General features: G+C 43.9%; 2 protein-coding genes across 6 annotated transcripts in view; both read left to right on the plus strand.

The window, feature by feature from the left end:
- Positions 1-12,934, plus strand: part of LOC126426611 (uncharacterized) — a 245,328-nt gene extending 232,394 nt beyond the window's left edge. The window contains exon 22 of the mRNA XM_050088503.1: positions 12,755-12,934. Within this exon, the coding sequence (XP_049944460.1) occupies positions 12,755-12,934 (180 nt within the window). The remainder of the gene's footprint in view (positions 1-12,754) is intronic.
- Positions 12,935-21,022: 8,088 nt separating this feature from the next.
- LOC126426409 (pneumococcal serine-rich repeat protein-like) lies at positions 21,023-121,442 on the plus strand. 5 transcript variants are annotated; one of them, XM_050088327.1, is made up of 16 exons: positions 21,023-26,447; positions 40,418-40,809; positions 47,503-47,721; positions 53,425-53,650; positions 55,652-55,878; positions 61,212-61,469; positions 68,250-68,486; positions 69,512-69,740; positions 86,691-86,940; positions 88,484-88,630; positions 92,083-92,349; positions 98,027-98,160; positions 106,145-106,228; positions 112,680-113,032; positions 116,132-116,383; positions 118,740-121,442. In XM_050088327.1, the coding sequence occupies exons 1-16, from the start codon at positions 21,152-21,154 to the stop codon at positions 119,538-119,540; spliced, it is 9,372 nt and encodes a 3,123-aa protein (XP_049944284.1). In that variant the 5' UTR covers positions 21,023-21,151; the 3' UTR covers positions 119,541-121,442. The 5 variants fall into 5 exon arrangements, with proteins under 5 accessions (XP_049944284.1, XP_049944286.1, XP_049944287.1 ...); XM_050088329.1 differs by having other exon boundaries at positions 92,104-92,349; XM_050088330.1 differs by having other exon boundaries at positions 21,025-26,447; positions 69,560-69,740.
- Positions 121,443-121,896: the final 454 nt, after the last annotated feature.

A 121,896-nucleotide genomic window follows, 5' to 3' on the forward strand; every position in this document is an offset into this window, starting at 1 on the left:
GGAAGGGAGGAAATTTCGTAATGTAACTACTAATGATGTTTATTTTGATCAGTGGTTTTTGAGCGGTATAGTTCAATTCTGAGTCCAACTAAATATTAGATCAAAAGAGCAGTTTTTGTTATACTGCGAGAAAATGATAGTGGGACTAAGGTTTATGTGTACAAAACAAGCCACATAATTATTGGGTTGTACTAGTAATGTAGAAATGTCAGGTCAGAGCAGTAATCTAGTGAAAAAAGAGATGATTTCGTTGTTATTGAGGTGGCATTGCTCTCACCTGACATATGTATACTATTCATACAACCTAAATGAATTTTGTAAATTGTTTGTACCTGTTAACCTCGACCCCCACCCCTCTTTTTTTCCCTTAAGTGCTGAATTTGGACATATTGACTTTAGTAGCTGCTTATTAAATTTTTCTTTACCTAATACAGGTATTGATTTAGACAGTGAAAGGAAAAGTTTTGACTGAATATCGGTACAGACACGCAAGATATCAACCTCAGATTTTTTCCCAATTGCTCCAGATATTGAAACCAATTTTCAGTGCTCACATTGTCAGAAGGAATGAATGTTAGCCTGAACTGTCATTTCCTGCAACTTTATCTTAGACATAATGGTACTAATGCTTTTTTAAAAAATTGGGACCCTGTACTTACGTTATGGTATTTCATAGCTATTAAAAAGAAAAATACATGTTACAGTTTGCAGGGGATGATTATAAATGAAACAAACAATGTTGTGTATGTTCTGCATCGGTACTGTACCCTCTTTGATGATTGTATTTTAAGCTGAATGACATTTCTCACTGCTATTATCCATTGTTTATTTGAGAGAACACTCTCTCATCTCTCTCTCTCTCATGATGTTGCACACAGTCTGACCTGGATGTGTGTACAGATTCAGTTGAGAAGTGCGCCATAAAGCTGTCGTATTGTGGATACTGGCACTGGGACGGAGTTCTGGTTCCACAGGTTCCGTAGAGGACAGACCTGGTGATCTTACTGGTCACGGGGAGTGCCTCGACATCACACGCGCAGTTCGTAGAGATGTACGTGGACGAGCACAGTCCTGTCTAAAATGGGCACTGTGATCCTGTCAGATGAGAGGTAAGAAATGAGAATGCGGCAGGCGTGTCGCGTACAGTCGCACTTGACGGTTCCCTGTGCCTCGAATCTGGGAGTAACTCCACTGGCTCTCTCTGAAACAATGGAAGAATTGGACTTCTCACCAGTTCACCGCAATACTTGCTGACGGTAGTCACCTGGGATAATGCAGAACAGTCGTTCGTCGCCGAACGCGGTGCGGTGGCATTCGTCAGCAGTCCGTGCTTCCCGATCTCGGCAGCGCTCTGAAAGAGGCCCTCCGTATCGTGTCGTTAATGGGACGGAGGCCTTAATGGCCGAAAGCTTTAATTGTGAGAGTCTTTTTGTTCTGCCTATCTGCAACTCGGCATCTGTGCTATTTCACTACGTGTACTACCAAACGACTGTGCCAGAATATGGGACACATTACCCAGTCCGATTTGTAGGTTGCCTATCTATTGGCTTCCGAGGGCAACATAAATTTCATTTTCAGTACTTTGTGTAATTATTGGCTGAATGTAGAAATTTAAAATGTTCTCATAATCTGCTCGTTAAAAGGTATAATGTATCTTGAAAATGTAGTACACTAAGACAAATATTACAGCTAAAACTGTATATTTGTCTTAAGGCAACTCTACTTCTACATCTACACTCTGCAAACCACCACGAAGTACCAGTTATTACTGTTTTTTCCCATTACATTCACGTGTGGAGACGACACGAACGATCGTTTAAATACCACCGTATGCGCTGTAATCGTTTAATCTTGTTGTCGCATTCCCTATCTGAGCGGTATGTAGGAGGTTGTAGTATATTCCTAGAGTCGTGTATTTAAAGCCGGTTCTTGAAACTATGTTGGTAGCCACTCTCAGGATGGTTTGTCTTCAGTAGTCTGCCAATTGAATTTCTTCAATTTCTCTGTGACACTCTCCCACAGATCAAACAAACGTGTTACGCCCTTCTCTGTACACGTTCACTATCCCCTATTAGTTCTGTTTGGTGCGGGTCCCACACACTTCAGCTGTATTCTCGAATGCGTCGCGTAAGTGATTTGTAAGAAATCTCGTTTGTAGAGTAATTGCACTTCTCCAGTATTCTACCAGTAAACCAAAGCCTGTCACGTGCTGTACCCATGACTGAGCCTATGTGAGCATTCCATTTCATATCCTTACGAAGTCTTACACCCAGATATTTTTATGAATTGGTCAATTCCAACTGTGACTCACTGATATTGTAGTTACTGGATACCACATTTTTTTCATTCCGTGAAGTGCAGTCGCAGTTAGTCGGTACGCGCAAATTGCCACGGCCTAAAGAATACACAAATAGCTTAGGGACGCAGCAGTGACGTTGTACTGTGCCCAGTTTTCGTTTGACAGAGCACGTACGTTTTCTCGTGGTGAGGTGCAACAAACACGAATACGACCACTTCGTTTGCCTCGGACAAAATTTGTACGTATTTCGTCTGAAGCGTGGAACTTACTCCAGAGACAACTCTGCCTCTGATGGAACAATTTGAAATTCTATACATTGTATCACTTACTTTTCATCTTACATCCTCAACAGTCTCACAAAACACAACTTTGTTAAAAACTATCTGATTTCGAAAAGCATTTGACTCTTTACTGCAGTTATCCTTATTGTCAAAAGTATCATCATACAGAAAGTGGAATTTGTGACTGTATTGAGAACTTTTTGGCAGGGAAGACACAGCACGTTATCTCAAATGGAGAGTCGTCATCAGGTGTAGAAGTAACTTCAGATGTGCCCCAGGGAAGGGTGTTGGGACCCTTACTGTTCATGTTTTATATTAAAGATCTTACAGACAATATTGATAGTAAAATCAGGCTTTTAGCAGATGATGCAGTAATCTATAATGTAGTACTATCTGAGAGAAGCTGCATAAATATTCAGTCATATCTTGATAAGATTTCAACATTTGTGCAGATATTGGCAACTTTCTCTAAACATTCAGAAATGTAAAATTGTGCATTTCACAAAATGACAAAAAGTTATATCGTATGACTATAATATCAGCGAGTCACTGTTGGAATTGGCCAACTCGTACAAATACCTGCGTGTAACACTTTGTAGGGATATGAAATGGAGTGCACATATAGGTTCATTAGTAGGTAAAGCAAGTGGTAGACTTTGGTTTATTGGTAGAATACTGGGGAAGTGCAATCAGTCTACAAAAGAGATTGCTTACAATTTAATCGTGTGACTGGTTCTAGAATATTGTCGAAGTGTGTGGGACCCGTACCATATAACTGGAGATATCGAATCTGCCGGTGTAAGCTGTCGGCAGCACACCCGTCGGCAGAGATGTATTGCAAAGATCGACAGGCGACGGATCGAGCGCGCCTGCCAGGGGAGAGACCAAAGATGCACCGACAAGCGACGCGCCGCCAGCGCCCTCTCGACAGCTAGTGTTTAGATCGCTGCCGCTGTCCGGAGGTCTTCGGTCACTAGCTCAGTCGCTCAGTCTCGCTCGCAGAGTGGGCTCGGGCTACGACAGTACATAGTGACCAGAGTAGTGTTTATAGTGGGACTTGTACTTCACCAGCAGAGAGGCTAATGTAGCCTATTAATGAGGAGCTCGTACCACAACATGTCATCATCATAATCATCATCATCATCATCATCATCATCATCAGTGTTCTGCCTAAAGGCAGGTTTTCACTTCTCCAGGCTGTCCGGTCTTCTGCCATTCTCTTCAAGTCTGCATAATTTCCTCTTCCCTTTATGTCGTCTATCGTCTTGTATCTCCTTCTTCCCCTAGGTCTCCTGCAAGCACTACCTTCTCAATGAATGTCCCAACCAGTTCTTTTTCCTTTCTCTTACAACCTTCAGTAGACATCTTCTCTCACCAACCCTTGCCAATACTCTTTCACTACTCACTCTTTCCATCCAGCTTATTCTCTCCATTCTCCTCCACATTCACATCTCAAATGCTTCTAACCTTTTTTCATCCTCATCTCAGCATCCTTGTTTCTGCCCCGTATAGTGCCACACTCCAGAGAAAACATTTGCCAATCCTTTTCCTTAGGCCTTCATCTGATTTGCTACATAAGAGTCTCTCTGTCAAATGCCTCCTTCGTAATGGCAGTTGGAATTTTCACCTTCCAGTGACATCTTAGGTCTGCAGTTGTTGTGCTTCCAAGTTATTTAAATGCACTTACTTGGCTAATGGTAGACTGTCCTATTTTAATATTGGATAGTCTGCGTCTTGCACTGATAACCGTACTCTTTGTTTTTACTGTGTTTATTTGCATCCTGTATTCCACACAAGCTTCATTCAGATCTTTCAGCACGTTATTTACTGTCCACTCACTTTCTGCCACCGATACCGTGTCATCGGCAAATCTTACACGTTCTATTCTCTTTCCACCAGTACATATTCCTCTTTTCCCATCTAAGCCTTTCGCAATAATCTCTTCCAGTTAAACGACAGTGGGGAAAGGCAACAACCTTGTCTAACACCTCGTCCAATGCTGCTTCCTTCTGACATTTCATTTGCATTCCTTATCGTTACTTTCTGATGTATATATAGATTCTGTATCAGTCATCTCTCTTTCCAATCTACTCTTTTCCTCTTCAAAATATCCATCAGCTTGTCAAAAGCCTTTTCTAAATCTATAAAAACAGCAAAGATTTCTCTACCTTTTTCCACATGTCTTTCCCCTATAGATCTTAACAGGCCATTAGCATCTCTTGTTTATTTCCTCTTCTAAATTGGAACTGCTTCTCTGCAATCTCTCTGTCCAGCTTGTCATATAGCCTTCTATTCAACACTCTCAGCAACACTTAAGCTGCATGAGACATTAGACTATTGGTCCTATACTCTTCACATTTTTTAGTGTTTCTCTTTTTCTCTATTGGTATCATAACTGTTGCAAGGAATTCCTCAGGCCATTCCCCTTTGTCATATATCTCATTACAGAGGTAGACTATTTCTTTTCTTGGTTTGTTTCCCAGACTCTTCAACAGTTCTGCTGGCAAATCGTCAATTCCACACGCCTTGCTATTCTCCATCTCCTTCAGCACCTTTTCTACTTCTGCTTCCAAGATGGTGAATCCCTTTCCATCTTCCGGGACATGTTGCTCCTCTTCAACCTTAATTTCACTTTATATTTCACCCCCCTTATACAGACATTCCATATATTCTTGCCATCTGTTCAAAACCTCCTGTGGTTCTTCTGCTAGAGTACCATCCGCTCTTTCTATTTCCATGTTATTCCTCTTTCTTTTACGTTCAACAATCTCACTAGCCACTCTATACATCATTTCATACTTTCCCTCTTTCTCCATTTTCTCTATTTCGTCGCATTTCTGTTTCATCCATTTTCCCTTGCTTCTTCAGCTTCTCTTCTTAAGTCATTATTCAGTTTCCTGTACCTCTTTTTGGCTGCTTCAGTTTCTACATTTTTCCCCATTCCTAGGTTGTGGTCTGAATTAATATCCGCTCCTGGATAACCTTTGGCATTCTTCAAACAGATCCTAAACCTTTTTTGTATTGGGATGTAGTCCAACTGATATCTTTCCCTGTTCAAATTTGATATCCATATGTAACGTCTCCCTTTGTGGTGTTCAAATAATGCGTTACCCATTGCTAATGAATTTTCTTTACAGAAACTAATTAGTCAGTCATCTCTCTCATTTCTTATTCCTAATCCAAATTTTCCTACTGTATCTTGATCTCTTCCTTCACCCACCACTGCCTTCCAGTCGCCCATCATGATAATGCAGGCATTTCTATTTTCTTTCTCGATGAGTTCTTGTATTTTCTCATAATATTCTTCCACTTTCCCAACTCTATGCTGGCTGGTTGGCATATATACCTGTATTAGAACCAAATCTTTTGAACTACTCTTCAGTCGTATCATCATCAGTCTTCCATCAATATATTGTGCATTGATTACCTTATTTTTCAATTTTATTTCCTATAAGTATTCCTACTCTGTTTTCACCACTCTTGATTTCACCCGAGTAAAAGAGCTTATAATCTTCACTTTCTATCTTCCCATTCTCTCCCCATCTCATTTCACACAAACCAAGGGCATCTAATCTGTTCCTTTTCATCTCCTGTTTTGCATTCTCTGGCTTTCCTGCTTGCAGTAGTGTCCTCACATTCCATGTTACAATCCTTATCTTTCCTTCCTTCACTGTCCCTTTCTTCCTCTCAAAGTCGTCTACTCTCAATGTGTTCCCCTCCCGGAGATCCGAATGAGGGGAAGTTCTAACTCCGGAATCTTTCACATGGAAAGACGTACCATGTACTGCATGGGAATGTAATGCGGTAGTTTCCCCGTTTCTTTCCACATAGGCAGTGGGTTGCCCAGCCTAAAACTCAGCCACTCTCTAGGAGTCAGACGCAATCTGTAGCTGCCCCTCTGGGGTACAGTCGCTACTTGTACTCTTTTTGTACCAAAGGAGAAAAGGTGCCTCTTCCGCCAGCTTCACCGTTCCGAAAGACTCTTTCTCCACTGTCACTGCAGTTGAGGTCTTGTACATATGACGGGAAAAGGACATGGTGAGGACAGGTTTGGGATGGGAAAGGAGGAGCGATAGGCCATTGTGGGACACACTGTCTGACTCCTCCCCTTCTGGCAGCTAAGCTACCGCCGGCATAGCCCCCCGGAACCAGAGCACTCAAACCTCCTCGCCCACACGTACGGTGCTACGTTAAGGCGGTGTCCCCTGAGGAGGCCACAACATGTGGAATCTGTTGAAGTTTAGTTGCAGCTGTCTGTTCGAGTAAATAAAGAACCGAGTAAATACACGTGTGCATTTGTGTTCTAGGGAGAGGATACCGTACACCCGAAACATCCTCTCCTGCGTTTCCTACGATACGAGACTCTACAGTGGCAACGAAGACACTATATTGAACGTGTACAGAGAAGGGCAGCACAAATAGTCACAGGTTTGTTTAATGTGTGGGAGAGTGAAGGAACTGAACTGGAAGACCTTCTGAGGTAGACGTAAACTACTGCAAGAAAGTCTGTTAACAAAGTTTCGAGAACCGGCTTTAAGTAACGGCTCTACAAATATACTAAAACCCCTTACGTATCGCTCACGTAGAGATTGTGAGGACGATATTAGAATAATTACTGCACGCGCAGAGGAATTCGAACAATTGTTCACCCCACCACTCTCGGTTCTTGAATGGAACAGGAAGAAACCCTAATAATTGGCACAGTGGTACCCTCTGTCGTGCACCTTGCGGTGGTTTGCAGAATATAGACGTAGGTATAGATCCCGACAGCAGGTCCTTTTGCCTCGAGTACCACTTTACGGTGCCGAGATTGTGCACTCGACTTTTGTACCGATCGCAACTGACCGTACACTCGTGCACACTTCTGTAGGGCTACTGCACGTAGGAAGGAGGGTGCTACAGCACTGACTTAATGGCGACACCTCAATCTGTAAAGTACGTTATCCACCCTTCATGACATTAGACTCAAACTTGCTCCATTTCTTACCTCTACCAGACACCTATTAGTGTGTCCGTCTCTGCCGTAATGGTAGCTCGCACTCTACTGACGACACTTTTGGTGAGACGTCTGGGGAGGAGCAGCAGCATCTCTTCCCTGTGAGCCGAAAACGGAGAATTAGGAGGGGTCCGGAACGATAGTTGACGTTCCGACTCGTCCCGAAGGTGACCTCCTGCGTTTGGGTCGAGACTGGGAAGGCCGGCCTGTTTTGGGAACATTACCGCTGAGAAATGATCACTTCAGAGATGTCCCTGTACGACAGGGTGCACTGTCGTGCCGATACTGACAGTCATTGTCTCTGAACTGTTCGTCCACTATACGCAGTATATGATCCTGTAAGATGTGTGCGTATCCTTACGCATTTAGTGTTTTCTTAAGTGCGGTAAGGTGACTGCAGCCTAACCACGAAAAACACTCCTGTACCTTAACACCGCCTCCTCCTTATTTCACTGTTGGCACTACAAATGATGCCAGGTAGTGTTCTCTAGGTATTTGCCAAACCTTAACCCTTTTATCAGATTGCCACAGGGAGTAGCACGATTCTCCACTCTGAATCGCTCATTTCCAGTCGTCCAGCGTCTGGCGGTGTCGACCTGAATGTAACCTCGAGTGCCATTCGCCGCCGACTACAGAGACTACAGAAATGTGTGGCTTACGAGGAGCTGTTCGACTGTCATACCGCATTCTTTTTGTTTTTACTCCCTAGGCACAGTCGGTGTGCTAGCTGGACTGCCGGTAACACTTTGGAACTCCCGAGTGATTCCTTCAGATGATTCGTGTAATTTTTAACAGTCACCCTACGTGGTTGTCAGTCCCTGTCTATCAGTTCGTGATGTGTACCCGGTCTCAGTTTAGCCACATCTATCCCCTCGCTTTCCCACTTTGCTTCAGGAACGGTAGACTCGGACAGCTGTAGAAGCGTTGAAATGTCCCCTGTCCCCAGTGGGTTTTTTACTCGGACGATGTGCAGCGCGCGCTCGACATTGGAAGTTGCAGTCCGCCCCCGGTAACTGAGTGGTCAGCGCGACAGTATGTCGATCCTAAGGGCCCAGGTTCGATTCCCAGCTGGGTCGGAGGTTTTCTTCGCTCGGGGACTGGGTGATTTGTGGTCCTAATAATCATCATTTCCCCCCCCCATGAACCATGGACCTTGCCGTTGGTGGGGAGGCTTGCGTGTCTCAGCGATACAGATAGCCGTACCGTAGGTGCAACCACAACGGAGGGGTATCTGTTGAGAGACCAGACAAAAGTGTGGTTCCTGAAGAGGGGCAGCAGCCTTTTCAGTAGTTTCTAGGGCAACAGTCTGGATGATTGACTGATCTGGCCTTGTAACAATAACCAAAACGGCCTTGCTGTGCTGGTACTGCGAACGGCTGAAAGCAAGGGGAAACTACAGCTGTAATTTTTCCCGAGGGCATGCAGCTTTACTGTATGATTACATGATGATGGCGTCCTCTTGGGTAAAATATTCCGGAGGTAAAATAGTCCCCCATTCGGATCTCCGGGCGGGGACTACTCAAGAGGATGTCGTTATCAGGAGAAAGAAAACTGGCGTTCTACGGATCGGAGCGTGGAATGTCAGATCCCTTAATCGGGCAGGTAGGTTAGAAAATTTAAAAAGGGAAATGGATAGGTTGAAGTTAGATATAGTGGGAATTAGTGAAGTTCGGTGGCAGGAGGAACAAGACTTCTGGTCAGGTGACTACAGGGTTATAAACACAAAATCAAATAGGGGTAATGCAGGAGTAGGTTTAATAATGAATAGGAAAATAGGAATGCGGGTAAGCTACTACAAACAGCATAGTGAACACATTATTGTGGCCAAGATAGATATGAAGCCCACACCTACTACAGTAGTACAAGTTTATATGCCAACTAGCTCTGCAGATGACGAAGAAATTGAAGAAATGTATGATGAAATAAAAGAAATTATTCAGATTGTGAAGGGAGACGAAAATTTAATAGTCATGGGTGACTGGAATTCGAGTGTAGGAAAAGGGAGAGAAGGAAACATAGTAGGTGAATATGGATTGGGGGACAGAAATGAAAGAGGAAGCCGCCTGGTCGAATTTTGCACAGAGCACAACATAATCATAACTAACACTTGGTTTAAGAATCATGAAAGAAGGTTGTATACATGGAAGAACCCTGGAGATACTAAAAGGTATCAGATAGATTATATAATGGTAAGACAGAGATTTAGGAAACAGGTTTTAAATTGTAAGACATTTCCAGGGGCAGATGTGGATTCTGACCACAATCTATTGGTTATGACCTGTAGATTAAAACTGAAGAAACTGCAAAAAGGTGGGAATTTAAGGAGATGGGACCTGGATAAACTAAAAGAACCGGAGGTTGTACAGAGATTCAGGGAGAGCATAAGGGAGCAATTGACAGGAATGGGGGAAAGAAATACAGTAGAAGAAGAATGGGTAGCTTTGAGGGATGAAGTAGTGAAGGCAGCAGAGGATCAAGTAGGTAAAAAGACGAGGGCTAGTAGAAATCCTTGGGTAACAGAAGAAATATTGAATTTAATTGATGAAAGGAGAAAATATAAAAAATGCAGCAAGTGAAACAGGCAAAAAGGAATACAAACGTCTCAAAAATGATATCGACAGGAAGTGAAAAATGGCTAAGCAGGGATGGCTAGAGGACAAATGTAAGGATGTAGAGGCCTATCTCACTAGGGGTAAGATAGATACCGCCTACAGGAAATTTAAAGAGACCTTTGGAGATAAGAGAACGACTTGTATGAATATCAAGAGCTCAGATGGAAACCCAGTTCTAAGCAAAGAAGGGAAAGCAGAAAGGTGGAAGGAGTATATAGAGGGTCTATACAAGGGCAATGTACTTGAGGACAATATTATGGAAATGGAAGAAGATGTAGATGAAGATGAAATGGGAGATATGATACTGCGTGAAGAGTTTGACAGAGCACTGAAAGACCTGAGTCGAAACAAGGCCCCCGGAGTAGACAATATTCCATTGGAACTACTGACGGCCGTGGGAGAGCCAGTCCTGACAAAACTCTACCATCTGGTGAGCAAGATGTATGAAACAGGCGAAATACCCTCAGACTTCAAGAAGAATATAATAATTCCAATCCCAAAGAAAGCAGGTGTTGACAGATGTGAAAATTACCGAACTATCAGCTTAATAAGTCACAGCTGCAAAATACTAACACGAATTCTTTACAGACGAATGGAAAAACTAGTAGAAGCCAACCTCGGGGAAGATCAGTTTGGATTCCGTAGAAACACTGGAACACGTGAGGCAATACTGACCTTACGACTTATCTTAGAAGAAAGATTAAGGAAAGGCAAACCTACGTTTCTAGCATTTGTAGACTTAGAGAAAGCTTTTGACAATGTTGACTGGAATACTCTCTTTCAAATTCTAAAGGTGGCAGGGGTAAAATACAGGGAGCGAAAGGCTATTTACAATTTATACAGAAACCAGATGGCAGTTATAAGAGTCGAGGGACATGAAAGGGAAGCAGTGGTTGGGAAGGGAGTAAGACAGGGTTGTAGCCTCTCCCCGATGTTGTTCAATCTGTATATTGAGCAAGCAGTAAAGGAAACAAAAGAAAAATTCGGAGTAGGTATTAAAATTCATGGAGAAGAAATAAAAACTTTGAGGTTTGCCGATGACATTGTAATTCTGTCAGAGACAGCAAAGGACTTGGAAGAGCAGTTGAATGGAATGGACAGTGTCTTGAAAGGAGGATATAAGATGAACATCAACAAAAGCAAAACAAGGATAATGGAATGTAGTCTAATTAAGTCGGGTGATGCTGAGGGAATTAGATTAGGAAATGAGGCACTTAAAGTAGTAAAGGAGTTTTGCTATTTGGGGAGCAAAATAACTGATGATGGTCGAAGTAGAGAGGATATAAAATGTAGGTTGGCAATGGCAAGGAAAGCGTTTCTGAAGAAGAGAAATTTGTTAACATCCAGTATTGATTTAAGTGTCAGGAAGTCATTTCTGAAAGTATTCGTATGGAGTGTAGCCATGTATGGAAGTGAAACATGGACGATAAATAGTTTGGACAAGAAGAGAATAGAAGCTTTCGAAATGTGGTGCTACAGAAGAATGCTGAAGATTAGATGGGTAGATCACATAACTAATGAGGAAGTATTGAATAGGATTGGGGAGAAGAGAAGTTTGTGGCACAACTTGACCAGAAGAAGGGATCGGTAGGTAGGACATGTCCTGAGGCAGCAAGGGATCACCAATTTAGTATTGGAGGGCAGCGTGGAGGGTAAAAATCGTAGAGGGAGAGCAAGAGATGAATACACTAAGCAGATTCAGAAGGATGTAGGTTGCAGTAGGTACTGGGAGATGAAAAAGCTTGCACAGGATAGAGTAGCATGGAGAGCTGCATCAAACCAGTCTCAGGACTGAAGACCACAACAACAACAATCATCATTTCGTCCCCATCGAAGCGCAAGTTGCCGAAGTGGTATCAAATCGAAAGACTTGCACCCGGCAGACGGTCTACCCGACGGGAGGCCCTAGTCACACGACATTTACATTTATTTATTGGAAGTCACTGACCTCCCGTTCTGCTGTCGCTGCTTCTCTACTGACAACCTGGTACTCCTCGTCTCCTTTTATACTGGTGGGTGTGGCTCTCGTGACATTTAGTGGTCAGTTCCACATTACGTAGGGACGTCCGGATATTTTTGATCAGATAGTATATATAGAGAAAAAGGGTAGCATCGTCATCAGTCTTATGATCAAATGGAGGAGTCTTCTAGTCAGATGGCTGGCTTGATGTTTGTGTCTTGTGCAAACCTCTTCATATCTGCAAAACTAGTGCATTCGATCGTTTGAACATGCTTTCTGTAGTCATTAACAAACTATGAGTACCTCCTCCCCTCCTTGCCCTGCTCAGTCCCTCCAGTATGCAGGGAGTCACTTCTGTTCTGAGAGAGAGAGAGGGAGAGAATTGTACAGGCATTTGGCATCCCATAGAAAGATGAGTGTAAGGAAATAAGGCTTTTTATTGTCTACTTAGAAGCCTTTGGCAGAGAGAAGTGAAATTATCTAAATTAAATTCCTGCAACAAACAGTCGTCATCCCCTCTGTAGTATTAAGATATAGTGCATGCGAATAGCTAATTGCACCTTTTCCTTTTTGTCGAAGGTGGTGTTCTAATGACATTCGTTACAGGTCATCGAATCGCCAGAACAGACAGCAGTGGCCTCACCTAAAAGGAAAAACAAAAAACAGGAGCGTCAGCATTGGGCTGCGGCGAGTATCTCTCTGCAGACAAATTCCAATGCACCGGCCGTCACTGCAGGTAAAAAAAAATACAACGGAGACTTTTGGAAACTCTTCCTAATGTTTTAACAGAAGCACATTTTGTTGGCTCGTGATATTACAAACATCAAAAAATGTTTTGCATTATCCCGGTTCCCAGGGTTCCTGAAGATAGACATTGATTGTGGATATTGTATCACAGACACAGTCCCTTTGACTGTTCAGTGATGTCACTAAACCCACCCAAAGGTGTAAACGACCATGCATGAGTAGCGCCTATTAGACGAAGGGGGTCTGCAAACTGATCGGTTCCAGTCATTCCACCAGGAAGGGGGTACACGGCCCCTGTTTGTAATTTGACTGTGTCTAGATCACCAAGGAAGGGCTCTCAACAATCGAAGTGTCCAGGCGTCTCGGAGTGATCCAGAGTGATGTTGTTCGGACGTGGAGGAGATACAGAGATACAGAGAGACAGGAACTGTCGATGACATGCCTCGCTCAGGCTGCCCGAGGGCTACTACTGCAGTGGATGACCGCTACCTACGGATTATGTCTGGGAGGAACCCTGACAGCAACGCCACCATGTCGAATAATGCTTTTCGTGCAGCCACAGGACGTTGTGTTACAACTCAAACTGTGCGCAGTAGGCTGCACGATGTGCAACTTCACTCCTGATGTCCACGGCGAGTTCATCTTTGCAACAAAGACACCGTGTGGCGCTGTACAGATGGGCCCAACAACATGCTGAATTGTCCGATCAGGATTGGCATCACATTCTCTTCACTGACGAGTGTCACATATGCCTTCAACCAGACGATTATCGGACACGTGTTTGGAGGCAACCCGGTCAGGTTGAACGCATTAGACACTCTGTCCAGCAAATGCAGTAACGTGGAGGTTCCCTGCTGTTTTGGGGTGGCGTTATGTGGGGCTGACATACGCCACTAGTGGTCATGGAAGGCGCCATTACAGCTGTACGATACGTCAGTGCCATCCTCTGATGGATAGTGCAACCGTATCGGTAGCATATTGGAAAGGCATTACTCTTCGTGGACGACAATTCGCACTCCCATCGTGCACATCTTCTGAATGACTTCCTTCAGGACATCGCTCGACTAGAGCGGACAGCATGTGCTCCAGACATGAACCCTATCGAACATGCCTGGGATAGATTGAAAAGGGCTATTTATGGACAATGTGACCCACCAACCAGTCTTAGGGACCTATGCTGAATCACCGTTGAGGAGTGAGACAATCTAGACCGACAGTGCCTTGATGAACTTGTGGATGTCGAATACAGGCATGCATCAATGCAAGAGTACGTGTTACGGGGTATTAGAGGTACAGGTGTGTACAGCAATCTGGACTACCACCTCTGAAGGTCTCGCTGTATGTCGGTACAACATGCAATGTGTCATTTTCATTAGCAATAAAAAGGATAGAAATTATGTTTATGTAGATCTCTATTTCAATTTTCTGTGGAGGTTCCAGAACTCTCGGAACCGAGGTGTTGCAAAACTTTTTGATGTTTGTATTACTTCTGTCACAGCGACAGGTAAGTAGTGAACATACATTAACCTCTTTACTCGATAAAGTTGGCTCGATTTGCAGTTGGCGTTGTATGAGCAGTAGGAATCCTGATGCATTGCAGTTGGCAGTGTTCCCCTGTTATCTACTGGCTACAAGCAGACGGCAGCGGGTGCATTTGTGGTGTGGCACTTTTGCCATAAGGTGACTCAAGAACTGTATGCTAGTGGAGTGCAGCTACCCTTCTTTTTAAAAGGTTATTCGACAGTGTATTTTGATATCTTATCTATATCTCTATGTAACCACCGTTGAAATTGCAACGCTTTCTGTGTACTCATTTGCCACCAATTTCTTCAACCTGTCAGTAACATGTTCTTTCAACCTGTTGTCATTTCAATAATGGAAAAAAATTGCAATTTGGGGGAAAAAATTTTAATCACTCAGGGACATGTCCAGGCTATGAGGCAGACGTTCAAAAGGTTCTCACTTACTCCTTCATCAACAGAGGAGAATGCAGGGGCGGGACATCGGGAAGAAGTCCGGTACTGTCGCATGACAGTCTCCTGTGTTTGTTTTGAACATATACGATCCCTCCTTCTGACATAAAGTCAATGATTAGAATTCTCTACTGATTTTGAAACAGTGTGGCTGTAACGTCTTTGTTTTTGTGAATGATACCGTTCTGTTGACTGGCGCCGGCCGGAGTGGCCGTGCGGTTCTAGGCGCTGCAGTCTGGAGCCGTGAGACTGCTATGGTCACAGGTTAGAATCCTCCCTCGGACATGGATGTGTGTGATGTCCTTAGGTTAGTTACGTTTAAGTAGTTCTCGGTTCTAGGGGACTGATGACCTCAGCTTCAAGTCCTATAGTGCTCAGAACCATTTGAACCATTTTTTTTTTTTTTTACTGGCAGTTCGGTTCTGTACTTTGGTGCGAAAACAGAGTCTTGTCACAAGTAACAACAGGTTTCAGAAATCCCTCGCCATTCTTGTTGTACCGAATGAGCAAATGTCAGTCCAGCTCCCATTCATTGTTGCATGTGTTCATCTGTCAAAAGTCGAGGGACTCTCCTGGAACACCATTTTCTATAGCTCAAATTACTACTAGCAATTTTGTTAAGAGCTGATTGTAAAATGTCAGTAAAGCACGGCACCACAGTCGAGAGGTTGTTTGACATCCATACTGTTGAAATTTTCTTTCTGTCCTCAATTGGAGTTCATCAGCCACAACTGAAAGTGGCCCTATGATTCTTCGTCACAAATATTCGATCAGTCACCATTAAACATGATGCACTACTTTTGAACTGTTCGTTAATTATATTTCCTTATACTTTGGTTATCTATCTGTAAATTTTGATAGGGTGGACATTTTTTGCATTCAGAAACTGTATTACACTACTAACTCTAACATGGTAAATTTTGCTACATAGCATAGATACGTAGTAAATGGCCATGCCTGCTTGCTTTTAGTGCCATACTGGCACCAACGATATTATTATATTGTTATTATTATTATTATTATTATTATTATTATTATTATTATTATGTATTTCACCCCCAGGTAACACAAATGGTATGACCAGTTTTGACTAACTACTAAGTCATCATTGCTTGGTCTATTCAAAAAGAAAAGAAAAAAAAAAAAATTATATGACCCGAGGCTGAAATACATAATATAATAATATCGTGTGCCTGTTTTTTCGCAATGCGGTATGTGGAAGTGATTTCTGTTGCAGGTAAAATGACAGATTATGGAATTTATAATCATTGAGCTATTATTTGGTTACTGCTTTATTATTGAGAATGACTTTCCTGTTATTTTTATTGTTATTTTAAGAACTGAAGAAGAAAATAAAATAAATTCTGTCAAATCTCTTTTCAATACATTGTTGTTCACTTCCTACTGGTGGTGGAATTTTTAGTAACTTCCGAACTTGTTCACTGCTCTTCATTAACTTGTGTTTCTGTCAGCTCTAGTCTGATTATTTCTCCTTCATCACTACCATTTCTCTTACAACCGACAAATGTATTACATCGAATAATGATCCTGTTTGCGGTAATTGAAGTTAAATGCCTTGTAAGTTTTTTAGATTATGAAAATTGTGTTTCGTAATGGATTCTTGCCCTTGTCTTTACTCAACATTGTATAACTATTTCTGTATACTATTTTTCTGTTTTTAGATCCTCAACCATTAAAAAAGTCGAGCAAGAAAAGTGTGAATGGCAGGGAGGCAGAACATGCCAGACAGGCTAGTCAGGGCTTGGAGGGGTCGGGTTCGGGCACCTCCGAGGGGGAAGAAGATGTGCCTCTGTCCTCACTGCTCAGGACTGTAAAGGAGTCTCGGAAGGTCGGCTACGAAGAGCCAACTGAGGTGCGTCAAGAAAATGTGGAAGGCCAGCTGAATGTCAGTATGGTGGTCAGCTGTACTCCCGATGTCACTCGAGGGAGGTCGCCGCGATCAGGGGGGGAGTGTGCTGCAGCTGCCGAGGAGGCGTGTCACACTTCCAGCCTGACCGAAGTGGAAAAGCCTACGTTTGAAAAGTGTGCCACAGAATCTGGGGGAATAACAGTGGACTCGGCAGAGGACAACGAGGAGGTTGCGACTGTCTGTAGTGTCGAGAAAAGCTCGAAAGAAGTTGTGGACGTAGTATCCACTGACATCATTCCGGACTTTCAAATACCCTCAGAGGCTAATGAAGTGTATCGCACATCCTCAGAATCCTCATCGAGCAAAAGGAAGAGGGCTTCTGAAGAGGACAAGGATGATTGTTTGATTACTGATACTGTTGCTGCTGCTGTTTATACTGTAGTGGGAGGCGAAGCCAACTCAGTTGCAGATGTTCAACCCTTTAAGGTGGCAAGAAAAGATGTTCCGATCGATAGTACCTGTCCGGAGGACGAGAATGCGGAATCGTCAATATTAGTGAATGAGAATACTCAACTCGGATTGGCAGGAAATGTGGAGCGACCTGCATCTTACGACGGTTCGAGCGAGTTCGAAGAGGGGACCTGTATCGAGGTGTCTGCTGCAGTTCGTCTGTCGGACGAAGTGACATCACAACGTGTGGACACACCTGAAGTCGGTGCAGAGTATGCGAATGTGCCGGAAGTAACCACCGAACTAGCCCGTACTAGTCTCGCACGGGTAACTGCAGAGCAAAACTCTGGCGAAGTTGCAGTTTTGTCACACGGCAGCTTCGAATGTGCAGAGCCGGCAGACACCCTTCAAATTTCGGACGATCAGAGTGTTGTCGATCTTACTCCTGAGGAAATTCAGAATTTACTGCCTCCCTTGCACACCAGTCCTAAAATGGACTCTGTCAAGTTTGGCAACACGCCTCTAGATAGTGAAGATTTGACTGCCTGCTTTAACGCCCCGTCAGAAACTCTGCCTGACCCGGAATTTCTTTTTGCGGACTTACCGGTGCCCGTACATTCGTCGAACACGTGTGACGGTAGTGTGCAGCCAGAGGTAAATGTTGACGGAGTCCCAACTGTAGACAGACCCGAAGCGGCGGCGCAGCTGCCAATTACAGACAGACTGCAGCCAGATTTCTCAATCAGTATTCCCGAGTGCGGAGACACGTCAGTGGGCAGTGGAGAGGAAAATGCAGAGGACATTTTAATAGGTGGCTTACCGCCACACGGTGAGGAGGAAGCATCGGAGGTTAACGTAAATATAGCTGGAGGTCTGTCTGTGAAGGAAGTTGAGCCACTGGCAAAAGGTGAAGGGCAGTATGGTGACGAAGAGGAGAGGACATCAGAGAAAAATGACGAGCAGTTTGTATACCACTCGGAGTGTGCAGCCGTCGAAGGTACTTCCCACGAGAGCTGTCCCGACGTTTTGGACAGAGGAGGAGATGAGATTTATGAGGATGAGAAAAGAGGAGAGGAGGAAGGAGTAGCAGTCAATAAGGTGATGAGCGGTAGAGGAGAGCAAATATTTCAGTTACAAGAACAGTTGCCAGCAGCAGAACAGCTAAAGGACAATTGTATAGATGTTACTCTCAATGATTCAGTGGCACTGGTTAATGTTACAAAACGAGAAAAGATTGTCACGACGTGCTCTGCAGAGCTGGACATTTCTGACCCGAGGGACTACCGAGAGCAAGTTTTCCGGACCAGTTCTGACAGTGATAAAAGTCCCGATAAATTGCAGCAGGAAGAGAAAGCTGTAAAGCTGTCTCAACGTCGGAAGCAACGCAAGCGAAGGAACAGTGCCAGGGAGAAACTGTTCGCTACAACTGACAGCAACGAGGCTCCGAGTGATGGTGGCAGTACGGACGGAAATATGTTTTCAAAAGTAGGAGTCGCATCTGGACCCGCCAGTTCTCCTGTGGTACAGTCCAGAGTGATGGGACAGTCTGACGGTGACTCCTGTGGACATCCATTCACTGAAAAATTGGGAGAAACTACCGATGAAGTGGGAGTCCTCTGTCCTATACTGTCTGATGCGACAAGAGGTGCACTGGAGAAAGACACAAAAACATTCTGTGTGGAGAACTTTCCTATAGGAAATCCAGATTGGGGCTACGAGAACATACTAATGAAGGAACCTCCGTTTAGTGACCCGGCAGATGCCTTTGTAGGAAAGCCTGAGGTTGCGAATCCTCGGGTCGACGTTGTGAATCGGGATGTGGCGCCACTTGCTGATGGCCCCATTACTAAGGAGTTTGATACCTGCAAACTATTGGTGGGTGTGGAGATGTTACCTGACAGTGTTAGAGATTATAGTACAGGGAGTCATACAGACGAGAAAAATAGAGAAAATAAAGATGACACACAGCTGTCACCGCAACCAGTTGTTGAGGCATTTGACAAACTACTCGGGGCAGAGGAGAGTGATTTGCCAGAGATTCAGAAGTTAGTCACCGAAAGAGATGACAAAACGATAACTGCAGTAAGTCCATTAGCTCCTTTTGACAGTAAGGCTGTTAACTTACGTCCTGAACACACAACTGTTGCTCGAGAGGGAACAGATGTTAGTTCTGACAACAGAGTGGGAGACATTGCCGAGATTTGGACGCGAGATGCTGCCGTGCCGGGAAAAGTGGCGGCCTTGGGGAAAGGTGGATGTTCGTTCGAAGTCGAGTGCAGCACTAAAATTTGGGAGAATGGAGATCTGCGGCCAATTTGTAAGCAGGTGTCAGGGGAAGTCGAAATCGATGTCGGTCGTGGGACCCCGGCACCTCCTAGCAGTCCATACGGTGTAGCGAGTCTGGAGCTCGGAGAGGAGAATGTTCGGCATCTGCAGAATACCGAAGCTCCTAATATGTTCGAGCAGAGAGGGGATGACAATGACAATATATTCGGAAAGATTGCCGAAGAAGCATTGCAGACAGATAGTCACGGAGCTGCATTGACCGAATGTGAGACCGTCTTTTGTGAGCAGAGTGAAAGGCAAAACGAGGACGCAAATTTCAAATTGAGTGACGAGGCACGGGAGCTACAGGACCGAGAGCAGTCAATTCTCACAACTGACGACACACTCGGAGCCTTTTCCAAGCTTTACGAGGTACCAGGCGAGAGTAGCGACTTCGCAGCAGACACTCGGTTCGCGAAGGTGACGAACGAAGTATCCGATACGAGTGAGCTCTCGCCGTCGATAGTACGCTCTGCGACTGGAGAGATACTTCCAACTGAGGAGTTCGTGAGAAAGGAATCGGATCCTGTCACTGATGAGAGGTCACTAAAGGGGAAGCGCAAGAAGAGAAACAGAGAGAGGAGCAGAGTGTTGGTGGCTGCGGAGAGCGCAGACAGCACAGTTGCAATAAAGGGAGACGATTCTTCCCGTATCTTAGAAAGGGACGATTATTCGGTGGCCCCAGAAATCGATCTGCCTGTAATGGGAGGAAAGTTTGCCACAGAAACAAGTCTGGCCAAATGTGAAGGAGGTCAAGAAAATATAGCTGGTATGAGCAACCATCCTGCAGAGTGTGTAGTTGGAAATACATGCCTGCCAGAGACAGTGTCAAAATCTGAGGGGATCCCAGAGATACTGGATGTTATACCTAATATTTCAGTGCATGGGAATGTCAGAAGAGTACAGAGTCCTAGCTCAGAGCTGGAGATTCAGAATTTCTCAAAGCAGACAAAAGATGGGAAAGGAAGCAAAACCAAACGTGAGTGCAGCAATGAGGAATTCATTTTGCAGCCGACAGTGGAGATAGAGGGTACAGAAACAGATGAACTGTCCACGGAACGTATAGGAAGAAGTGAGGATGACCAAGTAATACCTGCTCATTCTCAGAATTCGAATGTAGAAGTTATCGATGAAGGGGTACCGTCCACTATCAGTGAAGAGGATGCGGCAGGGCGAGTGACTGCTATATTGCAGATGGAAGACGATGAAAGTAATGATACTGTGAATGAGAAAGAGAATAAAGAGCCCGAGGGGAGCCAGCATCTAGAGGAGGAGGAAAAGGCGTGCGAGGTCGGAATACTACCACCACCGGTAGAATCTGGTCACAGTGGCACAGAATCTGGTCGCAGTGGCCTGTGCCACGTCAAGGATGCCGTAGAGGAGATGCGAGTTCCAGAAGTGAAGACAGACACAGAGTTTGCTGTAACGAATCTCAGTTCTACAGTGTCAGAAATTTTGGACGATGGTGAAATCACTCGTTCCAAACTGCAGGAATCTCAGCAGCCTACCGTCAAAGTGTCTCTGTATTTCAGTGGCTCAGGGGCAGACAGCAGAAAATTAGCGGTCGGCAGTGTGGAAGAGAACGTCGCAGTCGAGCCGACGAATGACCCTACGGTTGAGCTCTCCAAGCTAGACGAAATGCTCAACAGAATAGTACTACCCACAGTACCGACAAAGGAAGTGCCCACTGAAATGGATCAGGCCAGATGCAGTTTGGACAGTTTGCTCAGAATCGTTACAGACGGAGATTCGCATACTGACGAAAAGGCTGGAAAACGGGAGCAGGGCGATATGCTGGCAGATGCGTGTCCGGCAACGGGAGAGAGCACCGTGCTGCGAGGGGACATCGGAGAAGGACTCACGTCGACACATGTACTCGGCCACGTGGTCGGATCTGAGGAGGAGGATGACAGAGTTGCGGAGCTCGAAGTGCGTCCTGCCGAACCTGTCGAAGTTGAACAGAATCGTACTCGTTTAGGAGACAATGACGAAGACGAAAAAACTGCTCTCAGTGGGCTGCTCCTTTCGTTGGCATCACCTGAGAAATTCTCAGAATTTCGTGTCGATGCTGTGGAGAGGAGGCACCGTCACCGCCACCACCACCGGGAGAAAAAAAGTGGCAAGGAGTCAAAAGATGACAGGGTAGAAAATGTGTCGGAAGTAGAGGACTCCGACAGGTTACAAGCAGAGATATTACAGAGGTTGACCAGTGCTAGAAACCATCACAGGAGTGGCAAAAAGAACCACCACAAGCACGACAAATACAGAACACAACACGAGGCTCGAGAGTGGTCAGTTCCCGCAAAGCCGGATCACTCGGAAAGTCAGTGTACTCCCGAGTCTGATAAAAGAAACGACTTCCACATTCCCAAAATCAAATCCTATAGGAGTAATCACGGACCGAGCACACCACCTGGGGAACCTTCCTGTGAAGCGTTTAGTCCGGTACAGTCAGAGTTTGATGCTCCTAGGGCTGAAGGACCACGGGAGGCACTCGGTGACACTAAGGATGCCGAGACTGAAAACAGTCCTACTGCATTTGCACCGTCCACCCCCGAATTGCCGAATAGGGGAAACAAGAAGACTATTCCCATTCCGAGGAAGAAGGAAAACCGTAAACACCACTCGGAGTCACCCACAGACGAAGTACTCTCAGATTCTTGTAGTAAATACGATATAGTTAATCCTAGATTGAAAGAACACAGGGCAGACGAGGGGGACACCTTTCTGGAAGAGTACGTGTACAAATCGTCTACCAGGATGCACAGCCTCAGTTCCTTCGGCAGAGGAGATCTGTTCAACCAGTCGAGGAAAGAATACCGGAGGGAACACGGGAAGGCCCCGAGAGACGAAGGTACGCCTTTGGCAGAAGATGTGGGAGCTTCGGTCACTTGCAGCACCAGACAGGAAAATGGAAAAGGCCAGAGAAGAAGTCCCGTACAAAATTATCGACACGAAACTGTCCACCCGTTGCAACTTCTTTTGGATGCTGCTAGTAGGGCTGACGAAAATGGCTTTCTCAGTTCTTGTGACAGAATCTCCGGCACAGACCCAAATTCTCCGAGTTACCTGGACACTAATTTGGACAAGAGGAAGTGCCAGGATGGCGATTTTACTAGTTCGGAGATCGATTCGATCGGCACGAGCGGTAACCTCGGGACTGTGAGAAACCCCGACAGCCCTGTACGTGTTGATGTATACTCCACAGAGCAGCAGAAAAAATCTTACAGTGACGCTCTGGGCTTCCCGTCGAGAGTCAACGGACGGAGAGATACTCACAAGCATTCAAAGAAATCGCACAGAAAAGACAGGCTGAAGGACCACACGTCGAAAGTTGTAGACGGTATCAGAAATAAATTTGACAAAAAAGAGAGTCGCCGTGAGGAAAACAGTGTACGCATCTCTGCAAAGTACGGCCCTTCGACTGATATCGTAAGCGCAATTTCGAGATCCACAGTTAATCGTCTCGACGATCGAGTGGCAGGTGACGTCGAAGGTTTAAATCACAAATTTTCTCCGCGGTACGAGTTCCGAGACGACGATTCTGTCAGGCAAACTAAAAAAGAATTTGACACCACCTTTCCGTGTAGTATTCCAGCAGATACATCCAGAACCCAAGTTGGAAAGAATTACCAGAATCTCGATATGCAGTCAAAGGGTGCAGCTCGAGAATATCCGAACGGAGATAACGACGTATCGTCGGTTCCCGACGAGGTACGGAGTCCACCACGGAAACGCCACCGTGACGAAACTCAGACGGCAGTCAGCAAGAAGCACTCCGTATGCGATGATAAATCCGAATACGTGTCTCGTGAGCGTGTGGAAGTGCCAGAGGCTCACGGGGCATCTAAAAGATCCCACCGGGTCGAGAAGAGTTTCAGAGAGCACCACCGGCATCACAAAAAACACAAGTGTGCTGCAGAACGAGGAACCCACAATCAGAGCCCGACTTCACTGAAAGGTCACAGGAGGGAACACCACAAACACCACCGGCACCGCCACCGCCACCACCACCGCCACCACAGGAAAGAGGGAGAGACGGTCGAGCCGAACAGTGTGGTAGCTAACAGTGCCGAATCTGAAGACCCGTCAAATAAATACGACAAACGGCAGGAAGTAGATACCACTGTCGAAGAAATAGGTACGGTACAATCCGAAGAGCGAGTGGAACAGATCGATGTAGGTGGAGCACCTACGGAAAAGTGTGACCGGCAAGTGACGGTAGACACTATTTTGTCAGACAGTGGAGTCGTGTCCATCCCCGTCGAGATACTAGTCTCGGGTGACGACGCCGACAGTAGCCCGAGGCGCCACGAAGAAAAACGTGTCCGCGAAGAACTAGAGGACATGTTGCAGGTTCTGGAAGGTAGTGCCCGTAAAGGAGACCGCCGAGAAACTGCCGAAGCTGTAACTTCGGAGCAGGTTGCGGGGTTCGGTGGAGAGTTCGGAATATTTCCCCTCGGAGACTCGGCGGGTCAGCAGGATGTTACGGGATCGGGAGAACCCGTCGGGATCGGTGCCGGTCTGGCGTTAGCCTCGCCTCCGCCACCGTTGCTACAGCGACAGCTACAGCAGACTTCCAGTGCCGGCGAGCTGACGGAGGACGAGATCATCGAAATCCTCTCTGAAGTGGAAGGGAACAATACGGTAAGGGAACCGTCACCACTGGTCACTCCGAAGAAAGACTTCCCCAGGAAGCAGCTGTCGGAGATCGAGCAGGTACGGCCGTCAGTCGAGCCGCGAGTGCCGCCAGAGGTCCTGTCGGATGCCGAAGACGATCTCCCACTGTCACTGTCGGTGTGCCTCGGCAGCTTACCGCAGACGACTCCTGCTGTGGACGGAGACGTCCCCGTCGCCCGTTTCGGACCGGCCACTCCGACAGGCCCCCCCGTGCTACAGCCGTGCACTGTAGACGGACTGAACGGTGAACAGGTGTTGCCTCTGCTGCCTGCAGAACCGGCACCGACACCGCCTCGGCCTGACGTTAGAGGAGAAGACTGCAATTTAGACGAGAAACTGGGTCCACCGACACTGGATTTGATAGCTGCACCTCGTTCCGAGGAGGTGGTGCCTGTTAAAGAGGAGGAACCTTTCAGTGAAATACCCGTGTTGTCTCCGGCACCGGCTGTGACAGAGAAGGAAATACTGGATATCGACAGGAAGAATAAACACGAGAAGAGATCGAGGCGACACTCGGAGTGTGGCGAAAAGCAGAAGCACGTCGTGCCACCCATCTCGATAAAGATTACGTTACCGATCGCCGATATTGCCGATCCCCCCGCCGGTGCAGTTAAATCGCAGAAGAAAAAGGAACGTAAAAAGCACAAGAAGAAGGAAAACGTGCTTCAAAATTTTGCTTTGGATAATGCTACCTGTGTTTGCGAAATGCCTGAGGTGGTTGAAGAGTCTGGTGAATTAATTCAGAAGGTCGAGGTGACAGAAGACACTGTAGAGGAGATGCCACCCGTACGCCTACCGGAGGTGCTAGACGTGGCGTGCACCGACTCTCGAGTCCTCGGTAGTGACGAACGTTTCGATCGGAGCGGAGAGACCGTGTGTGATTTGACTGCAGCAGCAGGGGAAGGAGAAACTGTCGCAGAGACGGCACGTGTCGAACCCCGATCGGAACCGGATGCAGAGACAGATCGCCAGGAGACTACAAAGTCTCCTAAGAAGAAGCAGTCCAAGAGCCCCCAGAAGCGCAGGAAAGACGCGCGTGCCGCACAGAACACGGAAGATGCGGACGAGGCTCTGGCACGCACCATATCTGCCCCTAGGCCTCGCCGACTGGCGAAAGAGGTCGCTTTGAAGGAAGTGCGCAACCACTTCCTGATAGACGGACAATTGGAAGCTCTAATAGGAGCCAATGTTGAGGACGAGTTGTCGTTGCTTGCCGTCGACAGTGCACTTTTTGGAGTTACCGACCGACCTGAACCGTCTGGGGACAAGAACAAGCAGGATAAGACCGGTTCCGGGCAAGGGGATGCAGAAGCCGGCGCACCTGCGAAAGCCGTACGTCCCGCCGTCGCTCCGACTGAGAGTGTCGCAGCCGACAGGCGCAATCCCACAGCTACCCGCACTGTGTCGTCGTCGGTCACCGATCAGCGCGGGAGGAGGAAAGCCAGGGCTGACATCTCGAAGACGAATCGTGTTACCGAAGGTGAGGACACAAAAAGCAGTAACAGAGAAATGGTCGGCCGAGATGTCAAATCGGAGAAGGCGACAGGCGAGTTGACGGGGGATGAGATAAGTGAGCTGCAAAAGGTGATGGACAGAGCCGAAGAGCAGTTGCCTTCTACACCTTTGAAGCGAGCCTGCAGTTCTCCCGGAAAGAGCCCCGAACCGAAGAAGAAGGTGAGGAGAGTCAAGGCAAAATCTGGAGTCGTGCCGATCACTAAGTCGGAGATTCTGCCGAGTGCACGAGATGTAGTGCCTGCTGTGAAAACTGTCAAAGCAGAAACGCAGGCAGCAGTTCCGAAAGCAGACAAACCGAAGATATCTCTCGGAGACAAAAAGGTTGAGGATAATTGTGAGACAGAGTGCAAGGTGACACCGGAGGTGACGAACAAAGTGTACGTATCCCCCAAAGGATCTCCCACGTCCCCGACCCTCCCAAAAGTGCCGCATACGGACGACAGGAGTTTCCGCTCGTTAACTGTGAGGGAGAAGCGATCGACTCGCTGCAACCTGTCGTACGAGGAGATGTACACGTCTTCCGACGTGACGAGCGAGACGGACAATAGTCAGGAGCTCCCTGCGGAGGCGGGAGCCGGCCGTGTGGCGGGTGGCGGCCAGGCGGCGCTGCCGTTCCCGCCGAGGGCGAGCAGTGATGACAGTGACGAGTCGGACGACAGCGACGGTGACGACAAGCAGAGGAAGCGGAAGGGATCCAAGAAGAAGGTGACCGCACCGGAGGCTGGCACTTCTGTTTCAGGTGGGCCGATGTTTTAGTTAAGTAGACAGTTAGCAGCTTTAAATTTAAAGCCAGTTTAAAGGGCGCCACATAATATCTACCGAGAAACACAGCCACTGTTTGATATTTATAACAGATTAACGGTTCGTTTTATAATTGTAATCTGATGAGAAACAAAATGTTCCAAATCTCCATTGGCAAGAAACAGTAAATTGTTCCAAAAATGCCCTCAGTTTAGCAGTGGACCGTAGTTGTAAAGTGTATCTTAGTCAGTGAGCCTCGGTACCTTTAGAATGCCGTCAGTACTGATAAAAGAAACAAGTGTTTCAAATTTTATTGAAAATAGATTTTGTCATTATAAATTTAATATAATTAACAGCCATTGAATATGAGAAACATATAAACTGTAGTATTTCAGTTTTGCGATTGGATTTTTACTTTCATACTTCTACAGAATCAGTTCGTTCCCTGGATCAATATCTGCCACTAAAACATTCGGAGCACTACAAGCAGTGTCTCAAACACCTGATGTATTCTCTTTAGGAGAAACAAAGAATCGAGCAGTGTCATATTACCAAATACGTCAGCACCAAAGACGGGTGTAGATTTGATGAATTGTGGCAAACAGCAAGGCTGTTTAAACTTCAAACCTCCACTATAATTCCAGAATTCAACCTGATTTCATTATAAGTACAGAATAAACAACATGTACAACATATCTAGTTTCAAGAGGAGAAAATTATGGAAATAATTGTCAGCCAATTGAGTCACCTGACTGACTCTACACTGCCCAGTAGAGATTGACAAATGTTTGTCTCCAAGATTTCAGTAACAAGTCTGACAAGACATATACTAGATAATGGTATGGCATCAGACTGCATACACAACAGCCACAAAATCTGGATACTCACAAAGGAAACCCTTATGTAAAAATGGAGCGTTACTGTACTGCCCCAAAGGAAGTGCGATAGAATCGCTGTTGTTCTTGATATACATAAATGATTTTACGGATAGAGTGCGCAGCAGTCTGCACTTTCCGGTTGACGAGTCTGCGGTGTACAGTAAGATGTTGAAGTTGAGTGACTGTAGGAGGATACGAGATAACTTAGACAAAATTCTGTACTGCTGCTGCTGTTGTTGTTGTTGTTGTTGTTGTTGTTGTTGTGGTCTTCAGTCCTGAGACTGGTTTGATGCAGCTCTCCGTGCTACTCTATCCTGTGCAAGCTTCTTTATCTCCCAGTATCTACTGCAGCCTACATCCTTCTGAATCTGCTTAGTGTATTCATCTCTTGGTCTCTCTCCATGATTTTTACCCTCCACGCTGCCCTCCAATACTAAATTGGTGAGCCCTTGATGCCTCAGTCCAACCGATCCCTTCTTCTAGTCAAGTTGTGCCACAAACTTCTCTTCTCCCCAATCCTGTTCAATACCTCCTCATTCGTTACATGATCTACCCACCTTATCTTCAGCATTCTTCTGTAGCACCACATTTCGAAAGCTTCTATTCTCTTCTTGTCCAAACTAGTTATCGTCCACGTTTCACTTCCATACATGGCTACACTCCATACAAATACTTTCAGAAACGACTTCCTGACACTTAAATCTATACTCGATGTTAACAGATTTTTCTACTTCAGAAACGCTTTCCTTGCCATTGCCAGTCTACATTTTATATCCTCTCTACTTCGATCACCATCAGTTGTTTTACTCCCTAAGTAGCAAAACTCCTTTACTACTTTAAGCGTCTCATTTTCTAATCTAATTCCCTCAGCATCACCCGATTTAATTTGACTACATTCCATTATCCTCATGTTGCTTTTGTTGATGTTCATCTTATACCCTCCTATCAAGACACTGTCCATTCCGTTCAACTGCTCTTCCAAGTCCTTTGCTGTCTCTGACAGATTTACAATGTCATCGGCTAACCTCAAAGTTTTTACTACTTCTCCATGAATTTTAATACCTACTGCGAATTTTTCTTTTGTTTCCTTTACTGCTTGCTCAATATACAGATTGAATAACATTGGGGAGAGGCTACAACCCTGTCTCACTCCTTTCCCAACCACTGCTTCCCTTTCATCCCCTCGACTCTTGTAACTGCCATCTGGTTTCTGTACGAATTGTAAATAGCCTTTCGCTCCCTGTATTTTACCCCTGCCACCTTCAGAATTTGGAAGAGAGTATTCCAGTTAACGTTGTCAAAAGCTTTCTCAAAGTCTACAAATGCTAGAAAAGTAGGTTTGCCTTTTCTTAATCTTTCTTCTAAGATAAGTCGTAAGGTCAGTATTGCCTCACGTGTTCCAACATTTCTACGGAATCCAAACTGATCTTCCCCGAGGTCCGCTCCTACCAGTTTTTCCATTCGTCTGTAAAGAATTCGCGTTAGTATTTTGCAGCTGTGACTTATTAAACCGATAGTCGTTAATTTTCACATCTGTCAACACCTGCTTTCTTTGGGATTGGAATTACTATATTCTTCTTGAAGTCTGAGGATATTTCGCCTGTCTCATACATCTTGCTCACCAGATGGTAGAGTTTTGTCATGACTGGCTCTCCCAAGGCCGTCAGTAGTTCTAATGGAATGTTGTCTACTTCTGGGGCCTTGTTTCGACTCAGGTCTTTCAGTGTTCTGTCAAACTCTTCACGCAGTATCATATCTCCCATTTCATCTTCATCTACCTCGTCTTCCATGTCCATAATATTGTCCTCAAGAACATCGCCCCTGTATAGAACCTCTATATACTCCTTCCACCTTTCTGCTTTCCCTTCTTTGCTTAGAACTGGGTTTCCATCTGAGCTCTTGATATTCATACAAGTGGCTCTCTTTTCTCCAAAGGTCTCTTTAATTTTCCTGTAGGCAGTATCTATCTTACCCCTAGTGAGATAAGCCTCTACATCCTTACATTTGTCCTCTAGCCATCCCTGCTTAGCCATTTTGCACTTCCTGTCGATCTCATTTTTGAGACGTTTGTATTCCTTTTTGCCTGCTTCATTTACTGCATTTTTATATTTTCTCCTTTCATCAATTCTGTGCTAGTGTGATGAATGTCAGCTAGTGCTAAATGTAGAAAAATATAAGTTATTTTGTATGAGTAGGAGAAACAAACCCGTAATATTCTTATGCAGCTGTAGTAGCAGTCTGCTCGACACAGTCACGTAGTTTAAATATCTCGGTGTAACGTTGGAAAACGATACGAAATGGAACGGACGTGCGAGTACTGTGGTAGAGGAGGCGAATGGTTAACTTTGGCAGAATTTTAGGAAAGTAGGGTTCATTTGTAAAGGAGACCACGTATAGGACATTGGTGTGACCTATTCTCGAATACTACTAGAGTGTTTGGGATCTGTACCAAATCGGGTTAAAGGAAGACATCAAAGCAGTTCAGACGTGGGCTACTAGATTTGTTACTGACGGGTTTGAACGACTTCGGAGTATTGTGGAGGTGCCTCGGGAATTCGAATGGGAATCCCTGGAGAGAAGGTGATGTTCTTTTTCAGGAACACTATTGAGAAAATTTAGGGAACCAGCATTGGAAGCTGACTGCAGAACGATTCTACTGTTGCCAACATACATTGCGCATAAAGACGGGGAAGGTAAGATACGAGAAATTAGGGCCCGTACAGAGCCACAGACACAATCGTTTTCCTCCTCATCTGTTTGCAAGTAGAACAGAAAAGGAAATGACTAGTAGTGGTTCAGAGTACCGTAATTGCTGTACAGTGGCTTGCGGAGTATCTGTGTAAATGTATATGTATTGACTCGTGAGGTGGGCATAGCAGTCCCTTCTTATGGGATGGTTTGTTTGTTAATGAAATCGGATACCGAGTGTTCATTAAAAGTAATTCAGGCAAAGTGTGTGCCATTGTGTCAACTCGTGTGAAGAATTACATTCTGTGATTACGGAAGTGCCGTATTCTTAATGCACATCAAAGGAAAGTGACAAGTAAGAGCCGTGCAATAAATATATGTGCCCTGATTTGTAATAAATTTTATGCTCCAGATTTTGAGAAAATTCCTCGAGATGTGGGGGTCTGTTGTGCCATTACCACCAATTTGGTGCCATGGATACTGACACTTTGAATGTTTTCGTGATAGGTATCAGCCCGTAGAATGTGATGGTTCCCTTCAAGTATAAAAGTAAAAAATCCAATCAGAAATAGAAGTATTACAATTTGTTACTCATTTCAACTCCTGTTAAATATACAACATTGTATACAATTTGTAATGATAAAATATATTTTTAATAAGATTTGAAATGCATATCTCTTTTGTCAGTATTGATGCGACATATTGTAGTGAAGAAAAAGAAAGCCACCTATTCAGCCATCTTCAGGTGGGACTTTAGCACTGAAGATCGTTAGTTCACCTCACTAACTTTATACCAGAAATTTCCACAGACACATACGTGCAAAGGCAGCTGCTACACGAGCCACCTCTGTAAAGTTTTGTGTTCTCTTCAAATATTGCTCCGACTGTGATGGGTAGGCGCACATGTAACTGTGATACGACGTGTGCACACTCTGTCGGAATGCATGCTTGTGGATCTAAAATTCTGATGTCAAAATTAATCAAGTCAGCTGTTGCTAGATGTGTCATTAGTCATAAAAAGTTCTCTTCTGTAAAAATTAAAGAAATTGCCGGGTACCTCGCCTTATCCAGTTGAAAGCCACCATTGTAAGTAATAAGAGCTTCCACCAAACGTATTTCCACCAATTCCTTAATAACTGAATCCGAGAAGGATCCCGTCAACACCATTTCTGTGGCAGAACAGTCCGTGGAATGTCCTGTGAAGATACAACATTCGACTGTGGTTGACTTGCCGGTCTGTGAAAGGCAAGTACGGATGTTGTGTTTGACACGTCTTTCACGCACTGTGCGAGTTGTCTTACCGTTGTAAGCTTTGCCACACTGGGAGATATTGTGTAGATTCCATAACTCCACAATCCCAGATCTACCTTTGCCATGCCGAGAAGAGTTAAAGTAGTTGTAGGTGCACAGAAGGTTGCTTTTGACATAATGTTTCCTCCAGATCCTACTCAATTTTGACGATATATTGTCGAGATAGGGGGGAATGCGACAGAGGTCGCTCGTGTAGCGGCTGCCTTTGTACGTCTCTCTCTGTGCCAATTTTCAGTATGAAGTTAGAGATGTCAACTAACAATCTCCAACGCAAAATGATCACCTGAGGATAGCTGAATGGCTGTCGGCGGAAATATTGTTACGAGAAGTTGACGTTACCTGGCTGGGATCCCGAAACTTCACAGAATACACTTTATGCCAGGAAAATTTTGAAAATGGTGATGCGTGTTGTGTTTTCCTCCTATCTGTTGATATAACTGTTCAGATTTAATTGTGATTAATTATCTGTGACAAATTTAATAAGAAAATGTTAGTGGAAGTGCAGTTAGAATGCCTATCTCCTACGCATTCGACACTTGACTAATTTCTGTTGATTTAACATTCTGCAACAATGATACAATCTGCTCAAGAAAAAGCTTTATATCGGATCATGCATCTTACCTTATTTTTTGCTCTGAGTGATTGACAGAGATGTGCTTTTTGTGTTTTTCTGTTCTCTGGCCTGTGTTCCAGTGAAATGAGTTGAGAATTGTTCCTGGGTTTGTCTCTGTTCAAGTTATTAATGTGCAGTCAGACGTAATTCTTGCATCTGCTGCCTCTTCTACTCATTCAATTTACATTACGAAATGAATTGTTAATGCTTCCTAGAAATTTCCAACCTCTCTCACATATGGTCTGTGTATGATAAATAAGTAAAAGACCAAAATAATTGTCCAGTGTCTGCAGAGAGTTTTCTGTTTCTGTTATACTGCAATCTTGGAACATCTACAAAAGTATTACAACCCAAATAAAGTTACGGTACTTTCTTCAAGATCTGTAAAGTGCCATTGAGGGAAAGGTGGCGTGTATGACATTATTACGTGTCGATGATACAAATTTCCGGGATGGTGGAGAGAGGTAAATGTATAAATTTAAGATAAGGGTCCCTGGTGCGGAAACAACAGAGTCGAAAGTTATAAGTGAAAATTGTTAAGAAATCTCTCACAGTAGACCTCTTCTATTGCAAGCTCTTTGCTTTCCATACTGTGAGAGGAAGTAGCATGGACCAACAAAATGGGGGAGGGGGGGGGGGGGAGGGGGAATCACTTAACACAGGCTCGAAATTGTGTGCCGTAAGAGCTATGAGGACTTCTTCAGTAGGAGAGATGAGTTTCACAGTAGCAAAGATGAAAAAGTTTTTGTACCTCCACGTTAACTGGACATTTTTTTTGTGGTTTTGGTACGGGGTGTGGGAGAGCGTACTTCTGCCACCTCTGCAGTTCTTGCTTACGCCCCACCCACACTCCCCTTTCTCTGTTCTGTTCATAAATGGTGCACACAGGACGAGCCTCAGTATGAGCTGTAATTTCTCGGATTATTCAAGAGAGATCTTTTGTGGGATGAGACGAATGTGAGATTAAGTAATAGATCTCTTGAGATCGAGATTGGAAAATACACTTCTGGAATTTTGATAGCAAACCTCTCTCTGATGCACAGAGCCCCTCTTTTAGTGCAAATTACTGTAGTTTGACAAACTTCTCTACTATGCCCTTATGCTCATTGACATGCTATTAGTCTTTGTATCTTCTGTATCTAACAAGAGTCCCAGATTGACGAACAATATGTGAGAATCGAACAAATAAGTGTTTTTTGAGCTGTTTCCATTGTGGGTGAATTCCATTACCTATTGCTTCGTGCAGTGAATCTCTGTACTGCTTCTGATTTTCATACAACCAGTTTGATGTGGTTGGTCGTACCATATGAGGTTTGCTCTGGGTGGGTACTCCCACATAGTTCAGTTGTTACTATATTCGGTGAGTGAGTGCCGATGTGGATAGATTACTACTCGCCTAATAGAGTGGCACTGGGCAGTGGACTGACCTGTAGAAAGTATGGGAAACTGCTTGGCTTCTGAATAAAGATTTTACATTGGACCTGGAAATACCAACACAGTTTATCAATCAAAGCTAAGGAATTATCTCCCTTACTTATCTGCCATTTCACTGCTCTACATTCCTTTATTTGGTGGTTAGTGGGTTACATTCCCATACATATGAAAATCCATCTTGTGTTTTGCAACAATTTGTTAAAATATTATGTAGTTCCTATTTTAGACTATCTTATCTAGACCAGAATAACAAAATGATGGACACTAGGGAGCAGTTTCGCATTGAAAAAAGTAATTGTGCCAGTTTATGGCGGGATACCTGTGTGCACAGTATTGCATGTTTTGTGACGATATCACTATTATAGTAGGCCGTGTTGTGAAACAGACACGAAGGTGGTCATTGCTAACTGAAATTGGTAGTGAAAGCACTAAAAAGTTTTGTGATCATGGATTGAAATACAGGAAGTTCATTCTACAATCTTTCACATTAGATACATTCCATGTTAGGGTGCAGTAGTGATTACATTTTGGAGGATTATAATGGCCATTTCCCTTTTCTGTGCACTCTCGCCGCAAGCTTCAGGTGACGACAAATTTTATTGCTGTCGACTGGCATAAAATGTTTCTGTGGCTGAAGCAGTCCACAGTATTCAATCACGATCCTATAACAATTATGCTGTACTACTGCTATCAGTCTCGCACTGCTGGCGAGTTGCAGAACATTTTGACTCGATCTTAGGTTCAAATTCTTCACAGTATTACTTTAAAATTTTCTGTATTTTTGTGAAATATACATTTAGATTATTAGTGTGATGTCTTTGGATGCATACTTGTTATAGAGGGTCCTCATTTTTTGTAGTGCTATTTTAAATGACTGATCTGCTGAAACCACCTGAGCCACTAAATGTTCTGTTTCAGTGTCTGACTACAGTGAAATTTGTTGTTAAAAGAAATGTAGTCAGTGCTGCTCTGTAGTGAGCTACAGCCAATCTGTTATGTAAAACTAGCACATCCACAGAAAGATAAAGAAAAATTGGAACACTTGAATTATCAGCTGCAATTGTTGCCCACAGCTGTCTGTGGGAATCGCCTCCTGAGCTGCTGGCCTGAAATGACAGTGAGCAGACGCTAACAGAACTGGAGGAGGGACCGAGTGATTATTGTTGCTACAGTAGCTCTCGTGCAAACAACAATCTGTCAACCGCTCTGTTATTTTGATCTCAGCTTCAATAGATAAGCCCCCAGGGGCTCAGCATTCCTTTGCTGGGTACGGGCTTGGCGACCCCGGGGTTCCTCAGCTGGGGACTGGTAAGCGCCGCCCGTCCCCTGTCACCGTAACCTCTCAGCATGCTTCAGCGACCACCGTGCGGCGCGGCGGTGGAACGTTGTGTGTCTCAGGGAATGGGGATCTTGGCTTGATCGCCCGGATCGTGAGGATGGAATAAACCTCTATAAAAAACCCCTCAATCTCAAGGTGTGCTGCGCGCTGATGAGATGCATGGCTGTTGAGGTGGAACAGTCGATAGCGGGCAACCTCTGGGGAACCTGCCGCACCTCAGTTGTATAAGGCTTACCCAGGCATGCGGGGCTCTGTCTGGGCTGACGTTTCGTTCCCTAGCTGCTCGTGGGACGCACATGGCAACCACGTATTTCCCTTCACCAACTTCGCAATCAGTCAAGCGCATGAGGGAGGCTAGTCCTCCAGATATGCGGATGGAAAAGAGTAACAGGGCTCATGGAGTCGTAAATGACAATGTTTTCATCGTGATTAAGAGGAAGGAGGGCTCATTTGAAAAAGTGTCTCCTTTCTACATACATAAAGGTTTAGAAGGACTCGCAGGTACACTGAAATCTATCAAACGCCTGAGGAATGGTACCCTGTTAGTTGAGACTACTAGGGCATCGCAAGTGGAGCTGCTTCGGAAGTCACCCAAGTTAGGCGAGTATGATATTACTGTCGAGTTGCACAATTCCCTCAACTCCAGTAAAGGCGTTGTCACCTGCCGTGATTTAATGGATATCGATGTCGACGAGCTGAAGCAAGAATGGGCAACACAGGGGATTGTAGATGTGGAACAAAGGACACGTAGAAATAATGGCGTCACGGAGAAATCTGCCACTTTCATTGTGACTTTCAATTCGCCTGTCTTACCTGAATACGTTCTGGCTGGTTTCCTCAGACTTAGGGTTCGGCCTTATATACCTAACCCTATGCGCTGTTTCAAATGTCAGCGATTTGGCCATACGACAATGAGTTGTGGGGGTGAACCAACCTGCGGTATCTGTGGCAAGGCAGCTCATGAAGCTGGGACCAACTGCACATCTCCAGCGCTGTGTATAAACTGCTCTGGGAGCCATCCCGTCTGGAGCAGAGACTGCCCCGTCTTTGCGGAAGAACGAAAAATTCAGGAGATCAAGGTGACAAAGAGGCTACCTTATGTGGAAGCCAAAAAAGAGTATAGGGCTACAAAACCCCCTGTCTTTGCCACGTCCTATGCCTCCTTGGTGCACAACCGTGCGTCGCGAGTCGACGCTTCGACGCAGACCGTGTCCAGCGTCGCAGTATCCTCCACCAATACCTGTACCTGTGTTTGTACCTGCCAGAGCACTCCCACTAACGATATCGCTATTCAGGCTGCTCCGCCTGCACCCACCGCTATTGCAGAGACAGCTCCAGTGAAACCTTCGAAGGCCCTCCAGAAACAGAGTGCCTCTCCACTTCCCCCATCCCCAGCTTCCACAAAGAAAACGGGACCAGGGAAAGGGGCACGGCGTTTGACGTCACGCCTGCCAAAGGCACCATCGGATGTCGTCATGGCATCCCTGACTGATGAGGAGGACATCGTCGTGGATTTTGATACCTCTTCCCCAGAACCTGGCAGCCCCTCTGCTGCCACTCGCTCTACAAGTGCCTCACCAGCGCGGCGCAAAGACAGGGGGAAATCTAAACCGAAATGCTGATATGGCTCCCATACTTCAGTGGAATCTGAATGGAGTCAGACCTCGCCTTGCAGAATTGCGGCTGTTAGTACAGGCAAACCCCATTTGCATCTCTTTGCAAGAGACACATTTTAAAGAGACTGACATGCTTGTACTTACGGGATATCGCATGTACAGGCAAGACGACCTGACTGGTAATAGGGCTCAGGGTGGGGTGGCAGTGTTCATTAAGGACACATTCCACTCCTCACCTGTGACCTTAACCACGACGCTACAAGCGGTTGCAGCTCGGATCCTGGCCCAGGTTCATCTTACAGTGTGCTCCGTGTATTTACCACCCGCTGAGCTCATTGACAGTGAAGCCCTCGCACGGCTCATTGATCAGCTACCCCGTCCCTTTCTCATTTTAGGAGACTTTAATGCTCATAATGCATTATGGGGTTCCAACAAAACCTGCCCCAGAGGCCAGATGATTGAGCAGTTGCTCAGGACTTCCGACGTCATACTGCTGAACACAGGTCAGGCCACGCATTTTAGCACCGCTTCAGGTTCGTCTTCTGCCATAGACCTCTCTATTTGTTCGCCTGTGCTTGCGGACATTGCTCAGTGGGTCGTCGACGACGACCTTCATGGCAGCAACCATTACCCTATCTGGCTCCATCTGCCAGTTGAAATGGGTCGTGTCGCACAGCCGCCGAAATGGTTGTTCCGGAAGGGAAACTGGACGCTCTACCGGCAGTTGGCTGTTTTTGAACGGTGTGAAGGCGTCCAGGATTGGGTGGATCACATTACGGCGGTGATGCACCATGCCGCTGATGTATCCATACCAAAGTCAAAGGGAACACCTGTGAGGCAGCCTGTCCCTTGGTGGAATGACGACTGTCGTACCGCCATCAGAGACAGGCGGGCGGCTTTGAGGAGATTCCGTCGGTGCCCCACTGCTGCGCATCTGACAACTTTCCGGATAGCACGGGCACGGGCGAGGAAAATCGTTCAGGAGAGTAAACGGAGGTCTTGGCGTGAGTTCCTGAACTCCATCAATAGGTCCACATCTTCAAGCAAAGTATGGGAAGCCATTAGGAGGATCTCAAGGCGATACTGTCGACCGCCACTAGCCGCCATACGTGAGCGGGGGTGTCTCCTAACATCTCCGAGAGACATCGCCCGGGCGTTGGCAGAATCTTTTCAAACTGTTATGGCCGATTCTAGCCAGGACCCCGAATTTCTGCGCTATCGGGGTACACAGGAGAGGGCTGGTTTTGATTTCCGTTCACAGAACACTGAGGAATACAACCAGCCTTTCTCTTTGTGGGAGTTGGACTCTGCACTGTCCATATCTCGGGATACCGCACCTGGTCCAGACCTGATATCGTATAGCATGCTGCAGCAGTTGGATCTGCGGTCAAAGGAAGTCCTCCTTCAACTTTTTAATGAAATTTGGAAGACCGGCAACTTTCCTAGTTCGTGGAAAGAATCGATTTTAATTCCGCTTTTAAAACCAGGGAAGGATCGGACTGAACCCAGTAGCTACCGTAGCATTAGTCTCACGAGCTGCGTCGGAAAGACATTTGAGCGTATGGTCAATTAGGCGCCTGGTGTGGGTTCTCGAATCTAGATCCTTACTTACCCGCTGCCAGTGTGGATTCAGGAGGTATCATTCCACCCTAGATAACCTGATCCTACTCGAAACAGCAATACAAGATGCTTTCCTACGTAAGCAACACCTTATCGGGGTTTTCTTCGACCTGGAGAAGGCGTACGATACTACCTGGAGGCATACCATTTTGCGGCAGCTTTATGAGTGGGGTTTCCGTGGGCGTTTACCCACACTCATCCGATCCTTTCTGTCGGACAGGTATTTTAAGTATAAGGTTGGGAATGTCCTGTCTGACCGTTTTAAGCAGGAGAACGGTGTCCCTCAAGGAAGTGTCCTCAGTGTGACAGCTTTCGCAATTGCCATCAATAGTATTGCGTCCACAGTGCGCCGGCCCGTGCAGTGCTCCTTGTTTGTGGACGATTTCTCCATTTTCTGTGCGTCTTCCTCCGTCACAGCTGCTACACGCCAATTACAGCTGACACTCGTGCGATTGGAGAAGTGGTCTAAGACCACGGGCTTTAAATTCTCTTTGGAGAAGACCATTTGTGTAGATTTTAACCTTTCCCGTTCTCTTTTTAATCTCCCTGTTTTAAAACTAGGAGACACTGTTCTCCCCTTTATGGAAAAAGTGAAATATCTCGGGCTTATTTTTGATGAGAAGCTCACATGGTTGCCACACTTAAAGGATCTAAAGGTCCGCTGTTTCAAGGCTTTAAACGTCCTTAGATGCGTCAGTCATAGATCCTGGGGCGCTGACAGGGCACGTCTGCTCCAACTTTATAAGGCCTTTGTGCGACCTCGACTGGAATACGGATGTCAAGCTTATGGCTCTGCAAGACCTTCCTACCTCAAAATGTTGGATGTGATTCACCATGAGGGTATTAGGCTTTCAACGGGGGCTTATCGCACGAGTCCGGTTGCTAGTCTGTGTGTCGAGGCGGGAGAGCCTCCGCTGTCCATTCGGCGTCTTCTCCTCGTGGTACGGCACGCGTACAGGACCAAGTCCACTCCTCTTTCATTGGCGTCCGACACTTTTTCCCAGCCGGCACTGGCACGTCTCTTCCGCCACCGTCCGGCGACGACAAAGCCGTTTGGCATCCGTGCAAAGGAGAGTCTCGAGTCGGTACACCTGGAGGGCATTAAGGTCCTCCACCAGGGATGGAGTAGGGGATCTCCCTGGCGACTACAAAGGCCAAGATTACTTCTTGATCTGGCTGCTTACAGGAAGTATTGTACCCCGGACCACCTTTTTAAAATTAAACTTACTGAGATTTTAGACCGCCATTCCGATTTTACTCCTGTTTACACGGATGGTTCTAAACAGGGGGATTTTATGGGCTGCTCTGCTGTGTTTCCCGATACTGTCCATCGGATAGGGCTCCCAGAGCAGTTCTCAGTTTACTATGCAGAACTGTTTGCCATTCTGCAAGCATTAGAGCATATGCGCCGCAATCGTAGCACGAAATTTATCATCTGCTCCGATTCCCAAAGTGCTCTCCACGCTCTTCAACAAATGTACCCAGCAGATCGGATGGTGCAAGAGGTGCAGGACGCACTCCTGCTCTTGCAACAGCAGGGTAAGGATTTGATTTTCTGCTGGGTTCCAGGGCACATAGGGATTCCTGGAAATGAACTTGCAGATGCGGCTGCCAAGGAGGCTTGCTCCATCCCACCTCCTGCTCGCTGTTCCGTCCCCCTGCAGGCCATTACGTCTTTCGTGACTCGGAAGGTCATGCGTTGGTGGGAGGCTCAGTGGCTGGACGTGAGGGATAATAAGTTGCGAGCGGTGAAGGATTCTGTCCGACCGTGGCTCACCTCCTTCCGACAACGACGCGCTGAGGAAGTAGCCCTTACACGGCTTAGAATATGACATTGTCCTTTGACACATGGTTTTCTGTTACGTCGTGAGGAGCCACCAACGTGTCAGACATGTGGGGCACAGTTGTCGATACGGCATATTTTAACTGAGTGTGTTTTATATGCAGGTTTGAGGGAAGATTTCAGTTTCCCACCAGACCTCCACTCTCTTTTAACTAATAATGAGGCGAGTGTCACTAGGGTTTTACGTTTTTGTGTGATGTCTGGCCTTCTTCCCAAAATATTGGGATTGAAGTCCTAATGTGCTGTCCAGTGGTTTGGTCACCCATTATTTGTACGTGGTCACTCAGCCACCGTTACTTATTTTTCCCTGTTTGTACTGCTATTTTATTTTTAGTTTTATCTCCCTGTTTTGATGTGCTGTGTCCAATCTTGCAATTTGAACAATACCACTTCTCTCACGATTCGGCTCTGAATTGAACTTTTGGGAACGGGCGCTGATAACCTCGCTGTTGTGCGCCCTACAACACTAATCATCATCATCATCATCATCATCATCGATAGATAACAAAAATCTTGAATGTCGACCGTACAGCAGACTTTGTGCTTTACCAGTTTTTTAAAATCTCGTACAGTTTCAGTAGTACTCGACAAAAAATGTATCTTGGAATTCTCCGATACACGTGCAGGGGTGCCGAAGCGACGGAGCAGTACCGGATCGTCGAAGTTCTACTGCGCGGCCTGCGACCGGCACTTCACGACGGCTTACAATTTGGCAAAGCACGCCCGCTCGAACAGGCACGTCGCACGTGCCATGGCGCGCCTGCCGATGGTGGGTGTGGAGCAGAACCCGGGGCCGAGTGGAGGCGGGAAGCCGCAGACCGGGGCTACGTCCCCGCGTTCGGAGGCGGAGTCGGACGGGCGGCCGCAGGTCGCGGCGTCCGGAGTCGTAGTGGGAGGAGGAGCGGCGCGGCCGGCACCGACTGCGGAACGACCGCCCACGGCGGCGAATGCCACGTCTGCAGACAGCTCACTCGCAGACGTCGCGGAGGAGTCCGAGGGGGAAATCCTCCGCAACCAGGTGAGAGGCAATTGTACAGTGTCAGTGCAGTGGTAGAGTGCCATTTTTCATACTTATCGAAATTGCGAAGGGTATCGGATAATCACATAAATGTCACCGTGGGATTCTTGAGACCGAGGAGTAAAGAAAAGTCTTTAATTGAAAACCTGTATGTTTCGTTGTAAACTATCTAACACTCGGTAACTTATCTGTCCCAGTCTTACTGTAAATGGGGGAAAGGATTGAAATGGGTCTGTAGTATACCTGAGCTTAGTTTATTACACATTTTTGAAAGAATAAGTACAGCACACTTAGATTACAAAATAAAATTTTTTACCAATACCTTTTAATGGTAGTTAGTACAAAATTTGATTATTTGCTATGTTCTTAGTGCCAGTTCCTGGTGCACAAATACTATGGGCTCAACACAAGATTTTTTGATTACGAATTTTGCTTTTCTTCCATTCCGTTCCCACCCACACTCCTGTTCTAGGAGTGAAATGTCTGCCAAACCCTCCGTATCTCTCGCTGAATGGTACTCTTTAATTGAAGTCCAGTACGTGGCTTATTGATGTACACTTTGTTCTTGAGAAAGCCCAACAGAAAATGTAATGTGGGCTAAGATCGGGAGAGTTAAGCAGCCAGTTAACATTTCCTCTGTTAGATGTCACCCTCTGCAGAAGAACTTCCTTACTTCAGCAATACATATATTCCAAGTGTGAGCTGTCGCACCATCTTGGCAAAACCAAACTTTCAGACTATTTGTGCCACAGCGACGAAGTGCCGAGATGATAAGTTTGTCCGACGTGTTCGGAAAGCGCTCAGAGTTCACAGTGACAGCTCCCCCATTTTCTCCCTAACAATGCAGTGGGTGCCTTCACAGGACGACAGTTTTGTGTGTTAACATTTCCATCAGGAAAAAATTAGCCTCATCTCACATTAAAATCACAATCTCAGTTTCATCCTACAACATCTCTCTCATTACTTCAGCAAAACATTCCTCCTCACAAAATCTTGAGAGCTCAACTCCTGAACAGCTGCAGTTTTCTAAGTATAAAAGTGTCGACTGTGATCCAATATACGGAATGTGTTGTCTTGCAGATCAGCTGGGGCTCTGTCAAACTGCTTGACGCGCATTGCAGAACTTCAGTATTCTCAGGTGTGGGGCCGTCTTTGCGCTGCCTCCAGTTGACTCCCTCCCCCCTTCCTCTTCCCCTCACACTCCCACCTTTTCTGTCCCTTCGCTCCAATGCAGAACAGGTCTCACGAATTTTTGTTACTTGTATCAGAAATGTGTTGGGGTTATTTGAATTGCAGCGTTATGTGGAACATTGAATTGGAGACGAGACTTCCTATGAATGGTGTTTATAGAATCTGCATTTTAAATACCCTCTCTATGACAAGCACATGTTGTTGCACCTTTGCATTTCAACTAAACAGATATTGCAGGTGAAAACAGTGAGCCCAAGTGCACCCCTCCATGACTCTATTCAAAAAGTCAGGTAAAGTGGCTCACCCTCCAAGTGGACTGTGATCGTAGCTTTGATGTTGTTTCGTTATTTACAAAAGTGCCACTCAGTGACGCTCTGGAGCACATCGGTTCCATTTTCCCGCAAGACATCAAAAAGCTCTTCCATGCATGTCTCACCACGAGCTATTTCACGTGGAATGGCGATTTCTACGAACAGCTGGAAGGCGTCACCATGGGTCGTCCTCTCAGTCCATTGGTGGCCAACTTCTTCATGGAACAATTCGAAGCACAGGCACTGGACTCGGCAACTTGCAAGCCTAAGGTCTGGCACAGGTACGTCGATGATACTTTTGTGGTGTGAAGCCACGGTGAAGAACAGCTCGGTGACTTCCTAAGACACTTGAATAGCTTCCATGCCAACATAACATTTACCATGGAAGTAGAAAAGGACAAGAAACTGCCATTTCTAGATGTGCTGGTCACAAGGGATGGTGAAAACCTGGGTCACAGTGTGTATCAAAAACCGACACACACGGACCGATACCTGCACAAACTGTCAAACCACCACCCGAGCCAGAAAAGTGGCATGATTAGTACGGTTGTAACGAGAGCAGGATGAATATGTGAGCCGCAGCACCTCGAACGAGAAATGCAACACCTGGAAACTGTTCTGAGTAGCAATGGATCCTCCACAAATTACATTAGAAGTGTAACAGAGCCAAACACCCGGCGAAGCAAGGAATCAGAAAAAGAAATGTCGGGTACGGCTTTTCTGCCATACATTCCCAGAGTGACAGACAGAATCGGCCGTATATTGTGCAAACATGGCGTAAAGACGATTTTCAAACCGACAAGGAAGATCAAAGAAAGTCTTAGATCGGCGAAGGAGAAGAGAGACCCACTTGCAATGTCGGGAATATACCGTATACCGTGCACATGCGGAAAAGTTTATGTCGGAATGACTGGACGATCAGTTAACACCGGGATCAAAGGGCATAAGCGACATTGCAGGTTGGGGCAGGTGGAGAAATTGGCCGTGGCAGAGCACACACTGAATGAGACCGACCACGTAATGAAATTAGCCAACACGGAAGTTCTGGCTGTAGAGGAGCACTGTCACACGCGCTTGTTCAGAGAAGCTGTAGAAGTACAAAAACACGTGAACAGTTTCAACAAGAGAGAGGAAAGCCTTAAGGTAAACGGATCGTGGCTTCCCATACTGCAGCGAACGACCGTCGCAGGTAGCAAGAGGAGAACCGCACTGGAAATGACCGCGGAGAAGCGCTCGGACGTTGGCGCGCCAGGTACATACAGTCTGCAGCCGCGAGCTCGGCTCCACCGGCTGGAGGGGGAAGCTTTGACAATGTCAGCCACTCGTGCTGGCGAAACGTCAGAAAAATCATTAGATGAACGTGGCCGAAGAACCCGAGACAGAAGCCAATAGGCAGTTTGTCAACAAGTGGCCATGAAAGCCTTAAAAATTTTGTAGTATTCATTATGACATTTTTAAATAAACAATGAAAATAAAAAAATGGACATATAAAGTAAAATTATACATCAAGTTCTTAAACATGTGGAGAGAAACATATACATTTCTCTAATCTGCAAAGGTGGAGCTTTACGGCAGTATGAGTGTGTCCCAGCATAAATTTATTAGCGGGTTAAAAAATTATTAGATCTGTGAAATTTTAAATTCTTCAGTGTAATTAAGTATACAGTAAAAGTATAATATAATTGGATAGATAAAAAAAAAAAATCCACTCACGAACGGGAAAAAACATTTGAAAGTTAAGAAAGTGTGCAAGCTCTCAGAGCCAGTGGCTTGTCATCCTAATGGAAGTGTCGAAGGGGAAGGAAGAGGGACGAAGGAAAATGATTGGTAGGGAAACGGGGAGACTTACAGAAAAGTCACTCAGAACACCGAGTCTGGGGAGACTTACAGGACAGGACGAGGAGGGAAGACGGATTGTGGGGAACTTCACCAGACGAGATTTGAAAACATGTGAGCTTAAAGGTGGAAGATAGGGTAATTTATGCAAGAGTTAATGAGAGTGGAATGCCGAGTGCTACGTGTGGCGTACATGTGGAGGTATCTATTTTTGTCCCACTCCACCTGTGTATCACTTACAATGCACAGAGCTTCCCAGTCTTGTTCACTTTTGCGCAGTGTTTTGCTAGCAATGTCAGTATTGCTTATTACCCTGCCTTTCACCTTTAAACTTGCCGGTTTTCAAATCTCATCTGCTGCAGTCTTCAACAATTAGTCTTTCCTTCTCACTCAGTCGGGCACGTCTCTCCTGACCCAGGGTTCCGAACATTTCTTCTATAACTGTCCCTGTTTCCAACATTAAGTTTTCCATCTTCACCAGCTCTGTTACGGATAACACACCCAACTGCTCATAAATGTGACAGTTTCCCACACATGTTGCACAGGCTAAACAGAGCACCCCTCAAACCCCAAAAGCACACACTTGAAATATAGATAATCAAACAAATTCCTCTTGAAAATGGATACAAAACAGATACCATAAACACACTCAACACGAAGATAAAAATGAAAGGTCAAGTTGGTCACCACCTACGCAAGTGCTCACCTAAAGCGTCTGATAACACCGGCGTAAACACACAAACAGTAAGGAAGACCACACTATGTATGAAAAAAAGAAAGATGGTATGCACTAACATATAATAATAATAAAATAGTATGTGGATTTGGTTCCCAGTAGCGTACAGAACAAGCAACACAACTCAACCCAAAAAATACTAAGGTCAGGCAATGAAACTCCAGACAAATTTCATACAACAGGAATATGTGAACTCACGTACACCTCGTATCAGTCACAGTATGTGTGACAAGCTTTCAGGAATTTCTGAACAAGGTTCACAGTACACTTGAGAACTGTGAATAATGACAGCACACAATCCACTTTCACAGAACCCATAATAAATGGAAACTACCACCCCACAAATCTATCGTAACTGGTCTACATATTCTGAAACACTGCAACAACTGACACCATAAATTAACATTAGAAGAAAACTATTACATACAAAAGGTTCTAGTTGAAGGCAAAAACAATAAATGAAATCACAACACTCTGCAAAAAATACACTCTTCACTGCTTTAAGAGAAATTACACAGGACACAGAACAGAAATAATACACTGAAATGAAATGTTTCACGTCTTGCTTTTCTAGTGGAGGTGACAGGAATGGGCCATCGAAACTGTCCATTAGTTGACCTGCAGCTCCTGTATTTTACTAGATTTTCCAATTCTCTCAAGTTTTCTGCGGTCACCGTACAATATCGATGTTGTGCAGTGTCCTCGAACTGTGAACCGGCGTTTCAGCTGTGGACTACGATCCACTGTGTCGACGGTGCTCAAAGAGAAGTTGAACTCTGTGTATTTTCTATAACATACAATCCTAACTTCTCCTCATTGATAGACTGCACCACTTCTCCATATTGATAGACTGTGTAACTTCTCATTGTAGACTACATAGGCTTAATATTCCAGCTAGATGTTTCCGTGAGTGCATCTCACAAAAGACAGAACAATTTTTACAATAAAATCGGAGCAACGAGTATCTTTTCGACAACGATTCCATCGACATCGTGGAGGTCGTGTGTGCTCCGCGCCCTTCACTCGTGACCCCACAGAGCAATCAACTTCATCCATTAGGCAGAGTGCCAGTCCGCAGCCCTAATCACTGATAGCAGAGGACTCCGATCTGCATAAACCTTCAGACACTTTCTGAAAATGGGGTGCTTCCAACTTAATGCTCAACAAACGCACGCATTCTTGCTTGCCCCCCTCCTCATCCCTCTGCACACACGTGCGTGCAGGGATTGTGGTGGGTTATGTAGCCTCCTGCTGTTTCAGCCGTGAGCAGTAGCTGCCCCGTAGGCTGACAGCTCTCGAAAGACTGCGAGGTAGTGGGTGTAATGCATTTGGCTCCCTCAGGTACGACTGGTCTTCCCCCTGCCCTGCTCCCCACACCCCTCTCATCCCCAGGCCGTACTAGGTCACTGTACAGCTTGCCCCCTTCTTCATCGTACACACAACCAGTAGGAATTAAAGCGGAAACTACAATTGATACGAGATGTCTGTCCCTGCTGCATCTCTCTTCTGCCATCCAATCGAGTGATTTGGTGGTGATCTTGCTTTATGCTTTATGCCACCCCTAATGAACAGCACAGTCGCTAAATACCTTCACAGTACTTGGACTAATGTGAAACCAAACTCAGAAGGTCGTACGTGGGGTCTGAAATGCACACTGTACACGTGCAGCAGAATGACATTATTGGCCAGAATGTCAAACAATATACTGCACATTGCCACGTTACCCACCTTCTTACATCCACACATTTATATCAGTAGGACGAAACAAACCGTGTCGCACTAGCTCGGTTGTAAATGACGACAACTTACAACGGTGACTGAAACTTAGTCAGTATTACAATATGATGATGCTGTCATAAACTGGGCAACATCTTATGCACCTGACACTGTTTAAAAACTGAGAGGATTTTATTCAATCCAATAGTGTGCACTAATTGCGAAATTTGCTTGTTGGAATATTACAGATGTATTGATAACAATAGTAGAAAATAACTTTAAATACCTAATACTTTCCTCCGGGATTTGGCAAGGAATTGGAGAAATTTCTGTCATTTGGGATTTACATATATTCATGTCTAAAGGAATGGTACTTTACAGGGTGTAGATGTGGTCGTACTGTGCGAGTCCGCATTATCTCGTCAGACTGCTGCACGGAGATGTGTTTGGGATCATCACGAGGACAGTACAAAAGGAGGAAGTCGGAGTATTGCCGAGTCGTGCTGCTAGATATTTTTTGCCGATAGGTTTGATCGACACTCGAATATTATGGAGACGTTTCGTGAAATTGAATCCTCGGAGGAAATGTGACGTTAGTTACACGAAGAGAATTTAGAGAAAAGGCATTTGCAGCTGACCGCAGAAAAATTCTATGCCACCAATGCACATATTTCGTAAAGACCGTGAAGACTGAACGAGAGAAATTGGGGCTCGTAGAGAGGCGTGAGGACGGTCATTTTTATCTCGTCCGATTTGTGAGTTGTGCGGGAAAGGAAACGACTAGTACCTTCCGCCGTGCACCGTACGGTGGCTGGCGTAGTATACATGTAGGTGTAGATGTAGAAGTTAGCCTGGTGTACTCGAGTACCGGGGCTGTGGAGCTGACTGGGGTGCTGTTGCTAGGAATCCGGATGGGAGCGCCGCGTGTCGATCCATATGAGCCTGTGCGAGATCCTGCGAGCCAAGGGCGACGACGCCGTCAAGGACCCGGCCACGCCCCTCGCAGACTCCGCACCGGCGACGGAAATCACGACCTCGGGCGCCGCCCGCGCGGACAGCGTGGCGAGCTCTGCGGACGACCCGCCGCTCAGCACCAGTGACGATACCACTGCGTCTTTCAAGGTCGGTTGTTCTCTGCGCCACGCGACTCGGTACCGTAATATTGTGTGTACTGTGTGCAGACCTACAGTCGTAATGCCTGCGGGACTGCAGAGTTTGCAGTCCGGAGACGAGTCTGTTGTAGCTGTGTGCAGGTACTACTCTATCTGGCTCGAGTCTTCTTCACTGGGGATCTCTTACTAAACTGGTACGAGGTTAAAAACATCTGTTATTACTGGGTGTTCTTTGTAGGTGTTCTTAGGTGCATTTTTGTGTTTCAGCAGATGTTTGGTTTAGTATGTAGTTCCAGTCACCCCCTCGTAAATAACACCTTTCACATATTCTGTGCGACACTCTCGAGTGGGTGGAAGACGTCTATCCATTTTTCGTCGGGGGCAAAATTTTCGCACAACTGGGGTGGCAGTGAGAATTTGGATTGAGGAGTCGGGCGTGCCAGGGTAATCCGTGCAGTTGTGCGAACCACTAAGCTGACGTGGCTCAGTGGCTAATGCACCTGCCTGCGTAGTAGACAGGAGGCCTGTGTTCGATTCCCAGCCTTCGTACAAATTTGCCCTTGCCACTGCAGTACAAATACGTGAAAGACACATTCTGTACCTCTAAAAAAAAAAAAAAAAAATTAAAAAATATTGTTACAGGAAACAAATGGTAATTTTCTGTCGACATCGGGCTGTGTGTGAAATGCGTAATATGCTGTATCAGTTTGGGACAATTCCTTGTAAATGTTGTAATAACGAAGTTGAAAATATCTGTTGAAATGAGAGAAAATGCTCGGAGATTGACAATGTTGCTTGCTTGTAACAGCAGCTGTTGATTGGAGCTATAATCAAGTTTACGATAGCTGAGACCCACACAGTGGGACGTTGTTAAACTGTGGTGGTCTTTCCTTTAAATTTTAGCAGGCTTTGTCTATTTATAGTGAAAGCTAGTAATAAATGTCTCGTGAGGAAAATTTAGTGGGAGAAACTGTAAGGGAAAGTACTGCTGATAGACACATTTGAAAGTGGGAAAGAAAAAAAAAAATGTTCCTATCTTTTGAAACTGTGTGTTCCTTCCTCAAGCAGGAAAGAGGGATAGGTTGTAAAGGAGCGGTTGCCACAACAGGCGCTTGCCCCTCATCTTGAGGTCTATGCGGCCTGCCACTCCGTTTCCACCTTCCGCAGTCTAAATTGTGCAATAAATTTCACACTAGGTGTGCCTAAATAATACCTTTCAAACAGGTGTCAGTCTCGTGCTGTAAACAGTGTGTATTGTGAAAGTAAAATGGTGACAAGGTTATTAAGGGAAGTAATTTTTCCGTTATTAGGCTGTAATTGTTGTACAAATATCTATACTTTCACACACCATATGAATCCAGCCTCTGTGGGCATTTTCAAACGATCGATACAGATTACATCTATGTGCAAGGGACGGAGTGTGAAAATGCACTGTTTACTACAGAATCAAATTCAAAATACGTGCCAGTAGTCGACACGTTTCTACGAGTTACCTCTACCTATCGAGCACTTGGAAATGGCCTTAGAGTCCCAAAATCAGGTGGTTGTGAGACCTTGAGTTTTGTCCAATAACTACAGCCAAATGGTGATATTAAATAATGTGTAGGCCAGTATGAAGAGAAGTTACAAAGCTACTTTGCTGTAATTATTTAGCAGAATACTCTGATTTGCTAGCCATGTCTTTCAACCGAATGATGTTTTACGTGCGGTCTGAAATTGGACAGCAAGGCACTGAAACTCTTTGTGGCAAGTATTTTGATTCTTAACGATATTTGTAATCACTTTTCACCTTGATAAATAGTGGCTGGAGACTCTTGGAACAAAGACATCGCAGACAGTAAGATGGTCTGTCCCCCACTCCCACCTCACTCCTCTGTCTCCAAAGGTATTTCTTTGTGCCAGATATCTGATGTATACGAGACAAATTCAGTGATAAAATATTTCTGGAGGCTGAGAAAGAATTATGGACTAATGACAAGTAGAGTATGGAAGATTTTGTGCTTCTCTGATACAGCCATTTGAATGGCTTTCTGCCTGAAAGTTTACCTCACTCTCCATGGAAAATAATGCTCTCTATATAAGCGATGTGTAATATTTGTGTCCTCGGCAGGAATGTGCATTGTCAAGAGGAGAGCATCACACATTTTTTTGGGCTATAAATAGAGTAGTGAAATAATGTTCTCTTTGATGAAAAGATGTTTGGACCTTTGAAAAGTCTAACACTTGGTTTTAGACTCGACCTAGCGATGTTAGGTGCTGTGAAAATGGTGAGCCATTTGAGCAGACATGTGACAGCATAAAAGCTACAGCATTTGATTTATTTTGACTCTGGAATAGTATACTGGTTTTAGTATACTCTGATGGAAAAAATATTGTGGTTGAAATTTCGTGGTGTGTTAATACTGTGCCGATCGAGGACTCGAGTAGGGGACATTAGTTTTTTGCCGGAAAGTGCTCTGCAAATGAGCTATCAGAGCACAGCTTGTGACTCGCCTCTCAGTTTGGAAGGTGTGAGAGAGATACTGCCAGAAGCAAAGCTTCCTCGGATAGCTGGGTGGGTAGAGCGCTTGCCTATACAGAAAGCAGAGGTCCCACTTTAGAGTCCCACTGCTGCATACAGTTTTAATCTGATACGAAGCTCCAAATCGGTCCTTGCTCTGCCGTGGAATGAAAACATATTCTGGGTTACCTTAATTCAATAATAGCAATAAAATTTCTCAGAGGAGATCTTTTCCCCGGGTGCTCTGCTATTTTGTTTGGAAATAGCCTTTATTTAGCAATTAGCTTATTTTGTCACCTAAGGAAGACAATAATAATAAAAAGTTGTTACCTGTGTATCAGTAATAGATGAACTTTTAATAACTCGTTGGTCATTGTTTTGTGAGCACCTGGTCACTGTTTTTGTAGGTGAAAGGAGATTGAAAATTTCTCTGAGTCAGATGTTGTATAGGCACTGTTAAAAGTCTAAAATTTGTAAGCTGTAGTAAAGGTTACTGAAAAACAAAACAAAAATAAAATAAATAAATAATAATCAAAAATTCTGCCTCACTGTCTCCTATTTTCATTGACAGTTGGCACTTTTTTTCTAATTTTGAGCTGTATTACTTCAAATAATAAAACAAGTGACTGTTTTTAGTTTTCTATTGTATTTGCATTTGCAAATTCGTTGGCTATTTTCAAAATGTAGTTTTGGAACAATTAGCTGTAGTCTAGAAGTACACACGGAGTAACTGTGGTGTTGTATCTTTTTCTTTCACTGATAATTAAGACATTAGTACAGTTTGTGCAGGTAGTCGGCTTCGAGCACTGCACACTTGCGAACCCCCTCAATATTGTCGAAATTTGTCTTAACTGATCAGTGCCTGTGCCGAGGTTCATTGTTTAGTGGATCAGTTATTGTCTAGACTTAACTTACAAAATGTCAGAGCGGTTACTGATCTCAATGACTACGGTTTATTGACCCCTCACTTCCGACTATACATCTTCTGACAGGCACCCTTATAACTCAGCCCTCGATGTTGTAGTGTGAAGAGGGGAAAGTATTTTGTCCATTATGTAGGTCCTCAGCTTTTGACTAGCACTTGAAGATACTCATCAGAAGCACTGTAAGTATGTTTCGGTTACGAAAAAAACAAAAAAAAAAAAAAAAACCTTGGTCCGATTCTCCAAAATGTCAGCACTCAATATTATTACGTGTGGAAAATACTCCTGGGAAATTCATCATAATTCTGCTAGTTTTAAGGAGATACAAAAGACAGTTCTTGTTTCTGTGAAACAGAAATAGGTGCAGTTGTGACAGCCAGCCTGGGTGTGGTGTTTAGATGTATTCCCCCATCTGACTAATTAAATACTGGGCTGGTACCCACGACCCACCTCTGAAACACACTACACAAACATTTTGAAAATCGTTCTCACACTCAAATGCGAACTCACGCTAGACCTAGACAGACGGGGTATACGATTCCGTCACCGGGTGAAGTGAAGTGGTGGCGTCGGGAAGGATACCCGGCCACCCGCCACCGGTAAAATTGCCGAAACCGAAATATACCCGATCCTGTGGAGACGTGGGAAAAGGCAGAGTAGGTAAGGCTGTCCCCGACGTGCTCCACTAGACACTGTTCTGCCGGATGCGGTACGCTGTTGCTGTCCCCAGCTGGTAGGGGGCCTACAGCTCAGTGTGGACTCCCAACAGTAGTGCAGCTTAAAATTTTTCCCACACAAAGTAGGCATACTGCCTTGCGGGAACACAAATCTCAGCCTTGTAAAACATATTCTATAATTCAAACACTGGTTGCACAGTTAAGGTGACTCTTTTTTTCAGAGTAGTCTCTCTATACTTAGAGGGCTTGAAGGTCTGTGTCCGTACATTATTTTCCTAAAGGACTATGATTCCCGCTACAAGCAACTTCTTTACTTTCATTTGAATTCTGTATTCTCATTTGAATTGAGATGTTAATTGAAAAATACTGAATCGTATTTGTTTTAAATAAAATAACAAATTTTATTTATAGTTACTTATCACATGAAAATGTTAATATTCATAATAAATTGAAATCTTGTACAAAAATGCAGAATTCGTTATTGTTAAATGGAAAAAAATTAAGTCGATAAATAATACGCGAGGTAACACGAGATGCAGACAGACTGGGTACACAGATTCTGTCTCAGGGGGAAGTATCTTAGTACTGTATTTATTCGTAATTTCTTAGAATTAAAAAAATTACTTACTGACTTTGTATTGAATTTCAATGTATCGTGAATATGCAATTAGTAACTTAAGTGATTTTATTGAGAAATTGTGAGCCAGTCGAAAGCAATTACAAAAATGTTAGTTTTGCTAGAGAATTATGTTTCAGTATTTGTTAATTAACATCTGTTTATACGTACGATACAAGTGATTGTCGTTTTGTACAACTTTCAGTCACAGGCCGGGCCTGTCTGGAACATGAACCCCTCTGTCGCCTTCCGACTGTCTCTCCGTCTCCCCGATGATTTAGTCTTCTCCTTTCTTTCGTAAACAGCCCTTTACTTGTTCCGGCCATCTGTTTTTCGGGTTTCCTCCCTTCCCTTTCTTCTCCATTCGTTCACGCACGTACGATGCCGAGGCAGCTAGAGTCGGCGGTCATTGTGTGTGTGCGTTTGCACACCTAATTTAGAAGAAGATCTTTTGGCCGAAAGATTATTTGTTGGACAATCTTTTTGTTGTGCCTTTCTGTGACTCGACATCTCCACTATATGCTGAGTGGCAACCTGTCCTTTTTGTAATATTGTCACCCGATATGTAACCTTTTTGCTGTTTTAAGGGACATCCTTGACCCATAGTGGGTATCTTCCAGAATGCAGCTTGTCTTCTCCACTCACCTGTGTCTGTGTTGTTTCTTGCATTTGTGATTCACATAAAAGTAAAATAAAAAGTTGTAGCAACTGAGACTCGTACAAGCAACTTCGTAATTACAATACGAGCAGTATGCACACATTGTGAATATTTCTGTTTAGAAGCTTAAAATTTTTGATACTTAACAGCATTCGGAAGTCCTGAATCTTAATTTTTTTTTGGGTGTTTTGGAGAAGGACAGTGTACAGCTTTAGGAAATTCATTTCCGTGCAGGAAATCATGCAATTACGAAGAAAGGAAAGAGTGTCACTTCGTAAAGCTCCTCGCTGGAAGAGTTGTCGACAGTGCGGAGCTGTGAGCCGCGGTCGCGCTTTGCAGGTGCGCGATGCGGAGGCGGTTCCTTCGGACACGGGATCGGTGTGGCCATCGCCCGCCACCACGACTGGGACCGGAGGCGGTGAGGACAGTCCGGCACCCCCGGCGGTGCCTCCCGTGACGCAGCCCACAGCGGCGGCGGCGGACGGCCCCGTTTCGTGGCACCCGCCGGACTGGCCGCAAGCCGTCGCCTGGGGCCAGAGGGGCTACGACTCCCCCGCGACGACAGGTAAGTGTGTGACGCCGTTCGTGGATGTTTCTGACCGTAATAAAATCGGCCACCTATCTGCGAGCAATTGGTGTAGACTACTGGAGATGTCCCTGTACGATCGATAACAGATTCTCTCGGGGTGGTTCGAGATAAAATGGATGTACGTAAAAAGGTGATAGGGTGGACTGTTATGAAGGGAAAGCCGCGTGTAAAGATATGCTCCTTCGTTGAGACTTCTGTGTTTTGCAAATTGTTTTATGCAGAAATCTTGCTGAATCCTTCATTCAATTACTTTGGGGATTGTCATTGAAGGTAAGAATGTAGATCCCTCACAATTGTTATTAAGTCTGAAATAAGTAAGAATTGGTGCCCCAGTGAGTGTACATATCTAGGTCAGCCAACCCACAAATTTGCTATTGGCTTATTGATAACTGAAGGATTAAAGGTAAAAACTCAATAAATAGTTGAAGTGCTTCGTTCTCAACAACATTTGGAGGGCTCAAAAGATATATCTTTTCAGTTTATATATGTAACCACAACTCTGCACATCAGTTGTTACTTGTACTCCTTAAATTATTTATATTCCTTCAAAGACTTTTTCATTGTATCTTATTACCACTGAAGAACTCTAAAGAACAACTTTGTGTTATATTTGTCCATCTATCACCACTGAAGTCTTTGGCTAAAAATTTAACTTGGCTCGTATCAATATAGCAGACATAAGAATACATCAAACGGAATATACTAACGTAACACACGACGTATCATTGTTCGTCGACCTGCCTCTTGACAATCGTCTACCTGCCGTGGCAGCTAGTGATGTACGGTTAGAATATCAAACGACTTATGTGCCGTAATGATGATAGTACTTTGAATTAAATTAATATTTTATTTTGTTATTATTTACACCTGCAAGCCAGTTTCGTGTGCGGTACAGTGCATAACAGTAGACGTGGGAGTAATGGTGCACTTCAGAACATTTGGACGAATTGCCGATCCCGTTTTCCTTCAGAATATTTGGATAAGAGGCCCAGTCTTCTTCATCAGGTGCTGCGAGTTGTGTCCTTATAAAGGGTACTCGCTACCTGGACTCTGAACGGACTGGTGCGTAAAATGGAAACTGCTACTCCACAGAACACCCACAAATACACCATTAATTAGTCATGCTCAGAACTATATGATAAAATTTTATTTTTTGCCTGAACAAAAATCTTTTTGTGACCTCTGACGAATTGAAGACGAAGCTTTTGGAGCATTTACTGTCAGACCCTGCACAGGTAGCTGGGATAGTTGGCAACTGCGAGAAGGATAAGGTACACTGGTTAGGACCCTAAAGAGATGGCAATCAAATTTGAGCATGTCGTTAATCGCAGTGCTGCACGTCACACTATCAGACAGCCCACACACAGTCAGGTGATGTCAAGATGTCAATTGGAAGTATTCAAACTCCCCTTAAAAAAAAAAAAAAAAAAAAAAGAAAGGTATTTACACGCATTTAGTGTGTGTTCACACTGGGTTCCGGGACTTCTTAGTGGAACTTAGCAGCCAGGACTGTGAAAAGCTATGACATATTACTCAGAACTTTCTACTATAAGGTTCAGTTTGGATAGCACCCGCACACCTAAGTCGTGTTACACTAATCGTTAGCACTCACGGTCACCGAACTGGCCCCATTTTTGTTAGTAGAGCTGAAAGAAAACCAGGAGGACGTGTCTAAACTTGTAAGTCGCAGTCAGAGGATTGAGAGCTGTTGTTTTGATAATGAAACCGTGGACAGTGAAAGATTTAGATGCAATTTTGAACTGCACAGTAAAGAACGCTCTGTGACACTCCTCACGGGAGTGGCACCGGGGACAAACTTAGAGGGTCGCATCGGGTCAGGAATGTATCGGAGGTATCAAAAATTGCAATTCGTAGACTTTGGGAATGACATTTTTGGAAAAAGATTACCAGTGTTTGTCGGACGTGTCTCCTGTACCGGCCCGTAGGATGTGACATGCAGTGTCGCGGCTGTTCCAGTGCCGCCACCGGCGGGGCCGTGGCCGGACGCGGACTCCGCTCCGTGGGCGTCGGTGACTCCTCCGCTGCCGCACCAGCCGACGGAGCAGCAGGGCTGCTGGGAGAGGGGAGCAGAGGTGGCGTGGGGCGGAACTGCCGCCCGGGACGCGTGGGGGCGGCCGCTGCAGCCCGCCTGGGAGCGCGAGAGCGGCACCGGCCTCGACTCGTTCATGGACTCCTTCAGCCAGGTGAGCGAGCCTTTCCTCTACGGGTGGCCCGCTCTGAGCTCGCCCTACAGTTTCGGCAGTGGAAAACGGTGTGGCGAGCCCGGCCACTTACGTTACTCTAGTCGCATCTACTGCAGCACCACAGTGAAACGTGTCACTCTCGTTTTTCGAATCCTCGGAACGGAGTGGAAGTTGAGACGACCACTTTCACGTGAAAAAAATCTGAAATAACAGAATCCCTTTCTGTGAACTGTTTTTGCAGTTATTAGACTATTTTATACGGCACGACAAGTAAATTGAAGCATCCAGAAGACAGTCGAATGTCAGTGTAACTGTGTATTCACACACACCACCGGTTGTAATGTTAATTACTAGAGCTGCAATTCTGTGGTGGTCATTCTAACTGTCACAGAGTGCTTTAGTGTCATTCGTGTTCTGTGTCGTAACCTGGCCCGGTAGGGTATACGAGGTGTATTAATAGTGTGAGGTCCCTTCAGGGGCTCAGCATTCGTTTGCCGGTTGCCGTCTCGGCGACACCTGGGTTCCTGAGCTGGGAACCGGTAAGTGCCACCAGTCCCCTGTCACCGCAAGCTCCAGGTGTGCTTTAGCGACCACTCTGCGGCCCGATAGTGGGACACTGTGTGGCACAGGGAATAGGGATCTCGGCTTGACCGGCTAGACGGTGAGGATGGTAAAACGTTTTAAAAACCTGCAATCTCGAGGTGCGCTTCGTGCCGACGAGGTGCACGCCTGTTGAGGAGGAACAGTTGTTAGCAGCCGACCTCTGGGGAACTTGCCACACAGTTTTTTCAGGCATGTGGGGCTCCGTCTGAGTGGACCTTTATTTCCCTAGCCGCTCGTGAGAGCGACACGGTACCCTCGAAAATGTCTCCTCATCCTGGCGCGACGGTCTTATTGCGTGGGAGTACTCGCACCCGATCGTCTTAACAATTGAGGGAGGCTAACTCTCCTGATAATCGGAATCAGTTGGACTACGATAACAGGGCTCGAGGAGTCATAAATCGAAATGTTTTTCTGGTGATTAAGAGGGAGGAGAGAACATTTGACAAAGTGTACCCACTTCTATACCCGTAAAGGCTCAGAAGGCCTTGACAGTAGCGTGAAGTCTATAAAGCGGTTGTGAAACGGTTCTTTGCCGATAGAGACTAAAGACGGCAGAGCAGGTGGAACTACTTGAGAAGTAAAATTGGGTGACTGAGATGTAATTGTAGAGTTGCACAACTCCCTTAACTGCAGTGAGGGTGTGGTCGTGTGCCGTGACAGTGTGGACACAGACGGTGTCGAACTTAAAACGGGAATGGGCTTCACGAGGTTTACAGGATGTAGAGCAAAGACACGTAAGAATAATGGAGAAAAATTGAGAAGACCGCCACCTTCATTGTGACCTCCTATTCTCCGACACTGCCTGAGCACACCGCGGCAGGTTTCCTCTGACCTGACTGTGTGGTGCCACAAATGCCGTACGGTGCCGAGTTGTGGAGGTGAAGTAACCTGTGGGAAATGTGGAAAAGCAGCCCACGAAGTTGGGACTGTTCGTCTCTGGCAGTCTGCATTAACTGCTCTGGGAGCCATCTGGACTGGAGCCAAGACTGCCCTGTTTTTGCAGAGGATGGGGTTAAAGCGAGACCACGCTGACGAAATGGCTCTCGTATCCCAGTGAAAGTGTGTAGATAACAGGACTCATCTGGAGGAATTGAGACTTCTTGTACAGGTTCGACCCTGTTGCCTCTGTCTGCAAGAGACTCATTTTAAACAGACCGATGCGCCTGTACTCGGAGATTGTCACCTCTACAAAAAACACTCCCCTACAGGTGACAGGGCGAAAGGTGGGGTAGCAGTGTTGGTCGAGCACACTTTCCACCCCTCACCTGTGCCCTTAACGACAACACTACAAGTGGTTGCCATTTGAATAGTGGCCCGTGTTGCTGTCACGGTATGCTGTTTGTACCTTCTGCCCCATGAGCCTCCCAACAGTGGCTCGTCTTCTTGATGAACTACCCTGTTGTCCCTTCCTCCTTTTGTGGGACTTCAATGCATACTGTGTGCTGTGGAGTTTTCACAGCACTTGCCATAAGGGTCAGATACCTGAGGATCTGATACGCACTGCAAATATAATACTGATGAATGTGGGTCGAACTGCACAATTTAGCTCCGCTACCAGTTTCTGTGTCTGTAGATTGTGCCTTCTGCTTTTGCAGACTACTTGACAGGGAGTTGACGGTGAACTTCTCGGTAGCCATCAATATGAAGGAATTCAACCACCCTTTGTCTTTGTGTGGGGCTGCTTTGTTATGATTCTTGTGGGGACGATAAAATTTGGTTTTCCATTTTACTGGCCTTTTTTCATAGACTTTCACCACACACATTGGTATATTATTAATCCAAGGGCACTGATGACCTTGCTGTTTACTGCCCTCAACCATAAATCATTGTCATTGACATGTCATCATCATCATTGTCATCATCGTCGTCGTCAACATAGTGAGATGTTGAGTGATAATTACTAAGGACATGGAAATGCTGAAAACCAGTGTGAGATGGCTTTACTTGTGCGTTACAGAGTTTGAAGGAGGTCTTTCAGTGGTTCTCCATTTGGCCAGCTGAATGAATCGTGCAATAGTGTGCCGACGGTCGGAGTCGTGCAGCAGTCAGATGAGGAATTGCTGTCCCTTGCGTAAGCTGCTGTTGACACCACGGCACAAACAGACGGTTTGGAGTGGTGACACGGCCGGGAAGCACGGACTGCTGACGAATAGTGTCACGATGCGTTTGGTGATCAATCACAGTTCTGCACCGATGACCACTGTCGGCGAATGGGACGGCAACCTCGGGAGAGGTCCGGTACTTCCGATGCTTAGCAGAGGCACAGTGGTGTTATTCTGGCCATCACGGTGTGAGGAGCTGAGAGATAAGACTTCTGGCAAAGGATGGTAGTGATTGAGGGAACTTTTGACAGCACAACATAATATCACGGACACCTTTCATTCTCGTGTGAAAGTATCGAGGTGAAATTTTTCCACAGGCCGATGCTCGACCTCAGAGAATGTTTGTCTGTTAACTGTCTGTGTGATGTCGAACTTCTCCCGTGACAGACAGAATCCGCAGATCTGTCTCCGATAGAAACTGTGTGCGACAGGCTCGACAGTCGACTTTGTCCCTGTGTCAGTATGCAGGATATCGCGAACTGTTTATGACAGTTTGAAGCACTTTGCCTCGTAAAAGGGTAAAACGAGTTTACGGTGCCTTTCTCAGCTGTCTGGTGTGTGCAGCCGAGTAGAAAAGGTGCAGCATCGTAGCAGATCGTACTGCAAAGTTCTCTGTAAATTTGACTCTGTTTTGTAATCACTGAAGTAACTTTTTATACCCTCACAACCCGAGAAGTTCCATTTTCATTCCTCCTCCACCCTTACGTGCTGCACTTCCTTTGTCAGGCAGTGTAGTAATGTAGCACAGACGAGCAATTACATTTTATTGCTGTTTTATTGCTTGTTTGCTACTGGTAGCATTTAATTTTTGTGGCTACATGTCAAAAACGTATGTCACATAGCAGTGCCTAAGAGTATGTGTATAAATGTGATTATTTGTTATAATATTGTTGTAACTCTCATCGTGTTTACTCATTTACTGTAATTATTTACTCATCCTGTTTGACACACTGACTTTTTTTGTCTGAATCAAGTTTACGAGATAGCTACCATAGTAACAATCAGAAAATCAACTCGGATGTCATTGTATCATTTTGCTACCTCAAGGGTGTGTTAGCGCACTCACTTACGGGTAATACTTGCTGTTGGTAACCTAACAGTTGTGACTAACATCCACTGTTTGCACTGCTTTTCATTTATTTTTTGACATTTTTTGTGAAGCATGCTTCACAGCTCTAATAACCTTCAATAAGTTTGTGTTACCACTATAAGCTGCTTCTGAGGAATAATGCTTTATTGATGACTGTTTTGGTAGAAGTTTCATTTTGATGTCAACCTCCTCCTCCTCCTTTCTTTCCTGTGCATTTGTCCCTCATTGGTGCAGAGTCAGCACAGTAACTTGTGGATTTTGGCATGGTTAGTTTAAGGGGTGGCTGAATTTCCTTCCTGGTGTCACTCTGTGATGGGATTTGTATGCCTCCAACTGTCTGCGTGTAGTGTTATTCGTATGAAAGGAAATGAAAGTTTTCTAGATATTTGCTGTCGTGTAACTGAGATGTATGGCTACCAGCCTGGTATCCACCTAGTGGGATGTGAGAAAATGCCTAAATGCTGACCAGCACACCAATCCTCTTCATTAATCCACCAGACGGATTTGACGCTGGGGCCGGCATCCCTCCCCATTCCGCAAGCAGTGCTTTAACGCACACGGCTGTCTGGACAGGCATTTTGAAGTCGCCATCGAAACACATTATAATAAAAACATCTCGGTAGAGTAGTTAACACGTAAAACAACATATATGAATTAACAGCTGTATTTGTCAAGAAAATTTACATCTGCTATAAAATGTTCTTTACATTACATACCAACACAGGTCTGTCAGTTTCAAGGCATAAATCAGCCATTTTAAGATTAGCAAATGAACAGCAAAGAACTTTGTCAGAATTATGTCAGTATGTGCTGTGGAGAATTCGTGACTGCAATAGTGACAGTTTTGATGTAAATGTTATTGACAAAACAACTGTTACCTTGGGTACGACGTTTTACATGTTGACCTATATTTTTATTGTAATGTACTTTTAAGTCAAACTGAAAATGGTTCTTTTTATTAAAGCTAGTTGTCAATAAAGTATTCACTAAAACTAAGTTATGGTGGTAACATGAATTTCATACGTTGGTAACATTAATTTCTTCAGATTTATTTTATGAGACAGAATGTCAGAAATGGTTTGCAAAAGTGCACAGCAAACAGGTACGGAGGCTCTCCTCAGTCTATTAAATAGACCAGATAAAGCAAATTAACAGAGTGTGCACGATTGAGTCCAGAGTTGCACGAGGTGTATCGAAAAGGTCAATGTATCTCTGTGCACTACACTTTTAGACACTCAAAGGGAAGCCTTCCTGCCATATTTTCCACACTGTCGACTGACTCCCTCGGCACAGCCACTTCTCCCTCCTTCTCGTTATCAGTTAATTTTGTGGCAGCGGCAGCAAATCCTCGTGGTTGTCCTCGGAGGTACTTCCCGCAGTCAGATTTCAGGTGTGCACTGCACCGACTCGAAGTGGTCGAAGCCCGTAGCTAGGCGTGTGTCCGAGTGAGTTCCCACTCGGCCGGGGCTGCATTTCACTTCGTTGAGCAATAAACGTACACGTGAGCTTTGTTCCTGACGGTAGCTCGTGTCGGACAGTCGCTGCAGATCCTGGGCAGCCGTAACGCGGACGACGCGGCGGGTGTCGGCGCAGACGCGGGCGCTGTGCCCCCGGACGCCTCCACTGTCGCACTGCCGTACCCCGTGGCCGACCCCGCGGGGTTGCGGGAGCTGCAGAACGCGATGGGTGCCACGGACGAGGAGATGGCCATCCTGCAGCAGCTGGGTGGAGCGGGGCCCATTTGGGTGCCCATCAAGGCCGAGGCGTCAGCTTCAGTGTCCGCGCCCGAGGAAGAGGTAATGTGACTGTGACTGTCGTGTGTGTGTGTGTGTGTGTGTGTGTGTGTGTGTGTGTGTAGGGGATTGGCTGTTGTCAGTATCTCTGGAATGTTCCAGCTACACCTTTTCATTTTGCAGAAATATTTTATAATAAGTCAATCAAAGCTTTGGCCACTATTTCCTACGAATAATTGGTTTTCGGTTCCTTAAAGTTTTGTAACAAGTTCTTGTTGAGCAAATCTCTTTTTCTTTTGCTTTAACTCTAAGTTCAGTGTTGCGTAATTTCAGTTTGTAGAATAAATACATTAGGAAGTTTATCTAGTAAAGTAAAACAGTCAGTTCTAAAATTTTTTTCAGACACGTCTCAATTGCACTTCGTTCGTCCGTTTACAAATAATTTATGTAACAGACTCTGTAGCCTGAACTTATCTTTCATTAGAGTGAGTCATTCTTAATTTTTCTATTCATTGCATCACAGAATCGGTTTACAATTAACCAGTGTTGCATTATTATATTTCTAAGCAAATTGTTATGATGCAGGTCCCGACTTCTGGTTGTTGCTGGGTATCGGGTAGAAGATAAATTTGCTCGGTACCCTTAGGGTCTGCCTGATTTGAAAAATATGGTATTGTATTGCCATAAATGAAAAAAATATGTCTGTGTAAGTATATCGAAACATGACAATATTATGAAAAGGATAGAGTGCTACTCACCGTATAGTCGGGATCTCGAGTTGCAGACAGGCATAACAAAAGTCTACTAAACACGTAAGATTTCAGCCAGAAGGCCTTCTTCTGAATACAAAACATACAAGCACACATTCATGCAGATGCAGTTCACACACACACACACACACACACACACACACACACACACACACACACACACCAATGTGTCTGTCTGCTGAGGCCAAACTGTGACCAACTGTGCATGATGGGAATAGCAGTCTGAGTGGTGGGTGTAAGGAGAGACTGGGGTGGGAAGGGGGAGAGGGGGAGGGGTAGCAGGGTAGGGCAGCTAGGTGCAGTGTGTGGGTTAGACAGCTGGGGGGAGGGGTGGAAAAGTAGACAATGGGTGCGTTTACGGAATAGAGGGCTGTCTAGTGCTGCAATGGAAACAGGAAAGGAGATAGGTGGATAAAGGTCGAGGCCGAGGAGGGTTACGGGAACTTCGGATATATTGCAGGGAGACTTCCTACCTGCGCAATTCAGAAATGTTAGTGTCAGTAGGAAGGATCCAGATGGCACAGGCTGTGAAGTAGTCACCGAAAGGAGGAAAGTTGCATCGGGCAGTGTGCTCGGCAACTGGACGGTCCGGCCGTTTCTCGGCCTCAGTTTGTCGGTGCCCAATTGTTTGGACAGACGGCTTACAAGTTGTCGTGCCCATCTAGAAAGCACAGTGGTTGCATCTTAGCTTGCAGATCGCATGACTGGTTTCACAAGTAGCCCTGCCTTTGATGGAACAGGTGATGTTGGTGTCTGGACTGGAGTAAGTGATAGTGGGAGGATGTATGGGACCAGTCTTGCATCTGAGTGTACTACAGCGATAAGAGCCATGAGGCGAGGGGTTGAGAGCTAGGGTGGAGTAGGGATGGATGAGAATACTGTGTACATTTGGTGGGTGGTGGAATATCACTGTGGGGGAGGGGTGGTGGAGGATATTCATTACGATATTCCTCATTTCGGGCTTGACGAGAAGCAGTTGAAACCGTGCTGGAGAATGTGATTCGGTTGCTCCAGTCCTCGGTGGTACTGTGTCACGGTGGTACTGTGTCACGAGGGGAAATCTCCTCTTTGGCTGGACAATGGGTTTTTGGGAGAAGTTGGGTGGCTGGAGAGATAAGGCACAGGAAATCTGCTTCTGTACAAAATTAGTGTGGAATTACAGTCTGTGAAGGCCTCGTGAGACCCGTCGTATATTTAAAGAGGAACTTCTTATCACTATATATGCAATGACCACGACTGGCTAGTGGTTAGCACACTGGACTCGCATTCGGGAGGACGACGGTTCAATCCCGTCTCCGGCCATCCTGATTTAGATTTTCCGTGATTTCCCTAAATCGTTTCAGGCAAATGCCGGGATGGTTCCTTTGAAAGGGCACGGCCGATTTCCTTCCCAATCCTTCCCTAACCCGAGCTTGCGCTCTGTCTCTAATGACCTCATTGTCAACGGGACGTTAAACACTAACCACCACCACCCACCACCACCACGATTGGCTAGGATGTGTGGAAGGGACTTGTCAGTACGGAGTGGGTGGTACGACTACCTCTCGTCACACTAGAAATGAGAAATATCCTACCCACTATCCTCCCCACCCCTCCCACAGTGGTATTCTGCAGCCCACCAAACGTACACAATATCCGTTCCGTCCCTCCTCCTAATCCCTTGCCTCGTGGTTCGTATCCCTGCAATAGACCTAGATGCGAGACCTGTCCCATTCATTCTCCCGTCACCACACTCTGTAGTCCTGTCACAAACATCAAAGGGAGAGCTACCTGCAAAACAAGTTGTGGTGTATACGAGCTGTGCTGCAACCAGTGTGCATCATTCTACACGGGCGTGACAACTGACGAGCTGTCTGCTCGAACGAATGGCGACTGACAAGCTGTGGCCGAAAGACAGCCGGACCACTCGGTTGCCGAGCACAACGCCCGACACAACATTCTTCATTTTAATGACTGCTTCGCAGCACGTGCCGTACGGATCCACCCTACCAACACCAGCGTTTCTGAAGAGCGCGGGTGCTAACTCTACCTGCCATATATTCTACGTTCCCATAACCCTCCTAGCCTCAACCTTCGTTAGTCATTGTCCTTCATCCACCTATCCCCTTTCCTGTTCCCACTCCACAACCTTCTATTCCACAAGTGCACCCACAGTCCGTTGACTTCTCTTCCTTTTCCACTTCCTCCACCCCCTCCTCGCTCCACCCCCCACTGCCCACCCCCACTGCCACCCTTTGTCCTACCTCCCAACTGCACCTAGCCGCTCTACAGTCTCCCCACCTCATCACTGTATGCCCCCACAAGCAACACTTTACTGTCCCCCACCTGTACCCTGCTCCCCCTCCCCCTCCCCACCCCAGCCTCCACCTTACGCCCACCACCCAGGCAGCGTCTCCTGTTGTGCGCAGTTGGTCACAGTCTGGCCCTGGCAGCCAGAGACATTGGTCACGTGTATTTGGGCTGTGTTTCGGTGAATGTGTGTTTGTATCTTGTCTATTTTGGAAGGTGGCCTACTGGCGGAAAGTTTGTGTGTTTAGCAGTCTTTTTATTGTGGCTGTCTGCGACTCGACATCTCCGCTATATGGTAAGTAGCATACATTGATTACCAAAAAGCTTTTGATAGTGTACCCCACTCATGGTTACTACAAATATTGGAAATATACAAAGTAGATCCTAAATTGATACAGTTCCTAAACATAGTAATGAAAAATTGGAAAACCACACTTGATATACAAACAAATTCAAATAATATCACATCACAGCCAATACAGATTAAGCATGGAATATACCAAGGAGACTCATTAAGTCCTTTCTGGTTCTGCCTTGCTCTGAACCCACTATCCAACATGCTAAATAATACAAATTATGGATACAATATTACTGGAACATACCCGCACAAAATCACACACCTGCTATACATGGATGATCTAAAAATACTGGCAGCAACAAATCAACAACTCAACCAATTACTAAAGATAACAGAAGTATTCAACAATGATATAAATATGGCTTTTGGAACAGGCAAATGTAAGAAAAATAGTATAGTCAAAGGAAAACACACTAAGCAAGATGATTACATATTGGATAACCACAGCGACTGCATAGAAGCGATGGAAAAAACAGATGCCTATAAATATCTAGGATACAGACAAAAAATAGGAATAGATGATACAAATATTAAAGAAGAACTAAAAGAAAAATATAGACAAAGACTAACAAAAATACTGAAAACAGAACTGACAGCAAGAAACAAGACAAAAGCTATAAATACTTATGCTATACCAATATTGACCTACTCATTTGGAGTAGTGAAATGGAGTAACACAGCCTAGAAGCACTCAATACACTTCACGATCACAATGCCACAAATATAGAATACATCACATACATTCAGCAACAGAAAGATTCACATTAAACAGAAAGGAAGGAGGAAGGGGATTTATCGACATAAAAAACCTACATTATGGACAGGTAGACAATTTAAGAAAATTCTTTATAGAACGAGCAGAAACTAGCAAAATACACAAAGCAATCACTCATATAAATACATCGGCTACACCATTGCAATTTCATAACCACTTCTACAACCCTTTAGATCACATAACATCAACGGATACGAAGGAAGTAAATTGGAAAAAGAAAACACTACACGGCAAGTACCCCTATCATCTAACACAGCCACACATCGATTGAGACGCATCCGACACATGGCTAAGAAAAGGCAGTATATACAGTGAGACGGAAGGATTCGTGATTGCAATACAGGATCAAACAATAAACACCAGATATTACAGTAAGCATATTATTAAAGATCCCAGTACCACAACAGATAAATGCAGACTTTGCAAACAACAAATAGAAACAGTAGAACACATCACTAGCGGATGTACAATACTAGCAAATACAGAATACCCCAGAAGACATTACAATGTAGCAAAAATAATACATCAACAACTTGCCATACAACATAAACCAATAAACCAACAAGTTCCCACATACAAGCATGCACCACAAAATGTACTGGAGAATGATGAATACAAATTATACTGGAACAGAACCATTATAACAGATAAAACAACACCACATAACAAACCTGACATCATACTCTCCAATAAAAAGAAGAAATCAACACAACTAATCGAAATATCCATACCCAATACAACAAATATACAGAAGAAAACAGGAGAAAAAATTGAAAAATACATCCAACTGGCTGAGGAAGTCAAGGACATGTGGCATCAGGATAAAGTTGACATTATACTGATTATACTATCAACTACGGGAGTCATACCACACAATAACCACCAGTACATCAACGCAATACAGCTACATCCAAACGTATATATACAACTAGAGAAATCTGTAATTATTGATACGTGTTCAATTACTCGAAAGTTCCTAAATGCAATGTAACATATACCGTAGAGTTAAAAGGAAGTCACACTTGATCAAGGTCCACGTCACTTTCCATTTTTAACCAGTCATAACGTCTGAGAAAGGAAAGAAATAATAATAATAATAATAATAATAATAATAATAATAAAATGTGAAGATCTTGTCAACATATAGGTCTGTGTGAACACCAAAGTGTTACCTGATACTACCGGAGATTAATTTGTTAATAAATCGTATAAATAGACTTTAAAAAATCTCTGGCCAAACTGAAGGTTGCCCTTATGTCAGCATTTGTTGTTTAGATACAAAGTGGTGTTCCACTCGCTTCACATATTAAACTGCGTATGTTGGCCTGTTCTTAACTTGATGAGCTCCAGTTCCTTCCATCAGTGTCACGGGCACAAGGTTCGTCACAGCTGGATGGTTGATTTAGGCTGTTGTTTACCACTCTTTTGCCCACTGGTGCCGTGTCCTTGTCTCGAGAAATGAGATGATAGCGTCACAGGGCTGGACGCAGAATATGCGTCGTGCTTTGCTTCTTTCCCCTTGTTCCACGTCTTCCCCTTGTTTTGGGGTCTGCTGCAAGACACCTTGGACAGTCTTATATTTCTGTACTGTGCTGATGACTAGCTCCAATGTTTAATCTCTTGTTTTGAAACTTTATAAAACTATTATTTCACTTTTTGCAATGTACTTTGCTCAAAGAAAACTGATTAGTCTGAAAAGTTAAAATAAATAAATTAATAATTATCATAGGGGATGAGAATAAAACAGTGGTTTCTTCTCGGAGGTCACTGTCCGTCAACAAAATGTGAAGTTCTGACGGGAGCGGCAAAAGGCCGCTACTGACTATGTGAACAGAGCTTTGTTGCTTCGATCCAACCCGTTTGTCACTAAACAGAGTAAACAAATAGTAATTACAACAAATTCCCGATTACTCAGGTGCAGATTATCCAACTTGCAGATAGTCAGTGCATAGTTATGGAATTTTGAAAGAATAAAATAATAAAACCTGAGATAATTAGAATGAATCTTTTCATTCAGAATACAAATTTCTGTTAGTGAAGACACAGATGATGAAAACATCCTCGTTTGACGAAACAGCAGTACCAGTGGGATTCGAGTAGCTTCGTGATCCAGATACAGTGAATGAAGTGCGTTCGAAGAAGGATGAGGCAAATATAGTAAACAAAATACATTCAGTAGAGGAAGAGAGTTAAGGCAAAGCGGTCGGGGAACCTATTATTGTGCATACTGAGGCACTAAAATTCATCAATCCATTACTAGCAGATGTAAGAGAAAATTCATGTGGCTGTACTGACCATTTGACTCTCGGGAAAAGACTGTCGGTGTCGGGGGGAAAGAGAATGAAAAAGAGAAACAAAAAAAGTTGGTCAAATACTTCCGGAAAATGAACTGAAGGCAAGTTATAGAAAACAAAGTATTTTAAGTATAGTTTTGTTCGAGTGTTTTATAATTGCAGTAAACAGCTGTTTCGGATTTTCTGCGGTTTCATGTTATCCGTGCTACCTCGGGTCAAAATTAGCCCAGATAGTTGGGATCGTACTGTATCTCCAAATTAGTGTTGGCAAAAATTCATTAAATATGTTTTATTAAACAAGTATTCCAGTTTCATTGCTCAGATGCCAGAGATAACTTTCAGATAAAATATCTGCAGTCTCTGCTTCAGGAAGAGGAGGAGGAGGCGGACATCGTGGACCTGGACCATCAACGGACCGCCCCGGAGGCTTCAGCTGCAGACGTCACCCGCAGAGGCGGCGACAGTGCGGCCGTGCCGGCGGGGCCGGGCGGCGAGGCACCGACGGGCATCGAGAAGGCCGTCCCGGAGACTTCCGCCCGGCGCACTGGGGCCGGAGGTGCCGCGCCTGTGCCACCTGTCGTCGGCTCTGTCAAGGTGGGAATAGTGGCAGCTCTGAGTGAGCCTCCCCACCTCCACATAACTGGCACCACACACCCGTACGAACCTGCTCGTTGTAGTCGAGCCACGGTCTCCCTCTACAATTCTTACTGTCCCTCACCTCACCCTCCACATATACAAACTGACGATTCCCCGTCAACTCGAGACGTGTTCTATCGACCGATTCCTAATTTCGGCAGGTTGTGCCAGTTTTTTCCATGTATCAATTCATTACCTTCTTTAACTACCCCCCTAATCTTTCGCATTCTGCTGCAGCACCACATTTCAAAAGGTTCTATTCTTATTCTCATCTGAACTACTTATTATCCACACTTCACTTTTATGCGAGACTACACTCGAGACAAATACTTTCAGAAAATATTTCCTAGCACATAAATTTATTGTACACATTAACAAATGTCTCTCTTTTTGGAAATGCCTTTCTTACTGTTGCCATTCCAATTTTTATATCTTCTACACTTCTACCATAATCAGTTACTCTACTGCCGACATAGCAAAAATTGTCTACTTTTAGTGTGTCATCTCCCAGTCGGTTTGCCTCGGCGTCAGCCGATTTAATTCCACTGCATTCCATTATCCCCATTCTACTTCCGTCGGTATTCGTCTCACGACACCTTCTCGAAACTCTATTCCGACCTTCTTACTCGTGTTGCGAGTCGTTTGCCATCTCTGACAGAATTAAAATGTCTTTGGTAAAGTGTAAAGTTTTTATTTCTTCTCTCTGAACTTAAATTCCTTTTCAAAATTTCTCCTCGGCTTCCTCCACTTTTTTCTCATTGTAATGATTGAATAACACGGCTACAGGCTACAACCCTGCCTTACACCCTTTCCGATTACTATTTCCATTCTGTGTCCTGTTTCTGCTAAGTTATAGATAACTTTTGTTCCCTCTGTTTTACTGGTGTAGTGTTCGTACCGTTATTTTTTGCCACCTGGAAAAGGAGTAGATTTTTAAATGTTTGTTTCACAAAGTTCTGTACTATTTTGCTAACCCACGGCAGGTTTTCCCCGAGCCACAGTATCACCGAGCCGCCGTTCCCCTGTCGCAGAGGCAGTACGGAATGCGGCCGGCGCGCGGGGCCGGCAGCAGTGTGGAGAACCTGCTGGCGGCATACGAGGCGAAGGAGATGGTGTGCCCGTCCTGCCACCGCTTCTTCCTGGGGGTGTCGGCCCTGCAGCAGCACGTGCGCGTGGCGCACGACGGCCGCGTCGGCCCGCCCCCTCTCAAAAGTGAGTGCATTTTTGTCTACTCGTGTACTCTCCGGTTCGCTGTACAGTGCAGGTCGGAGGGTACCTTCTACCTCAGCTAATCGTCCGTTCCACTCGCAAATGGAGCGGTGCGATGCTTCTTTGTGAGCCACGATTCCTCTTATCTCGTCTTTGCAGTCCTTACACGAAATGTACATTGGCAGTATTAGAATCTTTCTGCAGCCAGCTGTGTGGTCTAGTTCTCGAAATTTTTCTCGGTATTTTGCAAAAAAGGAAGTCGTCTTCCTTCTGGGGATTCCCATTTTAGTTCGTAAAGCGCCTCAGTAACATTGTCGTGACGATCGTACCTACCTATAGAAAATCTAGCGGCACACCTCTGAATTGCTTCGATATATTGTTTAATCCGGCCGGTTGACGGTCCCGAATACTAGAGCAGTAGTCGACAGTGAGTTGCACGAGTGTTTTGTTCACTGTTTCCATAATAGGTAATCTACACTTTCCCAGTATTCTCCCAGTAAACCCGAGTCGACAATTTGCCTTTCCTAAAATCTACGTGTTGCGCTCGTACCATTTTGAGTCGCTTTGCGACATTGCGGCTATATATTTAATTGAAGTGATCGTGTTGAGTTGAACGTCACTATTAAAGGGTTGCTTTTCTTACTCGTCTCGTATATTGCTTCCTCAATTTACAAATATCCGGGTTTGGGAGTGAGTGATTGTCATCTTTTCCGACTGTGGTATTTCGAAGACTTCCCCCGTATTTGTCAGGTGTCAATTGCAAATTTTTTCTCTGTAAGTCTACCTTTATTCAAAGTGGTTGTGGGACCTTGGCTGTTCCGTGTAAATGTCAAAACAAAACACCTTCAGCCATCTAAATTTGCAGTTATATTTTATTTGTGCAACCAGTTTTAGCGTTAGGTTGAGCCGTCTTCGAGCCTCCTGACCGACGTGTAGGAAGAATCCCATCTCCCGTACACTCGAAATCGAGTGTCGAATGAAGGGATTGCTGTGTTAAGAAGAAATCTACAGATATCAGTAACTGCACGCTGGTCCCTATTTCGACTCTGTAAGAGATGCGATTCTTCCTAAATGTCGGCCAGGGGCCTGAAGATGGTGCAATGTAACACTGAAACTGGTTGCACATATAAAATAAAACTGGAAATTTAGATGGCTGAAGATGTTTTGATTTGACATTTGCACATTTTGTCAGTTGCCGCTTTTCCTCCGGCCTGACTGTGACCGGGACACACTGCACGGCATGCTAGCAATTGTTTACCGATGCCGTCAAAGGACAAAACAATATCACCTACCAAAATGCTGTGCCAAACCTAAAAAATGTTACAAATAAGGTAAATATCCTTCACAAAAAAAATGCCAAAAGTGCCTCTGGAGAGAGAGAGAGAGGGAGAGGGGGGGGGGGGGGGAGAGAGAGAGAGAGAGAGAGAGAGAGGGAGAGGGGGGGGGGAGAGAGAGAGAGAGAGAGAGAGAGAGAGAGAGAGAGAGAGAAAATCAGTGGTTTCTACAAAATTTCACTAGTAGCACAAATTAACGTGGTAGCTGTCCAACTTTTAAAGTAATAACCATGCTGACTATGCAGCTTTGTGTGCGATGACTGGAGGGACACATGTAGTTCAGAAATTGCGAAATGTTAAAATACGAAGCTATTAAATTTTAGATATTATCATAGCAGACAGAAAAAGTAAAAGATGGAAAAATACAATAGGCAGTGAAGTAAGCTGATGTAACCATAAGCTGTTTATCTCCTTACATTTATGTAAATAAAAGACATTATTTTTTGAGATAGAAGTTTTAATGTGCACAGTAATTTCCAAGGCCGACCAAGAATCTTCTGGAAATCTTAATTTTATAATTTCACTATTTCATAAACTAACATGTTATTTTAGTAAGATTGCAATAAGAAAAATCATGTATACAAAACTACAGGGCATCTGCAAAGTTGTCATGTAGTTAAGTGTTGCAAATGAAGACCACAGGCAGCTACACAAGTCCAAAATGACTTAATTTAATCGGAAAACCCATTTTACAGGTGTGATTGTGGTGCTTCTCCCATATGTGGTTATTTCAGTTTTGAAGTTACATAGTGTACACGGGTGATTGCAAAACATGACAGATTTTGCTGCTCCCCAAAGAAATAAGTCTGGTGGAGCAAGGTCGGAAAGTTAGGGGCAATAGGTTTTCTGAGATGACACATTCCCCAGAAAACTCTTTCAGGAGACGGCATATTGTCGTTAGCTGTGTCTGCAGGTTTGCAACTTGTCAAAACTGTGAGTAGTAGATTTCATCTTCCTTTAGCTGGCTGATGAAGTCACAGGTCATTAAACGCTAATGTTCACTGTTCACAATTCCTTCAAAAATTTTGCTCACTAATGCACTGTATGCATATTGCTACCCGCACACTAATTTTCTGGTCGTGCGATGGTGTTCCGAGCACAGCAAAACGATTCTCTGTTGACTGTAATCGTGTTTTGTGTGTTAACATGACTAGAGAGGTGGAACGAGGTCTAATCTGTATAAGAGGTGACATCACGAATATCACTGGTATTCCCCTCAGTAAAAGATGTAAACCGTGTGCAGTAACAGATTCACTTTTCATAATCTGCGTTGTTCAATTTGTGTACTCCTGTCACTCTGTATGGGAACAGTTTTGGTATTTGCCTAACCCCTTCTCAATAAGTCTACAAGTCTACAAAATGCGATGAGGTATGGCTGTTTCTCTTGCACTAAATTGTGTATTTACTGCCTTATCGAAACACACATTTGACAAAAAACAAATTGAACATCTGAACACTACGCATTACATTCAGTAGTTTTCATCCACTGAAACTAACTGTTACATGTTATGTAACAGTAGAATGAATTAATAGAAAAATCTCATATCTACAGAAAAAACAGTTCCACAACTTCGTTTCGAGTTTCCAGTAATCTACACCCGTAGTTCAGTGCAGAGTGATTTCCAAATACACTGTAGAGGTGTTTCGTGGTATTACCTCGTGTCGTGGTGCATGTCGAGCGTGTTCTGTCACCGGAAGCACGTACGTTCACTTTACCTCGTAAAGAAATTCCGGTCGCCACGCTTGCAGTTAATTACTTTTGTAATTGTGCTGTGCAGTGTCATAGAACCGTGTTGTCGGTCTTCATCTCCTTGTAGACGTGTGTGAGTGCTGGAGGAGAGCTTTAATCTGTCTGAACTACCACATAACGTAAACAACTTAGCATCAACTCTTCTGTATTTTATGTACAGTGTTATCTCTGTACAGTGTCGGTTACAGTAGCGGGTGATCAGATCTAACTTCATAGCTCGATTGACAGATTACAATATGTGTGGCTTGCTCTGACAACAGCTGTCCAGCTCTTTCAAATAATGACGTTTCTCGTTTTTTACGTGTTAACATTCTTGCACATTGTTGTTGCGTCTTTGGCCTCCAGAGCAGCTTCAAACTGTGGTATTGGAAAAAGTGCTCCACCACAGCAGTCGGAGAGGATTACTTGCCGCCGCGCGTTAGCGATGTCTGGAATTGGTGTGACTTTCATTTCACCAGCTCATTCCCAAAACAGGAGTGTGCACAGTAGGACGTCGGAACACCTAACAGCTATCTAAGACTAAGTTTTCACCTGCACAGACATCTTTTGTCAGCCTAAGAGACTAAAAATGCAAAATGTTACCCCATAGAACTGCATGCTACACTACACCGTCAACAGTGGAATTTTGACAAAATTGCATTGTAACATCATTGTGGAATATAAGATTTTTTTTTTTACCTGGCCTTAACCCGCGTCTGTACGGGGTTGTTGTGTTAATCTGGGTTTGCAGATGTTAGTAGTAGAGGCCCTTCCTGTCGCCACCTCTTCCACCCGGGGTCAGGATTTGTGTACCTCAGCTCTCTGTATCTGAGTGGAAGTATGAGAATGTTTGTGAATCGTGTAACTGAGTTGGGACGGGGGGTACCGATCCGATGTTCACCTAGTTGGATGCGATAGCTGTGGTGGCCGGCACACTGGCCCGTGTCGTTAATCCGCAGGGTGGATTCAATCTGGGGCTGGCGCTCCTCCTCGAAGTGGTGTGCCAGCATGTGCGACTATCCGGGCAGGTATGTTAATTTTTGTTACTAGTAACTTTTTTTTAAGTATAAAGCTTTTAGCAAAAGTGAAATGTGCATTTGAAAAGGAGAATGAGGGCTTTCAAATAAGCAAAGCCAATCTTGAAACACATGAATATTGTGAATTTGAATAAGACAATCTTAGTAAATTGTGAATTTAGAATGTTTCTTTAAATATAAGGTTTCTCTGTGAATCGTCGACAGTATTGGCATTGGGATTCCGTAAACTGTACCGTGAATGATAAGGTGTTGTGAAATACTGCGAGGCTAAGAATTTAGCAATTCTAAGTATTTGTGGTATATGCCTTATGTGTATAGTGGAAAACTGAAAAGAGAAGAAATTTCTGTGTGCGCGGTTTGGGTCCGTGGTGTAGGTATTTCAAGTCAGTATGAAATCTTAACAAACGTTCTGCACTCATATGTTCACAAGTTCTTGACATTTAAAGTCTGTTGGCAACGTGATGACATTTGTCGGTCGAGATACGTATTCGTCTGGCACTGTCACATTGCGAGACAGCAAAGGACCTGGAAGAGCAGCTGAACAGAATGGACAGTGTCTTGAAAGCAGGATATGATTTGAACATCAACAAAAGCAAAATGAGGATAATGGAATGTAGTCAAATTAAATAAGGTGATGCCGAGGGAATTAGGTTAGGAAATGAGACACATAGTAGTAGATGAGTTTTGCTGTTTGAGAAATAAAATAACTGATGATGGTCGAAGTAGAGAGGATATAAAATGTAGACTGGCAATGGCAAGGAAAGCATTTCCGAAGAAGAGAAATTTGTTAACATTAAGTATAAGGTGTCAGGAAGTCCTTTCTGAAAGTATTTGTAAGGAGTGTAGCCATGTATGGAAATGAAACGTAGACAATAGACAGTTTACACAAGAAGAGAATAGAAGCTTTTGAAATGTGGTGCTACAGAAGAACGCTGAAGATTAGATGGGTTCTGACTAACAATCAAAAGGAACATCAGGTTCAAACATGTCATGCTTTGAAACACCACCTCGAAACTGATCCAGATTTTCTGTCAAAGGTGTGATAAGTCATGGCACTATGCTTACGGCCTAGAAACGAAGCAACACTCAAGCCGATGGAAGACGTTATCGTCGCCCCGTTCAAAAATATGTTGTCAAGTCAAATAAAACATCAAAACAATGCTGATTTGCTTTTTCAATGCCAATGGCGTGGTTCATGCAGAGTCCCCCTCCCCGACGTCAGACTGTCAATAAAACCTTTTATTTGGAAGTCTTAAGAAGATTGTGCATGAGAGTGTTAGTCGAAAAAGGTCCGGTTTGTGGCAGACAGGAGATGGGTTCTTCCACCATGACAATGCACCTGCTCACACAGCCATCTCTGTTAGACAGTTTTTGGCTAAAAATGGCACAGTTCCTCTACTCCACACACACCTTACTCACTTGACCTGGCTCCGTACGACTTTTTCTTATTTCCACGCGTGATAAAGGGACATGAAAGGACACCGGTTTGGCAACATTGAAATATTAAAGGAAAAACGAGGGAGGAGCTGTCAGCCATTTCTAAAGACAACTACAAAAAATGTTTCTAACAGTGGAAGCATCGGGGGACAAATGTATTAGTTGTAATTCAGAGTATTTTGAAGGGGATAAGGTTGGTTTGCAAACGATTTGAAAATATATATCTTTTAAAAAATAATTATTTTTTTTTTATGGCAGGTGTGTGTGTGTGTGTGGGGGGGGGGGGGGGGTGGAGGGGGGGGGGGGGGTTGTAACCTCTTGTAATGCATGTTTCAGGCCCATCTGAAAAGATACTTTTGCTGCATGTGTCAGTATGGATGTAAAGTGTCTTCTGTATGGCACTTCCTTACACTTAGCTGTCACCTTCCTTCTCCAGATTAAGCCCTCTCTCAAACTCGTAAATCCCATTGCTGTGTTGTACTCTTATACTAATTTCTGCCTCCATCCTTGTATGCTGCATTATCACTCCACCAAAATATTTTAAGTTGTCCACAGTTTCAGTATCCTGTTCCTTAATGTAAATAAGTTGTGCATCTCCTCCTTTGCTGACCACCATATCTTGCTTTTCTCCACATTGCATGCCATGTTTCTGAGGTTTTTTTATTTGAGATATCTAGCTGTTCTAGTTCATCCTTGGTTCTCAACTCAACTACACAATGTTAGCTGGACACATTTACTGTAAAAGCCATGTGGATGTACTGCCAGTAAAACAACTGTCACTCAACAGATAAAACCGTCATTTTAGTCACAGTTACAGGAAACTTTTACATATTGATTTCTACTTCCTGAAGGAAAGAGTGGTATTAATGGTACCAATGATTTCGTTGAAATTACTCCTGTTGTTAATGTATGTACTATGAAGGTGCTCCATACAGTGCACAATGTGATTTTGATATGGTGCTGGGAAGCCATGGCAGGAACAAAAGTAGTGAAAAGATTACATACAATTTCACTCTGTATAATGTTCACCTTTAATCTTTTTGTTGTTTTTATGCTACCATGACTTGTCTCATATTGTATCAATATTGATACATGGCTCCCTCTATCTTGTTATATAATGCCATCTGTCCTTAGTTGCTATGTCGATTTAACCTTTCTTTCTTCTCACTCACTGTCCATCCTTTTATGTCCCTACTGTTCTGATGCTAGCACATTGCCTGAAAATGCAGCAATATATTCAGTGTTCTTTATGTTTGCCTAATTCTTGATGCTTCAGCTTCAAGGTGAGTGGTCACCTTCATACTAACCATCGTGTGTAGAATGTTAATTTTACTACAGGCTAACTTCCTGTTGGATTTCACATACTCTAATTTAATTTTCAAACTTTTAACACTCTCGTATTAACTTTTTACCAGAAATTAGACTTTCATGAATAGTTCACGTGTAGTTTTTCTTTAGATAAATTTTTATGTGCAGTTTGAAATTGAAATGTCAAGTCAAATTCTATTCGCTGTCCAAAATCTGTTCATAAAGCACAACAAATTCTGAATTTCATCGTACTTATGACAGAGCTTCACTTCGGTGGCACAGATTATTTTTTCTGGATTTCAAGTGCAAAGTAGATGACCCTCAAATTTTTCTTTTTAATTATCATGATGATCGAATCAATATGTACTGGAAGTCCCTCAGTTACGACACTGGAGAAAATGACCTGCTGAAAGAATAATATATCTCATGACTAACCTATGTTCTGTGATGAAAAGATGATGGATTTGTGCTCATAAAGTGAAGAAATCGATAAAGTGAAGAAATCGATACACGCGTTTTGTAACTAAATGGTGAAAGGGTCTCGGCCTGTAACTCGGGTTATTTCTGTGTATACCAGTGACAGTACTCGAGACAATTGCCTTGCGTGGTTACTTCCTTCCTTTCTTATCTTGCAAGTAATGAATGGGAGGATTATTGCTGTTTGTTGTGTGTTGCTATTGAGTAAGATAGACCATTGCTTAGCAGTGGAAGAAAATGATGTAAATTGCAAAAAGAGTCAGGGACTTACTGGGAGAAAATGAGATTTACCACGAGGGAGCAGTGCACAAAAGGGCATAAAGATACGTTCTATTTCCTTCGTGATTACTGTGATATCCAATTAGGAGTAAATGGATTGCATCTGTTCCCATTGTGGGCAGTAAACATAAATGATGATTTGGGTGAAACATTCCTCACAGGACTCTTTCAGGAGACAGAACACTTCTTCACATTCTCGGCGTTCATCCTTTTTTTCTTTCTTCCTTCCTTCTTTCCCTCCTGGCAGTAGGAACTTCTGTCTTATAAAGCAGTTGCTAAAGAACCACACCCAAACCTACTGTACACAACACAAATCTGAGATCCACAGAGATACGAAAGCCAGTAGAGGGAACCAATCCTACAGATTTCCTTTCCTGTCCCAGTTGCATACGGAGCGAGGAAAAAAACGACTGTCCATGACCTCCATACAAGCCATAATCTCTTACATCTCATCTTTATGGTTCTTACATGAAACATACATTGGTGGCAGTAGAATCATTCAATATCAGTTTTCTAAATTTTTTCAATTGTTGTAAACAGCAGAAAATGCAGTAAGTTTCTTGGCAACAGTATTGCTATACCAAACTGAGATGCAAATTGCCTTTTCCATCATGATTTGCAACAAGAAACACACTTCGATGTTAACAGATTGGGTACACTTGTTCAGACGAATTTTCAGAAATTGGTTCCATTACAACACATAGCACATGACAGTTTTAAAATTGCAATTACAAGCCAGAATGGCGAGTGTGAGAAGACCACAAAGAAAGTGGGGTGGGAGGAATAACAAGCACACTAGATGTAAATATGTAGCCTTGCTCATTGTTGAGACACATTGTTGCAATTCTTTGTCACGAACCTTTTATATCAGACATGTCTCCCTGCCATACAAAGAACCATGTTCACATTTATGTTTGTTCGAGGAAAGCAGAAAATGAAAGTTGAATCATCTACTGCACTGGTGAAAAATTTACTACATCCTGAAGTAGTCTTTTGTTGGGAGGGGGAGGAGAGATTTTGTATCTGCACATTTTCTTGCTACACAGTTGTTGTGAAACAATTGTAATCAGTCGGACATCACATAGGCGAGTCGCGTGATTGTGACCAGTTACCCAACCGGAGAAACGAAAGGTCTGGCTGGGATTCGATGCCACAAACTCTGTTTACAGACGAGCACTTTACTGCTAGACCACGAGGCCCAGTACGGAACTGCCCAGTACAGAATTCGGTCGAGCTTTGCTAATGGTCAGTCGCTGCTGTTCTCGTAAGAGTTGTGGCATCTGTAATGCTAGATGGTAATAGCACCATTTTCATAATGATGGGGGATGTCAATTCATCATAATTCAGACAGCGTCCAGGAAATATTTATGATTTATGCACAAAAACCTTCCTCGTGAATCAGTGTATCTATTAGTTACAACCCGTTCAAAATCCGTACAGTAGTTTCTGAGATTAGCACGAATATACGGAAGAAAGCAAGCAAGCAACTTCAGTTTTTTCATATACGGTATCTCAGCTTATCACTCATGTTTATATAGAAATATGAGGGGACTTCATAAAGCAAGTTACACATAACCGTAGCAGTTCAAGTAGCTTTTATTGAATGCTGCACTACAAGTCAAAGTGACACAGATAGAGGGCACTATTTTTCAACGTAGGCCGTAAATGACAGTTGGAACGTTTCACCAGTTGTTAGTTACTTGTCAATAGAAATCCACTGCGTGATGATGGAGGCATTTGACAACCATTGTGTGAATGTGTTCTCAGTCAGAATATCTGCATCTGCTGCTAATCAGTTCCTCATCTGCCTGGAAACTGTGGACTGGTCGACACCAGTGGCCTTCCTTCTCCATAACTACCACCCACACCTGTGTAACCTTGCCCATTGTTCCGTGTACTTCAGCTTTGAAGAATGTTTCCAGCTTCTGTCGGTCCATCACGGGCAGGGGACATCGGCTGACTAAGTAATTGCCAGTGTCGACGAAATTCACCGACAGCGGTGTAACTTAGTAACTGGTTTCATTAGTCACGCCACTTCACTTGCAAACAGTATTGCACTTGCTCTATCTGTATCAAAATAGAACTCTCTGCAACATACACTCTCCTCTCACACTGCGTCACTCCTCTCGTGTAGCTTGAAAAATCTATCTATCAATCATAGGAACCTCCACAAAGTGTTTTCATCTCACAAAAACAAAATGCACATCACAACTATAATAATAATAATAATAATAATAATAATAATAATGAAGTGCTGAAATGTGCGTGAGTAAAATAAAAATTAATGAATTGAATCTTGATCAGTCAAAAAATTTCTACTCTTTTTCATTCCAAGCATAGAAATTAGGTCGTAGCACAATATGTAAAAGATAATTACTTCTTCAAGGAGATGATCAGTTGCTTATTTCACAAAGAGAACACCAATCCAAATACTGAGTGATGCATTTTTGTCATTGTGACTCTTATTATTTGAGTAGGTTGCCTTATCATTCGTTCTCTATGTCACTGTTAATTGTTTTTGGTTTTTGAATGAACTCTCGTTTCCAATGACCTAACAACAAATCTCGATAAGCCAGTTGTTGCTGTTCTGCCTTTATTTTAGTACTCACTTTGATTACTGCCTGGTAATCACACGGAAGGAGGGATCAGCAGACATAACATTCTGTCCTGTCAAAATACCTTTCAGTTGTTTGGTAGAGCTATGTCCTTTTGCATATTATTTACGCCGGACAAGTCATTGCAAATTTTACAAACCGACAGGTGTGCCAGTACTCGGTGGGATTTTGCTTTTCTGTGGTTGAAAAAGGTGTAACAAGAACTTCTAAATTTTTCAGGTTATTAATTTTCGTGTAGTCTCCCTGCGCCATTAAAAAAAAAAAAATTAAACATGGTATGATGCAAATTATATTATGGAACTATGCTGCTGAAACAAGTACATGTCTGGAATAAAATTATAACGCGTTATGTCACCAAAAACTTTTTAACGTCGCATTATACTAAAACTACAGGTTTTCAATCAACGTACTGTAAACACCTAACCCTCTAAGAAGACCGAAGGCTATATATTGATGTTTTTAGAGCAAAGACGAAATAGCCAGCCCGTGAATCTTCACCGTTGCCGGGTTGGATTTGTGATTATATTTTTCAGTATTGTTAATTGCCATTTTGTGTTCCGTCCTTGCTACTTGCCCACGTTTACAAATCATTTGATCCTTTTGAAGGTAAATCATATTTTCATTTGATACTTTTGAAGACTAATACAAGAATTTATCTCGAGTGTAAATGGGCTCGTATTGCTCCGCAGCGTTGGTATTAGCGCCACTCAATTGTTTCAACGTAATGGAATGCATGCAGCTAGATTACAGCTCGTCCGGCAGCTGTTTACAAGAATTTCGTTGCCAACGTAGCAGCTTACAAGTCAGCGACCGCCGAAGGTCAACATGGCGTACAGTTCAGTGTTTGTGTTGGTATCGTGAGCTGCCAACAGCTGTGAACTTTTTTTTGTCCGTCTATTAATTTATTCCTCACCCCATACGCAGATACTGTTGGTTATGGTCTGTAGTAGCCAATGTGGATGACGGATCAGACACTTCTTCAGTCGTAAGTTTTGTTGGGCGTTCGTCGGTGCGTGACGCGTGCTCCGTGGTAACGGGTGAGGCTTCGGTAAGAAGAAGAAGAAGGGGGAAAAAAAAGAAAAAAAATAGACGGAAGGAACGGGCGCAACAAGGTTGTATCTGCGCCCAGCGAACACTTGTTGCACAGTGCTTGCAGGCCGGGGCAACAAGTATCGAAACAAGAGTCGTGTAATGGGCGTTTTCTCCCAGTACGTAACTGCTTCGTGATAAGTACTCGTGTGAAAGGTGCTAACAAAAGAGTGTGTTGAAATAAACATGGAACAAGGTATCGGTACCTCTGAAGATTATCTGCATGCTGAGTTGAGATTGATTATGCAAGAAGATAACACGAAGTCAGCCCTGCGTCTTCAGAGTCGTTGTCGTATGCTGTTTACTTAGCGTGCGGTGAGTGCAATCATTCTGCCATAGCGATAATCTCCAAGTACGTGTGAGAACGGGTTACGAGGCCGCTTCCGTCCGATAAACTACGCATTTTCAACATAAGTTTTTTTATGCAATAGGAAACATTTTTAGTAAATTGTTCCACTCTGCACGGACATGTTCCCACCGACAAATCTCTCCGTAATCTTTCGTTCGGTTGACAGGGCCTACATCACAACGTGCATTGTGAATTTGATTTACGAAACATGAAATCAGCCAAGCCGGGAGACCCGGTTTTCTGCTGCGATGTGAGGCCCTAAAAACTGGATATTCATTTCAATTGTGACGCAACAAATTTAGCCGCTCTAACTTTTAAACCAAAGGGCGACGTCCATAATGGTAGAAATGACACATTTTAAATTAAATGACCCAATGCATCAAGTATTCTGCCATTGGCATATTGTTGTTGTTGTTGTTGCTGTTCCAAATGAAGCAAGGATGTGGTGCAGAAGTATATTGGCATACTTCATCATCATTAAATTAAGAATTCCCCTTCCCAAACGCTAATTAGAAAATGCAATAGGAGAGTAAAGTGACGAATATAATTTACAGTAAGCTTATTTTTTGAATAAATTGCTTAATCACAGTGAAATGCTTATTGTTTGTTTACACATTGTACTCTATGGTCATTGCTGCTTCGTTGTTACGAAGAATGGTGGTTCTTGCATACATTCGACACTATTTCTTCTTAATTACTTCGTGTATTACTTGTTCAGCACAGTTTGCCCCATCTTTGCAGTATCCCAGTTCTTGAAATTGCGCTTCTGTAAATTAAGGCGCCAGCCCCCCCTCCCCCCTCAAGTCTTTGCATTATGAACACATGTCCATTGAATCGCCCCTTACTATACACAAAATTTAACTTGACCATTTTCTGGGAGTGGAGGAATTGGAAGTCAGATGACTTTGAACTTGTGCAGAATATTTCCACCTGGTGCCAGCTCTGGCTACGATACAATACAGTACACAGAGGCACGTGTAGTAGGCACTTTGAAAGCAGTCTCGATTCTGGTATGCTGCCTGTCCTGCGAGAAATAGGAGGGGCTTGTTTTTCCAACACAACTCCCACTGCAACCGCGTTTGAACAAGGCAGAGCCTTGCTACCAACTTCTCCAGCAAAAGGGACAAGTTATATATGGTGTCCCAGGAGGAATGACCAGTATTTGGGGATACGATTGAATGATAATTCAAAGCAAAAAAAGTCCTATTAAACATGGGCTCTAAAATGCGTTCCTTAAGAGCCGTGAGCAGCTCTTCAGTAGAAAACGTGTTTTTCGGTAGTGAAGCAGTAGTGCTCAGCACTTTAGAGCTCATATTTACTAGAGTTTTTTGCTTCGAATGATCATTTGTTTACAGTAAATGTGCGGGCACACACACACACTCTTTCAAAGACATCATCACCTGTTACTTTCATCACTTTGGCAGTTGTATGTTGCAATAAAAGTTCTCATTTATTGCATATTGCCTACAATAACATGCTTCACGTGTTAAAGAATTGTGGTTACTAGGGCGCATTTCAAAACTTTCTCATAAGAATGCGAAAATAGAAGTTTCATATTCTTAACTGTGGTTAGATTTTAAAAGCTTTGTTAAGTTACATTTGTCTAAGCATTCCCCCTTCACCCACCCACATTTACTGTCCACACAGTATAGGAGTTACAGACAGTGGTGGCTTTAGTTTACCAGCTGTTAGAAATTGCTATTGTCATAGTTTGTAAAGTTATGAATGTTGACTGATTGTATATCACCTAAGATTGTTGCAACAACCGAGGTGGTCCTCCCTCCTTAACCCCACCTCCTTGCTATAATTACTATTTGATCACTTCCAGTTTTGGAAAGAATCCATTGTTCCCAGCATTGCTTCACACTTTTCTTTCATTTAATATTTTGGGATAAATTAGGAAACAAGATATTATGTATAAAGAAAATCAAAGAAAAATATTTTGATGTATGTTATGTATGTGTATTGATGTAACTCATAGCAGCAAATAGACTATTGTCAGGTGCTGTGGCCTTCATGTAGGCATCATTACTGTGTCCACTTATTTTGAACTGTAGGGCAACTTTCGTAACAAAATACTTGCATTCCCATGGTTCACATTTCATTTATGTATAATCTTACCCTAGAAGCACGCTTCAGTACTTACTACTCAAGAATATTTTATTTGCCATGTATATTGTGGTGGAAACCGTACAGGTAGTTATGAACAGGTGTCATGCATATTGCACACTAAAATCATTCCAGTAAATACCAATATTTGAGATCAGTCGGTTCCTTTTGTTGAAGGAAGCCCTGTCTAATCCAGTCTGCTTTGGACCTCTGCCTCACTTCAGTTATTATGTGTTATCTTATTTCCTAGATTTCAGTATTCTTTCATTATCATGCCATTTCCAGTCTGCATTTCTAACAATTTAATGCCATCTATTCCTGCCTTACCTACTCCTGTTTTCCTCCTGTTTCTTTGGTGTTTCTTATTCTTAACCCGTATCTGTGCTAACTATTCTGTTGATTATTTTCAACACTTCTTTCACACCTATCTTGTTTATGACGACGAGGCATCTCTGTGTGAACTTTTTCATTAGTTTCTGCCTTCATTGGTGTTTTATTTGGATCTGGATTTTGCTTTAACTTTTTCCATTGCTTTCATGGTGCAGAAATAAAGCTACAGTGGAGTTGTGCTGTTTCTCTGCTTTGCTGTAATTACTATTGTCCAGTGCATTTTGCTACTATTTTATAATGTAGTTACAATTCCACAAGAGTGTGGGAACTGAGGTAATGTATTTGTACACTGGTATTTATCCGATTTGTCAAAAAGTGCGTGCAGAGGGCATTGTCAAACCTTTAAAGTGCCGCATTTGTTTACATAATTTAGCAGGCAGGTTACATCTGGCTGATAGGCCAGACTGACTGTGTGTGCTTCTAAAGGTTTCCGGTTAGCTACCCGGGCAGGCCTAGAGTTTTGACAGTGCTACTTCATTAGCCTCTGGCAATGTTGCACCTCTGCTAGGAGTCCACATTAAAGTGTAGGCCTCCGTACCGTTACTGGCTGGGGGAATCAGTCAGAAGGTGGGAGGAAGGCAAGGGCATTCCACCTACTGTAGGATTGTGTCTATAGTCCAGTAAAATTACTCTATAGTGGACATCTGTCACTTGCTGCTACATTGTTGTCACATCAAATGCCGGCTACCACTGGGTTAGGTGACACACAAATGTGCCGGGTCACTTCAGACATGTAACGTGGAGCAATGTCGGAAACACCTGTCGCAATGTATTGCGTTAATGGAAGGTGCTGTGTCGGCAGCTGATTTCGAGTGACTGAAATGCGGCAGACGACACATTTCCTAGGCCTGAGTTTAACCTCGTGCCCTAACCTAATCGCAACTTCGTGATGTGCAATGTATCCGAGAAAACGGCAGTTGACACTCTGTTACAGAACTAAAATCGCATCACTTTGTTCACGCCTATTAAAGAAAATCTCTACGAGCAAATAGAAGACAGAAAAAATTCAGTTTCAGCATTAAAAGTAAGTTTAATTTCTCGGTATCATCGGTTGACTGAAACTGTTGTCACACTGCTGCGTGGTCTGTCACATTACCAACAGATGAGCAGTCCTGGTTGGCAGCTGGTTGCAGATTATATGGGGGGGCACAGGCAGATTCAAAGTGCAAAAAGAACGATAGGAAGGAAAATAAGAGGAAATAAAGTCAATGTGATGATGAAAATGACATGGCAAAGTATATAAAACGGTTAATCGAATAAAAATAATAGCAATGTCTTTTGATTAGATTTAGAAATAAAAAAATACTGGTGTGTTTGACAAGACTTGAAACTACCGCCTTCTACACGTCAGTTATGTGGTCTGACTACTATACCACTGCAGTACATTGTGTTTGTAGTCGTATTTACAACTCTAGTGACCCAGCCAGAATGACGACTTGAGCCTTCAAAAGTTCGTATTCACACAATGACACGCGAGGCTTACCTATGTTAGCTGATCTATGTGATTATAATAACTATATATGTGATGCTGAATCGATTCTTTTGGGGAAGGATCTAGTTTTGTTTCCTTAGTGCTGTGTATGTAGTGTCCCTATTTCTTTAGCATCATTGTGTGTGTGTGGGGGGGGTGTTATCATGTGTGATGAAATAAAAGGACCAGACCTAGGATTCAGGATCGAAGCACATAAAGAAACAAAGCCGGACAAGGAACTGGAACTGAACTGACCAGTTGTGGCAGTTTGGCAGTGGCAAAAAGTTCAGGTGTGGCGTGGATTGGAAGAAACCAGCTCCAAGTGTGAAATGAAATGTCAGCTATAAAGTAATTTTAATTGGACTGTAGTAGACAGACCACTGTAGTGCTGAAAACAGCCTTCATATTGGAGACAGCTTGTCCAAGCACAACTAGTACTAAGCAGCATAGTCATAATTTATAGTTACTACAGTCAGTAGTTCAAGTCTTTTATTGTGTACAGTATGACTCTGCCTGCACCCTCAAGATTCTTCTCAGTGATGACATCTACAGAGCACATATGGAGGGATGGAGGGCCTTATTGTGTCATGTTTGGCCAGTTTGACTAGTCACAAAGATATTTGAATTATACTTGGATCGGGCTAACAAAATGATTGACAGTCGGTAGTTTACAAGACAACTACCATACCGCAGTAACGAGCAGTGGTTGAATGCACTCGGCAGCACTCCCTGCTCTGTCCTCTGTTTTCACATTCCCTGCCACTTCAGGTGTCTGTTGCCACTGTTAGTTACAGACAAAGTTTCTGCTCGGTGACGTCATTGTTACAGTTCTTCTTCATTGGAGAGTTTTGTTTCTCTCTGCAGCAAATTAATTGTGCCCACCAGCATGTCCAAAGCAAATAGTAAAAGTGTGTACAAAAGTAGTAGGCCTATTACACATTGTAAAATAGACTCAGCGCCATAGAAATGTGTCCGCCCACCTGCAATACGTGACATCACAGTTGTCTCTGCAATGGCCTTATCGAGTTTGTAGTGCATTGAACAGTTGACATCATTGCCCCCTTTGCTACTCAACTTTTGGAGCTGTTTTCACCATTGGAGCTGTTGTTTGACTTTGAAATTTGAACTTAAAATTTCCACAAATATAACAAATTAAATTGTTTAGCTGACTACACATGAACTACTTTACAGACTATTTCCGAAAAATTGTCGGTGATGGAAATGAGTAGACTGCAAATTAATGAATAATTAGTTGTGTATTAGCAACTTCAGTTAGAGTTTCCAAGGAAGGGAAATCGTCCTCAGTACAATTTGCCTCCTGCCGTACAGAGTCGAGGGCGTCAGTAGCCGGGTCTTCGGTCTCTAAGCGCCCCGGCGGGTCCATTGGCTGGCCGGTGACATCCGGCACGGGAGTGGCGGGTGCCGGCAGCGGCTCGTCAGAGTCTGGCGCGGCTGCCGCTGCCTCGGCACTGGGCACGTCCGCCGACTCGCCGCGCAGGCTGGCCTGCCCACACTGCCGTGAGCTGCTGGCAGGGAAGGACGCATTGGCTGCCCACGTCGCGGAGGAACACCCGGCCAGGTGAGCTCGAGTCGTGTGGCTGCTCTCCTCTGGAATGTAGCACAGAGTACAGACGGAGAGTAGACAGAGGAGGACAGTAGAATCGGGAGTGAGAGTAACAATAAACTTAATGTAAAAATTGAGCCTGCAAAATGTCTTGAAGGAGGGGTGGTTTTTCAAAAGTAAGATAATGAATGACAGGTGCAGGAAATGATAAGCAGACTAGCACGGGCAAAGAGGGAATTTCTAACTAACAGAGGTCTGCTAGTATTGAATGTAGGCCTTAACTGAGCATGTATGTTTGAGGTGTAGTACCGTGTGGAAGTAATTGTGAACATTGGGAAACCTGGAACAGAAGAGAATAGAAGTGTTTCAGATGTGGTGTCACAAAAGAATGCTGAAAATTAAATGAAACAATAAAATTAGAAATCAGGACTCCTGCCTGGGACAAAAGGAATTTGTGCAAAACATTGTCTAGCAGATGGGACAGGGTGATAGGATGTGTGTTATAAGGGGCGATCAAAAAGCTGCCTTTCGAAGGCTATACGTTCGAGAATTGGTATGCCGATCGGGAAAAAGGGCCGCGAGCGTTGAGGTGATCGGCCCACCGGTGCACCGTTTCTGCTGTATGAGTAAGTCCATAACTGCTGCTGTACGTCCCTTTCTGATAGGAATTGTTGGCCTGTCAGAGCCTTCTTTAAGGGACCGGAGGTGCCATAAATGCGTAGGGAGAGATCGGGGCTGTAGGGTGGGTTCCCAGTTGTTTCCCACACGAGTTGGCACAGCACCTGCATTACGACATTTGCGATACGGGGATGTGCGTTACTGTGAAGCGGCACTACCCCTCGCCACGGCGTTCCACGGTGGCGGTTTTGGGTAGACCTGCTGTCCTGTACACATTCTTCATTCTCTTGACGGCTGTCTGCCAGTGGTTGTCTTTCGGCATCCGAGAAAAGGATAACTGCACGTTGGACACGTTCGGTAACAATCTTGCCGTAGTTCAAGTTTTTACATTTATTGCACACGTCAGAAAGACACAAATCCCACATTAATGTCTCGTCTACATGTCGGTGTTTATATACCCACACTGAAGTCGCACTATGTTGCGTATATTGAAGCAGTGTCGTCAAATCTCAACTTTTTGATTGCCACTTATAATATGTTAGGAAATAATTTACATAATCGTAGAGAAACTGTAAATGGTGAAAACTGTAAGGGAACATACTTATTGGAATACATCCAATAACTAACTGAGAATGTAGCGTGCAAGTGTTGCTCTGAGAGAAAGAGGTTGCCGCAGGAGAGGAAATTGTGGCAGTCAGTCTCAGACGGGCAGAAATGACTCAAAATAAGGAATGGTAAATGTTTGGGGGGGGGGGGGGTTTGTGAAGACGTTTCCATAATCTTTGTACAATTTTTTTATGTTGCACTGCTCTTTGTTGTTCTCTTAACTTTCACAGACCTGCTATTCTTTCCTCTATTTCTTGTTCAGTTTCTTCTGGCACATTTGATGCAGAATTGTCCTTTAGCGTCTTCCTACAGTGCCATTCCGGCAATGTTGCAGCATGACGACGACCGGTTCCGCCGCGTCGACGACACCGCTGGGCTGCAGCGACGAGGCGGAAGGGCTGAAGACGCACATCTCGACGGCTCTCGGCGGTCTGCTGGACCGAGCCCTCAACAACCTATTGGAGAGAGGACTCAGCCCAGGGTAGGTGGAGCAGTGCATCACTTCGTACGCACATTCTTCCCTGGTCTACAAACAGTCGGCGTGTCTAGTTCAGGTCGTGTTAATTTGTGTTTTAAGTAGATGCCATTGCAGGCTGTTAAAGAAGTTACGAGCATACGGAATAGACGCACAGATCTGCGAGTGGCTCGAAGACTTCTTAAGATACAGAACCCGGTACGACGTCCTCGACAGCTAACGTTCGTCAGAGACGGAGGTACCGTCGAGAGTGTCCTGGGGAAGCGTGATAGGACTGCTGTTATTCTGTACGTACGTAAAGGATTTGGCGGACAGCGTGGCCGGTTATCTGCGGTCGTTTGCCGATAACGCTGTGGTATGTGGTAAGGTGTTGAAGTTGAGTAACTGTGGGAGGATAACAAGATGACTCGGACAAAATTTTCGGTCAGTGGGAAGAATGTCGGGTAGCTCTAAATGTAGAAAAATGTAAGTTCGTGCATGCGAGCAGGAAAAACAAATCCATAATGTTCGGATACGGCATTAGTAGTGTCCTACTCGGCACAGTCACTTCATTTAAACGCGTGTGAGGATTGCAGTAGGGAAGGCAAACGGTCGACTTTGGTTTATTGGGAGAATTTTGGCAAAGTGCGGTTCATCTGTAAACGAGACCACACGTAGGACACAAGTGCGATCTGTTCTCGAGTGATGCGCTAGTGTTTGGGATCTGTACCAAGTCAGGGTTAAGGACGACATCGCAACAGTTCAGAGGTGGGCTGCTAGATTTGTTCGTGTTAATTTTGAAACAGAAGTGTTACGGAGGTGGTTCGGGAACTCAAAAGGGAGTCTCTGGAGGGAAGGAGATGTTCTTCTCGAGAAACGCTGTTGAGAAAATTTACATAAGCTGACTGCAGAATGACTCTATTGCCTCCGAAATGCACTGGCCGGAAGAAACACAAACATAAGGTACGAAAAAGGAGGGCTCCTACAGAGGCGTGTAGACAGCCATTTTCTCCTTGTTCCATTTACGAATGGAACAGGAAACGAAATGACTGCTAATGGTATGGGGTACCCTCCAGCATTCGTCGTAAATCAATGTAGATGTGCAGTGTGTGTTTAACTGTTGGATAAATATTTTAAGCAACCCCCTCTCCCTTCCCCTCCCCACTCCTCCTCCTGATGACTGTCTACTATAGAATTGTTAATACTAATGCTGGAAAGCGTTCTCTCTCAAAGATTCTTGCTTTCCAATATGACTAGCATTCTTAAACACCCAGCAACACCCAGTTACAGTCTGTCGGTGACATTCAGTTTTACAGGACACTCTTTGTAAGTGGGTGGAATGTATGTGAGTTAAATTTCAGCAGCGCTGTCGGATAGTGGAGATAGCGGCAGATGAGGCACACACTGGTTTGTAGGAAAAATTTGGAGTAATTGTGCCAAATTTGGGTGTGCCAATAATAAATGGAATGCATACTGTATCTAGAAAACAGCGGGTATTGCTCCAAAGTTTCACAAGATGTTCCCAATCTTATTTTTCTTCTCAGCCTTATTGGTTGGGCAGCACGATAGTTCTAACAGTGATCTTCACTGATAGTCGTTATATGCCCCAAGATGTGTGGTGCCTCCCAGCGTTCGCTAAAGGGGGGCAGTCAGGATTGCTAATTAACACGGCCAGTTTGATATTCATACAAAAATTAAAATGTTTCATGCAGAGTTAAATTTACAAAGTTCCGTATAAATGTATGTCTGTCATTTTTGCTAAAATATAAGTAAATTTCAGTATTCCGTATGATCATTTTTACAGTCAAATGTAGTTATAATTTAGTAAAATTGTGTTTATCATTGTTGACAGTAGTGTGTACATCTATTTTCTTCAGTTTTTGGTAGAAACACTTTTTGTGTGTATCATACAATGAAACTTCCTGGCAGATTAAAACTGTGTGCCGGACCGAGACTCGAACTCGGGACCTTTACCTTTCGCAGGAGAGCTTCTGTAAAGTTTGGAAGGTAGGAGGCGAGGTACTGGCAGAAGTAAACCTGTGAGGACGGGGTGTGAGTCGTGCTTGGGTGGCTCAGTCGGTAGAGCACTTGCCTGGAAAGGCAAAGGTCGCGAGTTCAAGTCTCGGTCTGGCACACAGTTTTAATCTGCCAGGAAGTTTCATATCAGCGCACACTCCGCTGTAGAGTGAAAATTTCATTCTTGTATCGTACAATATCTGTCAATGGCAATAATGTGTCAGAGCTGATAAACCGGTAATGAATATTGGCAATTCTGACTTAATAAAATAAAACAATTAAATGACAATATGTCTATCCTTATAGTTCTAAGAGTTCTGCTATTGGCCTTCCTTCTATTTGCCCTTCTTTTGGTTCAGTGTACCAGAGAGAGTAGTTATGTAAGTGACGAGTCCAAACACTTTCTCTCTCTCTCTCTCTCTCTCTCTCTCTCTCTCTCTCTCTCTCTCCCTCCCCCTCCCTCCCTCCCTCCCTCCCTCTCCCCCACCCCCTCCCCCTTCTTCTTCCTCCACTGATATTGTGATCAAAGTACACTGCTTCCTGTGTAGGTCAGTATTTCTTCACACCTTCTACTTGTCGTGGGCAAGAGAAGCATTTGACACAGACATCGCATCTCAAGTGCCTCCAGTCGCTTCTTTATTATCGTCAAGCAGGGTTCTGATCCTTACATTGTCAGGCTTCGAGCAAAACTTTCCATAATTTTTAATATCTTCCCACTTTTAATGGTATAGTCTTAGGTGTCAGCTGAAATTTTTAGTGAAATCTTTGGTCCGGGGCTATTCGGGAGGTCGTAGTATTCACATAGTAATAAAAGTAATTTTGTGGCACAATATGCAACCAAAATAGCTACTCTCACTATTCTGTAGTTATGGCAATCATTTACATGTGCTGAGGCTAATAGTGAATATTATCTCTGCCAATGCCCACCCAATTTATGGCCTGCCAACCTAACCTCTAGACTTCAAGCTATAGTACAGATGTTTTTTTCCCCCACAACCCTCATATCCGGAAATAGAATAGCGTCACAACACATTTGTTGTGCAGTGCACAGTGAGACTGCTTCGGAAAGAAACCGAAGTCGACACGCGCCTGTTTGGCATATAAGGGAGCTTTCCTTTGGCACAAGTGTGTGCCAGTATTCGCAAAGAAATTGTTTGCAGCTCAAAAATTTTGTTCAGGTGTGGTAGTTATCATTGAGTCAGGCCTTTCTTTTTTTTGCACAACCTTTCCCTTCCAGAGTACTTGTCAGTTCCAAGTTGTTGTTGTTGTTGGTTTTTTGTTTTATTTATTTATTTTTTTATTTTTATTTTAGGATGGAAAAATAGCAGAGACGTTGGGAATAGTTTACGTCCCTAAAAGGGAACTATTTTGTAAAATAACTATCCATTTTAGTGAAAAAAGACATGTATTTTTTGGTAAATGTGAGTGACGGCGGAGAGCTCTCAGTGAAGTGGTGATTGCAGTGCCTCTGCCCACCTCCCCAGCCTCAACCAGCCGACGCTGAGCCTGCTGCAGAAGCTGACGGCACGCCGCCCCGCGACGTCGTCCGCGTCCGGATCGTCGACGACAACCGGCCGACCGGCCCCCGTATACAACACGGAGCTGGCCAAGGAGATGCGACGGCAGATTTCTAAGCCGCGCCCCACGGGACTGGCGCTGCTGCGTGCGACCTCGAGTGCCGTCGGCATGTCCGACTCGCACCCCTACGTCTGTTTCTATTGCGAGAGCCGGTGAGTGGGCGGGCCGCCAGTCAACTCGGACTTTCTGTCGGTCGTGTGTGATACCTAGCAAGTGCATTTGAAAGTGGTGGCAACTGTAGGATGAGCCTGAAACTTGAACCCGGTTCTTCCAGGGTATTTTCTGAATGTGTTTCTATAAGAGGCCTACGGTCTTTAAACCCTTATTGTAGAGAATATTCATTTCGTTTTGATTTCTTACCTCTTCCTATCTTTGTACCTGTATTGCCCTGAAAGCATCGGCACAACAGTGCAAATGTCAAAGGTATGCACTGCTTGACTTGTTCGGAAAGAAATATGTTTTGTTCACTTACATTGCTCGTTGCTGACAACAGTAATGCCCACTCGACTCCTTATCTCGAGCGTGCATTCGGTACTGCTCTGTTCTGTCTTGGATTTCTTCTTCAAATTTGGATTCCCACTCCCCATTTGTGAGATGCGGTGTACGCGACCCCAGCCCTCTTCCCCTGCCATATCCATCCCCCCCCCCCCTCCCCCCCTCGTATTGGGTTTACCCCATAGTCTGGTAAAAATGCGGAAAAATGATATTTTTTGTTCTAAATAGTGATTAAAATACTAATAAAAACAAATTTTATTTAGAAATTGTATTACAGAGTGTTTTTAACAAGTGATTGAAAACCCTTTATTTTAAACATTCCAAGCCTGGGTCGTTATTTAGACTGATGGTTGGATGGACGGACAGACAGACAGACAGATGGATGGATGGACATAATGGCTTCACAAAAATAATATTAACTGTTTTGATGTAGCACTAAAAAAATTTTTATTGGGGTATTATATAAATTGTCACTGAACCTTGAAGGACTTTGCAGATTAAAGACAACATTGTTTGTATCTTCTTGTGAACCGTATTATTACCTGGCTTTTCAGTATCTTTAGTTATATGAACACTAAGAGAATTATTGTCAGTGAACTTCAGTTTATCTTCCGTCCACAGGCAGTTGACTTTCAGTTCGTATGTGTTTCTACTTGCTGGCATGTTGCTTAACATACTCCTTGTAAAAGCTCCGATGCAAATTTGTGTTCAACACAATAACATCACTTCTATATGCACTGAAGAATATCACAACTGACTCACTGACTGACATGCAATGATTGCAACTGACGCAGAAGAAAATTCCCCGAATGAAATGTAACACTTGGCACGGCACTTCTTTCAAATCGGGTAATTCCAAGTGTGCACACGTGTAAATCGTTCAGTTCAGAGAGGCCACAAAGATTGGTGAGCACTTTAATAATGTCTATGCCCGGGATTAATTATACAACATGTTATCTGTTGTTATAATGCATTTTTTCTGACTTAAAAAGTTTTCATGAGATTCTCTTGTTCCCCCCACCCTCTCCTCCCCATTTTAAATGAGATTTGGTGAGATTTTGCCAGACCAGTCCACACCATTTTGAGATCATATAATTAATGGAAGACCCCTTAGTTCTGCGTTACCAGCAATGCACGGCAGTATTGTGGACAGGTTTAGCGGTGGATAGTTGAGCTGTACGCAACTTGTGTGTGGCTTCACTAAATGCAGTGGAAGAGTGGCACAGAGAGACTACACAGAGTTGTTTCCGTGTTACAGCAACCACATTGCATTAGTTTTGCCTCTGTTTGAATGTTGTTACATTACTCTCTGTTTTACTTGTCAATATAGAAACAAAGGTAACTGGTGTAAGAAACCGAGAAAATCACAATTACATTGTTACTGTGTAACGAGTGACCAGAGTGTGTGGGTTTTGTATGACAAAATACTCAGAAAATATGGCTGAACAACCTTCAAAATTTTGTCAGTGTAGTTAGGATTGACCACTCGAGAATATGTGGAAGGAGTATTTCGAAGAACTCCTGAACCTGAATGGAGACCTGGATGAGGAGGAACAGCAAATAAAAAAAGACTTTACGTGGGGAGAAGTGGAGGAGGCATTGGGCAAGATGGAGGGAGGGAAGTCACCAGGTCTGGATGAGCTAAGTGTAGAGGTGGTGAGAGCAGCAGGAGAGGTGGGGATACGGTGGCTCTGTCGAGTAATGAAAATTGTGTGGAGACAGATGATGATCCCAGAAGCTTGGAAGAAGGCAATAATTCTCCCGTTCTGTAAGAAGGGAAATAGAAAAGAGTGCAAGAACTATCGGGGGATAACACTGGTGAGTCATTGTGCAAAGATTTTTGAGAAAATTTTGGAAGCACAAATTCGGTCAAGATTAGAAGGAAGAATGAGAGGAGAACAACGTGGTTTCAGAACAGGAAGGTCCACGGTGGATCTAATTTTTGCTGTAAGACAACTGCAGGAGCAGCGCTATGAATACGGAATAGATCTATCAATGACCTACCTGGAAATTGAAAAAGAGTACAATAGTGTACGTAGAAGCAAAATGTGGAAATCCCTGGAGAACAGAAGAGTAGCAAAACAGATTATTTGGAGGATAAGGGAAATGTACCACGGACGGGTGAGGCGTGTGAAAGTGGGAGGAGAGATATCAGCTTGGATTGAACAGAGGAATGGCTTGAGGCAGGGAAGTGCTCTTTCACCATTGTTCTTCATTGTAGTGCTGGATGATATAATGAGTACAGTAGTACAAGTAATTGGTGAAAGGAAGATGAAAGCAATGGTGTTTGCAGATGATCTGATTATTTGGGGGAATAAGGAGAAGGAAGTGGAAGAGCAGTTGGATGTATGGGAACGAACAGTACAAGAATATGGGACGAAATTTAGTATAAATAAGAGTGAGATGATTATCACAACAAGAAAGGAGGAGAGAGGAACAACTGGAATAACAATTGGTGGGGAACGACTGAGGAGTCTGGAGAGTTTCAAGTACCTGGGAAGCCCGATACAGGAAGATGGAGGAAACGACAGAGAAATGAACGAGCAGGGGAGAATAGCAGAAGCTATTCGGAAGAGTGTCAGAAGCCGGATACGGAGCGAGGATGTACCCCAAATTGGTAAAAAGGTTATATACCGGTCATACTATGTCCCGATCCTGACATATGCATCAGAAACATGGGTTATGAAGGGAAGAAAGAGAAGCAAAGGGCAAGCTAGTGAGATGAAATTCTTGAGAAACAGTATTGGAGTGACAAAGATAGGCAAGTTACGAAATGAGCAGATCAGAGAGTTAATTAAGGTGGAACCATTACAGGAGGAGATAGAGAAATCGAGGCTGAGACGGTACGGATACGTTACGAGAATGGAGGAGAAGAGGGAGGAGGAGGAGTTGGATTGACCCTCGTCTAAACTGTTAGTTCCTTTCTGAGGGAGGAAAAGAGAGAGGTCGGGGAGGGTCACGGAGGAGGCGCAGCTCGCCCAGGCCCCAGATCGATGCAGATGCCCCTGTCGGTGAGGATTCTCCGGCCTGTGCTTCTTTCTGGAAGGAACAGTTCCATAAGCCACGTATTGGTTTTTTCCTATTTCTAAACATTCGTTTAACAAGCAGTAAAGCAAATTGAGAAGAAATTCGGAAAGCAAATTAAATATCGGAGAGAAGAAATGGATGCTTTGAGCATTGTTTGAGACTGTAATTCTGTCAGATGGGGCAATGGAGCTGGAAGATCACTTCAATGGAATGGACAAAGCATGAAAAGAGATTATGATATGAACATCAACAAAAGTAAAACAAGAGTAATAGAGAGAAAGAAATTAGGAAATAAGGCTGTAAAATTAGTAGCTGAGCTATGCTGTGCGGGCAGCAAAATAACTGACGGTGGTCGAATTGGTGTGGATATAAAATGCAGATGGCAATAGCGAGAAACGTGTTTTTGAAAAAGAGAAATTTACTTACTCCAGAAACGAATTTAGACGTTTTGAAATCTTTTCTGAAGGTAGTCACCTGGAGTGTTTGGCAGTGAAACCCAGACAAAGAGTGAATGCAAGCTTTGAGACACGGTTCTACCGAATTATGCTCAAAATTCGGTGGACAGAGCAGATAACTGTCAGACAGGTACCAAACTGGAGAGAAAAGAGCTTGACTGTAGAAACGGACTAAAAGAGGGGATCAGTTGATAGGACACGCATCATGAGTGCTCGAGACTGAGGGGAGAGTGGGGGGGAAGGCCGAGGCTTGTCCACTGCAGGTGTATTAAAGTGGACCCAAATTGCTGTAGCTGTAATCTTCAGACTGAAGACCAAACAAAGAATTTATCAGTACTGCTGTTCTGGTCAAATTAGGACTAGTAGTGTATTCAAGTAATTTTGCATGTTTTGGCAAAGAGTCTGAAGTAATTACTTTTATTCGAGTCTTTCATGTTCTCTTTGAGTTGTTTGTGTTAAGACAAAACTTCTGTGACGCATCACATACAGTTCAACATTATATTGCCATTGCAGGGAAGGGTAACAACCGGGAATACACAGAGAGGCTATAAATAACCCTATTGTGGTGCTTGTGTTCACAGTATATTCTTTATGTCTGCTTAAATTGATTGCATTTTTGTGGCCCAAAGAATGAATCAAATTAGTGCTGTGACATGCCAAGTCAATGTGAAACTGCTTTCAGCAAAAACAAAAACTAAAACGGTAGATTGAAAGCTATTTACGAGTGGTTTGTTTTGATTTTACGAGCTACCAAACTCGCTAAGATTGACAGAATTTTTGTTCGTTTGTTTTAAATTTCAGCCTCAGCTTAAATATATACAGCTAGTGTCAGATTATCTGTGTTAAAAAAGGCTCAAGACTGCACATATAATCCATAATACATGTTTTTACGAGCAATGAAAGCGTACTGGATATATTAGTTGACCACAGTATTACTGCACGACGGACTGAGAGTCCTTCGGACAGCTTCCTGGAGGGTCAAAATATCAGTACAATGAAACAGATTTTGTCTCGGATACTTTGTTAACAGGCTAGTGCATTCCAATACATCGGTTCGTTGATTGCTGTTGTGTGCTTTCCCACACCCTCAATACTTGTGCTGTAGATTCTCCCCTTGCTTACTATTAATAACTTCTAATTTGTTCTCAGTCATTAGAACAGTGTATTTGTGTTCATCTGTCATCTTCCTAGCACATGTAAACTGTCGGTAACTATGGCAACAACGAGAAATCTGATATTGGATATGAGCTGCAGACGTGCTGCAAGGGTAGAGTTCCCACACTTACTTGAAGATGAATTGGGAAAATGTTTTGGTGATACCTAAGATTGGGAATTGGATCCCATACTGTCTTTCATCGGCAAAACACGAGGCACGTGGATAATAGTGTATTTGAAATGAAAGTAATTTTTCTAATTAAAATAAATAAGGCTTTCCATTTTTTCCAAAAATTTCATAACTGTGTTTGAATAGTCCACAAACTGGACTATCCACACACGGATTATTGGAAGATTGCTATAGTTCAAACAAATTACAGGCATTCACTGTGTTTCACTATGGCAGTATGCTAAGTTTGTGTATGAAAAATTTTCTTTCTCTTCAAGAGTCACAAATGTGATGTATTGTGTGATAGTGCCTGTGTTGCGAATCAGTTTGAAGCAGTTGCTTATAAACTGTTGTATTGTATATACTTGAGGTAGTAATAAGCTGGCACCATTTTTTAATGATCCATTTATTTTCAACGGTAATTTCTGTGTTCCTATAATTTCTTATGTTTTGCAGGTGCCATAAATTTGATGGCTGCATACTAAATAAATAAATAGAAAGTAACAGCATTTGGTGTGTGTGCCTTAGGTTCGAGCAGCAGAGCACTCGCAACAGACACATGGTGCGCACGCACAAGAACGAGATGATCTGCTCCAAGTCGAAGCAGGCAGAGCCCGAGAACGATCCGGATGATGCGTCTGGTGGTGAAGACTCTGACCACAGTGAGTGTCTTTGCTGTGCTGCTTCTAGGTTTTTGTTTTATTGCTTCTACGATCGACTCTAAAAGTAAATTAGATGCAGTTCAGCCTCCTGTCACTTCCGTCTGTTATTCTCTTCATTTCAGGAAAACTACTGCCTCCTAAATCGCCGACGATCTGTCCCTGCGATTCCCTCCCTCTACCGTTCTTTCGTCCACAGTTTTCAGTGACTAATAGTGTCCTAATATGTGCCTCACATTTTTTCTCATTTACTCACTGCCGGACATTTTCATTCCTTACTTGTCGATCCCACCCCACGCACAGTCTCCTGTGACACGAAATTTCAAAGAAATGTAATATTTTCATTTCTATCTTTGCCATTGTCTATATTTCACCCCAAAATGCAGTTGTTCTCCATATAGAGCTTTTCTTTTCTCGTGTTTTCTCAGTGCGGACGATTAATGTTGTCCAGCTGATTTGTTGTTCCATTTTATGCACAATATTTTGACTGACTGACCCAGTTGTCATCTTCCTCAGACCTTGTGAGTTGTGCTCTTTATTTACGAGGGCATGCTGAAAAGTAAAGGCTCCAATTTTTTTATTCCGTTCTATTGACCGATATTTTGAATGTATCACGCATATTACTCGGTTCACTTTTCCGCTTCACTTTTCCGCTTCACTGATGCGAGTTGCACCCTGACACTAGAGGGCTCTGAATTGTCACGTGTAACGTGGCGGTGTGTACCGTCACCGTGTTAGTGCGTGAGAAACAGCGTCTTCTAATAGTGTTTCTGACTGCAGAAATTGTGCCTTCGATCGAAAGCCCTAGGAGAATGAAAACTACGTACAGTGATGGTCGTATCGACATCGGTGATACGCGACATTGGGGTGTTCGAACTCGTAACGGAGGAGACGGCAGTGCTAACCTTGGCGGGTGTGACGGAGGATCACCGACACCAAAAAAGTTAGAGATTGTGCCGTCAGCTGGTAAAGTCGTGCTCACGGTCTTCCAGTTTGTTCGACGTGTGGTGCGTTTGGAATTCGTGCCTGAAGGTGCTGTCATAAACCCTCTGAGATACTACGAGACTCTCAGAAAACTGAAAGCTTGAATTCGAAGAGTTTGTCCACCTGTGGAGCACCCTCTTCTCAAATGTGACGTCACCCAACAGTGCACGAGCACTGTGACATTTGCAACAATCTGACACCTAGGGTTGACTGTTGTCGATCGTCCTCCGTGTGGACCTGACTTGGTCCCATTCGATTTTCATCTGCTTCCAAAACTTAATGAACGCATTTGAGGAATTCACATTGATAGTGATGGTGCTGTGTAAGCAGAGGTGAGGTTGTGGCTCTGTAAACAGATTCTTAACAGGTTACAGTGACAGTATCGACAAACTGGTCTGTCATTGGGAGAAATTTGTTGGTCACTAGGGTGACTATGTTGAGAAATAAACATGCACACATGAGGAATAAAGAGTTCTAGTATGCCTTTTGTGGTAGAATAGTTTTACGTAGGAATGCGTACTTGGATCATCAAAACTGACAGTGCCTGAGTAAAAGGTTGAGTCGTATGCTGGTAGTGTGTGCAGGAGGATCTGTAGAATTCTACAGAAACATGGAATACAGTATCAATTAAAACAAAACAGCCCTCGGTCACTAATTTTTAACGAATTTAACCAGGTTTCAACACTGATAGGAGTGTCTTCCTCAGAATTTAAACCAAAGAATGGTCTATATTGTGGTCACAGAATTATGACTAAAAACGTATTTAGTCATAATTCTGTGACCACGTTATAGAACTTTCTTTGGTTTAAATTACTGTGGAAGACACTCCTAGCAGCGTTGAAACCCGGTTAAATTCGTTAAAAATTAGTGACCGTGGGCTGTTTTCTTTTAATTGTATCTATTCACGGTCTCTGAACGTGCAGCCGTGTACAAAATTTTGGAATACAGTTTATTTTGCTCCCTTCGGCTATGATAAGAAGGCATCTGTGTAATGTTAAAGGTTATCTTGATCTCTGAAAGCTAGGTGTGTAGCGCATTCCGTATGAACGTGGTGTGTCTTACCTGGGGTAGACTATTGCAGTAGTGTCACAGAGATCGAGGAATATCAGTGACACGCCAGACTAAAACAACAGATTAAATCAGCTGTTTCCAAGTATTACCTCGAATAGAATTGTGAAATTAAATACAATGAGACTAGTGGGGTGGTGCAAATGCCATTTTCTGAGACAGTGCAGTTATGGAGTCTAATGAAATAAATATGTTGGAAGACCTAATAAACTGACACAGAGGACTAAATTTAAACAAAGCTCGAAGTCTGGCACTCACTTTATTGAGCTCCTACTTGCCTTCACACCCATGAGAGCTGGAAGATCCTAAGAGAATGTGTGTCTTACGGAATATCAGTGGACTCTCGGAAAAACAAAAGAATGAAGAAAATAGACGGGATTAAGACTCGAACTTGCTATCGGCTGTAAACGGTGGTGCTGGACCGGCAACAGTTCGGAGTGGCTGGACTCGGGTAGCAAGTACACTTAACAGCTAACTCACAGCATCTGAAAAGGTGACTGTCTCAGCTGTCAAAACGTTGTGCAAAAAATGGAAATGACAAATCAACAGTACACTCAAAGTGAACTATTAACTAGCTTTTCATGACGTGAATTCTTTTTCTGGTCTTAAGATTTACATTTTTATTTAGATTTTAGCAGCTTTTAGTTTTATAAAATGTCATCGTCGTTTGTGCCATCCTCACTACATCTTTGTTATGTCTCCTTTCTTTATTAATTCTGTTTCTGAGAGAGCAAAATTCATCCACTTGCTCAAGATTTTCTTGTCATACTTTACTGACATGCCCATCTGCTGTGCACACTGTTAGCTTAGTTTTATTTTTCTACGCGTGTTTATTGTAACTGTCAGTGTATCGTGCTGGCTTTCTGTGAATAACAGACAATTCCCAAACTGAGATAATCTAAAGATTTCCTTATTGCGTCTTATCTATACAAATGCAAAAAATTACTCCATTCCACACTATCAAACACCTTTTCCAAATCTACAAGTGCAGGCTTATTTCATTGTTCCCCTCCTCCCCCAGAAATTTGCTATGTACAGGGATTGTATAAAAAGTAATGAGACTGATTTTTTGCTGACGCAACTGTACTTGGCAGCTCACGCTCGCCCGTGGGGATTGGTTGGGGGGGGGGGGGGGGTGTCTGGCCAAAAACACGTGGCGTGCCAGTCGCCTGCGGGCTCTCGTCTAGGCAGCATCGTGTGTCGAGTGGACACGTCACAACGTTGTCGGTCTTGGTGCAGCGTGCAGCAAATGATCGAACAACATTACGCCATCAAGTTTTGTGTGAAACTAGGAAAATCGGGTACGGAAATGTCGGATACGTTTCGGCAAGACTACGGCGATGATTGCCTGTCGAAAGCCCAGGTTTTCAGGTGGTTGAAGAGCTTTAAAAAGGGCTGGGGCAGTGTTGAGGACGAGGACCGCTCTGAACTCCCATCAACTGGCAAAACTGACAAAACATCGACCGTGTGCAGGTATTGTTGAAGACCAACTGTTGGAGGTTCAAAAGCGAGAACGTGTGGACGCCTACCGAGACAATCTCCAGAGCCTTGAAGGTGATCCGGAATTTTTAGATAACTTTGTCGCGGGAGACTAAACCTGGGTGTTTCAGTACGGAGACAAAGCACTTGAGTACCGAATAGCACACCGCATCATTCCCACAGCCTAAAAAGGCTCGCATGAACAAATTGAAGGTGAAAGCTTCTACCGTATCCTCCTTCATCGTCGGCATTGTCGTTGTTACCGTGAGGCACCGTTATACAGAGTGGAGCGCGTCGATCTATGAGCATGAGATATAGTAACCTTAAGTCATTGACGACACACAATGGTCACGGTAGCACCTGATTCCAGAATAGCTGCAGTAGTTAGGATCTACGAACTACCCCCTCTCGACCAGGTCCCCAAAACGTAACTCGTAACGAGATCCCTTCGAAGCAAATTGTCATAACGATCGTCTATAAAGGCTTCGTACAATGATAAGAAATGTCACAGTTCATGGAATAACAACAGATACGACCAAACTGTCTTGTTTTTTTCTGTTTTATTTAACGTAACTTTGTTCACAGTTTTATTTTGCATTCACCACTCATTCACACTGTGATGTGGAGTATATGCGAGTGCCTGAACCCTAACTCCCAAGTTACATCAACCCTTTGAGGAACAGTTTTGGTTGCTTGACACCAACAGTCAATGATAATGATACAGTTTTTCTCCTTTACATAAATTGGAGCCCGCTCTCCGCGATATAATAATAAAAAAAAAAGGTCTCAATACTGCGTCCCTTGTGAGATGTGTATAGATTTATCCCGGAATTGACCGCCCTGTAGGTGTACTCAATTTAATGACCACACTTCGCTATCCGCGATTTCGTGTAACTAAATGTCCTTTTGTTACTCTGATCCTATACGATAGTTATTTAAAACTCGCCCTTATATTCTTTCACAACGCACAGTTAGCACTTCTTTACTTGTTTATTTCTAAGAGTAAACGAAAAAATGACGCCGTATCATCGGCTTCGTCAATATAAAGCAAAACACCTCAATATGCCCAATTTTACCTCTTCTTATAGGATCGGCTACCTTACTCACTAATTTACTACATATTAATTCCAATAACACTAAACAGGTATCGCCGTTATATTTTAATTGCATTCAAAAGCACGTTATTATTATTACGACCGACCAGATCATAACAAATAGCGCGGCATGCGTTTTTAACGATAGCTTTACACTCGCCCAGCCTCTATTCGGGCAATATTATATATAAATATACAGATGGGACCGAAAGATCGATCTCTCTACCGTAACCGATAGAGGCAAATGCGCTATTCGAGTTCCGTTACACCTATCTCGACTCTTATCGTTACGAGCTGTGTCGACCGTGTTTATCGGTGTCAGGGGTACGGTTCGTCACAAGTTTGGGCCTCGTGGCCAAACTGTCGACAGTGCTTTTTATTGTGAAATGCTCGAGAGACTGAAAGCCGGGGTCCACTGTGGGAGGCCAGCCGTCGCCAGTGATGACATGCCGAGTTACACCTGCTTCACAGTGGCCAGCTGCCTGGCTGAGAAAGGTACTCTGAAGATTCCCCAGCCTCCCTACGGTCCCAATGTCCCCCTACCGGACTATTTTTTGTTCTTCCCTGACAGCCCACAGCCACGGGGCCCTGGAGGAGGTGTGAGCCGCCACCACGAGGGCTTTGAAGGCCACCCCGGATTCTGCGCACGCGGCAGGTTATCGACTCTTGAGGGTCGTACATTGAAGAGTACTAAGTGCCTCTGATGATATCTACAATAAATTTTGATTCACGAGCTCAGTCTCATTACTTTTTATACAGACCTTGTAATTTTAGCTGTAGCATTAAAATTAGACTAACCGCAACTTCTCTTCTTAGCAAAGTTGTACTGTTTTATTAGTCTAGTTGCTTGTCAAAATTCCTTTCCATTTTTTTCTTCTGTACTATTCTTCAGTAAAGTACTCCTGAGGATATTTTTGTGTGTGTACAATACTAGACTGATCTGTGTGCTCTTCCGTTCTCCAGACTTGCAATAACTATATTGGGTTTTAGAGAAAGTTTAATTGTAGTATCGTGTCCTACGAGAAAAACACGATCCCCACCGCCCTGGTAAACGTGTCTCAGTCCTGTGGAGACATGTCAGTTGGTAATTTCACTGCACAATGTAACTAATGTTTAATTCTGCACAAAATTGTGGTTACAGTTACCTTCTTTCTCTGCACGTCTCACACATTTTGCTGTAGTTGAGGTATATAAGCTCTTTCCATTTTCTCTTGTCTCTTCCTGTTTTGCTTTGTACTGTTGATTAGTATTTGAATAGTATTTTATGTAGTACTGTCCATCCTCTTGGTACAATATTTTCATTTTCTTCTGTTTCTTTCTACCTTGCCATTAGAGACAGAAGTCCTAATTCTGCTCTTATTTTTGTACTTGGAGCTACGTGTCTGAGAATCTTCATTTCTGCTGTTTGGCCCCTTGATTCTCTCTCTCTCTCTCTCTCTCTCTCTCTCTCTCTCTTTCTCTTTCTCTTTCTCTCCCCCCCCTCTCCCCTAACCCCCCCCCCCCCCCTCCTCCAACCCAAAGTTGCACTTCCATATATTACAACTGAGTGTCAATGTTTTGTAAAATTTGAACTGCTTTTCTTCCTCCATTTCCCACTTTTAAGATTTTTTCACTGTCTTATGGTGAAAATCAGTTTCATCATCATAAAGTACCTACTGTGCTGCAGATTTAAAAAAAACTACATTTATTAAAATTTTAGAGATACTTTTATTTTTCCCATCAACTGCCATTGTGTTTGTTTTGCTATCTGATGTGTTCAGTTTATTTATCTTTCATTCAGTTGTAAGTCTGCTTTTGCTGCTGTGTTGTTTTGGATATCTTTAACTATTGCCAAATATATTCAGGGCAGATTGTCAGCTTCATCTGTCTCAGGACCTCTAATTAATCATAATTATTGCCCAGTTTCTGTTTCTTCCCCAGGGCGACAGTCCATTTATCCTAACTAGCATGTACCTCTGTGAGATACTAATAATTTTGTCACTCGAATATTCAGCAAATTACTGATGCCGAGCACTGTGTATATGGTGACACAATTTTATCAAATGTAATCTGCACTTAGAAAGTGAGTTGTTCAAAAATTAGTTAATACCTATGTGTACCTCAGATTTGTTATAAAAAAGACTGTAGCTTATTTCATTGCTCACTTGCTGAATCTCTTGACCACCTTGTCGTGGACAGGTTATTAAACTGTAACCTGCCTTCCTGTTGTTGCTGGTTTTTTTTTTTTAAATTGAAAATCCAGAAGTGTTGCAAATTTGTAAGTAAGTCTACTAAAAAGTCTAAACCTTCAAAAAGTTTGGTCTTCTGTGCTTAACTCTTCTGTCAAGCAAGCATAATAAAGTATATTAATTCAGTAGTGCTATACTACACTACTACTCTTGTGTTGTGAAGCAGTTTCGTCTATCGTATTCTAATCTTGCTTCAAAGAAGCTTATCTTCATTTTCCTGTGTGTGTTTCTCATATTCTCTCAAATATCAGTATAGCATTACACCGCTGCTAGAACTGCATTCTTTGTTATCATTCCACATAGGGGACTGTCGAAGACAATGAAAGAGACAACTGTAGGTGAAAAATATATTTGGAAATATACTTCCAGCAAACGTCGGAGTAGTTATTACAAGCAGCCTGTATGAAATTTCTTCTCCACCATTGCTGTCAAGTTAAGCTAATGATGTCTCTCTTTGACGAGTAGGAGGTGTGTGTGATATTACACATCACGCGAATAGCTGACTAACAATGACTTTGCACTGAAGCCTACCGCTATCTCATTTTTATTGTGTGTATTAGGCGTTACATAACTCCACTACACTCAGTTAGTAGTTGCAGCTACTCCCTTGTCCTCTGCCACCATCGGATCTCGTATGATTCCTCTACCACTTGTGGCCGGCCGGTGTGGCCGTGTGGTTCTAGGCGCTTCAGTCTGGAACCGTGTGACCGCTACGGTCGCAGGTTCGAATCCTGTCTCGGGCATGGATGTGTGTGATGTCCTTAGGTTAGTTAGGTTTCAGTAGTTCTAAGTTCTAGGGGACTGATGACCGCAGATGTTAAGTCCTATAGTGCTCAGAGCCATTTGAACCATTTTTCTACCACTTGTGGATAAGGCTACTGTTCTACCAGCATAACATGGCCGTGGTAAGTAGCCAAAAGCGCGCCCCCCCTCCCCGTCCTTCCCAGATCACTCTTGTATGTGAGAGGAAGTTCTCAAAAATTTTTGAAATTGATTCAAGATTGCAAGTGTTGTCACAGGTAAATAGTGAGCCAAACTTCTAGTGTCCAGGTCAATTACTCGTAACAGCAGAACAAAACATGTTCACAAATGTTCTTTACTGGTGGCACAGCTAAATTTGAAACCATTGTGCAGGTTGGCGTGAACCGAGCCCCACCAACTGGACATCCGAGACACCTGGCGGAGACATGGGAGGTGATGGTGATTTCCTATGTTCAGGTGTGTGCTCACATGTCAGTGCATATTGAAATTAATGTAACCACTTAACTGTACATTTTCCCCCAAAGTAAATGAATAGTGTTATAAATTAAGATTGTAAATAAGATTACATGAAGATATAACTTTCTATATATTTGTCAATTTTTTTGTTGTATCTCGCACGGCGACCTAACGACCAAAACTGTTAGTAAGTTGTAATGCGTGACATCTGTGACTGTAACATATGGTGAGTTACAGCTTATCAACAGTTGCCGTATCTGTAGACTGACATTACGTCTGTTGAAAGTTGTCGAGGAATTTGTGGTCACTTGGTGTCATATTGCTTCTCGAATTCCGTATTGTGATATTCCCTGACCGCATTTGTTCAACTATTTTCATCACATTTCACCAGCACAATAGCCTGAAACTGTCAGAGGGTCACCCTCAGTCACCAGCAGTGGTTGGTAAATGTTTCACAATGCCGATTGCTTGTGCTGGTGAAATGTCAGAAAATAGTATAAAAAATACTGAATAAAAATCCTGAGGCAGAAGCGTGCAGTCCAATAGTGGCCGCAGAGAGAGAGAGAGAGAGAGAGAGAGAGAGAGAGAGAGAGAGAGAGAAAGTACTTGCTGCAGAAAAGAATGATAAAGGAACCTCTTACATACGACTAACTGGCACATTGCAGTAGAGAAACACTTCAGTTCAGAGACTTAAGTAGCTTCAGAGCTGCCACTGTGTTTCTAGTGTAAGTAAACAGTCACGGTATCGCACAACGTCCACATGTGGCTGCAGCGACACTTTCAGAAATGCCGTCTGTAGAGCATGTCGTGAAGAGAGACGTCCCAAAGTGATGCTCACTATCGATAGTGCGACCAATTGCATTAGAATGTATTTTTAAAAGCTCTCTTAATCGTCCTGCAGCCATCTTTTTGAGCCAGGGCAGGTTTGTTCTCAGGTGGTGGGCATTTGCAGCACTTTTATACCAGCTGCAGCTAGCCGCTAGGTTTGTGGCATTACTGAGAAAAGTTTGAGTGTATGTGGATTCTACTGGCCAATTGTGGACTTTCACTCTTTCCATATGAACCGATTGTATGTGCTGATTCCAGAGATAAGAATCCGAAGGATTAAAATTGGGAGAAAGTGCAGGCCATGTGGAACTGGTCCCCCTCTTGCTATCCACCTGCCAGGGCATCGAGGTCAGTGAGACCCGTTGCACGTAAACCACACCTTTCTTCTTATTTGTTGGGCAGAGATTCGAGAGAGAGTGACAGCTAACAAATTGAAACAAGTATCTGCGGCCCACATCGCCATCTGGGATATGATCAGTAAACCCCGTATCTTTAAAGAATTGAACTCCCGTGTATAAAACAGCTTCAGACTTCAGATTACTTTACAACTGAGTCATTGTGTTCAATATTTGATCTTGAGTGTGTAATTAACATTGGGTGAAAGTTGCTAAATGCTCATTATCAAACACACTATTAGTATAGGCCGGGCAATTTGTGCTCTGTTTAATGAAAAAGCTGGTTTTTGGTGTACCTCGATGTGATGTCGCTTATCCTGATCCGTGTATCGTACGGTGGTGTAATTTTGCAGGTGCATTCAGTAGTGTGTGTGGATATTGTCTCCGTAGTGTGTTGTGAATATAGTTAATAGCGAGGAAGTACTAAATTAAAATGGCAACCCAGATGCCGAATTTTTACTGCATGAACTGCAAAAAACATAGTAAGCAATAAACTTTTTACTTTTAATCATTTTGTAGGGGTGTCAGTGAGAAAAAGTCTCACAGAGGTTTGAAATTGTGTGTAAAATTTGTCAAAAGTCTCAATTTACGGACGAATCAAATCTGGATATTTGCATGCAGTGAGTTATGCTTGCTCGAGACATGTACACAGTTTCTAACTGTAACGAATGACTTATTATGTTAAACCTTTGACGTAATGTTATACATCTTAATGAGTGGATTATCCTACAGTTTAGATTTGTAAATTTGCTCACTAATTACATGAAGTACTGGAAATCGTATTTTTGTTGCCCCTGTAAACAGTTAGACAGGTAACCTGCAACTGTGTGAGGGCGCCAAGAATCGGGTTAGCCGGTTAGTGATATAGATACAGTGCATCAGAGCCTTCTGTGTATGACTGCTACACACTGCCGGCTAGGATACAGTGGACACAATGTGTCAAGATTAGAGTGCTGCAACGCTCAATGTTTGACCGGTCATGGCTCGTCTGTTGATGGGGGGACCGAGCCGCTCGTGTCCGGCCCCGTACGACTCGGCTCAGTCACGTACTAGCCCCATGTCAGTTGTCCGGATTCCGGACACGCAGATAACTGAGCATGACCGGTTACCGCTGATGTCTCACCTCACCTCGCCGCGCCCCAGCTCACAGCACTGTACTGTACAAATCCAACGCCTCTCTCTCTCTCTCTCTCTCTCTCTCTCTCTCTCTCTCTCTCTCTCTCTCTCTCTCTCTCTCTCTCTCTCTCTCTCTCTCTCGCGCGCGCGCACACACACACACACACACACACACACACACACACACACACACACACTGTGTCTAAAATAAATATATATATATCTTTCAATACAAAAGTAACGTTTCCAAGAGCGAGTACGTGACACAGCTAAATTCATAAAGCACTTGGAAAGTAAAGTGATATTTCAGTACAATCGCGGATAGAAGACGTAGCAATTTTATGTCTGGAAGTGATCACAGTCTTCTCGCAAACGAAAGTCAAGGCGCGATTTTTAATCCTTTGTACTTCCTGTTAAAAAATACATATCTGTTAGTACACATCAGTTACGCTAGTTAATTATAAATCTATCGTGTATCATAACAAAACAGTACTTTTATCTGCAGTAATTACTCACCTGACAGTCAGTGTCATTGACACTGCAAATTTGTTGCAGTTTGTGAAACCATAGAACAACTCACTGGATTGTCGGTTCTTTTTCGCCTTCTAATTCAGCTGTGGCCTCTTTAAATAGTCTCGGAAAATGAGCAGTTTTTCCTGCAAGCTCATTATCATATCCTTGCAATCTGTAAGCGGAGTCCTTTTCCGTCAGCAAAACAGCAACTTCGTTATACTGAGTGTGTAAGAATTCCAGCACAGTGTACAAGCTGTTCCAGCGTGTGCAGCCCTCTTGTTTCAACGATGATTTCAAAGACGAGCAGGGGCCACTTTTCTTGATGTCCCTTACAATGCATTTTGCAGTATTTATTGTTGATGCGATGTTCGGAGCATAATTTAACAAGAAGTTATCTTCATCGAAAGTATAGCTAAGTGCTGTGTTTATACAATGAGCAGCACAAGGAATCCTTTCGTGATTTTCCACAGCCTTTATTACATTGGCAACCTGGTCGGAGACAAAAACAAAACTGTGCAAGATGTGCGGCGAAATGTCCCAATCAGCCATTTCAATTTCTTTCATAATATTTACTCCCGTCTTCTTAACGTCATGGAATTTTGTTGTAAATAAAACATTGTTCACAAGAGACCAATTTGTGTTAATGTAATGTGTTGTAAGCATCAAATAGTGCACCTGATTATGCGAATCTGTCCACATATCAACTGTCGCTGCACTTGTTTTATTAATAACTTCCGCAATAACAGAAGGCATTATGCTGTTTCGCATTGCATTAGCTTGTTCTTTGACATTTCTTCTTATAGTATAGGGATGTGGTATGACATCTGCCACATTAACTTCTCCAAAATGAGCAGCTAGATGTATTAATTGTTGGCCTAGTTCTCTGAAACCTTCACCGGAAACAGTGCTAAAAGGTCTCGTATCCTTAGCACACATTGCAACACATTTTTCTGTAACACTATTTTTTATCACTGCCTGTATTCCTGAAGGAGCTGTATCTTTGTGAGGTTTCCTGCAACTGTGTTTCTTTAAATGAATGGTTCCCAACAGGAAAGACAATAATGTGGAGCAGTTTATGCACGATACATACCCAGTTGACACACTGTTTTCGTCTACAACCAACAGAAATGTACTCCATACTTAGCTTTTTAGACCTTTCCGTTCCTTCAGTGTGTAAACATTGGTTTCAATCTTAGGTCTTACAGTACTGGCCGCCTCACGCTGCATGATTACAGAGAGAGAGACACACACCACAAATGGGAAGCCCGTACTGGCTGCAGTCTCACACGGGTAATGTGTTTGAAGTTAGGTGCTACGTATTCGGTCACGGCTTGTATGCTCGGTCACTAGAACTAGTGCGGGCAGCCTATCCAGTTAGGGTGTGCTCGCCCCATCTCGTATTTTGTGCTCGCCTACTCCGTCATGCAGGACTCTAGTCGAGATGTCCTTTGAGTGCATTGAAGTTTTTGTGTTGTGTTTGGAGAAAGATGTTGGATGTAAATTTTCAGCAATAATTAAAAATTCAAAAGCTTTTGGACATATTTCAATATGAACTTTTTTCTTGCAAGGAACCTTTCACTAAAGTTGAAAAAAGTATTTTTGAATCGCCCAGTATTTGGGATTACATAACAGGAACTACTTACGTGACTGCACCAAGTGTGTCAGGCATTTGCAGACACAGTAAAAAGGAAAATATTGGAACTGCAGCCATGAGTTGGACATGCTAATGAATAAGGTAAATTTAAGTTCCTTTGAAATTTAGAGGGTTTGTGAAGTTATTGACCTGTTCTTTTGCCTCATAAGTTCCTTGGATGTTTCATCTTCACCAATATTATTCATTTGAGTAGTAGGTTCTTTCAAAAATTACTTGTTCAGGTCATTTAGATTTCTTGAACTTGGCATGTACGGTGATCTGGTTTCAAGTAGTAATTTTGATTACTAGTATTACACAGCTCAACAACAATTTTACAAGGCTCAACACACACGAATAACAATTCAACGGTTCAAACATTCGAAACTGGCAGAATGAATAATAGCTTTCCACTGAATGAAATGTGTGCTACAGATTGACTAAGAACAATGTGACTGACTCCTGACATTACAGTATGATAACCGAATGCTGGCTACATATGGCTTTGAGTGCAGGATCTGTGTAAAAATGGATGTAATAGCAGAAGTTACAAAATTTAAAAATCCATAAGTATTGCACACACACACTGAGATGTCCAAAGCCTGCCAAGAATTATTAGATTTTCTAATTTGAATGTTTCACAGAGTTATGTTTTATTTTTAAAAAAAGTATATATTTGTCTGGTGGCCATTGCAATCTAGTGGGTGCAGTTGTAGAGTTCACCCTGGAGGTCCTGGGTTTAGTCCCAGTCTCTCCGGGATGGTTCCAGATTCGGTCAGTGTGCTACCAGTCGAGTGCCGGTACCTTTGCCGGGCTGCTGCGCCACTGTTCCCTTCCTATCGCTGCAGTGAAAAAAGGCTGTACTCTTCCTGCAGTCGGGCCAGTGGCCTTGCACCACAGACTTCCACCACAGACTTTACCTTGAGCTTATATATTTTTGAAAACAGAAAACTAGGGCTGCAAAATTGTAGCAGTTAAATTTGGACATAGTTCTATTTTAGGATTCAGACATTCTAGAATACAATAATTTTGCCCACCTCCGTAGCCGAGTGCATATGTGTATGTGTGGTTGGATATGGGTGTGTGTGCGAGTGTATACCTGTCCTTTTTTCCCCCAAGGTAAGTCTTTCTACTCCCGGGATTGGAATGACTCCTTACCCTCTCCCTTAAAAGCCACATCCTTTTGTCTTTCCCTCTCCTTCCCTCTTTCCTGATGAAGCAAGAGTTTGTTGCGAAAGCTAGAATTTTGTGTGTACGATTGTGTTTGTTTGTGTGTCTATCGACCTGCCAGCGCTTTCGTGTGGTAAGTCACATCATCTTTGTTTTTAGATATATTTTAAATATTGAGATTTAGCAAAATGTGAAACATATTTGTTTGAAATGGGAATATGTTTGTCAGTCTTGAAATAGTTATTGGTAGTTTTGAATTATGAACAACACACCATTTTAATGAATTGTAAATTTAGAGTAGTTCACGATAGGAAATGTAACCTTAAAAACCAATATTTTTGTCAGAAGTAGCCTGAAAAATAAGAAGTGAATAATGAAGTCTAATGAAATAAAGCTCGGATAATAATTTACCAAAGTAAAGTATTTGTGGTATGTGCATTATGTGTAGAATAGAAAACGGCTGAGGAAAGACAAATTATTTTAGGAGTGTGGTGTAAAAAAATCAGCACGGTGTAAAAAAAAAAAAAAAAAAAAAAAAAAAAAAAAAAAAAAAAAAAAAAAGAAAGACTCAGTTTTGCGTGACCTCCGTAGTTAGTGCCGGCTGTGTCTTGCCCCGAACATTTTTCTGGAGTTCAACTGATTCGATTGTAATACATCACCACACCACACTACACTAACCCGTATAGATGCGGTCCACCTGTACCTCTCGGCATCGATTCAGATCTACTGACACATTAGCGACCGTATTTATTTTAAAACTATTCGCGACCGTCACCATTCGCGGTGTGCTGTTTTTCAGATTGCGGCATCAACTTCGGCACGCCACAGGAAGTACTGGCGCACCGCAAAGCGGAGCACAGCCGGCCCGAGCCCCCGCCGCAGGAGTCGTCGCCCGCACAGGGCAGGGGCCGTAACGGCCGCGGCAGGGGAGGTGGCGCGTCGGGCCGGGCCGCGCCCGTGTCGCCACCCGACGGGGAGACTATAAAGCGGCAGGCGATGGCGGCGCTGCGCGAACTGGGCGCGCAGAGCCGGCGGGGCGGGGGCCGCGGAGCCTCGCAGGCCAAGTGGGGCATGCGGTTCCCACTGGCTCCGGCGTCTGGCACGGAGGGTGCCGTCAAGCTGGAGAAGGGGGCCGCCTTCAGCCTGCCACTGGTGAGAGCTCACTGCAGTGCACTACGTCTACTGCATGTGGTTTCTATTGTGTTTCCCAGTATTTACAATTGTCAACTGAGGTGAAACAGAGCCTACCGAAAAGTATGGCACAATTACTTTTTTCCCAATTCTTTCCAAGTTTCTGCATTATTAGCCGAGTTAATGTCGTCATTTTGTTCTCGCAGTGTTACGACAGCTTCCCGAGTTGTCACAGTCTGGAGACCGCTCAATTTATTCCAAATTGGTGGCACGATACGAAAACTGAAAACTTCTTTGTTTGTCATAACTGAAATTCTGTGCTAATGTTTCAGTTGTCGTTAATCGATAGAAACATCAGCTGAGATACGTCAGCAACTTCTGCAATACTTTGCCCGGACAAAATTCAGTTTGTTTCATAATTCTCTGGTCAAAAGTAATTATTTGGTGCACATCGTAACAACATTGGTCAATTTTTATTTTGGCTTTCTCGTAGTCATTTGTTTTTGTATATTTTTAGCCCTGGCACCCCTTTCAACTCGGTTCAGTCAGTGTATCGTAACGCGATTTGCTTGTGCAGAGGACCACAAGTAGTGTGGGACTTCGAAAGTCGTTTGGATGTCTTGAATATCTGTACAATTGGCAGTCAGTGTAGCTTAAAATAACGTGAAACTTAATTTCTTTGATCGGCAGTCTCACCTGGATGTTGGCCCTTCGGCAGTATAGCAGACGTGGAGCATTCTCGGCACGCTAGCGTAGTGAGCGGATTCGACAGTTACAGATTTGTGTATGTTTTCGAGATGGAGCCCTATTGTGTTCCGTTGAAGTGAAGGTGGCAACACTGATGCAGAGATAGTTGAGTGCGTTTAACTAGTGTAGTTTTCATTTTAGAAACCTAACAAACGAACATTACACCAAGTTTTAGTTAATTGTACACAAAGTTAAAAAACCGCACTAGTCAACATATGAAACTGTGTACCTGTACTGGATTCGCATTCGGGAGGACGACGGTTCAATCCCACGTCTGGCGGTCTTGATTTAGGTTTTCTGTGATTTCCCTAAATCGCTCCAGGCAAATGCTGGGATGGTTCCTTTCAGAGGGCACAGCCGACTTCCTTCCCCGTCCTTCCCTAATCTGATGAGACTGATGACCTCACTGTCTGATCTCCTTCCCCAAACAACACCCCACCCCCCCCCCCCTCCGCCCTCCCCCAAATGTGTACCTGTAACATCAAAAAGCAAATGCCCACAAGATATGTAATCCCGGTGAGTTGTGGGTTTGGGTATTTTGTTATTATAAGTGGCTGTTATTAATGACATTTAAAATAAGCAGTAGGTAGATCCCAGAGTGTAAATTCTGTTTCTTGCCATAGCAACTTCAACTGTCGGATAAAGGAATGTGTGTGCGGTGTCTGTCTGAGACCAGGAAAGTTGAAACATTGTGGAAAGAGAAAGATGACGTTAGCTCGACTGGAAACACCAAAACGTGGAAAATACAAATTTTCTTGAGAGAACTGGAAGTGTTGTACACTTTCGCCTCGTTGAGTACAGTCACATTGATGCAGTATGATCATGTGTTATCTTCTCAGCCTTTGTCTAATAGGCACCTTAAAACCCATATTTAATATGTACTCCATAATCAGATTAAAGGATTGACAGACAGTTTTTAGTGTCAAATAAGTATTTATCCTTTTAGGTCATCTGTGACATTTTTAAAGAAAAAAAAATTACACGTAGATGGTAGTTTAGATTTTGATCTAATGTGGACGATGAGGTGATACGACTTGGAGTACGAGCACAGATGAGATGAGGAAGGAGAATTTAGTCGCATCGTAGCTGAAAGAATCGTGGCAGCAGCTGTCTCGTTCAGTGTAAGGGAAACACCGAAAAATCTAGTCGGGACAATCGAATGTAGATTCCAATCTCTCCCCTCCAAGGAGATTCCAATGCACAAGCTTGATCAATAACGTCACACGAGTCTGTATCGAGCCTCGTGATTCTTATTGTTTGTTCTTATGTTACTAATGCAAAGCAGCAGCAGTGAACACATTTTTAACGATACAGTTTACTACAGTCAAATGTTTCTACGATTGAACCAATTATGATGTATCAGTGAAGTGTTGAAGGACCCAGGCTGTGGGCTGTAACCGAGTTGACAACTTCATTAGCGATCTGTCACACCGATACTTTTCGTGTGAACTTTCACATCGATTATTTCCTTACAGTCACCTCGTACTTGGCTATGCTGCTCGTACAGAGGGACTTCTTCTCCGTCGGCAGAGAGGTGAGGGCTGTAAGAAAGTTCACATCTACACCAACTCGCTACGAAATGATGCGGCTGCATTTTGAAGAACTTTTCTGTATTTTGTTGCTCTGACATAAAAATTACAGTGTCGAGTGAATAGATGTTCATAATTGGTACGTGAAAGCAGCCTCTTTATAGACACTTAGATCAGAACAAAATGACATTTCTGTTCAGCTTCTTTCAGCTGTTCCTGACAGAGGCTACCTCGTCAGCATCGCCGAGCCTTGACACCGAAGTATAGACGCCACCGTCACGGCGTCGCGCCTCGCTAATGTCCTATGTTCGTGCTTCTCACATTGTCTGCACAAATCAAAATAAAAGAAGACTCAGTGGAAAATTCTCTATGTGTTAACTTAAACAATATTTTTACACAAACACATTTCATGTGATTGCGAGAAAGAGGTGGAACGACCCGGTATACCGTAGCAGGCTGTCATCAGTTTAAGTACGCGTCAATTTATACGTAGCAGCCTTAGACAAATGGTGACTGTACACGTTTTGATGCGGCCTTAACCCTTCAATCATTTAGTAGGTTTCTAAAGTGAATGTCACATGAAAAGTGCTATTTTAAATCTGGTGAGGTATAAAACATAAATTAAGACACCAGAAGAGTTGGGAGCGTAGTTGTGACTAGGTACAAAAATGACGAGGAAGTAAATCTGACTTTCAGTAGCCATTCGACCCTCAGTTTTGATACGCACCGTATATAACTTGTCTGCCTGCAACCCTGACAGTTTTGTGTGACACGCAGTTGTCGAGTATGCCGGTCGGTTCACCGTGTTTACTACACGGGTTTAAGTGTGCGCGTTTCTCCTCAGGTCCGCAAGGCGAGCGGCCCGGGCCCGAGATTCGCTTCCCTGGAGAGGAAGCGCGGAAAGAAGGCGGGAGCTGGCAGCGGGGGTGACGAAGCGTCACCCGGTCCGTCGCCGGCGCGGCTCGACGTGTACGAGTTCGCCGACGAGGAGACGTTGGCCGAGCGACCGGAGCTGCAGAGGCGGCCGGCAGGGGGGGCCGCCGTTGCCACTCCGGACACCACCGTGGGTGCCGCTTCCACAGCCGAGCTGGCCGAGGCACGTAGGACTGCACCGGTGTCGTGTTCTGCCAGCCATGCTTGCTAGCAGCCTGTTGGTGTGCGAGGGGCGGACCGTTCACTCGCTGTTTCTCGATTTTGTTTGCTTCACTTTGTTTCCAGTCGGGTGTTCTCCTTTTTTCCTTGTGTACTGCTCCCTTTTGTCACATGTTCCTTTAATTTTGAAAGGACTTTTATAATGGTGACTGTTTCTTCGTAATAAGAACTGATTGTATCCGTATATCAAAGTAGCGGATTTTCCACATACTAATCATTCCAGTCTCAACATTCTGTATTGTATAGCTTTAAAAACAGAATGCTAATAAGTCACTTTCAGTTAGTTTCACACATAAACATCTACCTGTGCCCCACGTTTACAACTAGGAGCTGGGCGTGTCTTACCCCTGAGCATTTTTCCTGTTTTTGGTTTGGTTGGTCACCACTCTACACACTGACTGGTACAAAACAGTTGCCATCAGGGCTGTCATGTTCAGTCCCGAATATCGTTACATACATTTAGTTGCTGATTATTTTTACATTGTTAGCTCAGTCAAACTCCTCACCCCATTCTTATGGATGCTAAAGATGTCTACCATAATTGTATATTTCCCGTGCTAGTTACAGTCATCTTGTTTGGGCAAAAAGGCATCAGTCCTAAAATTTAATATAACCACACTCTTACAGAAGATATTGAAAACTTTGTTAGCAGAAAGGTGTATGTTTAAGGCTACTTCCACGTGTTTTGAGTTTGTGGTTATCTTCATTGGTTTTTTCACTTCTTTAGGTTGTCTTTGTCTCCATTTCTGGTTTGCATTAGGCCTACTTATTTTTAATGCTGTTACTCAACACGTCAATGAGAATTTGAAATCACTCCACTCTCTTTTTAAGAATGTATGTGCTACCCAGTTTCTTTTTATTTATTGCACTCATCTACTGTCTATGCTCCCCACTCTTCTCAGTAGCTACTCATTTCTCACACTGTCCATCCAACTTATTTTTTCCATCCTCTGCCTCCAGCCTTTGCTCTACAGTTCTGTCTCATTGTCCTTGTTTCAACACCATACTGGAGGAGGCTAATCCGTATGAAAGATTTCGTCAGATTTTTCTTAAAACTTTTGTCGACATTTCTGCAGGACCTTGCCTAGTACGACGGTGCGGGTCTCCCGCATCGTTCCCCCACGCTCTGTGAAGGAGTATAGGACTTCTTCATCATTATCATCATCATCTACAGAAAACTTGATTTTTCTTATAACGTACGTCTTTCGGCATTGCTATCTTCGTTTTGATTTCTGTGCTGCACTTTGTCACAATCTGTTCTGCTTCTTAGAGGTTTAAAACATTTCACGTTTTCTAATGTTCTCCGATCAGCATTATCTTTACCCTTTAATTTACTTGTAATGTCATTACTGATTTATATGTTGTATCGATTTTCATTCCACAGCTATTTGCTTTACCTTCAATAACCTCCACTACTTCCTGCAATATTTTTCATTTGTTGCTATATAGCATTACGTGGTTGGCAAATCTCCAAATGTTGTATTCTTCACCTCAGATTCTTATGCCAGTATCATCTATTGGGCAGCCTTGTCTTACTTCTTTTCATAATTCAGTCTCCTCTCACTTTCACTGGCACTTTTTGATTTAAGTATACTGAGTTTGTAATTCACTTGCATTTCCAATCCTCTCTCTTTTCCCGTGCCACACTGTCAAATGCCTTCTCTAGGTCTATAAAATGAGCAGCAAATGCACTCTTTTAATTTTCCAGTGTGATTGGTGGCCCTTGCACAGTGAAGAATTTGAGTTAGAGTTGTTGGTGGTGATGTTTAAATAGTTTTCCCACCTCTGTAAAATTTCCTCGCCATCTTTATACACTGACCATAATTTTATTTTATCTTTGTAACTGTATTGTTTTGTAACAATGACTTTTTGTTCACGTACCACAAATAGAGGACAACACACCCTAATGTGGTTGCAAATACTCCTTTTTGATTCCAGACAATATAATTTATGTACATTAGTGATGTACAGAGGTTGTGCACAACTTACAAAACTGAAAGGTTGTTCTGCAACTGCACTGAGTGTTGTATCCACTGTTAAATTTATTGTAGGTCTGTTTCAGATTAATTACGTAACATTAAGCTTATCGTGTCTCGTATTTGTTTCAAAAGATCTGAAGACATTTGTAAATATAGACAAATTCGACAATAGACTATAAATAAATTTAAAAAATTGAATAATAATTCACTTGTCAAAGAAATACTACTTGACACTATTTGAAGCTTTCGTAAATCGGTACACTACATTTTCTCCTTACAGAGAAACATTTTGGGTTAACACGCATACGTATTCCCTTTTAGGAGAAGGAGAACGGTGCGAAAAGTGTCGAGCAGACCACTGCGTCTGAGCTCTCGAAAGAGGAGGCAGTTCCCCGGTCGGAGACGGCGGGAGGGGATGCGGTCGAGGGTGACCGGCCCTCCACCGGGAGACCCCAGCGGCGCGAGAGGCGGCGCAAGTCGTGTGCAGACTTCCCTTCCGACCTCAGTGACGTACTGGACGAGTCCGACAGTGACGGCGAGCCCCGGGCCACTCCGGTCGCCCGCACCTCCGCCGCACCCAGGGGAGGTAGGCGGCCGAGGCGGGGAGCCGGTAGGGGGGGGGCCCGGGAGGGGCGGAGCCGGCTCTGCGAGACGGCGCGGGAGGGGGCGCGGAGGCGGCGGGGGGAGGAGGCCGGCACACACGGCTCTCGCTGTTACCGGAGCTGCCCCGCCCGCACCGGTCGCAGTCTCGGCGAGCAGCGACGACGACGAGGGCGACGGCCCGGCCCTCCCGCCGGCCAAGGTGCCGTGCAGAGCGACGACGCCCGACGACTCCAGCCAGAGCTCCTGCGACGTGAAAGGAGCGGCGGCCGGCCCCGTGGGTGCCGCGGCCAGGAGGCGCCGACGCCGTGCGAAGTCGGATCTGCTCATCTCGGTGTTCCGGGCCAAGGCCCGCCACGTGTCAGTTTCGGCAGCGGCCGGAGCCGACAGCTCGGAGGACGGCACTGCGTCCGGCGGTGTGGAGCCGCCTGTCTGATAAGCGGCCACTGGGCGTATACCTCCTGCATCCTCTGTCATATCTACGGCAGTGTAAACTGGCTTCCCTGCTACGGCCCCAGTTGACGCCAGATGCTGTCGACGTTGCTCTCGAGACACTTAGTGCTTCGAAGTGGTGACATTTCTGTCAGATGTTGAAACGCCGTAGTCCTTTCGTGATAGTATGATATTGTGTTACGGATGGGGAGACACAATAAGAGCATGTACTAAATTCTCTCCCGACCCTCAGTCTGTGTGTGACCGAGTAACAGTACAATAACTTTTGACCAGGTCGCATTGCGTCGGTGACACGGTAGACCTCGGCAGTACTTGCTGCTCGTATAGTGCGGACGATCGGGATACCTACTGCAGAGACACACTCGAACCACTGCCAGTTTTTTTGTCGTAGTCATCGTGTGCTCGTAAATACTCTCGTATCCCTTTTAGTAACTTTATAGGTTCTCGACGGGACCTGTTCGTGAATGGCAAATTTCACGCCCCTCTATTTCGTGTCAGTTTCAAGTATGCCACTTCTTCTCTGTGCATCTCTGCAACCGAATTAAATTAATTTTTCCAAAAGGGTTAATGTAACAGAAATTACTGCATCCGCTCCAAGTGTCCATTCTAACTGACTGTAGAGGTATGTGAAATTTGTGTTCACTCGTGTGCCGTGCGACCTTAGCGCTTGTTACATTTTAGTGTCAATTTGTTATGTTGTTCACAGTTGCTCAGGTTTAGTTGACGGTGACAGTTCAGTGCAGTTCAAGAAATTTTGGACTTTTGGAGAGGTATTTCAGAAGTGAAAAGTGAAAGAGTAGTGCAGATACAGTGACTGGTTTTGTACCTTGTATGTGGAAGATGAGAGCAGAACGTGTGGACCTGCTATCAAAACTGCCAATATAGTGCCTTTTTTTCCCGGCTTCAGGTGGAAGCAATTTCGTGTACACATTATAATAGCAGAAACTGGTATTGCGATCGATTTATTGCTCGTGAAGTGTGTCTGAATGTGTAATGTGTGTCTCTCTGTATATTCCACAAATTGAAAATGTCCAGTTACGTGATCTCTTAGTTTTTTTAGGGTTGTGCGTTGTTTGCATGTTGCAGGATGGTTCTTTTGTTTCGTACCGTATCGGTTTGTGTTCTAGTGTATTGTTTCGGTATTGTTATATTTTTTACTTTATTCTGTTCCTTGCATGTGTTTCTCTGGGCACTGAGACGTGTGCACAATCTTTCCTACCTTGTCTCCAGTCGTTTACTACACGATATATTGAATTGCCTGAAAAAATTTTGCACTGCCATTCGACAGAATATAGTGAAACTGTATGTCTCTGTGGCCATTCTTAACATGGATAAATTACATGGGAGACCCGAGAGAGATCGTGTGCTGCTCCGGTTTGCACTTTAGGTAATCGACTCTGCCTCAAATTTGTCCGCTGCACACGTCAGTCGCCCGGGGTCGCAGGAAGCCAGCGGTTTCCGTCCCTGCCTGCCAGATTTTTCATCTCGTGCAGTGACTTTGCATCGGTACTAGAACAATGTACGGCAGCGAGCTACGTGCCAGAGTACTCTGTTGCCAGCTGTTGAAAAATTATGTCGCGTGGCCCCTTTTACGTCGAGTCTGATTAATGTGGAAAGTGAAATTGATCCGAATTGGTGGCACCACTTTCTGGCTGGGGGCGGAATCTGCGGGGTTCTGGGGTGCTTTTTGTAGTCGTCCTTTGTGCTGAACAGCATTCTCAAATGAAGCCAAATTCCTCTATGTAAAAGATGTCTATATGATGTATATTTAGGTATATGTTATAGAGTAAAAAGATTTAGTACAATTTATACTATTATTCACTGATGGAATTTCAGTACATTATGTACATATATATAAATACATACATATAAAAGGAAAACATATATATAATATTGAAAATTTGAAATAAATGACGGAGCCTATATATATACATATGTGTAAATTAATAAAGAGTGTTAGTGCATCTTCCAGTTCTGTTTTTGAATGATAAAAGCCACCTCTCTTGTGTTCCTGCAAGTGTTATGAATAAATATATAATTATAAAATATCTCTGCACTTTATTGCTTTCATAACTACAAAGAAAACCTCATTTTGATAATCCCAGGGCTAATTACATAATGCAACATCCTTATTATCTCAGCAACTGATGAATGGTGAATGTTTGCTCCAAAAATGAATTGAAAATTTTATTGAAACTGAACATTCCGTTTGGCAATTATGTTGGAAATGTATTTAGGCATCAGGTATTTATGCCAAGCAAAGCAGTCGCACAATAAAACGTACTAGTTCAGCAGACAGGCCGGAATAAATAGTCTTAATTGAAAATACCTCTTGAAGTAGTCAAACTGATTCTGTAAATAAGAATACTACATAAATGTAGCTAGAGAGTACAATATCAATAAATGTGAAAACTTCAGTACGTCA

This window comes from Schistocerca serialis, chromosome 11, assembly GCF_023864345.2.
Source record: "Schistocerca serialis cubense isolate TAMUIC-IGC-003099 chromosome 11, iqSchSeri2.2, whole genome shotgun sequence".
Taxonomy (NCBI): Eukaryota; Metazoa; Arthropoda; class Insecta; order Orthoptera; family Acrididae; genus Schistocerca; species Schistocerca serialis.

What these genes read in the sequence shown, in the direction of transcription:
- LOC126426409 (XM_050088327.1), top strand. Translation starts at nt 21,152, where the DNA reads ATGCTCAACAGAATAGTACTACCCACAGTACCGACAAAGGAAGTGCCC. An exon ending in GCGGAGGAACACCCGGCCAG is followed by an intron (nt 86,941 to 88,483) that starts GTGAGCTCGAGT and finishes GCAATGTTGCAG; the next exon opens with CATGACGACGACCGGTTCCG. An exon ending in GAGAGAGGACTCAGCCCAGG is followed by an intron (nt 88,631 to 92,082) that starts GTAGGTGGAGCA and finishes TGGTGATTGCAG; the next exon opens with TGCCTCTGCCCACCTCCCCA.